Genomic DNA, 144,179 nt, shown 5'->3' on the forward strand with positions numbered 1-144,179 from the left:
CAAAGAAAATCCCCGACTAGATTATATGTTTTGAATCTCAAATTATAAAACTCTCAAATATAACAAATTTTAAAAGTGGTGAAGATGGTACAATAAGAATAAAGATAGAAGATCTTTATGAGCATCTTAATATTCTATATGATCATAAGGAAAATATAAGAAGTAGATGTTGTTGGTTTGAAGGTCACCTCCTTGGTGAGATTTATTAAGGTAATGAAATGCTAGAGAGGGAATTCAAGGTTTTGGAAAATGTGAATAATGCAAAGAAACTTCTCATCAAGTTGATATATCAATGCACTTTCTTGACCTATACTATATATGTATGGAAATAAAATTGGACAAAGTTGAAAACAATCTACCATGGTATCATCTCAACAAACTAAGTTGTTCCATTTTTTGTAGTAAGAAGATTTTGATTTTGTACACATGTAATGGTAAATATATAATGCAGTTTTGATTTTCAATTGCATTTATGTGCCCTACACGATAGTTCAAGGGCAGAGGAGAGATGGGGGGCTGCAGTGTTGTTTCTATACATATGGAGATATTGAAGTAGAGGTAGAAATATATGTATCAAAAGGGATGCTCGATAGATATGTTACTTTGAAAATAGTGTATGATAGTTCATACTTTGTACAATGTTTTTGAGTACACCCTTTGTCCTTAATGCTAAAGTGGGAGAACTATTTCTGTAATTTGATGATAGACAAGTGTTTCCATCAATGACAAAGAGGAAGATTGTTGTTATGAATTTTTTTTGTTATTAATGTCAAACTTGTTTTTTTTTTCGGAAGATGGATATAGTGTCTATAAGTCGTGTTTTATTGATATCTTTGAGCAACATATAATGTTATGTCCCCCAATAGGTTCGATCTTCTTCTTTTTTAACATTGCCCCTTCATATTGATCATACATAAGAATAACCCTTATTTTACTTATAGTTCCCAACTTAGTATTAAATGACTTAAAAATGTATTTAAATCTTCTCACCATTAAAAAATTGATGTTCTTAAATTACTTAACTTATATGCATAATACTATTTTTTCTTTAATAATCTTCATTATAATTAAACATCTCAAAACACTCATAAATAAGATGATAAACAACCCCCTTATATTTAATCAACTACCATTCATTTAATCTATATTTCTTTATTTATTTTCAAACTACCCTTACTCTCCCTAATCATTACTCTTATTGATATTTTATTTTATACCTTTATTCGCTTATACCTTTATATGCTACCTTAAATCTTCATTTATATTTTATAAATACAACAGTAAAAATGGGGACAAATACTTCCTTTATTGACTGCTCCCTAACATTCCTTATTTATTATTTACATCTCACTTCACCTTACCTTTATTACTCCTTATTTCTGCTAAAATAGAGGCAAATTATTTTTTATTCCTTATTTATTATTTAAAATCTAACTCCACCTTACTTTTATTATTCCTTATCTCTGCTACTTGTATTAATGCTCTCCTATGACCAGTGAGGTCATTTACTTCATTTGCTACATTTTTTTGTTAAGGCCCAACACCCTTATTATCTTCTCACTTCATTCAATTTTTCATCCTAACAGCCTTGCTGATGTGTACTCCCCTAATTTAATCGATATTTCCCATGATTAATCAGCAGCTTTATATTCACGCTGTCAGTTTTTTTTTTGAGGATTCCCTAATTTTCTCTTCCTTAATCTCTCAGTCGCTGCTCCTTTATTGGTCTTTTTTGCTTGAATGGTGTCTTTCAAGAATGGCGTGGGCCTTATCCATGTCATCATCCCAGTCACTGTCCTTTTGTATGCTTTTAATTTCCCTCAGTCCACCTGTATATCGTCCTGTTCTAAGCTTGATAATTATTGCCCCGCGCATGCCAATGTCCCTTTGGAAGGACGTGATCCTTAACTAACTCAGGTGTTACTTGACTACTATTGTAGTGATAGTTTATGTTATAATATTAAATATAAGGATACATATTCAATATCATCATTAATGTTCTAATATATATTTTGAACAATTACCTATGTATTTAACATCATTTACCTATACGTATAATAAATTATAATTATATATTTATTAGATTTCATTCTTAGTCATTGTTCTTAGGATTTTTTTTTTTTATCTATTTTTTTTATCAATTCTTTTATTTATAATTAATTAGAATTAGTTATTGTTACTACTTAATAATCATAAGAACTGTATATGATAGCTAAATAGCTTTCTACTCGTTCATATATATATATATAGGGTCCTGACATAATATTAGCCATCTACATATATGTAGAGTTTATTGAGAAGTATGTATAAGTTATATAGTGTTCTTAGATTGTTTCAAGAGTTCCGGAGGTGATTTTTTTAAGATGGTTTACCCAATTTCGGTCCAGACAAGCTTTAAAAAGTTACAGCAATCTATATCCTATAAAAGCTTCAAACCTTTACTGATACAATTTACTGTATCACTCTGAAGAACCTTATTTCTGACTATTCAAAGAGTGTTCATTTAACATCAAATATTGAAGACCATCTTGAACAGAAAACCTAAAGTGAGCTCTGTAGAACGCTAGTATCTTGTCTTAAATGGGTCATTCCTGTCAATCCTTTTAATAAAACAAAAAAAGACCGATCAAAGAAATCATACAAGACTCACAAAGGCACATCTCAAATGTAATATATCCTTCAGAAGTTCCAAAATATTTGTTTAAACTGCTTGTGTTGTTGGCAGAGATATTGCAAAAGCACTGTATGGCCTAAATGCAACTCTCTAGAGTGGTACATCACTAGACTCTGTTATAGGCAACGTTCTTGCTAAATAAACGACGAATAAAATAAACTTGCAGTCCACTAGCAAAAACTAGAGCAAAGTATTCGCCCAATGTGTAGCCAATAAGACGCTTGCGTGTGCTCTCATTTGCTGCACGCATAATCGCTTCAGTTAAAGCACAATATGTAAAATAAATCTTCAGTATGATCATGTATTTAAACAAATGTCAAACATTACGTGGCACAATAATCCAATATAAGTTGTAAGAAATAGTAATTGCACACGTAAAACATGTTGCGAAAACTTATATGAGAACAAGCCACATCAAACATAAAGAAATGTCATACAGAGTTTATATTGATGGCAATACAATAAAAATCCTAATATAAATAGAATTTGAGAATACATCATGCATTATTTGGGCACGATAATTGAATGTTATAGATGGAGCAAATTTTGTTAGATGAAGATTCTATAAAATTAAAAATTAAAAATGTATCCACGCATAATAGGCTTGTCCTTTCCAAAATATATTGGAGTGTTGTCTCTGCCTTTTGTTTGAGGTAGAAGATTGAGTTGTACCTAGGCATAATGTGTAAATATTTGTGCTATGTTTAGTCTGAATAAGAGTATGGCTAACTATATAACAAGTTTTCAATATTAGTTTCTACTCTAGTACTTTGAGGATTGGTAGATGCCATTTAAGGCCTAGTTTGTAGAGAAGCCAAATAGTTTGCATTCTCCAAAGTTGAGGACTAATGTTGCATGAAAAAAATCATAAATTTAAAATTATACTGCTGATAGATAGAAATAGTTTAGATATAGAAATTTTGTTAGTAAACAAATTATGTTAAAATTGCTCCGTAAAATTATTGATTTTTTAAAATATATTTCAAGATTTATGGCTTATAAATAGAAATTTAGTCACGAGATATCAATTTAAGAACAAACAAACAAAAAAAATTAACCTAGCTTAATTTTTAGATATTCCAAGTTAATTACTAGATTTATATAATTTAGTTATTATTTATAGTTTTCTTAAAAATTTGTTGTCTTTTTTTTAATTTAGTATTATAGATTTTATTAAATAATTTTAAAATTGACATAACAATTAATCATACTTCCAATTGATTATTATTGATTTTATATGTTAATGAAATAATGAAATTGATAGTGTTAAATATATTTTAATTTTGAAAATTGAAAATGAATGTTTTTATTTTTCTATCGTATATTTTGAGAAAGGTGTAAAAATTTAGAAAATGTATAGTGAAAAAGATACTATAACAAAAAAAAATTTAAATATGTGAAAAGTGAAAGCTTTCAACATTTTCAAAATTTTCAAAGCTTAGATTATTGTTAAATTTATTATTAATATGTGTTAATAGGAGGCATATTGAACCCACAACTTATAGACTCTTGCCTACATTTCATTTGAATTCTGAACATACACTTATTACTAAAATAAGTGTTAATTATTCAAATATAACATGATATATTACGCCTAAAACATATCTAAAAGCCTGCAGTGTATAGTGGAAGTCATTTTCTCTGTGATGTGGCACGGATCCATGTGCGTGTTGCACATTTGTCCCTGCTGAAAACAGTTACATTGGGGTAGCTGCAGATGACCTTCCACCGCCTCAACATTCAGAAAAGATTTATTAGCAAGTATACGTTCGGATAAGATGAGCTTCTTACGGGACACAACTTAGACAACGATTTGTAATCCATAATGTTTTTGTGGCCGGATTCGCATCCAAATGCAATCATCAATTATGTTGCTGCGCTTTGAATCTAGACAAGCTGGGAGTATGTTGTTCTTCGGAGTAGTTGCGATGTCTGCCACATGATTTGGGGCTTGCAGAGCGAGGAAGAGCATGCTCAAAAATCTTTCCAGATGAGTGATGAGATCTTTTGGCAGGGGATGCCTGACACGAGTAATGCTGATCCGGATCATGGAGAGTTGGAGTTTGTGAATGGAGAAAGTGAATAACATGGAGTTTTACATAAAGATTTGCATTTCTCTGATTTTTTTATTTCTCCCTACATCACTGTGTAAGCTGATTTCATGTTTTGGATACAGTCAATGATATGTGCCTCAGGCTACATTTCCACAGCTAACTCATGGTGATTTTGTACACACAAAATTTTAAATAGGTCAGTGACAGAGACTATGCAACTGTATGAAATTAAGTTCAATCCAGAAGATTTTTTTCCTTTTCTTTCCAAATAATGTCTTACTGAAAGGAAAATTTTGCTTAAAGATTCCATGTGAGAATTTTTCTGAGAAGATTGAAGAGCCGAGAAGCTTCTTGAATGTGGCAATTGCAGAAGATTTCCCTCTACTTGACTGTATTTCTAAACAAATTTTTGTAATTGATTAAGTATGAAAGCGCTCATTGTCAAACACAAAAGGATTTTTTCTACCACAAAAATCACTGCATAGTCATTTGTGCCTCACTATTGTTCTTTAATCCCTCCCAAAACCCGGCTGCGAATTTCTGCGTCATCTTCAAACTTGGAGCCTTTGAAATCAAATACTCTTTCTACTCATTTTTCCTAATTCTTCCAGACACAGACCACGACAACCTTGAAAGGTCAAGAAGCTTCCACATCCAAAGCACGGGAGAATTGAAAAATATCACAGCAATAGCAATTAATGGGGACGAACAACTTTTGACAGTGATAATTGCTATAATAAATACAAGCTTATCTGGTTTTTGAATTTCTGTCTATTTTTCACTATTAATATAAAAAAAACCCTAGCAAAAATTTAGTGGACGAATAGAAAATTAGAATTAAGATCATAGAAAAGATTTTTTTAATATTTCATATTTAAATCTTAATAAATTGCAATTTGTCTTTATTTAAATTAATTGTACTGAAAACATTTGTTTCCTGCGTTACAAGGCAGGGACTAATAAGAGACGTGATGCGTCATAGTTGTTGCCTAACGCATAATGGTTGTAGAGGTGTAGATGAGTGAAAATAAAGTTAAATAGTTCTAAATTAACATTGTGACTGCATTAAGTTTTGCCTAAAAATGCACTTGTGATCTGATAGGATGACTCATATTTTGTTATTAAGTTCTCATGTTATATTATTATATATTTGGGTATTTAAGCCCAAGAATAAGAGGCCAAAGTACCCAATATGCCACTAACTACCTAATATCATACTATGATCAACACATATGCTTTAGACAAATTTGCACCTTCTACATTGACAACTTAAAATATATACAATGAGGAAAGTAATCCATACCAATATCTAAATTATAGAACTTGAAGAAGTGATGAAGCATTTGGAGTATCACATTATATGTTTAAGCATGGTATGCATTTTAATAGAGAACCATAAGTAGTTGGAAAAACTCGCTCAACAATCAATACATATAAATTTGATGTTGATGAATAAATATGATGTAATAAATAAGAAATAGAATATAACTATTTAATTTTAATACATAGTTTATAAAAACTTAATAATAATTTACATATCTTTTAGAATTGAATTATTTCTTTTTTGTAGTTATTTCCTTTTAGTATGTTTTTTTGATGTAAAATATAATCATTAATTTAATATTAAAATATATATTTAAATTTTAAATATATTTAAACTAAATAATAAATTGTTTAAATATAAAATATTAATAATAATAAATGATATAATTTACAAATTGTAATACTTATCAATTATACATATTACAAACACTATTATAAAATATAATTAAAAATAATATTGCTTAATTTATTTTTACAAAAGTAAAATAATAGTAATAATTTAACTACTTTTATTAAAAAATCAAAGTTTTAAAAAAATTAGAAATTCAAATACAAAGATATAACATATTGAAATTATATTGTTACTGGAAATTAATATTGATTAGACATGTTGTGTGAGGTTGAAAATAAAATGGTTGAATTTTTTTTTTTATCAACAAATGTGGAAAGATAGTGGTAATTAATGCATTCATTAATCCAAGATGAAGTTAGAAAAAAATTTGTATTTTTGTGGAAGAAAATTAATTTTCTCCTCCACCAAAAATAGTATGGACCAATAGAATGGATGAAAAATGTGATCTATAAAATAATAAAAAATTAGAAAATGATATAAACATTTGAAATTTCATATAATGTTTTAAATTCTTTGATTTGATTGGTTAGTGTTAATGTCATATTAAGAATAGTATTCCTACGTATGGCAGGAACTAATAATAATAATCATCACATGTCACTCTTGTAAGGAACCAAAAAATAAGCTCCTTTATTTAAATATTTACACAAATATTATATGTATATATTATAACATTTAATAATTGTGCAAGGGCCATACGATCCTGCAAAAGTCTTTGATAACAATATTGAAACTCTAACCAGTCATCAAGTTGGGTGAACCACAATGGCTCATTCTTTACCACTTTCAACATAATTAGAGAAATATCGGGATGAAATATCCAATTGATGTGGTTTATCGTCTTGCATTTCCAATCTCCTCTGCAACATGTTTCGAATTTCATAATTCATTCCTTGTCTCGTCAATATTTTTTAGGTTCTCCAAACATTTAATGTATGTAAGGCATGACTTGTCCTTCAGATCTCTGCACATTCTACTGTTGTGAGGGCTGAACAGGTACATGCAACATTGGAAATTTTCAAACAATAATGGATTGAAGTTGCTGGTGATTTTCTTATTGCTAAAGCTTTCAATTCAGTTGACGGGATTAATTTACCTTTATTTGAATTTCATAGATATTAGTACCTGCAAGTGTGTGTGCCTTTTCCCATTCATATGTTACAGTTCTCCAGTTTCCTGTTTTCTAATCACTCGAAGCTTGCATATTTCTTGGTCTAAAAATAAGAAAGGCATATTTTCGGTTTGTACAAGATATCAAATCTTTTATTGTATTTCTGGCAGTAAGTGTGTATGTAACAGACTATCAATTTGAGAAATAATACGGACTAATATTAAACCAATTCAAATATATGATGCTGTTGTTGGAAAGTAAAGACATAGTAGAAACTCAAATCTTGCCTCTACAATAGCAACCTCTCAAAAATTTACTGCTTTTGCATTTTTGTTGTGACGTGTTTTATCAGATTGTCAAGTATCTACTAGTTCAGCCAGGAGTCATCCAACCGGGAGTGCACATCTTGGAACCTGAGCATGCATTTGAAGGAAAAAAAGCCATTCTTTATTTATGCGATTTGCATTCCTTGTTTAGCATAACACATTCACTCCCAATCGGGGCAATTGTTACCATCCATGCTCTGCATTCATAATGCCACATATCTGAGATTTCATTTATACTAGCCATTGTCCTTACTTGCGATTACGTTCCATGAGACGTTGAATTATATCCGAGAAAGCATTTGTACTAGCCATTGTTATTATCTGCGAATTACATTCCATGAGCCATTGATTCATTTATGAGATGACATTCATATTAGCCAATTGTTTCTCATCTGCAATCTGCACAGAAAGTCTTGTTGATTCACCTACGAATTGAATCCATTGTGAGCCAAGGAGTTGTGTCGGGCATACCAGTTCTTACCAGTGTTAAGGGTAACCAGACCTCTGTTTGCAAGCCAGGTCAAGCTTCCTTCCTGCCCATCTTTTTCCATTTCTTTTAATGAGAATGGGTTTTGAGTTAGGCGTGTAGCATGAATAAATACTAATGTCATGAGCAGAGCCCAACGGACTACAATTCCATGTTGATTAATTGTTTATTTCTGTTCAGCCATTGCCATGAATTGCTCTTATGAAAACAGTTTGAAGAGTCTATTGTATATTTACATGTTTCATATCAGAGCTTAAATAGTTTGGAAGATTACATTACTGTGCAATCCCTATACAGTGGCATTATTCATATGTTTCTGAGATAGGGAAAGGCACCATCATAGATGTTATTGATTATGATAATGAAATGTCAAGAACCTTTTGTTACAAATCTGTTATACACCTAGGTTGGGCTGTGAAATCATGTCAGTAATAAACACAGTTAATCAAGAATGAAGGGACAGCCACACCGAGATTAATCAAGGATAACCAGCAAGGTCGAGATGAAGGGTGTGGTCTGATAATCAAAGATTATGTGAAATAACCTGCAAGACAAAAAGAATAATCAGCACTAAACAAATTAGTATTGAGCATAAGCAAGTAATTTAAACTGAGTCAGCTCATGGCTCATGCTTGTTGCTATGATCACTGGAGGTCAGGGTTGCCAGCAGTTGGATTGATGGATTGATGGGAAGAACTCCATAGCCTACCTAGCTACATAGCCAATAATCTAACACCATGATGCTCAATGGCAAGACAGGGGTGTCCCATGCCTAATCCCAGGTAGGGAGGGTCTTTCTCAGTGGAGATGGTGTGAGGATACTTAAGGGTCCACGGTTAGGAGATTAAGCCCCTAACAATGCTTCTCCTCTCCACCAAATGCCAAGACTTTACTTTTACGTACTTGTATTTTCAGTCGAAGATATGTTTAGAAGGTTAATATTGTTAAATCAATTACTCTCTTTCAATGGACTAGGATTTAGTTAATCCGTTATAATTGATCTCTTTCATTTGAATATGTAAAGTAGTTGTTCTAACTATCATTCATATGAATATGAGAACTAATGTATCTTTTTATTTATAATTAAATTGTTGTGGAAAAGTAGTTTGTTACAATAATGGTTAGTTATGATGGCAGTTATATATATATATATATATATATATATATATTGCATTGTTGATTGAATGCTTCTTTAATCTGCTATAGCTGTCAAACTCTTTCATATAAACATCTAAATAGTTGTTAGCTAAGGCTGGGGAAAATTGGGTGTTACAGAAACCTTTAAACTATGCACTTGTTTTGTAAGCACTTGATGGCAGTACCACCAGTAGGTGGTGTACTTCTAAGTTACCCGTTTGAGTTCAGGTTCAAGGAACTGGTTCACTGGTAAGACAAATTTTTGAAATGGAGTTTGGATTTTTTAGTACAAACACACAAACATTTAAGCATGAATTAAGATTAGAATGTCATAGAGTATCATATAAACAACAAAAACACCATAAATTTGTAATCATACCATCATAGCATCATATACGTCAGGTTCAACATCAAAAGATTAAAATAATAATATTGAGTTCAATTATCATTGTTTCAGCTTTCAACAATTGAAACTTTATGGTAAGGTTCAATCATCAAATAGATTTACTTAATCTTCTTCTTCTTCATCAATGGCATTAGTTGATTCACAAATAGTGTCAATGCCAATGGGATCAGTAGCATCAATAGTGTTCTCACTTTTCAAGTCCTCAAATGCAGCTACTACAAGCTGAGAAATGGAAGCATCTAAGTCCGTATTCTCTAGATCTATATCCCACACCTTTGACTCCCCTTCTTTGTATCCATTTTGCTTGTGTGTAACGAGATGCAAGTTAGGATGCACATACACTAAGTTTCAACAATTTTAGACTCCAATATATTGCACTCTATTGAGTAGATGAAAGAATATGTGCTCCAATTTCTTTCTGATGCCAATGAACTCCTATCTATGAAGTCATATAAAGTTAACAGCAACCTATGAAGACAAAGTAAATTAAAATTATAAATAAAACTTACCCATGATATAATTTTTGGAAGCATTGGCCATGGAGGTATCAAAACTATGACCACATCCTTAAACCAATGGCAAAAAGTATCAAACATTGGACATTTTGCATTCACATAATTTATGAATTCATCTATAATCAAATCTTGCATGTCCTCATCAAGGAAGAGTATAAGGAATATTGTCTTCTACCCAACTAGTAAATCTCTATTATAAGTGGAAGCCTTCCTAACATGTCAAGGAAATGTTTGCTATAGTATTATAAAGTCATTGCATAGGCAAGAAGATGTAATAGAGTGGTCATCTCGTTCCATATTTCTATGACAATTGCTTGCAATTGTTTGAAGAAAGTGCCCTTAGGTTCTTGCTCTTTCTTATTTATGATTTGCTTCATCTTCTCAAGCATTAAGTTGATGCCATCATACACCTCCGCACTACAAAACCTATTCATGCTAGTGTAGCGAATCATGCTCATAATGGGCTCGGTGAAACTAAGGAGATACTTCACAGGATCCCACCATGAGTCATATAATATCCTTTGCTTGATTTTTGTTACTCTCTCAATGCTCTTTGCTTCTGTATAGACCGATTTTGGTTGATCACCATATTACAAAGTACTAAATTGACTTTCACAAGTCATCTCAAGCCGATTATATTAGATGCAAAATGGATCTCTATGACCTATAATAGAAATTAAAGAAAAAAGTCAAATTAAGATAAACTTTAAAGAACAATACACTTTACACAATCAAATTAGGAAAATTTAAAAATGTAAAATACTACTTCAAGTTCACTTACCTTCAAGCACCAAACTTAAATTAATCGAAAAAATTTCCTATGACATGTGGGCAGTTAGTGATAAACATTTGGATGTCCTCGGCCATTACGTACACCTCTTTGGTCCACCTGATTTTATTCCCAATCTCTCGTAACATAGGACTGAGTGCGTGGACCGCACAAGAAGTTCAAAAGATATAGTGATATCGTCGTTCAACCAAAAAATCAACAACTCTACAATTCTTTATGTTTTCTTTTATAACGTGAACAATGCTCTTAGGTCCCACTATCTCAATGGCTGAGATGAGAACATCAACAATAAAATTGCCCATCTTTTATTTGCCCCTCACGGCCCATAGTTTTCAAAACATTGCCCCTTTAGCAGACAACACGATGACATTAATGAAGAGACAATATCTTCAATCTTTCCACCCATTTGAAACAATGGATACACCTCTTCTTTTCCAAAGTTTTGTTTTTGGAGCAAAAGTTTGGACCAAAATACAGGCTGATATAGTTGTAATTTTCCTCACTGAAGCCAAACTTTGGTTTTTAATGTGTATCAAACCAAACTTATTCTCTCTCGAAAATCAATCTTCCAATAGTTTGGACCAGCAAACCAGCTAATGTAGATGTACTTTACCCCACTGAAGAAGTGATTTATTGTAATCTCTCACCAATGACTAAATGGGAGAAGCTTTTTTTATGTTTCAATATTGATTCAACTTATGTACTAGACAAGTGGATATGCCCATAGACATTCTCATTATATAAGATGTGCCCCTATACTCGCCACTGAATTAAGTGGAAGATGTTTATTTACATTTCTTGTAATGAATATTAACCCCACTAAATAAGTGGTGCTGAATGGCTTGCTGCCTGGTACTCTCCTTTAAGCATTGATTTCAGGTTATTGTAATCAGGAACACTGAACGCTCTGACCTAGCACATACTGAAATCTGGATGATTGAAAGGTGGGAAGGAGGTTGCTTGCATCTCACTTCCAGTTGACAATAATATAACAAAAAATTTACAGTGCTTACGACAACCCATTGGATTTATTTGCTTTTTAGGGAACCAAGTTTGCTCCAAAAGATGAGCAGACAGATTTCAATGTTCATCTGAACTAATGTGTCATGACCCTCTTGGTCAGAGGATGAAAGTAAAGATTATTCCTCTTGACCCATAGCATAGGGGATTAATGGAAAAAGTGTCACATGGTTTAGGTGGAAAGTGGAAGGCCTAAATTCTATAATGTATTGGCAGCCAAAGAAAAATGTTTAGGGGCAAGCAAGGGGTGGGTCTTTAATTTTACTTCATTTTCTTATTGGGAGTAGTTGGTTAAAGTATCGAGTGTGACAAATAAAGGAATTGAAACCCCAAGCTATCACTAGTTGAGTTTTTATTATTAAAGGAGAAGGGTCAAATATTTTAAAGACAGAGCCCAGAAATTAAGATGATAAACAGCAATAAAGAAACCATAAAAGAGATACAATCAACACCACAAGATATCTCAAGAAAACCCTTCAAAAATGAAGGGAAAAACCCAACCAGACAACAAAAGATCATTTTATTGATAGAATGAATTCAAGTATCACTTGATACGATATATATAATTTAAAAAGAGACTCTTCACATTCCAACCAAAGGTCTCTTCAATTTCCTAGAACATGGCACTCTATTACAATTACAACTCTTCATAAATCCATGCCTTAATGCATGTTGAATGATGTGGGTCTTTACATTTTAGTATTATTATCATAAAGTGTTCTCTTCAAGCAAAGGTGACCATAACAACAAAATAAGGTCCATATTTTAGAGATAAAGATCTCTATTGCAGCTACAATCTTCAACAATCCCTCTTAGCCAAAGAGAGATCTTTAGCTGAACAATCACAAAAGGCTACAACCAAAATGTCAATGATAAAATCTAATCACATAGATCATAAAAAATTTCATGGAATCACTTAACATTTAAATCCTGCAAGAAATCACATCCAACTTTCATCACGGACTCGCTCAACGTGTTGTTGTCATGGAATCTTTCAACATGACAAACTTGCAAAAATCTCAGTCATTTCATCACGGACTCTCTCAACGTGATGCTATCATGAAATCTCTCAACATGATAAGTTAGTAAGATTCACAACCAACATTTTATCATGGACTCTCTCAATGTGATATAGTGATGGACTCTCTCAACACGACTTCCAACTCCCATCACAGAATCTCTCAATGTGATGTCATCATGGACTCTCTCAACATGATGTTCACTCCTAGAGTGAAAGAGTTATTAGGTTGACCTTATAACTATCATGAATAAGAACTCATAATCAGCAAGAAATGGAATCACAACTAAGATTCATTTCCATCAAGAGTCTCAAAAACCAACTATAATTAAATCATAGCTGAAACTCTTTTCCAACACGAGTATCAATATTTATGATACCAAGTTAACAACATGTATAAAGAATGATGGAGATTCCAAAAACACTCCCTCTCAACCAAAACAACTCCCTTTAAAGCCAAATATCTCCCTCTGAACACAAAGCAACTTCATCTCATTGCTTCATCCTATAACAAAGAGCTATTATAACTTAAATTAACCGTCATCCAAATATATAACTTAGAATGCATAATAACTAGTACTAGAAAAAATGTATACAACAATTACACTTGGGCTCTTAGTCGATTAGTACCCAAAAAAACGTTATTCCACCCAAAAGAATACTTTCAACCAATTAATACATGCAGGCTTCTTAAGATTCAATTAAGAATAAATAAATACTTAGCTTGTTAAAAATTGTTGAGGCTTTATAGCAATGAACTTTTAACAAGAACCTCGAACATGAGCCCAAGTTTCCTCCAATGTATGTACACAGTCCATCCAAAACAAGTCTATCCTTGAAAAGTTGGTTTTTATATTGTTTTGACTCAACAAACATTTGGTAGTAGTGGCGCCTAACCATTTTTCCACACAAAGAACTTGACATCAGTACAAGTGTACACTACTTAAGCTCTAGTGCAGCGAGAAACGAGTTGTTCTTGATATAATTATTCATACCCTCGAAATTTTTTAAATAAAATTGATATTTTCGTATGTATGCAGTAACAGAATTGTCTTGTCCCCATCAATTTCGTAGATCCGTGAAAAGAAAAATGTTCCCAAAAACAACAGCATTACCCTAAACTTTGTATTGTTACAATCTGCTTCTGGTTCAACTTGTACTACAAAGACGGGCTAGTTGGGAGAGGAATTGAGCTCAAGATCTTAGTGGATAAAATAAAAAAAAGACACCAAATCACACCAATAAGCACTGATACAGGATAAATATTAATGATGGGAAGAGCAACAAATAGTAAGAGCCGATTAAGAGAAAGAGACTAAAGAAATCATTCCCGAATAGAAATGGCACATGAAGAGAGATGTCTTAAAGGTGGTAATTACAAAAGGAGCAAGAAGATAAGAACAAGAACAATCCTTCAAATAGTATCAAGACAAGTGGACAGAAAGTTGCCGAATCATAAAACAAGAGTATTGAAACATATACACGAACGGTTGACAGAAGAAGAAATTTTTTTCAATCAAGCAAACAATATGATCCAATGCATGCAGTAGCCGAAAGATGGGTGCCACCACGATGCCAATATGTAGCCGAACAATGGGTGCCACCATGATGCCAATATACAGTACAAATGATGACATAATCCACCCTACAAAGGAGATATTCAAAATAGAGGAAACTAACGACAACTCAACTGTGAGTGAAAAATGCAAGACTGGACCTCCAAAAATTAAACAAGGATATTAAAGAAACATCTCACGATGAGAGAGATATCTCGATGTCAATCAAACACAACAAGGTGAATCTCTATGCAAACAATTAATGCTACAAATAGCCTAAAAACTTTGAGGAAAAATTACAACAGATAAGAGAGAAGGGGCTTCCTTAAATGCTGATATCTAACCTAAATTTGATACCATGTTAAAGATAGCACCCAAAAAATAAAAGAGATACAATTAACACCACATGATATTCATTAATGTTTCTAGATTCAATTATGTTGTTATTTTTGCACTTTTACTCTCTATCTTTCATCCTGATGATGGATCACAGAGTGTGATCGAAAACGTTGATGAAAAAATAACAACACAGTTGAATCCAGAAACATTACTTATTATCTATGGATTATGGACATTTGCTTTTCTCTTATTGAGCAGTTTCGCTCTCTATCTTTCATCCTAATGATGGATCACAGAGTGTGATCTGAAACGTTGATGCAAAAATAACGACACAATTGAATCCAGAAACATTTCTCTTACCACAAGATATCCTGGGAAAACCCTTTGAAAATGAAAGGAAAAATCCAGCCACACAACAAAAGATCATTTTATTGATAGAATGAATTCAAGTACACAATGCCTATTGCTTGATGCGATATATATATAACTTAAAGAGAGACTCTTCACATTCCAATCGAAGGTCTTTTCAATTTCCTAAAATGTGACTCTTTATTACAATTACAACTCTTCATATTTCCATGCCTTAATGCATGTTGAATGACACGTCTTTACATTTTAATATTATTATCATAAAATGTTCTCTTCAGCTAAAGGTGACCATAACGAATATAACGTCCATATTTTAGAGATAAAGATCTCTATCGCAGCTACAATCTTCAACAAAATACCCAGCAACTAGTAGAGAAACAAGAATAACTTTGGAGAATAAGACAAACATTTTATTTGATTAACAAAAGAAAAAGACAATACCATCTTAGCACATTGTTAAGAAAAACGAAAGAGATATTTTCAGGTGTTAGCAAACTGCAAACACAAGAAGGACGACAGGTTTTAGACATAGCAACCTTTAAGCCCACATGTCATAAATATATATAAACAATAAAAACAGCAAGTTTATTGCTCAGTGCAAGTGCAAACAACAAACTACATTTTTTGTAAGTGCATTTCAAGGTTTGAAGTGAAAGGTAAAAAACAACAATTGCTAATAAGCATTCCCAGAGCACAAAACAACAAAAAATGTTTGACAAAAGAAACTAAGAATTTATTCCAAATGTTATGAGCTGTGTAATCAATCCCCATTCTGATTGAACAATGGATGGTTTAATCACAATGTGTTTGTAGACAAACAAAGAAACAAAAATTGTTTTTGTAAAAAGCAAACGAATGCAAGGGGCGTAGAGTGGACATACCTAGAAAAATGATGAGTAGTGACTTGCCAAACATCCTTCTTATTCTCTCTTCTTTTAGCTGTTTCTTTGTTGTAAATGGAAAAGAAAAAGGGTTTGGAGTTTAGGGATCGATGAAGATGAGCACCCTTTGATATTGATTTAGCTTTTTAAAAACTTTTTAAGGCTTCTTGTTTTTTCCTTGAATGCATTGACAGCCACAAAAGATGTCCCAACATCTCTGGGGATGGCAGAGTGTTCTTGGGGAATTCTGGAAATGGGGGATATCCCCACATTATAGTGGAGCTCTCCTGTTTTATGTCAACAGTACTGTGAAATAGAAGTTGTGCTCTCAGTCCCATCCTTGAGTGGACATCTGGCACAACCTGAGCCTAGCGGAAGTGTCCCGGTGGAATAGTGCTTCAATTCCTATAAAATTTTGCAATGTTTCCTAAGTAATAGAAAGCATTTGAATATAGCACAACCTTTAATGATTTCATAGAACATATTCTGAAAGCCTGTTTTCATGTAGAAAGCTTGGTCAAGACCTGAGAAATATGAATAAAACTTGGCACCACAAGATAATGGATAGAAGTCAAATATGAAAAGCATGCTACAAATCAAATTGATGGAAAGTTTATGAGCAGGCTCAGCTAGATGAATTTTCAGAAGAAAATGCATTTGCATGGCAGGATAACCTATTTTTGAGTATAAATTTTTATACAATCAAGAACAAATAAGGTAACTCATAATGGTGCAAAGAACAACTATCATTTCCAGCACAGATGCTTGTAAAGGGAACACAACTATGAGAAAGCAAATATGTGAGCTAAGAAATGCTGCTTGCTAAACTCACTATTACGATGTCGTGCATCACGAGCTCTGAGATAACGTTGTTCAGCTGAAACTGAATCTAGCGCCTCCCTTAACTCTGCAATTCTGACATTAATAGGATCAAGATGTTCTGCACAGAAAAGGAAAATGAAATCCAAAATTACATGCATTCAGTTGAGTTTTGATTAGCTATAGAGAAAAATACAAACATAACATTACATTACAACTACTAATCAAGGACACACATAAAACAAAGACCATTTTACTTACCCTCCTTAGCAAGGTCATGTTCCCTGGGAATGTGACCAACATGTATGTAAAAAGAAATTGTCTCTGGGGCTGAATAGCTGCTATGAAAGCAAAATTTATACATGCCACTTCGTGGTGCCTTGAATTGGAACTTGTCACCAGAGGTTCCTTTCAAGTTATACACAACATTTCCTGCAGGTGCTGTTACCTGTCAACCAGTGAGCACATTTTTCAGATCATCTTGACAAGGAAATTTCAAGTTGCACAAAATGGTAAAAATTTCAAATAGAGTGACCAGGTTATTCTCAAATTTAGAAATGCCTGTGAAAATGCATAACCCAAAAAAGTCAAAAACAGAAGGCTGAGGAGCAACAACAAGAAAACGAGTAAACAAAAGTTGTCTCCAGATTGCTTGCGTAACAGGAGAGAAGAAACAATTTACATTGCACCTCATACATATAAACACACAATACTCATTATAAGGCTGTCCCTGTCATTAAGAGATATAAATTAGAACCGTTTAGAGAAATATAGAGATTTAAGTGCACCATTAAGGAATTTAGTGCTAAACTATTTTCTAGACTATTAAAGATTTCAAAAATAATTAGTAAATTTTGAAGAAAAAGTGGACACCAAACTCTAACTTTATGGGTTGCAGAAATTCCATGTCTTTAATATACAAAGTTTTCTAAAAATCTGTTATATTGGCATCAAAAACCATACCATACTCTTATCTGTTTTTAAGCAAGTTAGGAATATAGAAATTTATTCAAAAACGCAAGTTACATCGGGTAGTGTATGAAAAATCTACACATTCACTACCTGTCAAAGGATCCTTTAGAAAATCGATCATCTAGACAAGAGAAAAGAGTTCAGTCTTTATAGGGTCAAATTCACTAAGAGGAGACATCTACACCTTGGGGCTTCAAACCAAAAAAATTAATGATCAACCTTAAGGAGATTTTCTGACAGAGATGGTGGCACTAGTTGACCAATGCTTTTAAATTTTCCAAGAAGTCCAATTCCTCCACTAACGATGAAAATACAGGAAAAGAATAATGTAATATTTGTCCATTAATAGAGATCAAACATATCAGGCTACATTGACAAATTCTTAGAAACCACTCATTTTTGTTTGATTTCACTTCTGGTACTAAATTTGATACTACTTGAAGAAATACCTCGTTCTTCAGCACTAGTTTCCAGAAAAGTAATGGAAATGAAGATAGCACTTCTTGGAAGGAATCCACCATTCCACAAAAACCCAAGAACAAAACCAAAACGAAAAAGAACATACTTAACCATGATTAACCCAGCCTATTTCTTAGTCCATACTAAAGTAAGCGATGCAGAGCCATAGGGAAACAAAGGCTTACCTTTGCCCAAAGCCACAATATGCCCACTACTTAGTACAAACAACCACTTGATCCCACTTTGACCTCTTCATACTTCTTTTGGATAATTTTTTGTAGACTCCAAGGTTCCTACAAGCCAAACGACTTTAATTTGTGTAAAAAGATCCTAAGGGTTTTCTCGTAAACCTAATACCACATAGGCTAGGTTTCCACTTGAAGGGATGCAATAAACTTCACAACCAAGATAGCGGATTAGATATTTTTCCCATATCTATTTGATATCAAACAATTCATTCACAATGAGATTTTGGGACTTCTAGGTCAACAAGGGTTACTTGCCAATTAGAGGCCTAGTCTTCTTGTAGCCCAATCAACACAGTTTCTCCCCTACAGCTTTTCAATTTCCCAAATGACCAACCAAACAAATCAGGGATTCAAATACCATTTTGGAAGATACATATGATACTGCAAGTTTAGGTCATACTCCTGACTCCTTCAACTGATGGGTCAAGTACTACTAGGACCCAAAGACCTACTAGGCCTAATTAAGATGGATATGCAAAGCAAGCACTCAAACTTTAATGAACAGTATGTACAATCCACCACATATGCATCACTTCCACCCTTGGTTCCCTCCACTCCACTCTTCAAGTTCATTTGCACACTCAATTCTATCCTCCTACTGTCCTACAAACCGGTCATGAGACATCCGGCTAGGGCTTGCTTGTTATCCCAATAGACATGATCTTCCTACTTGAAACCTTTTGAAAAATATAATACATTCCCTCTACTTGTGTTCTACCAAGGACCGTGATTTTCCAATGGTGAAAACTCAACCAAAGAGCATTTTTGGTGCAAAAACCCTAAGAGAATGAGGGTTTCAGACCCAATCTCGAAAACCAAGTTTTCTCCCTCCAAACTCAACCAATTCTCACCAAATCAAGTTCAAAGAAAAGCTAATTTGTCTCTCCATACACTCCAATGGTTTCCAAATGTTCACCAATTAGTATAATGCAACGAAAATTGTTTACACAGTAGAATTTGAATGAAAATTAGAGTACTTTTTATTGATTCCAGACATCAAATTCAATTGATCTTTTTCAATCCAAGAACCCTTGAATAGGCTGAATACAACTTCCCCAACCGAGATTTGAGTTCCCATGATCATTGGGGGAAGTTGGGCGAACATGTTCAAAAGTTGCAAGAGTTGTCAAGCAACATTTTGACAATTTTTACATTTTTTTTGAAACTTTTGCATTTTTGCTTCCTATCACCTAGGACTCGTCACTAATTGGTCCAATATGACCAAAAACACTCCTAAGGACCTAATTCATGTTTCCTACCATCCTACAAACCTGTTAACTAGATTTTACCACACCAACTTATCAATGCCTAACATGTTAATGGCCTTACAAATGGGAACTATTACATTGCGAATTGAGTCCAAAGGACCTTATGATTCCAACCAAACCTAATCACATCCTTATTACTCATGGCATAGCATGAGCCTTCATGCTACAGCTTCAGAATCTTATGGCTTACTTTATCTTGGCTATTCAAGTAGCTCAGGGCCTGATTATCTGTATACACCACAAATTCTTTAGGCAATAGGTAGTGCCTCCATTTCTTTAGTGCTTGCACAAGGGCATACAATTCCAAATCATAAGAGGTATACTTCCTCTTTGCCTCATTCAATTTTTCACTAAAGAAGGCAAGTCCTTCCTTCTTGACCAATTAATGCTCCTATTGCCATGTAAGAAGCACCACACTCAATTGTAAAAAATTTATTAAAACCAAGACATGTAAGGACAGGTTGTTCTGATACCTTCTTTTTCAGAAGTCCAAATGCTTCTTTTGCAGTCTCTGTCCATGCAAATTTACATCTTTATCCACCTTTTATTGTTTCCAACATAGGAACTCATACTTGACTGAAATTTTTAATAAATTTTCTATAAAATGTAACTAACCCATGGAAGCTTCTTACCACTCCAATTGCTTTAGGTATTGGCTAGTTAAGTATTGCCTCAACCTTGGCAGGATCTATCCTCAAATTTCCTTTTGAAATCACAAAAGTAGGGTAGATTCAAGTAAACACATTTTTCCATATTTATCATCAAATTTTTTTCATGTAACCTTTTCAAGACTAGATCAAAATATATGAGGCATTCTTCCCTAGACTTACTAAACACCAAAGTGTCATCCAAGTATACCACTACAAATTTCCCAATAAAAAGACTTCAACACTTCACTCATAAGAAGCATAAAAGCGCTAGGGCCATTGGATACGCCAAAAGGCATGACCATCCATTGACAAAGACCCTCATTGGTCTTGAAAGCAATTTTGCACTCATCACTAGCCCTTATTCTAATCTGGTGTAGCCACTCTTTAAGTCAATCTTGGAATAGTTCCTTGCACCCCACAATCAATCAAACATGTCTCCAATTATTGGCATACGACACCTATATCTTATAGTGACCCTATTGATTGCTCTTGAATCAATACATAGCCTCCATGTTCCCTCCTTTTTACGAGCCAAAACTGCAAGAACGGCAAAAGGGCTTAAATTTTTCTTTACTAGACCTTTGTTTAAAAGATCTTACATTTGCTTGCCAATTTCCTCATTCTGCATAGGAGTCATTTTATAAGCAGCTTTATTGGGCATATCTTCTGCAACAACTCCCTTATATTTGTCTAACAGCTCCTTTATCTCTCTAGTACCTACTTCCTTTTTCTTTTCCTAATTCCTTTCTTCTTATTTAAGCAAGATGACCAAGGCATACTAAGGTATATCCTTCTTCTTCGTGACTAATAGAAAATCCTTCCCTTTTACAAACATAACATTGGCTTCCTTCTATTTATCTATCTCACTGTCAAGTAAGGGCTTCAAGGCTTCATTAGTGTAAGTATTCTTCTTCCCATCAATTTGGACTTCTAGTCATAACACCTTGCCCTTAGACTCCCCTGCTTGGAAATCTACCCAAGACTACTCTAACTCAATTGCCCCTTTGTCGACCAAGATACTTTGTATGGAAAAGGGTGTGGTAATCCTACAAGTTTATGTTTTTCAACCATCTCCAAAGATAGAAGATTTTTTGTGGAACCAGAGACAATGAGATGTTTACATACCTTTATCATGACTTTTGCAATTTGTTTTAAAGATTCGCTTCATTTATAGCGGTTCTTGAGTGGTAGTGGTGCAAAGAGGAAAAGAAATAACTAGGGCCCAAGGGCACACCCAGCTATCCAACCACCTTGCAAGAGTAAACACAACGGAAATACAAAACAAAAGAACACCACCAAGGAGAGAAGAAACCAAAATGCTTATTGATTCATCGGATAATCCACATACATGCCCAACTATAAGGCCTTCTGGGTTATGGCCAAATACAAAATTACAACTTCCAAATTCACGATCCGACTTCAAGTTCACACTTCCAAACTCCTAACCCCTATTCTCATTCTTTTCAAATTCTACCCCCCTTCTATTCTCAATCCTAGACCTCCTTAAATACTTGCCAAAATGGCTTACAAAAGATTCTAGAACATAGAAAAGCCACAAGTTGGCTCTCAACATAAATTAAATACAAGCAAGGGCGGCCCGAACAAGAACCAAACATAGATAACTCAGCAAACAAAAGCTTTTCAAAATTGGCACTCGGCATCCAAAGAGTCACTCGACATCAACTACGAACTCAGCATCCTCCAATGCTTGGCAACCATGGAGAACGCAGCAACCAAAGGATCACTTAACAACCAAAGGAATCACTTGGTAGTAACTAAGAACTCGACAACAACTGAAAACTAGCGCTCGGCAATAACTGGAGCTGGGCAACAACTGGTAGAAATAACAAAAGTGCAAGATTACAAGGCAACCCAGGATGCTCCTGCATCAAACAACCAGGTTTGGAGAAATGATTCTCCTTAATCATGCAAGTCTCACAACCTGAGCCGAATCCAACTCAGATTGAGAAATCCATGTAGCATCTTCAATTGCTCTGCTCTTCTATTTTACCAAATATTCATAGTAATCTCTTCCTCTTGTACTCTTACCAACTCTATAATCCAATATCTGTTCAACTTCTTCAATCTGCTTTTTAGAATAATCTTTTGATCCAACAACTTCATCATCTAACTCATGATACTTATATAAATCAGCAACATTGAATATAGAAGATATATCCATGTCATCAAGTAACTCAACTTCATAAACATTACCACTTTCAAACTTCTTTAGGACTCTACAAGGTCCAAACTTCTTCATATTTAGCTTATTGTATGTTCCAACAAGAAAGCTTCCTTTCTTCAAATGAACCATCACCTCATCACCAACTTCAAAATCATAATGTCTTCTAGACTTGTCAGCACCCTCCTTATACTTTTGATTACTTTGTTCCAACCTCAACTCTACTTCCTTATGCAAAGACTCTATAAAATCAGCAAACTCTTCGCCTGCAGAACTTCTCTTTTCTTCACCAGCAATGTCTCTCAAATCTGATACTCTTCTAGGCTGTATTCCAGTAAAAATCTCAAAAGGTGTCTTCCCTGTACTCTTATTCACAAAATTATTATATGCAAATTCAATTTGTGCCAATACCATCTCCCAATTACTTGGCTTATCTCCAACTAAGCATCTCAACAAATTACACAAGCTTCTATTCACAACCTCTGTCTGTCCATCTGTCTGTGGATGGAATGTAAAACTAAACTTCAACTCAGTACCTATTTTCTTCCACAAAGTCTTTTAAAAATAACCAACAAATTTACTGTCTCTATCAGAAATAATGCTTCTTGGTAATCCATGTAATCTCACAATCTCTTTGAAGAAAAGTTCAGCAATATGCTCAGCATTTGATGTCGTCTTGCATGGTATGAAATAAGTCATCTTAAAAAATTTGTCCACCACAACAAATACAGAATCATACCCCTTCACTATTTTAGGCAATCCAAGAATAAAATCCATATTGATGTCACTCAAAGGTTTCTTAGGAACAACAATAGGTGTATACAAACTAGTATTCTGACTTACTCCTTTTGCAACTTGACGAACTCCACAACTCTTCACAAATTTTTGAACATCCTTATACATTTGTGGCCAATAATACTTCTCCTTCAACAAACTTAATGTCTTATCAATTCCAAAATGTCCAGCCAATCCACCACTATGTTTTTCCTTAATCAAATTAGCTCTCATAAAACTTCTAGGGATACACAACTGAGTTCCTTTAAACAACATACCTTCTTGAATGAAATAATCATCATACTTACTGATGTGTGTTTATCGTATGGGGTAAATAATTTAATGCATACAGACAATAGACAAGAACAACAGTACTCCTTTTTAATATTTGCATATATGCCAAAGAGATTACATAGTGCTTCCAATGATGATTTCCCAATGATCCAAAGTCCATTTCGGACGATGTACATATACCATTCCGAAGGGATGACTCAACCGTCGTGCCCATTTGAAAATAATTAATTATATTTGTCGACTACATAATAATTACCGACAACATGCTAATCTACCCGTTAGCTATTTTATAACTTTACCGACAACATCATCCCCCTCAAAAAAAAAAGTCATCTCCAAACGATAATTACAAAATATCCACCCATGCCGCTTTCTCTGCTTCCAACTCTTGGGTACACTGAGCCATGTGTCGTTGTACTGCCTTCATGATCTAATTTCTAGGATCTAGGACTATTACAAAGGAATGCTAACTGATTACATAAAGTTAATTTAAACCTTTAATGAATCAAATTAACATAATTGAAATAAGAGAACAACAAGATTAAGCTGATAAAAGAGAAAATAAGAGAAAGAAGACGCAAACAATTTGATCTTGGAGTTCGTCCGTATGGACTACATCTCCGGGTCCTGCTCCAATAGGGGGACCGATCCGATTATCTCCAAATCAAGTACAAATGTTTACAAAATCACTCATTTCAAGTACAACAGCATCACGTTGTTCCAAAGTACAGAAATGATCACTTCACAAATTTCCCTCGCTCTCAGCACTTGGATGTTTTCTTCATTTTTCGAATGAAAATAAGAGCCTCCTAACCTACCCTTTTTATACAAAAAATTAGCCAAAATAAGGCTATAACAAAATAATATAATATTAGAACCTTCAATTAATTCCCCCTTTCGAATTAACCTTTAGCCATTTTTGAAAGATTTGGCTCATGTCAATTTTGGGGTAACAAAATAACAAATAACCTTAATTTACTAAGGTTGGCGGGTTTTTGTGTAAAGGTTAAATATAACATAACCAAACTAAACCATTAAGCCTGTAAATGGCGGAGCGGTTAAAACTTCTTTTGCTGGACCAGCCGGTCGAGGGTTCCAACCCCGCCGACAGTTCCTCTAGTCGAAGTAGGCAAGAATTTGAGTTTAAATACGTTTTCCCTCCAAAGAATTTCAAATGGCTTAGTTGGTCTAGTGGTTAAACCGACCTTGTTGGGAATGTTTGGTCGTGGGTTCAAATCTCACGAATATCTCTTTTGCCAACCGACTTCCCAAGCTGTCATGTCGGCATAATGATGTCATGCTGACATTATCCAACTTTATATTTTTACCTGAATTTCAAACTGCAATATCTTTCGCATACAGAGTCCTTTTTTGATGAAACGAACACCATCGAAAAGCTCTCGACGATCTCTTTGATTTGAAATCCATTGTTGACCACTTTGGAGATGATTATTTTTTCACCTTTTGGTGACCTCTGTACCCGAATTTGACCAACCTTTGACTGACCATAACTTTTGCATATGGACTCCTTTTTTTGCCTGTTCAAATTGCGTTGGGTCCAGAATTTTGAGAACTTTAATCTAATGCTGATTGTTGGAGTTTTGGAGATACTTCAATTTTTGGTGAAGTTATCCCCTGGATCACTTCAACTGCATGATCAGCTCCTCTCGAGCTCTCTATGCATCTACCAAGACAGCTTCACGTCCAACACCTACTCCAAGTGTCTCAAAGCGTATCACCCCTCTCGAAAGGCTTGCTCTATTGTTCTCTCCACCTGTGGTACACAGAGACTCCATGCCTGTAGCAGCTCCAAGTCTCATCAACTGGTCATACTTCCCACACTCTTTTTGGCAACTGCTTATGTTTTACTACCTGATTATGTCTTTCCCTTCCCTTGGGCATCATGCGTTATTCATTTTGAACATTTTTTATTTGTCGTCGTTTTTTGTTTTTTTTTTGCTCCTTCCTCTATATCTTTTTGTTGTACGGCTACATCTTTCTTCTTTTCTCTGTCTTTCGTGGCAAAGGTTCTTTGGCGGCAATGATTCCCACTTTGCTGTCCTAAACTTCCCCAGAAATATCCTATTTGCGGCATGGTCATACGCTATGTTCAACCTGCTTCATGTCCGTACGGACCATGCAATTCAGTCATACAGTAGCTTTCCTTCGTCCATACAGTAACCCTTCTTTATCCATATGGAAGCTCTTCTAAAATCCGTACGGTGGTCACTTGGTTGGGTGGTTTAAGCTTAATCCTCCTGAATTCCATATGGGTCGTACTGTGCCTCCACATATCCTTCCTGCATCTGTACAGTGCCTACATGTATTCTTTTCTTCCTTGCTTTCTGTACAGTTAAGTTTCCACTACAATTGTCGTGTGGTCCTCACTGTTCCACACGCTTGCTCTTTGTTGTATCGTACGGTCTATGTTTTGTAGAACGATTCTCTTCCAACGTACCTTTTTCCTCCTTTACCATACGTCGTACAACCATCGCTCTTCACTCCTTCCCTTTTCAACATACACTGTACGGTTACCTTATCATGCCAGTCTTGCACATACAGTCTTTAATTTTTTTCTTTTTCCCTTACCACCATACAGTCTAATGTAAGATGCCTAATTATCTCGCCATTGTAAGTCGTATGATCTTTAGTTTGTCCTTCTCCCCTTGCTCTGTATGTCATACAGTTCACAGAAAATTGTTGTGCGTTCCCTTTTCCCTTCCGTACGATGAGGGTAGTACAAGGACCGTACAGTGGCTTACAACTTTATGGGGAACCGTATGGTGACCGTACAGTGATTAAAACTTCTCTTTTCTTTTTTGCTCTTTTTTTTTTCCCTTTTTTTGCTTTTTTTTCTTTTTTCTTTGCTTTTAAAAAAAAAATCTTTACTACTGTTCCTCATCATTCGTCGACGGGGAACAATTCGTGCATGATATATTTTTAACTTGGAATCGTTCACCGCTTCTGGAATTTCTTTCTCGTCCAATGTCCATAGTTTTATTGCTCCATTATCACCTACTTCCCGAATTTGGCATGGTCCGACCCATTTGACTTTAAACTTCCCCGGTTTGATTTCGTTCCATCTACTATATTTCAACACCAGCTATCCTAGTTGAAACTTGTTTAGCTTTAGTTGTTTATCATGCGACACTTTGTGCTTGTTCTATGTCACCTTCATGGCCCATTGTGTCTGCAATCATCACTCATTAAGTTTAAGTTACACAATCTCTCCCTCAAGTTTTCCATATCGCCTAGTTTGTTCTCAAAACTCGGTACCATGAATTCCGTCGACTGCCACTCCTTACCATCAATAACTGTATTTTTTATTTTAGAACCTTCACTCCATGCTACTAAAGCTTTTATTAAACCCTTCCTCTTTGTTTCCAATGTAGACTGTATGATGTGTTTTCCTTGCTGCCAACACCTTTCTACTATATCCATGATTCAGCGTAACGTTTTCTTTCTACATAGTCCGTTTATTGTGTATTGTACGATGAAATCTTTCCTTTTTCTAAGTTTGTACTATATGTTCTTCCCTTCAACTTTTGTTGTAACCTCTTTTTCTTCTTCCGCTTCTCTGTATTCCTTTGAACATTAATTTCCCTCTTCTTTCTCACCTTCAACCCTTAACATATTACAGCTCGGAAAGAGTTCGTAATCCTCCATCTACCAGTGGAAAAGGCCGTTCACCGAATCCAAATCATCGTCCGTCAATCCACCTTCCAACCGTAGGACTCCTTCCTCATTGGGTTCCAATCGCTACTTTCCTTCATCCTCTTCTTCAGAATCAGATGATACGACTTCTTCGCCCACTATTTGTGTGTAAATCAATAATGAATCGTCGTCCCCTGCTTCCCATTGATAGTGTATTCTTCTTCCAATCATGCTTAACCCTTGCTTGTACAAGCCATCCCTAGCCCAAAATGGCGTCATATCCTCTCCTCTTCAACGAGATGACGACGAAGTCGAGTAAAAACTGTTGTGTTCCAATAGTCACTGGTTGTGTCATCAAGATCTCGAGAGGTTTAATGCCATGTTGGTCCGTCGTTAGTAATTGAAATGTAAGTGGCCACAACATCGGTTATCCCAACTTCTTCTAGGTATCTTCTAGTAGGACGTTTACCCCTGAACCTCCGTCCACAATTGTGTCTAAAAGGACCGTTCCTAATATACCCATCGCTACAACCATTGGATGCCATCCAAATGTGAGGGCTAGCAACATTGGGTCCACTGCACTTGCTCCACTTTCCTTTTCCCTTCCATGTTCTCCTGGTAGTTTAGCAGTTGGGGCTATGTTCATGAGTGTTGTTCGTAGTTGAGGCATTGTGAGGATCAAATCATTTAACTTGACTGGTATTTCAGTTTGTTATATATGTCTTGTGATGTTTTGTTCTGCGCAATTCCTTGTTGAGGTACCAGTAATGTCCTTCAATTGTGATTTCTCTAACTATGTTGCTTTCTCAATTTTCGCTCGCGCTTCTCCAATCTCCTCTTTTCTTCCTTCGGGTTGGGGTACAATTTTGCTTGTTTATAGGTGATTGCCAAGACTTCTTCGTCCTCATTGATGCTGATCAAATTCACTCCTGATTTCGGGCAATTGGCATCTTCATGATCTCCAAGACCACACCATCTGCTTAACAACTTTGGTGCGTTTGTTGATGTACAGTTTCGTGCAAAGTGGCCCCACAAATTGCATGCTCGACATTGAACCATTGAGCAGCAGTTCGCATCGTATTGAATTCGACTACGAGCCCCATTATTATTGTTGGTATTGTTGTTGGTATTGTTTTGCCCTCTTCTATTATTTCTGTATCCACCCAAAGTGGCACCATCATTGCTAGTGTGTCTGCTCCCTCCTGATGCGGAAGCCTCCTGTGTCAAGAGCACTTATTGATGCCCTCTTGTTTTCATATTGAAGGGGCATTCTTTTGTGGAATGTCCCATAATTTACAGATATCACATAATTGGTTTTTCAAACAAGACCCCTTCGTGTGACCTGTCTTGCATTTTGTGCACCATAGCTCGTTTCCCTTCGTCTCTTTCTGCATATTCTTAAATTCCTTCATCATTCTGATCATATCTTTTTGGAGAGCTCGGACCTTCTTACTGTCCTTTTTGTCACCACTGCTATCTTCTTTTGAAAACGAGTCATCTAAGTTAGATGAGCTACTTTTCTTCTTCTTTTTCATTTTCTGTTCACTCTCTAAGTCCTTCGCCCAATTGTATGCTTCGGTGTATAATGATGGCGGCACAATCTTTATTTTCTTCCTTAACTCTGGGCGTTATCTTTCAATAAACAATCTCTTTTTCAGCCCATTTGTTGGCTTACTTTCCATTTTATTTATTAATTCTTTTAATTTTCTGGCATATACACGGACTGTTTTATTTTTCCCTTGCTTTGTGGTGTAAATTTTTACTACGATCTCATTGTCGTCTCGCAGCAATTGAAACTCAGTGATAAACTCTTTTTTAACTTCCGCCCATGTAGCTAATTTTTAGGGATCCGCATCGACAAACCAATCAATTGCTACACCCCTTAGGGTTGCTGAAAATTGTCGGACCCATTCATCTGTGTTGGTTACGCCCTTCACTGTCCAAATTGTTTTGCATGTCTTACAGTGTCTGATTGGATCAGCCGTTCCATCACCATCAAACTTTGGCAATTTTTCCTTTGGTTCAGCCATTACTATTCAAGTTGGAGGTACTTGTTGTGTACCTACGTTATTCTGCATACCCGCAATGTTTCGAACAGTCATCTTATTTTCCATAGTCATGCTATTTGGTGAATAAGGGTCTTCGATAAGCTAAGTCTATTCCAGAAGTGTATCACGGACGAAGAGTTCACTCCACGCTCATGCTCCCTCGACACTCCGAGACGTGCGAGTTAATTCCCTTTCGTCTGAATTCTCTTCCCTCGGTGTATACAAGTTAAGAAATTCCTCTCTTGCTTCTTCCACCAAATCCAACCACTGTCGAGACTCTTCCAACAATTCCTCGGTGCTTCAGTGTCTGTCAGCAATCTGCTAAAACCTCCGTTTGCACTTGGCCTGTTGCGCTAAAATTAAATTTCTTGTGCGGTGTATTTCATTTTTTTCCTTTATCTTATTCCTATCCTTGTTAAGTTGATTCGGCATTAGTCTTAATTCCTCTACCTTTGTTCCAGGTCCATTGGGCAACGGCGCCAAATGTTTACCATATGGGGTAAACAATTTAATGCATACAGACAATAGACAAGAACAGTAGTACTTCTTTTTATTATTCGCATATATGCCGAAGAGATTACATAGTGCTTCCAATGATGATTCCCCAATGATCCAAAGTCCATTTCGGAAGATGTACATATACCATTCCGAAGGGGTGACTCAACCATCGCGCCCATTCAAAAATAATTAATTCTATTCGTCAGCTACATAATAATTACTGACAACATGTTAATCTACCCGTCGGCTATTTTATAACTTTACTGACATCAATGTAATCTGTCAAATTTGGTGCTCTGCACTCTCTCCATGCCTCAGAAAAATTAGGATCAGCATCATACAATTCTTTCATTTCATCAAAACCAAGAACTTCAAACTTCACCTCAATCAATAATGAACGTCTTCTGCTCAATGCATCAGCAACTCTTTTAGTAACTCCACTCTTATGCTTGTTAACAAATGTGAAATTCTGCAAGTGCTCAACCTATTTCATATGTCTCTGATTCTATTTATGTTGACTTGCCAAGTATTGTAAAGCTTTATGATCAGTATACAACACAAACTCCTTAGGAATAAAATAATGTCTCCACTTCTTCAAGGCTTGAACAATAGCATAAAACTCTTGATCATACACAAAATATTTTCTTTTAACATCATTCAATTTTTCACTAAAGAAAACAACAAGTTTACCTTCTTGACTTAATACAGCTCCTATTGCATTACCACTTGCATCACATTCAACTTGAAATACCTTATTGAAATCAAGCAAAGCCAATACAAGTAACTCAACAACCTTTTGTTTCAAAGTCTCAAAACTCTTATCAGCTCCATGTATCCACTTGAATTCATTTTTATCTTCTCATTATCTCAGTCATAACATTACAGACAGAACTGAAATTCTTTATAAACTTCCTCTAAAAACTAACCAAACCATGAAATGATCTTACCTCACCCACATCTCAGGTGTAGGCCATTCCAAAATTGCTTTAACCTTCTCAGGATCCATCTTCAAACCATCAGCTAAAATCACAAATCCCAAATACACAATCTCCTCTTGCATAAAAGAACACTTCTTCAAATTAATCAACAACTTTTCCTCTTTCAATCTCTGCAATACTTATCTAATATGCTCAAGATGTTCTTCCTTAGTCTTATTGAATATCAAAATGTCATCCAAGTAAACAATCACAAACTTACCCAAGAATCTTTTCAAAACTTCATTCATCAACCTCATGAAAGTACTAGGTGCATTAGCTAAACCAAAAGGCATAACCAACCATACATACAAACCATCTTTTGTCTTGAAAGCAGTCTTCCATGCATCACCTTCTCCGATTCTAATCTAATGATAGCCACTCTTCAAATCAATCTTGGTAAAATACTTTACTCCACTCAAATAATCCATTATGTCATCCATCCTCGGCATAGGAAACCTATATTTCACTATGATCTTGTTAATAGCTCTAGAATCAATACACATTCTTCAATCTCCATTCTTCTTAAGTGCTAATACAACAGGTACAGCACATGGACTCAAACTTTCTCTGCTCAATCCTTTCTCCAATAACTCATGCACTTGTCTGTTAAGTCCTTCATTCTCTGTAAGTGTCAACCTATGTGGTGCTTTGTTCGGTAAACTAGCTCAAGGAATTAGATCTATACAATGACTTATACTTCTTACTAGTGGTGAACCATCAGGAATATCCTCTACAACAATCTCTTTATGCTCATTCAGCAATTCTGTAATTTCTTCTGATATTGGGCTATTACTCTCTGTTGTCACTCAATCATTACCAACTTCTGTTGTTCGGCCATTACTACCAACACTTCGTCCTATAGGAACTATACCAAAACAAACTTGATTCTTCTTTACATTCTTCTCAAATTGTTTCCCATTAACCATGCAAACTTTTATTGCAGTACAACTTACCTCATTTGGACTTTCAATCAAAGGCAGCAATATTTGTTTCTTCTCATTTACCCAAAGAGTATATTGATTCAATCTTCCATTATGCATAATATATCTATCATATTGCCAAGGTCTACCCAACAAAATATGGCAACAATCCTTAGGCATAATATCACACAATACTTCATCAAAGTAATGTCCAATTTTGAACTTCACAAGGCATTGCTCACTTACCAATATCTTATGCTCATCTTTGATCCATGAAACATGATAGAGCTTAGGATGTTTCAACCTCTGTAACTGCAACCTTGTAACCAGCTCTTCTAATGCCAAATTTGTAGAACTTCCACTGTCAATGATAAACTTGCAACATTTTCCAGCCCTCTTGCATCTGGTCTTGAAAAGACTTCTTCTAAGAACAGGTTCCTCATCACTTCTCTTATTACATAGGGTTCTTCTCACCATCAGATTTTCTCCAGCCTCAGGTCCACTTGGTGAACCCTCATCATCTCCTTGGATCACAGCATTTCTATTACCTTGCCCACTTTCAGAGGATTTACATTCAAAAGATCTATGTCCTTCTTTAACACATCTGAAACAATTACCATGAAAACCACCTCTAGAATAAGAATTACCTCTTCCTCGGTAAGAACTAGCACTTCCTCAGTAAGAATCACCAACTTTCCATTCAATCTTTCCTTTGTCATCATTCTTCCATTCAAATTTGCCCTTATTTTGCACAAAATTGTCAAATCTGCCATCTCCTCCATAAGATCTACCTCTGCCTCTCTGGAATCTACCACCTCTACCTCTTTGTCTTTGTTCATGTTTCTTTGTCAAGATCTCCTCAACTTTCAAGGCATATTAGTATGCTCCCTCCACACTTTCCAATTTCACAAAACTTATTTCATCTTGAATTGCAGATTTCAACCCATTTATGTACCTTGCGATTTTCTCAACATCATCATCCACATGTCCAAATCTGATGTCCAACCTATAGAATTCCTCAGTATACTCCTTCACTCTCATGTCTCTCTGTCTCAAATTTTGCATCTTTCTCAACAAGCTAACTTGGTAATCAGCAGGAAGGAATTTGTTTTTCACTTTGTTTACCATCTTCACCCAAATTTTGATCTTCTCCTTTCCTCTCCTTTGTCTATCAATTTGCAAATGCTCCCACTACAGTGAAGCATGACCTTTCAACCTAGTAACTGCAATCTTCACCTTTTTATTATCAGGAGTGTTTTCATAAGAACTTCTCCATTTCAGAGATCCAATCCAACAAAGCATTGGTGTCCAATCTTTCATCATAGGAACAACTTCTATAGCAGGCTTCGAATTTGCCCTGGACAACACTCTCAACAACCTTGCTTCATCTTGATCTTCTTCAGGTTCTGGATTAGGGTTTGGTACTACTGCTTCATCATCACTTACATCATCAAGATGTGCTCCTCTCGTCTGGATTGTCTCCACAACATCTAATCTGGCTGCAATTTGTCTCAATGTATCCAATATAGCATTATCAGTATTTCCTCTACCTCGAACCATCTTTACAAATCAGGTTCCTGCAAGATCGTAACTCTCTGCAAGTTATAGGTCAAATCTGCATATCTGCTACCCCACAACCAATATTCATTTAGGCTTCTACATGATCCAATCACCACAAGGATGAACCTCGAGCTCTAATACCACCTGGTGCAAAGAGGAAAAGAAATAACTAGGGTCCAAGGGCACACCCAACTATCCAACCACCCTGCAAGAGTAAACATAGTGGAAACACAAAACAAAAGAATAGCACCAAGGAGAGAAGGAATCAAAATGCTTATTGATTCATCAAATAATCCACATACATGCCAAACTGTAAGGCCTTCTGGGTTATGGCCAAATACAAAATTACAACTTCCAGATTCACGATCCAACTTCAAGTTTGCACTTCCAAACTCCTAACCCCTATTCTCATTCTTTTCAAATTCTACCCCCCCTTTTATTCTCAATCCTAGGCCTCCTTAAATACTTGCCAAAATGGCTTACAGAAGATTCTAGAACATAGAAAAGTCACAAGTCGGCTCTCAACATAAATTAAATACAAGCAAGGTCGGCCCGAACAGGAACCAAACACAGATAACTTGGCAAACGAAAGTTTTTCAAAGCTGGCACCCAGCATCCACACGAACTCGATATCCAAAGAGTCACTCGGCATCCTCCAATGCTCGGCAACCACAGAGACCTCGGCAACCAAAGGACCACTCGGTAACCAAAGGATCACTCGGCAGTAACTAAGAACTCGACAACAACTGAAAATTGGTGCTCGGCAATAATTGGAGCTCGGCAACAAGTGGCAGAATCAACAAAAGTGTAAGATTACAAGGCAACCCAAGATGCTCCTGCATCAAGTAGGTATTTTCAAGAGTCCTCATCATCAAGCACTCTCCTTCAACAACATCTAGAGAATTGGATGGTGAGTTAACACTTTAAGTATCCTCTTGGATTAAGTGGGTTCTCATTCTCCTTGTGTACTTGAGTCAACCTTGCATAGCTAAATGAGTTAGAGTTTCTACCACCATACCTTCCTCAATCATTAGGTTTTCTTCCTCTTTGGTTAACTCTAAAATTTGAGTCTCCTTGAGATTCTCCTTGGCCTCATTCACCTTAATTTCTTTGCATCTGACCTTTGCCATTAGAACTGCCTCTACGTCTAAAAAAAAATTAACCTTTTCCCCTATTTTTCTACTCCTACTTCCTCAGTTTCTCTTCTACCCTTAAGGTCAATTGGAAACAATTGTGTACAATACCTAGGGCTAGCAAATTTAATTCATCTTGAATGCTTAGTTTCAATGCATTTAGGGATCTAGCAATCTTTTCCTTCTCTCCTTCATGTTGCTTGGATCTAAGACAATCTATGGAACTCTTCAGTATATGTTCTAGCATCCATACCTTTTTGTTTTAAGTTTTGCCTCTTCTTATGCAATTGCACTTCATAATCATCTTAGAGACCATTCTATTCTGAGAGGAGATCATGTTTCTTCCCTCCTTTACTCTCTCACCTTAACATAATTCCACCAAGTAAGGGTTGAAACCTTCATCTTTGACTTGGCTATCTTCACCTTCTGGTTCTTAGGAAGTTCCTCACACTCAAAGTGGTTGTTAAGGGCTTCTATCCAGTCCATTACTTCATCTACATCTAGTTTTCCATTGAAAATGGGGATCTTTGACTTGCCATCTAGGGTTTTTCTCCCAACTGACTTGAGGCCATCTATGAGATATCTCTACTCTACAAGAACTTCCTCTTCCTACCTAGGCGCTTCTTCTTCATCCCCTTCCTCTTTCGTTTTAGGGAAAACCTCATCTTCCTTACCCTTTCCTCCTTACTTCCTTTCCTTTTAGTCTCTCAATAGTTTGAACCTTCTTGCCACTTTGGCATTTATCCCTTTGGAGGCATGTCATAGGCCTCTCTGTCACACTCTTTTGTTGACATACAATACAACTATCTTTCCCCCAAAGACCTTTTGTTGCTCTGATACCAATATGATGCCATGCCACAGGGAAACAAAGACTTACCTTAGCCCACACCCACATTATGCCCTACTACTTGGAACAAACAACCACTTGATCCCACTTTGACCTCTTAGTACTTCTTTTGAATCATTTTTTTAGACTCCAAGGCTCCTATAATCCAATTGATTTCAATTTGTGTTAAGATCCTAAGGATCCTCTCCTAGACCTAATCCCACACAGGCTAGGTTTCAACTTGAAGGACAATGAACTTCACAACCAAGAGAGTGGATTAGATATTTTTTTCATATCTATTTGACATTAGACAATTCATTCACAATGGGATATTGGGACTTCTAGGTCAATAAGGGTTACTTGTCAATTAGAGGCCTAGTCTTATTTTAGTGTTTTCAACATAGTTTCTCCGCCTCAAAGTTTCAATTTTACAAATGATCAATCAAACAAATCAAGAATTTAAATACCCTTTTCGAAGATACTTATATTATTGCAAGTTTAGGCCCTCACTCCTTCAACTGATGGGTCAAGTACTATTAGGACACAAAGACCTAATAGGCCTAATCAAAACTGATATGCAAAGCAAGTACTCAAAATTTGATGAGCTCTACCAAGACAACTCTTGTAGTATGTTCAATCCACCGCATATGCATCACTTCCACCCTTAGTTCCCTCCAATTCACTCTCCAAGTTCATTTGCACACTCAATTCTATCCTTTAACAAACTGGTCACATTGAGATGCTTGGCTAGGACTTCCTTTTTCTCCCAACAGATATGATCTTCCTACTTGAAACCTTTGGCAACATATTATACATTCCCTCTACTTGAGTTCCACAAAGGGCCGTGATTTTCCAATGGTGAAAACTCAAGCAACCGGCATTTTTTGTGCAAAAACCCTAAGAGAGTTAGGGTTTCAAACCCAGTCTCAGAAAAACTAAGATTTCTCCCTTCAAACTCAACCAATTCTCACCAAATCAAGTTCAAAGGAAAGCTAATTCGTCTCTCCACATTCTCAAATGGTTTCAAACCTAGTCTCGGAAAAACTAAGATTTCTCACTCCGAACTCAACCAATTCTCACCAAATCAAGTTCAAAGGAAAGCTAATTCGTCTCTCCACATTCTCAAATGGTTTTGACATGTTCACCAATCAAAATAATGCAATAAAAAAAATTTAAACAATAGAGTTTGTAGAAAACTCCAAGTATTGGAATCATAACTTTTGGAAAGCTTATGTCCAGTAGACATAGGTGTTCCAACTGGTTTGGAGTCTTCCATTCCAAATTTCTTCAATATCTCCTTTGTCTGCAACTCGGCTTCTTCTAACTGAGACTCAATTAGAACTGTTTCTAACTCGGGTTCTTCTGACTGAGACTCGGGTTGCACTGGCTGCAACTCCATTCCCACAGTCTAACTCGGGTTCCTCTGTCTAAGCTAGCAAGCATGTAGTTTCAGTGAAGTCTAAGTAAAACAAATTACCTTTTGTCTAATTGTCATTCCCAACTAGATTTCCTTTCCCATCCAGCAGCTTGGCCTTGTCATTCATGAATTCTACCTTGAATCCAATGTTGTTCAATTGTGCCACACTAAGTAGATTGTGTTTCAGTCCTTCAACCTAGTAAGCATTGTCACAAATGAGTTCATCAATGAATGCAATGCAACTTTTTACTTTTACATAATAGGGTTCATCATTTCTAAATCTGACACTCCCACCATCATAGTGTTCTAAGTGCTCAAATTTAGATTTATCACCAATCATGTGGTGAGAACAACCACTATCTATAATCCATGTGTCATTCTTACTAATATGAGAAATGAAGTCCATCTTATTATTTTCATTATCTAATTCATCTTTTATAGCAATGTTAACCATTTCATCTTCATCACTACTATCAGAATCTTTGGCCATGTATCAAGATTTCTTACCTTTATCCTTGTAGTCTTTGTAGCTTTTGAAATCTAAGTGCTTGCCTTTGTACTTATCAGGCTTCTTTTCTTTTTTGCCTTCTTTGTTTGGACACCTTGTAACAATGTGACCAACTTCTTCACAAGAAAAACAGATTAGAGGTGTTTTACCTTTGTACTTTTCTTTGCCTTTAGGGAATCTTCTTGCAAGCAGGGCTTCAATGACCTCAAGGTCATCATCAAAATTATCTTCATCTTCACTGTTAAACTTTTTGATTTTGGATTTTCCACCTTTCTTCTTGAGCGATAGTTCAGCTTGAAATGCAAACTCAATGCTACTAGAGTTAGGAACATAATTAAGTTATCTAACTCAAAGGTTGTCAACCTTCCCACTAGTGCATCTAAAGTTGGTTATATCATTTTTAGGATCACAGCTTATCTCTTGAATAGCTAACAATATAATTGCATAAACAGGAAGAAGAGCTCTGAGTACCTTGTTGACTACTGTCACATCATCTATTTTCCCTTCTGAGGCTCTGATTGCACTTAAAATTGCTTTGATTCTTTCATTATACCATGCAATATTTTCATCTTCTCTCATCTTCATTTGATCAAATTGACCTCTTAGACTTTTTGTCTTAGCTCTCCTTACATTGTCATCTCCTCCATAGATATCTTTCAGCTTGTTCCACATTTCAGGGCAGTAGGACAATCTTTGAATTCATCAAATTCGGCATAATTGAGAGTAAAGGCAATGTCAATCATCATTATGTCATGATTCTTCTTTTCCACAATTTTATCCACAAACAAAGGTCCAGCAGGTGCCACATATTTTTTATCCAAATATTTCAAGCATGTGGCTCCAATGGTTGCCAAATGTAGCTTCATGAGTTCCTGTCATGCTTGGAAGTTATCTTTGTTCAGCCTAGGAATCTCCCTTTTGTAAGACATCTTGATCTTTAGCTTAGGTTCTTGAAACCTTTTCTGCAAGCACTAAATGATCTGATACCAATTGTTGGAAATGGAAGGAGTAATTGAGAGGGGATGGGTGAATCAGTTACCACAAAAACAAATCCAAAAGTCCCTTTAAGATGTCAACACAATATTAAACCAATAACTTGCTGCTTTGATGGAAGACGGCTTGCTATAAAATAGTCTGGAAAACATGGAAAAAGTTTCAATAAAAAGCCGACTCAACTTAAGCAAGGTAAAAGGAAACAAGAAGGAAATACAAGACGCCATTTTACATGACACACTTGTTTTGTAGTTGAATTGGCTATCACAGATCTCAAACGCATCCTCCTCAGACTTCCATGGGAGTGCAAATGTTTATGAAATGCAAAAACAATAGAGTTTGGGTACTGTTGGCACCATAGCAAAGCAGAGGAATTTCAAGAAAGGTTTGCAAAGAAAAAGGAAGCTGAATTTTTGTAGGGTGTCGATACACGGCAAGGCTATCATATATTATTTGAAGTCGATCTTACGGCTTCCTGCCGTTACAAGATTCATACTCGAATTCTTTTAATCAATCAGTTTGAAGAGAAGAATAAAGAAAAGAGGAAAAATAAAATGAAAAGGATAGATGAAGAGTTTATTTATTAATATTATTTTATTATCTTGGTTAAGTTTATAGGTATGTATTTGCAAGGTGACATTATTGGATTAATGATTCTAATATAATGGTGCCACTTTGCATTTATTTATCTATGATCTTAATTGAGAGAGTAAAATGATATTAAGTGATATTATTATTTGATAAAATTTAATAAAGGTAAGAACTTTGTTTTTTTTTTTTAATATTTATATTGTTTTAACTTATAGCTCATGCAGTTCCACCAAGAAATTTATTGTCAAGTCCTAATAACCTTGTCAAGGTGGTTTGTAGGTCAAACTTGTCACTTCTGATGACTGAACCTTATGACCATCTCCTTCCGATGACCTCGTTTTGTAATGCTTCCCCTCTCTCTCCGGTGTTCATCCTACAACCTTTAAAACAACATTCTCACCAAAACATCAATTCAAGATTCATAATTTGTTAAATAAAACCATCAAGTGATTATTAGGAAATTTCATTATAATAACTAACAAATTCATCATAAATGTACAATGGCTACAATTAACTAACTCCATTTCACATGAACACAACGGCTAGATTTTTAACTGACTCAGTTTCATATGATAATTAGATCGATGCAATGACTAAAATTAACTGCTTCAATTTCACATGAATATGAAGAAATAAACAACGGCTATAACTACCATGATATAACGACTATAATGAACTAACTCAATTTGACATGAACATGAAAAATTAATTTGGTTCAACAGCTATATTTAGTTTTAAAAATTTAAGCTAAAAATTGGGATGTAAAATACCCACCCCCTTAGGTTTTTCATCGTCCACGATGAAATAGTATCAAATTGTATCCTTTTAAAAATAAAAGAAATGAAATATTCAGTTTTCAATTTCTGTGAAAAGATAGGGACATTTCTGAAAAATATCATGATAATCTTTTCCCATGTGGCATTATCTTTTGAATACTGGTCCCACTGGAACCTGCACTGAGTTACCTCTCGATTTCGTAAGCGCAACTTACGCACCTCAAGTATTTTGAGCGGTTTTACTTCTACCACTCCTGGCTCTCACACCTTCAACAATTTCCAATCAATCATGCGCTCATGGTGACTAACAAACTTCTTAAGGTAAGACACATGGAAAACGTTATGCATCCTAGCGAGAGCTGGAGGTAAAGCAATCCTGTAGGCCACTAGGTTAACAACCTCCAAAACTTCGAAAGGTCCTACATATCTAGGGGCCAATTTAGCATTCTTGCCAAACTTGATAGTGCTCTTCTGAGGCTTAACTCTTAGTAACACCTTGTCCCCTATTGTGAATTCTCTAGGTGTTCTTTTTGCATCAGCGTAACTTTTTTGCCTGTCATTTGCTTCCTTCAACCTCTGGCTGATCTGAAGTACTTGTTCTTCCATCTCTTGAAGCATTTCCGACCCAACAATGACCTTGTCCTCTAATCGATTCCAACTTACTGGGGTTATGCATTTACGGCCATACAAGGCTTCAAAAGGAGTCATTTTAATCGAAGACTGGTATGAGTTATTATATGCAAATTCGACCAAAGGTAAGTATGTTTCCCATTGATACTGACGATCCATGCAATACACCCTTAGGAGGTCTTCTAATACCTAATTCACTTGCTTTGTCTAACCATTTGTCTCAGGATGATAGGCTGAACTTATATTTAATTTAGTGCCCAAGGCTGAAAATAGTGTCTGCCAAAATCTGGGAGTTATCCTTGTATCTCGATCTGAAATAATTTTCTCTGGAACCCCGTGTAGTCTGAAAATTTCTTTTATGAACTTATGGGCTATCTCAGGTGCCCTATCGGATAAATCCCCTGGAATAAAATGTGCAACCTTTGTCAATCTATCAACTACAATCAAAATAGTGTTACGTCAATTCTGGGTCATAGGCAACCCTTGTACAAAGTCTATGGATATTACTTGCCATTTCCATTTAGGTACCTCATTTGGGTGCAACAGTCCTACTGGGTATCAATGTTTCGCTTTCACTCTCTGACACTCTAAACAACTTGCTACAAACTCAATTATCTCTCTTTTCATTCCCTTCCAAAAGTATAAGGGTTTTATGTCGAATCACATTTTTGTTACTCCCGGGTGTCTTGAGTATGGGGCTGAATGATACTCACCTAAAATTAATCTTCGTAGCTCAAGATGATTGGGTACATATATTTTGTGGCGATATCTCAATAATCCATCATCTTCTAAGTTAAAATCTGAATACTTGGGGTCTTGCGGATCTCTAATAAGTGCCATGCTGATTTCTGCATAAAATTCATCATGCTCCAAATATTGTAAAATTTGGTCCCTCAATTGAAATTTTACCTTAGTCATTGCTGAAATATGTCTTCTCCGACTTAAAGCATCAGCCACCTTATTTTCTTTTCCCTTAATATAGCTAATGTCAAACTCATAATCTGCTAAAAATTCTAGCCATCTTCTTTGTCTAGCATTCAAATTTTGCTGAGTGAAAATATATTTTAAGCTTTGATGATCGAATCGGAGCTCAAAGGGTTTTCCAATTAGATAATGTCCCCACATTTGTAAAGCATGTACTATGGCTGCTAATTCCAAGTCATGAGGTGCATAATTTTGTTCATAATTTTTCAACTTCCTAGACTCATAGGCAATGACTTGTTCTTCTTGCATTAACACACCCCCTAATCCCTCACCTGAAGCATCAATGATTACCACAAATGGTTTCTACGGATCGGGTACCCTTAAAATAGGTGCAGTAGTCAATTTTTCCCTCAGAAACTCAAAAGTTGATTGACATTTTTTTGTCTAAACAAATTTCTTTCCCTTCCTCTGAAGTGATGTGATAGGATAAGCTATTCTTGAAAAGTTCCTGACAAATTTTCTGTAAAATCCAACTAACCCCATGAAACTCCTAACCTCAGATACGTTTCTAGGTATAGGCCATTCTTTAATTGCTTTAATCTTAGATGGATCTACTGCTATGCCTTGTGCCGAAATTATATGCCCTAGGTATTGAATTTCTTTCTGGTAAAAAGAACACTTAGATAATTCCTATATAACTTATGTTCTCTAAGTCTCTATAATACTATCTCTAAATGCCTATGATGTTCTTCATTTTTGGAATATATAAGAATATCATCTATAAATACCAACACAAATTTGTCCAGACAATCGTGAAATATACTGTTCATTAAGTTCATGAAGGCTACAAGGGCATTAGTTAAACCAAACGGTAGCACCATGAACTCATAATGTCCATATCTAGTTCTGAAAGCAGTTTTGTGGATGTCCTCTTCCTTAATTCGTAGTTGATGGTATCCTGATCTTAAGTCAATTTTTGAAAACACAGTCGCACCCTTCATTTGGTCGAAGAGATCATCTATCCTGGGTAATGGGTACCGATTTTTGATGGTGACTTTATTAAGCATTTTGTAGTCTATACATAGCCTCATGGTTCCATCCTTCTTTCTTACAAATAATACAGGGGCTCCCCATGGTGAGACACTAGGTCGAATCATCTTCTTATCCAACATATCTTGCAATTGAATCTTCAATTCCATTAGCTCTATGGTGGTCATCCTGTATGGGGCTCTGGATATAGGTTATGCTCCTGGTATCAAGTCTATAGTAAAATCAAATTTCCGAAAAGGGCGTAAACTAGGGAGTTCCTCAGGAAATACATCTTGATAGTTTTTCAAATAGGGATATTTTTCTTCAAATGATTCTTTTAGTTTTTGTTTAATTTCTCCATCTTCATAAATATAATCATCCCCATAAGTGGTTTCTCTTGTATCTTCAACCTTTACTGCGAATATTTCACAGCCTTTCCTTCCGTATCTCTTAAGTTGCATTGCTGAAATCTATTGGGCTCTAATTTCATGTTTGATCACTGAAATACTTGTGGGTCTACCTCTATCATCCACATAATTGACTGTTTTGGCAAAGCAATCTACCTTAGCCTTATGTTTACTAAGCTAGTTTATTCCAATGATAATGTCATAAGATCCTAATAGAGCTACATATAAATTCAATTCTGTAGAGAAGTTTAGAAAATCAACCTGAGCTTCAAACAAGCATTGCTCTACCTTGGCCCTTGACTGGTTTGCATATTCAACTATCCATGGTTTTGCCATAAAACTAGTTCTTTTTGGAAATCTACTTAAAAAGTATAGGTGAAATAAAACATTCAGTTGCTCCAATATCAATGAGTATAGTCACGGGGTTTCCATAAATCTTACCCGATGTTTCGATGGGACCTATCTATTGCTCTGTCTATCTGTTATCCAAGGCTGCGTGAATTCTCTATTGAAAAACCTGCTATTGTTGTGGCAAGGGTGAGCGTTGTGGCTGATTGAAGTTAGGACATTGTCTCTTACAGTGGTTCCCTTTGCAAATATAACAACCCCCCGGTGGTCCTCTTCTTTCATTATTCCTATCACTTTTGCTCACATGAAAATTTCCTTGGATGTCTCTGGTTCCATTACTTTTGTTTTCAGGTTTGTTGTTCTTAAAGTCCCTAAACTGTTTCCTTGGTGGTCTAGATTCAGCACCTTCTGAATTCCAATTGGTCTTTCTCTTATTGTCCTGAATAGAATCATCCTTTTTAACCTTATGTTCTTGTCGAACAACTTTTTCCAAGGCTTCTTCCATGGTTCGCGGTGCAAGGACATCCTACGGCTCCCCCTATCCTGTTATTCAGTCCCATGATAAACTTTCTTACCTTTAGGTTGGTATCTTGTTGGTAGGGTGGTACGTATTTAAGCAACCTGGTAAATCTCTCCCAGTATCTATGTACTAACAAATCCCCCTGTTTCAAGTTCTGAAATTCCATGAATTTCTGGTCATAGAAAGTTTGAAGCAGCCATCACATCCTAAATATGTCCACGAACTTTTCCCATGTAATGTCTGTAGATCTAACGTTTAGTTCCACCTTGGTGTTTCCCCACCAAGTAGCTGCTTCCCCAGTGAATTGGTATATGCCCCAAACTGCCTTTGAGGTCTCTGAAAAGTTTCCAATCTCGAAGTATTGTTCCATCTTTGTCAGCCATGCTTCGGCTTCTTCTCTGGACTCAGTATCAGAGAACTTAGGGGGTTTAATTTTCTTAATATCTGCTAATAAGTCAGCCACGATTTCCTTTTTCTTTTGTTTATTAGCTTGTTTTGGGGAGGGGGTTTTATTATGGCTTGAGACTTTTGTCTCGGCTTTGGGTGTGTCTTGCATTTCCTCACGTTGTTGCCCTATCTGGGCTGCCATCTCGCTCATTTTCCTTTCCATAGTTTCTAGTTTTAGTTGTGTTTCTTGTAAAATTTGAAGTAGCAGTTCGTTGGAGGATTGATGGTTCTCACGAACTATCTCTCGATTTTCTGCATTCTCATTGTTACTCATGTTGTGTTTCAGGTCTTTCACCTGTTACTTTACACAGTTAAATTTATAGTTTTAGTTTTTCATTGCTCAAAAAGAAAATTTTCATTTCTATTGTTCAAAATTTCTCATTGTTTGCCAAGAAAAATATTTCCAATAACAAGATTTATTATCATTGCTCAACTAAGCAATCCTTAATTACAAATTTTCATTTATATTGCTCGACTAAGAAAATCTTTAATTACAAAATTATATCCATTGCTCAACAAAGCAAAATTTCATTTTCATTGCTCGACAAAGCAATCTTTATTTAAAAGTTAGATTCCATTGCTCAACAAAGCAAAATTTCATTTCCATTGCTCAACAAAGCAATCTTTATTTACAAAATTCCTCTATTGAGGTAGTTTTACATCCATAGAATATCTTTATTCTTGTTTTACAGCTTCTGGTTCTATCTAGTACATGTCTCATACCATCCATGATCTATGAAAATGGAGGAGAGGGTTGCTCTGTCGAGCGTTCTAGTCCTAAATTAGTTTATTCCTATATCCTGCCTTCTTGGCAAGAGTCCATTGGATTCTCTCCTTTTTCATTCGTTAAATAGCTTGGCTCAGTGTTTCATTATCTTGTGGTTCGGAACAGCAAGAATAATCGTATTTAGTCATATTCTTAATGAGGTGACGAAAAATAGGATGTCTTGTTTTCTTGCGAGGTGTTCTACGTACTAACATCCTATATTCAATTTTCCAATTTTATTAGACTTTAAGAAGGTGATGTGCCCTAGGTTTAGTGTTGAACCCAGCGCTCTGATACCATATGTAACAACTGGTTTTATTCTAACTAACATCAACATTAAACTAATTGAAATATATTTCATATTCACATGACATAGGATTCAATAACATTTTTAAAACTGACTATTTAAGTCTACATTGCTTTTCTAATCTATCAAGATTATCATTAACTAATAATTTATATAATCAGCTGAAAATAAATACTGAACTATTTACAATTTACCGAAATGAAAATGCAGATTTAAATGCTCATGATCATCTAACTATTTTAAAGTAAATATCTAACTTGACAGTAAATGATTCTTAAAACTTGAAAGGAAAATACTAAACTCACAGGTTAAATAGAGCATACAGTTTTTAGTTGACGGACTTTCTAAATTGGTTGTCCAAGCTTTGGCTTTGGTGAGAGGAGAAGCATTATCATAGACTTAACCTCCCAACCACAGACCTTTTTACTTATCCCCATAGAACCTCCCAACCGCAGACCTTTTTACTTATCCCCATAGGTTCTAAATTAATAGAACGACCCTCCCTACCCCAAAGTCAGGCTTAGGACGTTCATTGATCCAGCCATCAGAGTAATCAGGTGGGTTGAGGTCCCAACAGTTATTCGAAAGAATAACTAAAGCGTCTGAACAACAACATGATCAATTTGTTATGGCAAGTCAGCCTATTTCCACCCTAACCAAAGATTTCGAACTGTGGGTTTATAACCCAATCTCCACCACTCAGCTTGACAACTAATTTCAAAAGTGGAATTTGCATGAGCTAAATGCATTAGGTTTTATTTATGTAGTATTGGTTATTGATTTCATTCTTGTGTTTCTTTTTAACAGGTTCATCTACACCTCCTCACCATTATCAGGCCATCAGGCCGGTGACTCCCTGGTGCCTGAACATTTATCTTTATTTGTATAACTTGCACGTTCATCACCTCATTCTGGCATTAGCCAGGTGATATCCTTGGTGCTCTCATTGCTGTTATCAAATATTATATCATATCTTTCAAAGAATAGAAGTAAAGCCTAAATGAAGATCTTCAGAGTCTATACATAAAGATTGGCTATCTTGAATATATTCTATTCTTTCAAGACATTTGACTGATTTGAAAGTATTACTTTGGGTAAACTACTATATCCAATTAAGGTATTTGCTGTAATACAGTTCACGTGAGTGAAGATACAGACTTAAAAGAAAATTACGGATTGTCCTAAATCATATTGAAGACGGCTTGCTATAACATAGTCTGGAAAACATGGAAAAAGTTTCAATAAAAAGCCGACTCAACTTAAGCAAGGTAAAAGGAAACAAGAAGGAAATACAAGACGCCATCTTACGTGACAGACTTGTTTTGCAATTGAATTGGCTATCACAGATCTCAAACGCCTCCTCCTCAGACTTCCACAGGAGTGCAAATGTTTATGAAATGCAAAAACGATAGAGTTTGGGTGTTGTTGGCACCGTAGCAAAGCAGAGGAATTTCAAGAAAGGTTTGCAAAGAAAAAGGAAGCCGAATTTCTGTATGGTGCCGATACATGACAAGGCTATCATATATTATTTGAAGTCAACCTTACGGCTTCATGCCGTTACAAGATTCATACTCGAATTCTTTTAATCAATCAGTTTGAAGAGAAGAATAAAGAAAAGAGGAAAAATAAAATGAAAATGATAGATGAAGAGTTCATTTATTAATATTATTTTATTATCTTGGTTAAGTTTATAGGTATGTATTTGCAAGGTGACATTATTGGATTAATGATTCTAATGTAATGGTGCCACTTTGTATTTATTTATCTATGATCTTAATTGAGAGAGTTAAATGATATTAAGTGATATTATTATTTGATAAAATTTAATAAAGGTAAGAACTTTGTTTTTTTTTTTTTTTTAATATTGTTTTTACTTATAACTCATGCAATTCCACCAAAAAATTTATTGTCAAGTCCTAATAACCTTGCCAGGGCGGTTTGTAGGTCAAACCTGTCACTTCTTATGACTAAACCTTATGACCATCCCCTTCCGATGACCTCGTTTCGTAATGCTTCCCCTCTCTCTCCGGTCTTCATCCTGCAACCTTTAAAACAACATTCTCACCAAAACATCAATTCAAGATTCATATTTTGTTAAATAAAACCATCAAGTGATCGTTAGGAAATTCCATTATAATAACCAACTCATTCATCATAAATGTACAACGGCTACAATTAACTGACTCGATTTCATACGAACACAACGGCTAGATTTTAACTGACTCAGTTTCATATGATAATTAGATCGATGCAACGACTAAAATTAACTACTTCAATTTCACATGAACATGAAGAAATAAACAATGGCTATAACTACCATGATATAACAACGACTATAATGAACTAAATTTCACATGAACATGAAAATTTAATTTGGTTCAATGGCTATATTTAGTTTTAAAATTTTAGGGCAAAAATTGGGATGTAAGAAGCCTACACAAATACATTTGTTGTTAGATCTATTCATTCATTGAGCTAAAAAATGGGCCTAAACTCAATATTGTTGCTCATTGTTGGTCTGACTTTTTGTGTAACAGAAAGTTTTTGTCCAATTGTAGTAAAAACCATAGGGTTTCTAAGTGAAACATAGGGTTTCTGGAGAATCATCCATTGGGCTAGCCTTTGAAAAAACCTTATGAAAACCCTACGTTCTTCCTATTCGTAAAGTGTTGGGCGCGAAATTTTTGAATTTTCAAATGAGACGAATATTCTGTCGCCTTTTATCTTTTGTGCCCCCGAGATACCTTTCCTCTCATATTTCCCCAGCCGTCTGATCTAAGTAGATCTACCGTTGTCGTTACCTCGCTAAGCAAAGATGGACGCTTTTTATGTATGGCGAGGTAGCGAAGTGCTGAATAATCTACTAAACGGGACTGCAAAATGAAGATACGGCGGTCGGAGCTTTGTTTTCTGACTGATTTATTATGCAAGTACACATTGAGATTACTGTCAAAACAGGAAAGGGGACCCAGCAGAATGTCTGAAATCAGAGCCGGAATGATGATTTTTCCGACGCTTCGCTATCTCGCTGTCGGAAAAATTATCCACTTCGCCGTTAGCGAAGTAGCGAGGCCCCGTGAAATCAAGAGCCGGTGACATTGCATTTTGCCGGTACCGTGACTACGCCAGGTGGCGTAACAAGTAATAAATGTCATTGTCAGAGGCAGTTTAAATAATAGAAATAATTATCTGATGCCCCCTTGCATTTCACGGTGTCGGAATTCATTAAAGTGCCGGAGCTCGCTACCTCGCTATCGGAAAACTTGGACATCTCACCGTTAGCAAAGTAGCGAGGCCCCTTGAAATTGCAGAGTCGGTGGGACCTTTGGTGACGTGGGATGATATTTAAGACTGCAATAAAATCTTGAAAGGCACCAACTATGCAAAGTTCCGTATTTCATCAATGCCCTTCTGGTCAGATCCTGAGCGTCAAATTGGGACGGAATCAACAGTCCTCGCTACTTCGCTTTGAAAAGTTGCATGCTCTTTAAGCTATGCGACATAGCGAATATGAATCAAAAGAATGCGTGCAATTTCCTCACCCTTGATTAAACATATGATCAACGGCCATCGTCTTCTCGCTATGAAGAGTTGCGAGGAAGATATCCATAGCGACATAGCGAATAGGGCCCACCACCTTCTTTCTGAGCAGACCCAGTAACATATCATCTGACCGATTCCGGATCAGATCGACGATTGTCGCTGCTTCGCTATGGCAAGGTGCTCGTTCTTTATGCATAACGAAATAGCGACGTGCTGACACGTGTCCTCAGTTGCCAGTGGAGCCGGATATAAGCGCCATCAAGGAAAGAGTTATGTACGTGGTAAGTTCTCATTGGGTGAATTGATTAACATGTCAAATACAACGCCTAATTGTTCTCTCCATATCACATGATTGTAGGATCTTTGAAAATTGACGGCGCAGCTTTAAACACAGAATGTGGTGCCACTCTCTGTATTAATTAGACATGAAAGCATCGTCCGTGGGAAAAAACAGAGTATAATACAGAGACATTTCATCAGTTTCACCTTACGCGAGCAAAGATTTTGAGCCATTCTTGTGCAGAAGCAATTACTGAAGGAAAGTGTGCCGAAGTCTGGTAGAATTTGCAAAATTGTCTGTTCGCGGAAAGATTGCAGAAATACAGAGGAAAACAGAGACGAAATTCAAGTAAGTACTACCATAATCTTCGTAGGCTTTTCAATTCTGTAAAAAATAGTCCAAGATGCCTCCGAAAAAGGGATTTTCAGGTCAAATAAACTATTTGGATAGAAATGTGCATGATGATTTGCTTGAGTTGCTTCCTGAGTCTACTGTAGAGACAGTGCAAGTTAAAAGGTTAACCTCTCTAAACCCTAGGCTAAGGATAGCTGATGGATTGTATGATAAGGGTAATTGGGTCCAGGATGCTCAAACTTCTCAAACTAGTTTGAGTTTGTTCAAAAAATGGTTTGCAGAGAGAAAATTATATGCCCCTCATGCCAATATATGGAATTTTGATCTTGGAAAGCTAGTTGTTCCCAGTGTGTTTATGGATTATGACCTTCTTGAAGCTGTAGCGAAAAGTTATGATCAGGCCACTAAGGTAGTGAAAAGAATGGATGGTGAGGTTTTAATTACCATCAGTCCAGAAGAAATTAGGGAAGTTTTCAGTCTGGGACCTCTCACTAGGTATCATGTGCCCATTGATTTGATAGAGTTAGAAAAAGAATATATGTCCAAAAGGGATGTAGTCAGACAAGGTGCACTGAAGGCCCACATAGGCAGAATTGGAAACCTACCAGCAATAACATCATCTTCTAAAGAACCTTTTAAGAAATCATGTTTTAATGCCAGGGCAGTAGAGATATATAGGACCCTGTGCAGAGTCTTCGGAGAGGGTGAAGAAGATTTTATTCCTGTGAGCTTCATGTATATGGTCACCCAAATCTCCTCTTTCGGTGTAGAAATAATTTTTGATTTTGCATCTTACCTGGCTAATGAGATTCACAATGGATTGGTGGGGATTGCAAAGGGCAAGGTGGAAAAGGTTTGGGGTCAGTACTCCCTATTGATGCATATGTTTCTATTTAAAGGGGTTACATATTTCGGTAAAGAAATGGTTTTAAATAGGGAACAAGAGGGGGAAGCACTACCAGTTCAGTTATGGAGTGCAGACATGACTGGGGAAGCAAAAAATGCTAGTTTTGTCAGATTTGATAGGCACTTTGCTTCTAAGTTAAGATGCCTCATATTGAGTGACAATCCCAGAATTCCTAAGGCACTAATGCACCTTGTTAGGCCTATGGACAGACCCCATAGTCTAAAAGTTTCACATAATTGGGGAGATATCATCCCATATCCAGTCTCAACTGTCATTAGGGTTTATGGATTCAAAGGGACACCCCATGTACTACCCTATCAGGTGCCTTTAAAGGTAGGAGTAGCTGAATTTTTATGGCAGTTGGGAGGAGTGGAGGAGACCTTTTTGCACAAAAGGGGAACAGGATCAATTTTTCCTACTTGCACTGTAGCCCACCAGTTTGTAATAACTAAAGAAGGGTGGATCTTCCTCTACAAGTTTTTGGATCAGTATAAGATGGCAGTATCTCATGCTTGTTTTTGTGACACAGAAGGTTTCTTTAATTCTGCTCTTAGACATAGGATCAAGCTTCGTCCAAGTCAGCATGAATTCTATTTCCCTGAAGATATAATAAGGAATGAATATTCTCTCCAGGAGCAAGAAACAAAGAAAGAGAAATGGAGAGTCTATTCAAAAGTTTTGGAGTTTATTAATTGTTTTGACAAAGATTACAGTCCTCTTAGTAATGCTGCAACTAATGCAGATAGAATAAATAAGCTCATGAGTACATTCTCGGAAATAATGGAGGTGATGAATGAGAAGAAACAACATTTTATTGATTCTTTTCCAGATAAAGCCAGAGAAGTTATGAGGAAATTGGGTTTCACCCCTAACATAGGGGCAGGTCCACTGGTTGTGCGAAAAAGGACAGGATATATTGTTATTCGAGATCAGATGCCCGTTGTAAACAAAGAAAAATAGATATTTGAATCTACTAGTACTGTCCTTGAAGAAAGACCCCCTGAACCTTCTCCCAAAAGAAGAAAAATAATAAGGGAAGAGGAATCCCATGATGAAGGTTACTCACCTTCCCAAACTCCACTGAGAATTGAGGAAGAGCAACTCACCAATGAGCAAATTGAACAAATGGGGTCACAAGGAGGATTTTTTGTTACTCAAGCAGAAATTGATGAAGGGAACCCCCAGGAGCCTCCTGTGCCGAGTTTTGAATTGACTGTAGCAGATTTCAGAGGAAGGGAATTAGACCCTGTTTTGGAACAAGCCAGTCAGCAATTTTTGTCTGATAATAGTTTTGTAAAATCTAGGGCTTTCCATCAGTTTGCATGGAGGGCAAATATGCACATTTTTGAACAAAGATGTAGGAATATGAAAACAGAGCATCCAAAAATGGATGAAGCCTCCATTCAGAATCAAATAAAGGAACAAATGATACAAGAGTTCCAGAATATAACCCCTGAAGAGGGTAGACAAATGGTGAAAGATGCAAATATTTTATTATTGCCCAATTGGGATATTGCTGATGCCCTAATTTTTAATTCTGTGTCAAATAATTTAGGATTACAGGATCCAGATAAAGAGGAATTCTTGGGAACAGCATTCAGTAATGATCAAGTTGCCCTTGTTATGTGGTCATTAAGAAGAGGATCCAAGACTACTCCATTACAGCCTGATGATTCAGGATTAACAGGGAGCATCATTGTGAGGAGGGTCGCAGATACTTCACATGTACAGGCAGCCCACATGAATGTGGATTATTCTAAATTTGCCTTGGCCACTGCAGAAAAAGAAGAAAAGGAAATGACTAATCTGCAGAGTAAGTATGAAATAGTGGTGGATGCCTACAATCAAGAAGTAAAAAGAAGAATTGAGCTGGAAAACAAGGTATCTCAATTGGAGAAGATACTTGGGAAAAGAAAGGTGGGAGAATCCAGTACACTTAGAATTGCATACCCTCTACAGTCATTTGTTGGATCAACCCCTATCATTGAAATACCTGACACCCTTGAAAGGCCCCAATTCCATACTGCAGAGGACTTTGAAGCAGAAAAAACCAAATTACATGAGTTGCAGATAGAATTTAGAAATCAACAGGAAGAAAAATTAAAGCAGGGTGTGGTATATTTGAGGGATAAAATACAATGGTCAACTTTTTATGATCAGTTGACAAGAATTGTAACCCTCATGGATGAGTTGAACAGAGATAGGGATAAACTGACTCTTCTTGCACAAAAATGGAGGGAGAGAAATAATGATATTACAATCATATGTATATCTGCAGTCCAAATGCCTTATCATCAAGTTGAGAAGATTTTTGATTTATTAAATAAGCCAGAGAATTTTGATGATGAAAGAGATTCTTTACAGAGAAGATTAACACTCTGTTTTTCCCAATATATGGCTGAAAAATTCACTTTATTTCCTTGTGCTTTAGAATCTATTGATACAATAAAGGAAAAGGAAAAGTGGAAAAGGGAGTTGGACGAGTTATTTAATGAATGAATAATAAACATCATGAGTGAGACTGGCCACTGGTTCTGGGCAAAGACAAATGAAGAGCTAGTAAAAATATAGTTATTTTATACTGCTATGAGAAAAGAATTTGATGATTTAGAAGAAAGTGCAAATTCTTTAATAAAGATACAAAGAGAAGCTCTAAGCTTTGATTGGCCAGATGATGATGCTTTTAATAAATGGAAAAATCAGTTTTTGGAACAGATGTCAAGAGACGATGAGGAGGAAGATGCAAAAGTAAAAGTTACCCTTGTAGTTAGTAATGAAGACATGGAAGATCCCCAGGTTAAAGTGAGTTTGCAGGTAACTGAAGATGATACATCACTTTCAGACCTCATGGCTATGTACTCCGAGGATGAAGAATGATTGTAAGATCAGATCATATTTCTTGTCTCAGCAACTGAGAAGCATAACAGAAAGGGACCCACCAAAGAATTGTTTGATGTAATAAGCCTTTCTGTTATTTTGTTCTTGTCTTTTTGACAGAAGTGTATGTGAGTGCCTTTTAAAAGGACACCTGTCTTTTGTCTTTAGCCTGAAGCTTGTTGCATCTCACACTATTTAAGTGAGATCCCAAGGCTAAAGAAGGGTCCGAATTCTATTTCTTCTAAGTATTATGCTTAGTCTGGTTTTTGGTCCAAATTTTGAAAGCAAGTTTGTAATGTATTTTTCTGCAAATTCTCTGAGAATACATGAATATAGAATGAGCTGTGTTTCTTTCTGAAGGTCATTCTGAGTCTATTGTAAAGGATATACCATTTTCAAAGGAAATGAATACAAACTATGAACTGTCCCCATATCAGTTCTTTCTGAATTTTGTCTCCTTTTAAATACTTAGCTACCTTGATGTTGTATGAGTAAAAGCTTGTGCAATTGAATGCAATCTAGTTAGGTTGTATATCCATTTACCATTGCTGTTAATTCAATGGATTAAATAAAGGCTTTGATGAATGTGATGAGATTCCTTAAGTATTGAAAAAGATTTTGAATGATAAGTCCTGATAAGAATTGCTGATAGAATTTGTTGTAAGGCAACAAATTAGATCTAAAAATTTGCTATAGACTCTGAACCCCAATGGATTAGGCACTGATCAAGTTATTTCAGCTGAAGGAAAAATATATTATAAATGGTTATTCAAATGCATCATCAAATCAAATTTTACTTTTATTTCCTGTAGATCTTCAAAGTTGGCCAGCACTTGTCTGCATGGAATGTTTTAGCTTCAGTTAGCCATTGTTGTTAAAAACATCTGCAGATCTATAGAAGAATTCTTGGCCATATCTGTTTTATGGGATGTGTTTACCAAGTTAGTAAGAATCATGTATATGTTTGAGGATCTTGAAATGAGAATCAAAATGAAACTAAGAATAATCCTCATACAGTTGTTCCAGTTTTGAACCATCCCTGGGTATACCCAGCCTGGTTTTGCAGAGCCAAAAGAGTAGAAAACCATCTGTGGTTTTGTTGAAGTTGGGTCCAAATACCTTACATATGCCATTGTTAATAAGAATAGGCTAGTCTTTAGATTGTGTATGCACTGTCATTTTGGTATTAAGCATTTTGTCGCTTAGTAGTTTTAGTACTTTTTAAAACACCAACACTCATTATGCTAGAAAGTGAGCCTAGCCCATCTTTATGCTCATAAGAAATAAAGTAGGTCTATCCCAAATATTGACGCTCATAATCTCTTTCAAGCCAAAAATGTAGACTTAACTCGTATGTTTCTACTCATAATCTATTTTGAGCCAAAATGTGGGCCTAATCCCAATCTTGCTGCTCACAATCCAATTTGCACCAAAAAGAGGGCTTCACCCTGTCTTTGTACTCACAATCCATTTTAAGCTAGAAGCGAGACTACACCCAGTCTTGTTGCTGATAATTTGATTTGAGTCTGAAAGTGGGCCTAGCCCCATCATTCGACTCTGACCATTTTTTAGCCAGAAAGTGAGTCTTACCGCTCTTGCTGCTCATGAACCATTTAGAGCTAGAAAGTGGGTCTAAGCCCACTTTGTTGATCCTGAGCCATTTAGAGCGGCCAAGCCTCATCTTGCTGGTCATAGGCCATTTAGAACCAAAAAGTGGGCTTAACCCCATCTTATTGCTCATGAGTAATTTAGACAAAAAAAGAAGGCCTAACACCATCTTACTACTCGTGGGCAATTTAGAGAAAAAAATGGGACCAACCACATCTTGCTGCTCAACAGCTGGCCATTTAGAGCCAAAAAGTGGGCCTAACTCTGCCTTTATGCTCCAATATTTCATGAATTTGCTCCAATATACTTCAAACATTTGTTGAATATTTCCCATAGATTTTTTTCAATATGTCTCAAACAAGTTTGAAACGTTGTTCATATTTCTCTACTCTAGGAATGTTCTAGATCTTCTCTTATATCCTTCAAGTGTCGCTTATGAAGGCCCTTTTGATTTCCTCTTAACCCTCTTTTACATCTGCTCTTGACTCTTAGATTGTGTGCTTCTCTTATAACTGTAACTTCACCATCCATAAAAGGATCCATATGTTGGAGATTGTAGCTGCGATAGAGATCTTTATCTCTACAAATATGGATATTATTATTGCTATGGTCACCATCAGCTAAAAAGGACATTTATGATAAATTGTAATATTAAATATAAAGACACATGTCATACAACACGCGTTGAGACATTAAAATATGAAGAGTTGCATTTGAAAATAAAGGGTTGTGTTTTGGAAATTAAAGAGACCCTCGGTTGTAATGTGAAGATTCTATCTATATGTTATATATATCGCTTCAAGTGAAAGACATAAGAACATTTTATGATCAATAAAAGTGATTTTTGTTGTGTGGCTGGGTTTTTCCCTTCAATTTCGGAAGGGTTTTCCCAAAGTAATTTTTGTGTCTCTAGTATCTATTATGGCTATTCCTTATTGTTGTTTTCATTTCTTTTCTAAAAAACTATCCAACATGGTATTGGAGCTAGGTTAGATAACAACAATATAGGAATTTGAAATTATAGATAGTTGTAAGTCAAATCTTTGTGTTCTTTTGTTGGTTTCCTGTGTTTGTGAAGTTTTGTGCTCTTATTTGTAATTACATGCAGTTTAAGTAGAGGAGTGAATCTCATTTGTACAAACATAAAGGAGAGGAAGAATTCCAAGTCAGTCTTTCGGGCATTCAAAGGATTCTTCCAAGACTTACAAGGGATGCTCTAGGCAATTTTTTTGAGAGAAAAGGTCGTTAGTTGCGATGGAGCCCAAAAATTTTTGCCTCCATTTGTGAGATTATGTTGGAGATTCATAATGGAATGGATCATTTATGTCTTGATGAAGCAACAATGTGTAAAGAAAACAAGTTATTAGTGTTAGACACTGAGTTCCAGATCAACCACCTATATGAATACCATACATGGAAAATGCATCAGGGACACTTATTTCACTGTCTTCAAAGTCTCAAGCAGATTCTGATTGTTCATATATTTGATGATTCTCCCAATGTCAAATTATTCAATGATCTTATTTAGCAGCAGTGTGGAAAGTCAGAATTTGCCTAATGTGATAAACCAGAATTATAAAAATCTGCAGATGCCTTTGGAGATCAAAGACAACACTTACTTCAAACTATTGATCCTGTGCTGGTAAAGATACAGTGGCAGAAGCCATGAAATGAAGTTCAAATAGTAACCATGAAGAGCCAACATATCACTTGGTTGACTGAGGAAATGGATCAATACAAAGCATAGGAGCAAGTATACACAAGTGAGAGTATGAGGTCATGGGGGTAGCAAGTTTTCAAAAACATGTACTTAATTATTTTTACTCTGCACCCATAATTGATGCAGATTATAGTCATACTGGGCAGATTCAATCATCATATCAGGTTCAGCAATGTGTATGACCTCTGTGTTAATTCTGGATTGTATTAGGGAGTGTATGAATTTCAATTATCGTTTTGAAGTGCCTAAGTGAAGAAGGTGTCAGCATTTTGCAAACTTTGGTGTGGCTGTTTGCGCCCATAAATTTGGTCTTGATTTGGAAACTTCTTTCAAAGTATCATATTTACACACAGATGTTTCCAAGACAGGTCACATACATTAAACAGGTCTATTGTTAATCATATGAAAGATACAGCAAAAAGAAATTGTTGAACATCTCCAAGCATCTAGTGTCCATGCAAGCAAGAAAGGCAGATTTACCATTCTCAGTAAATAGAAAAGAAGGCGTCATCAAGAAAACATTTTGCCAAAGAAAATAATGAGTAATGGATGTCATAAAAATGATGGATGGGAGACAATTTGTGTGAGGTACCTACAGACACTGAAGGAATGTTGAAGACAGGTTTGATTATTGGAAGCAAGTATTAAGGAGAGTGTGAGTTCCGGTTACTGAAGAATGATTGCCAAAGGGACTTTGCCACTAGTTTTTTGTAGAAGCCGCTGGAGTAAGTGTTCTTCACCAATCATTGCCTAGTAATTTATATCTGACCCATATTCTGTGTTTGGTGCAGGTTTATGAAATTCGAACGGATGAAGCCAACAGCATATTTATAAAAGCTCATAGGATAGTGCAGGATGCATCTAAGAAAGACGTTGAATTTGGAAGTCTTGAGGATACGAGTGCCCAATGACATGTTGGGGAAGCTGTTCATCATCTGGAGCAATTCCCAGGCATAGAAGCAAATATGGAGTCAATGATATTAATCGCAGTTACACACGGCAAGACATCTTGGTGTACAGAGTCCTGATAATGTTTTGGAGGCATGTGCAAGTTCGCTTGGAGGTTATTCTTGTTAACAGCAACAGACGCAGCCTCCAGGGGATTGTTCATTGTGGACAAACATGGGGATGAAACAAATATTTACATCCTTGGTGCCGCACGGGAGCTTATTCAATTCAAGGTCATTTTGTTCGGATAATTCCATTAAATTTAACAAGGCAAATATGTGTCTCTGATGGTTTTGAGTTATATTATGATTCATTGAAACAATTAAGCTCGCAACTTTATTAGCAAGCAGTTGTGATTAGGTGGCGTGAAGAGGCGTGTCAATTCATTTCATACCTTTTCACTTCTACATAAACCGTGGATGCTAGAGACGATGGAGAGACATATACAATTCCCTAAATTTTATATTCCCAAATATACTATATGCCATTTGATGTATTATATTATTTCATTGGCAAATGAATGGATTTTTGAACTAAGCTTGTGAATTCTGGATTATTGAATAAATATGTTTATATGCAATTCTGGAGTCAAATTGCATTGAATGGATCATCCGTAAGGAGTGTCTCCAGTGCAATTTTATTTCCAGCATGATCAATAAGGAATAAAATTTCAATTTGCATGAAGCTTTAGAGTTAAAATATTATATAATTTCATCCTTTATAATTATTATTTTAATTTTATAAGTAATTTATATGATAGATAAGTGGACAGAATCAATTATAGCATTTTAAAATCGAACATCATAGATATTGAAAAATATTTTATTGTTTCCGAATTTATGTTTGGTTTGTCTCTGAACCACGGGAGTTAAAATACATTTCAGATTGTTTTAAAATTGTGTCCATATATTTGATCTATCGCATCTTGATTACTAAATTGTTTATAATTAATGTGTAGAATTTTATAAAGTTGTACGTTTAAACTTATAATACTGACTCTATCGCTCTTTGGCACTGATCTTTATATTTTTCATAATTCGCAATCCATACACTGGCAATTATTTCATATCTTTCCTTTGGAAAATTAATATATTCATTTGTTGCATTCATCTATAATAATTACTTTTATTTAAAACAATCATATATTCATTTATTATTCTTAATTCATAATTTGTAAGTTTGATGTTTTCCATAATTCTTGCCATTTGGAAAACTTTCGTTGTATTCGTGTTCTAACCAATCTGCTTTAAGCATCTTGGATTTAAGGTTGTTGTCCAGGATTAGGTACACCCGCCTTGATTTTGCAGAGCCAAAAGCGCAGGGGATTTGGATCATATCAATCAATCCCATCAAGTTGGCCTTAACCGGTTGGATATACCAGCATCAAGCAGGCAAGGCTCGTAGAATTCCAATCTGCAGTTTTGGGAACCAACACAACAGATTGGCGACTCTACTAGGGAGAGTTGCTCGCAACAGGTGTTGTGAAGTTACCCAAAGTTTCAAATTTCGCAAATCAGAATCAATAGGTAGTTGTATCAGTTTTGTTCGCAAGCATACTCTGCTGAAAGTAAGAACCTGGAAGATCAAAAATCAATACATTCCTCGAAAGAGGTGGCAACTCTATTTAAAAGGATTTCAGTTGGTAGCTCTGCTAAGGGAGAGGACTCAGAAGGAAGTGATTTGATTATCTAACATGGAGAATATGTACTATAATCAGGAAGCAGATCTATGTTACACCATGAAGGAAGAATACAGACACTCCCTGGATGCGTTTTTCAATTTGGAAAGATATGAAGCCAAGACATTGGCACATTTGTTTATAAGGATGGTGAATATTTTTCAGGAAGTACCTTTAGACATCATGCCTTCACACAAGGAATTGATAAGAAAGTTTCGTGAGTTGGGAATCTCGCCAAAAGATCCCGATTTGATGCTTCTCTTCCAAATATTGGATGAAAGTTCAAATTATATATTTCCTTTGGATGCATATTTGAATTTAGAAAAGCAAGAAGATGAATCTGCAGCACAATTCTTCATGAGAATGTTTAATGCTTATCAAGAAATGCCTTCAAAATACAGACCTCCATCATCTGATCTTCTCTACAAGATGTGGGAATTAGGCCTCTTATATTATCATCAGTTTCTTAACTTTCTCAAACTTATGGATAATGAACTAGTTGCAGAGGAAAATGATTGCAGAACTGAAGTAACATATGAGTCAAGTGAAATTTTGGATTTAAATGGAGATGAAAATTTTGAATGTTCTAAAGGAGAATCAGCCCATGATGATACTTATATGCCTACAGGTGACAGTGAATGTGAAAATGAGGAAGAGGGTTCTCCAAGTGTGAAGGAGATTTCAGCCTTGTTAGATCTGGAATATCAGAAACATATTGAAAGAAATGGTCTGAATTTTTTCTCAAGTCACCATGGAGAGCAAGGCGATGGATCAGTGCATTCTCAAGAGCTATTAGAAGAAAGAGATGATCATTCTGAGGAATCATATAGTGAGGATGAAGTAGAACATCATATGGTGTATGAGCAAGAGGAAATTTTAGAAGATAATGTTGATGAAGATATTAGCCTTGTTGAAAAAACATTTGCTGATCCGGACGAAAGCTCTCATGATAGTATGGCTGAATTCTCTATATTCTTGAACCCATTGTTCGAAGTATTAGTAATAGAAGATAAGTCTGAATTTTCTATGTTCTCGAATCCTTTATTTGATGAAGATTTTCCATGTAGCCAAACCCATCAGCATCATGACAAAAATAGCAAGCCTAATAAAGTTGATGAAACTCATGATACGCATTCAAAAGGTGAGACTTTTTTCAATTCATCCTATGAGCAGCAATTGTATCAAACATGTGAAGTTGTTATGGAATCAAGGCGTAATCAGGAGAGTATGTTGGAGAATAGTTCTAAAAATTATCCAAGTATCCTATCTGATCAGATTATTGATGAAAAGAAAGTAATACCCTATGAATGTGTGCCATCTTTGAAAACTCCTTGTAATGCAAAGCATCTTGAAGATGGGGCAGATTGTGTGCAAAAGGAAAATCGAAGAAAGGAAACTCATTTTGATGTAGGTATGATTGATCAGATGCATAGGAATCTCCTATCCAGCAAAGACTGGACAGCACATGATGATTTCTTGAAGGCTAAACAAGAATTGGATACCAAAGATGATATTGACGAAGAAGAAATAGAAATACCGTAATCAGCAACTTCAAAGTGTTACATAATCATAACTATGTTTGAGAGAGGGAAGAAGTAGTGTTCAATTTTTGGGGGGAGGCTGGGGCCACCCAATTTCACCTTGCATCATGTTAAGCATGGATGCTCGGTCTGCTCATCCAGAGATAGTTGGAATCTCATTATGCCCGCAAGGAGCATATGTCCCCAACAAGAGCCACTAATGGAGCCCAAATTTTTGGGCCTCCATTTGAGCATTTTCATATTCTTTGTACTTGAATTAATGTTATATGTCTTCATAGATTTGTTTTCATCAGTCTACCATGAAGATGGAACTAGCAATCACTCCAGATTTTCAATGGGATGAAAAAATTCATGGATAAATTGAGCTTTTCTAGATTATGATGGAAGACAATGAAGAGAAATATCCACCTCCAACAGAATTACTAGATTCGCAGCCACTTCCTCTATCTACATTAAAAGACCTTTCATATGAAGCTTTGCATCAGCAATTCAGGCACTTCAATCCTATTTATATATAGAAATTATGCTGACAAGATAAAGCTTCATCGTGATTATTGAAGACACATCCAATCATCCTGTACATTCATAGTGTTGAGAATTTCATATATTGGTTTATGTACAGAAATGACGTAGCTGATCAAGATGAATGGGCAAGGTGGTTATCTTGTGAACATGTATTACACACATATGAGATGATCTGATGATTGAAAATCAAAAATCACATACTCCAAACTTATTTTAGAAAACAAACACATTGAAAGCTGGAATGGTTGCACATCTGTAGTGACTTTGGAAGTTCATGTTATGCGTATTATATCATTATCTAAGTCAGACTTTCCCAAGCAACAATAAGTAGAGACTTAAAAACCAGATACATCATGTGCATACGCAAACAATGAACACCTGTTGGAGATGATTGTAGCGATAATGAATGTAAGACTAGATGTGATAAATTGTGACATAAAGATAAAAATGCAGAGATGACTAATACACCTAGATGGAGTCTAGGCGTGAAGATATCTTGATACATAACGGCAACAAATAGAGAAAGAATGGATGGGAGAGCTTGCAACCATATGTGTCCTTAGCCGTTTGCCATGCATTCAAGGTTTTGATAAATGACTCATGCAAACTCAGAATCGTGCCCTCCATTAGTGGGAAAATCTTTGTCGATGTGCACTTGGAGGTTAAAGGAACCTACACGATGATTATGATCTATCCCTTACAAGAAGGATATACGATATCACCCAGAGGATATAATTGGGAGTCTCGTGTAGCAAGAAAGCGGCATAGAAGGAATATGACGAACAGTATCCACTCGTTCTTTGGATTTTCCGATGACTTGAGAATTGTTACCAATTTAGTATCTACGCAAAAAATATTTGGAGATTGTCTTCTACATATGGTAACGGCATGAGAAGAGAAATATTCAGGAAAGAATTCAAGAGTTAATCGATGACAATATCAAAACATAAGTCAAAGTATAATGTTTGAAAATGGATGCATTTATCAATTATTTTAAGAAACATAATTAATATTAAAGGAGATGTGATCTACTTTTGAAGAGAGACGACATTTAGTTTTAAAAGGTCACATTCCTTTGGTATTTATGATATAAAAAGTGTATCATTTGAAAATACAAGATATAAGATACATTCAGATTCACATTCATATTCTCAGGCGAAAGTATTTTATATTTATTATTGTATGGAGGGATAAGGAGCAACATTATGACTTTGTAATATAAATTCTATTATTTTATTTTTATAATAAAATAAAATGTCTTTTGTTTATTACTAAATGGCATGGAGATTTAAACTGTAGATGAATCATCCTTTGTAATTATTTTTGGAATTCTATATACAATTTTAATGTTGGATAAGTGAACACAGTCATTTAGCATCTTCAATAGGATCATCATAGATATAGTGAAATATATAATTGTTTTTGTATCTGTGTCCAGTTTATCTCCCTACCAGAGGAGCTAAAGTTCAATCAGGACTAATTTAAGATTTCGTATATATTTGAGCTGTTGCATCTTGATTATTTAATTGTTGGCAGTAAAGTGTGTAAAACATTATAAAGTTGTACATGAAAATTTACTGAAGTTGACTCTATTTCCCAGATAAGCAAAGGCACTGGTCTTTTTATTATTGAAGTCAAAAAATCTATAACTTCCTTCCTACAAACATCAAATCCATTATTAACAAACCTTATACAAAACATCAACCATTATCTAGCATCCAGTTTCAGTTTCATCGAGTTCAAGGACCTTGCCAGTTGGAGAACTCCAGAAGTTTAAATTCACTATAGAAAAGCCTTGAACCAACAGTTAGCATTTGAGGTGAAGGTTTACCCGCCTAGGTGTAGCGAAGCCTGAAGTGCAAGGGAATCAAGAAGTATTTCCACTCGTTGGCCAGAACTAATTGAGAAGTCCTATCGAAGAAGTGGTTTTGGAAACCAACAAGTTGTCCATTATTGTTTGGGGCAAATTTTAGATTTGTTTCATCTAAGCTTGAAGAACGATTATGGGAGCATATAAGAAATCCCAACCGTCCTCCATTCTAGCAAATCCCTATATATTCTGACAAATTATAGCGTTAAATGGAAGCAGTATAGATCCAAGTGGATTCTTCAGAGCAAGAAAAGCCTTCTTGTCATGTCACGCCAGATCCAAGCTCGGTTGAGGTCACCAAAATAGATCTCCAGCTTAGACAAATGGGAAAGAAACCTTTTTTTCTTTGGAGTTGATCGCTCGACCACACTAACAGTGATTTCTAAATCATGCTTGGATGCAATGGCAAATTGTGGGGAGAGATTGTTTGCCAAAATAACAACATAAGTAAGAGAAGCGAGGCAAAAGCTCTAGTATCGCACGACACTATGAACATGTCTTTGTCCAGCTCGTATCAAATTTATCCTTCTGTGGCAATTAGTGTATTCATCACATGTTTGGTATCAGTTCTAACACGTTCTCCCCATGCTTTGGTAACAATTCTTCCTTGGTATATGACACGATCTCTCCATATTTTTTGTAGTGCACCACCATGCTATCTTTCTTCCATTTTTATTACATAAAATCATTTTGATATTTTGGTTCTTGTCCTCTTTTTGCGTCAATCTTTATCTTCATGATCGTTGTTTTTTGCACAGAACCTATCAAAAGTATTTATTATCGAAGGAGCTCTCCTACAAATTTTGGCTAGACATTGAGTTTCAACTATTGTTCCCGAGCTATACAATATTTTGGAAGAATTTTTCCACATCAATTTTCTGTGCGATTGTTTGTATTGATGAAAAGCGTCCAGGTTTCTTCTCCCTTTTGCCACCACAAGATTATGACATTAATGATGCACATGTGCCTCACCTAAATTGGTTGTTTGATCGATAGTTGACTGCCAATTCATGCAATGATTTCAAGTTTTGCATTTTTGTTCAAAAGTTGTTGTAAATACTCGTGAGCCAGTGAAGTGAATGGTGACACTTCTTTAATATTGGGGAGAAAAGAAGAGATTAGTGCATTTGTGAGCCTATACGATACTCGTGATTGCTAGGAAGAGCGATGGGATTATTGTAACATTGTCGCATGACAACTAGGCATGTGGAGAAGTTAAATAGAGAAACTGACGTGCGTAGTGATATTTACCTTGGTCAAGGGGAAAGATGAGCTTGTAAGCCATGTCAAGTATTGCTCAAGGAGGAAAGGTGAAGGCAAGTATGTGTTGGGAGCAAGTTGTGGAGAAAACCCAATCATCTCCAGCTAAGTCATCAATGGAAAAAAGACAAATAAACTGAAGCAAAGGGTGTTGTATATTCGGAAAAACTTCTCTCTGTATCAGCTGTGATACAGGAGTCATTATTGAGTATTTTTGTGCATCACATGTGAAACATATGCAAAACTCTAGAGTGCAGATTGCTAGAGATAAGTATTGCATGATTATTATTTTTTTAACTGAAATAGTATGCAATTTGCTTTGGTCTCTCTAATAGGATGATCTTATGAGTTACTTTATATCTCTTGGTTGCAGAGATAAAGGATGCAACAAGAAGAAATGAGCATATTGCGTTGATGATTCATATTTGCATCCAAAGGGAGCTTTTGATTATGAGAAAGATGTTTAGCCTCAAAGGGAAGTTACATCACTATCTTTTGTGTCAATCAGGGTCATCCTTGCCAAGAAGGAGTCTTTGTTGAGGGGGTATTTCAATCGTTGTATGCATGTTGTTAATGAGTTTCCTTATATGTGATAAGTTATTGATATTCTAGGATATTGAGACTCTTGATGGAAATAAATTGTCAATTGTGATTTATTTTCTTGCTAGATTTTGAGACTTTTGTTGGAAAAGAGTTTTAGCTACGATTTCCTTTATTGTAGATTTTGTGACTCTTGTTAGGAAAGTGTTGCAGCCATGATCTTATGAGTTATTATTCATGTGAAATTAATAATAAGTTGTAAGGACAAACTGATAACTCTTTCACTTATGAGAGATTCATAGTGAACATCATGTAGAGATAGTCCATGATGTCAACACATTGAGAGATTCCGTGATAGGAGTTGGAAATCATGTTTAGAGTGTCCAAGTTTGCATCACGTTGAGATAGTCTGTGATAAAATGTTGGTTGTAAAACTTACTAACTTGTCATGTTGAGAGATTCCATGACAACATCACATTGAGAGAGTCCATGATGAAATCTGCTTGTGATTCTTCAGATTGGTCATATTGAGATTCCATGAAAGCATCACATTGAGTGAATACATGATGAAAGTTGATTGTGATTTTTGCAAGTTTGTCATGTTAAGAGATTCCATGACAGCATCACATTGAGTGAGTCTATGATGAAAGATAAATGTGATTTTTGCAATTTTTTCATGTTGATTGATTCCATGAACTATGTTTTGGATCTATGTGACCATGATTTATCATTGACATTTTTGGTTGCAGCCTTGTGTGACTGTGCAGCCAAAGATCTCTCTCGCTAAGAGGGAGTGTTGGAGATTGTAGCTGTGATTGAGATTTTTATCTCTGGAAATATGGATGTTATTATTGTTATGGTCACCTTCAGCAAAAAAGGACATTTATGATAAATTATAATATTAAATATAAAGACATGTGTAATACAATATGCATAGAAGCATGGAAATACAAAGAGTTGTATTTGAAAATAAAGTGTTACGTTTTGAAAATTGAAGAGATCCTTAGTTGTAATGTGAAGACTCTCTCTCTCTCTCTCTCTCTCTCTCTCTCTCTCTCTCTCTCTATATATATATATATATATATCACTTCAAGCGAAGGGCATTGTACACTTGAACATTTTATGATAAATAAAAGTGATTTTTGTTGCAGTTGGCTTTTTCCCTTTAATTTTGGAAGGGTTTTCCCAGGGCAATTTTTGTGTATCTATAGTATCTATTTTGGCTATTCCTTATTGTTGTTTTCATTTATTTTATGGGCAACTATCCAACACCATATACTTCAACAATGCTATGAACTTACTACAACTACAACGGCGGCAAGGCCCGCCATATCACACAATGAAGGCAATTAGTTTAGATTACTGCCTTGAATATCTTGATACCTTGAAGATGCAAATGCAACAATAGTTCCTTATACTTGGACTCACAACATTTGTTCTTACTTTTCATGAATGAGGACATAACTATCTTCGTACTCATACAGGCTACTACCTTTCGGTGTCAACAGTATTATACACATCAATAACTTGACCTTCAAATGGGTATGAAGAGTACCTCTATCCAACTATCCTCTTCTCAACCTTTGTTTATTGTACTCTTGACATTGCATGAGGGTTTTGTCTTCCTAACTGTTTTAGTTTGCATTTCACTCTTGTAAACCTTTCTCCATATGCTCTCCAATGTCTTTATATCTCTTCTAATTGTACTTCAATAATCCACAGTTAACTTAGGTTTATAGAGCACTTACAGCACCCTCATAACTATTTGACATCCTTGTGACTGTGCTCTAAATCCTGCTATCCATCATCTTATCTTTACCCTGCAAGCTAGCAAGATCAAAGCTCTGATACCAACCGTAATGTCCCCTTGGGATTACACTAAATACTACCTTGCAGTTTGCTGTTATGATTTAAGCAAATCTGACTTTATGCTGACTCCTTCTTTGGATGCTTGTCGCTGTTGGATGAAAGCTTATGCCAATTAGGTTGATGTGTATGCTTGATTTTGGAATAAATGCTTGATTTCATTGAATGATAATTCATTCCTTATACATTGTTGATGAAAAGGTCATCACATTTCATAGAATTGAGTCACTACTTTTAATTGCTGCCTTTGTGATTAATATATTATTCCCAAATTGATCTCCCTCAGATGTTCTCAAAAGAAAGCTTCTCCCCAAATTGAGTCACAACCTTTCAGACTTACCACCCTTTGAAAGAGTCATTCATTTCTTCTTCCATTAATCCATCCTTAATTCATATACTCCTTTCCTCCTTTCTCCCTATTAAATGAACTCTTATCTCCTTTGTATCTCATGTTTAAGGGACTCGCAACTTTCATTTCATGCCTTTTGACCATTCATTAAACTTAACTAAATTTTAATTATATTGAGTTTTATTTTTATTCTTTTATATTTTAACTTACCATTTTATTTATTAATGAATTCCATTTCAACAAGGGAGAATTTCAAAGAATTATTAGAGGCAAGTACAGCATTGATTGTGGTGAGTGGTATGTCGATGAAAGATGCAACCATGGGGGTCTGCATTTTGAATAATATATTGTTGGCAATTAACCACCAAGTTCAGGACCTTTGGATGGAGAAGGTGGCAAGGAGGTCATTTTAAAACCACGCACAAGAATATATGAATAGCAACAAGCCACTTATATATGAAATGACAAATCTTATAATAAATTTGTTAGGTAGTGAACAAATAGATAGAGAAGAAAGCCAAAAAAACTAAAGAATGCATTTTAGGATCTCTTCTGGTAACTTGCAACAACATGGGTAAGTTTGAGGAAAGCACTATTAAGGCTCAACACATCAGAGAGATAAAAGTATAGACATGATGTAACTCATAATCTGGCATTAATTAAAAGAGTACTTGGCAGAAAGCTCTGAAATGGTAAGAAGATGACTCTGAAAACATGTCTCTGTTTAAGTTTTTCTTTTCAAAGTGTGTTTAGCCTTTACTCCAATGACCATGGAAAACTTGATATCTGCACTGAATAAGATCTCCAATTTTAAGAGTTTATTTCTGTATTCAGTTTGACTCTGTATTTGATTACTTTTACCATTATCATAAACTAACAATGCCACCATACTGGTGACCAGATCATGTTTCTAACAAATTTAATAATGTTTTTGCACCACGTGGTGTTTTCACAGCTCAAGTTTCGTACATCAATTTGACATTATTCATATTATTATGAGTTTACACCAGCTGATAGTAAAGTTGGTTTATTGATCTGATTTTGGCAAAGGTGTTGGCATTTGTTTAAGGAGATACTCATATCATTTCTATCCTTACTATTTTCAAATGGTGGCTATGGGCTGATTTTGCATGTGTGACTTTAAATCGTCATTAATAAGCTCCTGATTATGATTTAAATTCTGCTTTGCTGACTTGGTTATATTGCCACTATTTCTATCATTTGGCAGCCCTAATTTTTTTGTCTAAATTTAGCGCCATCACAAATAATGATGTGCTTACAACATTGGCCATCCGACAATTCTAATTTCCTGCATAACTTTATGTTTGGCAACAATGTTGGGATTTGTTATATGACAGTTTGTTATTATGGTGACTATGGGGAAGATTTGGTATATGTGGATCATTGTATTCATTTAATGATTTGAAGATTTTTTATCTGAATTCTGCCTTGCTCGCTACTCCCACTTTGTTTAATGATGTCACCAGTACTTTCTTGCACATGTTTTAGTCCATGCTTTTTTCTTCATATTCTTCATATTTCAAAGACAATTTCTACACTGATCTTGATCTTTGTTCTTGGAAGGTTTTTCACAATGGCAGGTGCATCTTCTTTTTTGCAGGTGTTACTAGTTTATGAATGTTCTCAATGGAATTTTGGCCTTATAACTATAGAGTTAGGCTGCAGGTGCTTGAAGAGAAGCAACCTTTTGAAGGCCACATTACTAACAAAAAATTGGGCAACAGATGATATGGATATGGACTAATTGTGGTAATCATGTTCAATGTGTGAGCACGTGTATTTTAATGCTTTACTGCTCGCACAGTTTTGACCTGTCTGAGGAAGTGGTGACTTCTGTTTCACTTACCCTCGAGTTCTGGAAGCTGTTATGGGATATACTTGGCAATTTTGGTGCCAGTAAATCTACTTACCCATTTCCTACCCTTCTCCGTGGAGTATGTAATATGGTGCTATGGCAGTTTCTTGATGATCAGTTGCAATTTTGTTATGTATTGTAAGGTCTATTGTCAAGACCAATGTACACAGCCCACTGGGCTATTTTGATGTATGGGGTAGTGTTTAGGGCCTAGGTTGTGGGGTTTTTATGCCATTCATGGACCATTTCATTATATGGGTTCTGTTTAGGATAGTGGGTTTTTGGGGACTTTTTGACTATGCATAGGTTCAAAATGCTTATTGTATTTTTATGGGCAAAAAAATGAAGATATTCTTATTGGTTCTTTTCTCCGGGAGCCTTTTTTGAACTAGTTTAATATAAGATAAATATTAAAGTTTCGCCAAAAAAAAACAATGCTGCCATACTATTAGAATATTATTATGTTTCTTTAATGGTTAGTGGCAAAGTTAGCAGCAAGCTCTTGACTCTTTTTGCAAAGCATTCTGAAGAAGGCGGTACCCTTCTCCTAAGTTGCCGGTTCGGGTTTGGTTCCAAGTTCAAAGTTTGAGAACCGTTTCGCAAGCTGGACAAAATTTTGGAAAGGGGTTTGGGTTTGTTTGGGTTCGTTAGTACAAAAACATGTAAAAATTATAAAATATATATACACACACACGTTTTTATGAAGCATGAATTAAAATTAGAATGTAGCATAGTAGCATAAACACATTTAAACAACAAAAACTTTAAAACACCATAAACAGTAACATGTCATAGTGATCATACCTTCATATAGTAACATAGTTCTATCAACTTCAACATCAAAGCTTCAAAACATTTAAAATATCAAGTTCAAGTATCATTGTTTCACGTTTATTATTTAACTAATGGAATGAAAATCTATTAATATTCTTAGTTCTAAGTTCTTCAATCTCCATCTTTCTTCTTCTTCTTCATCTTCTTCTTCTTTGCCTCCAGTATTACTTGCACTAAGGCCAATGGGTTCAGCAGCAAAATTAACAATGGTATTGATATCAAAGTCATCAAAATCATCAATTGTAAGCTGAGCAGTGGAAGCACCAAGTCAGCAATCTCTACACCTACATCCCACTTCTTTGTCTCCCCTTCTTTGTATTCTTGACTCTTGTGCGAAAGAAGGCGCAACTTGTTATGCACAAATACCAAGTTCTCTGCTTTTTTTTTATTGCAACCTATTGCACTTCATTAAGTGGATGAAAGAATAAGTGCTCCAATTTCTTTCTGATGCAGAAGAACTAGCAACTTATAAAGACAACATAGGGTAAGCAATTAAGAAAAAATTAATTCAATCTTATTAAAAAATTAAAATCACTCTCTAGTCATGATTCTTTTGAAGATAAAGTGAGTTAATTTTTTTAAAATAAAATTTATTTGTGATTTAACTTTGATTGCAAGGGGTTGCAATGTTTAGAGTTTTTGGCCATGGAGGTACCACCAACCATGAGCATCCTTCTTGAACCAATGACGAAGAGCATTATTACTTAGACCTCTAGCATTGACAAACTCTATAAACTCATCCATAATTACATCTCTCATATCATCATCAGGAAATATTCTTCTAAATGTTCCCTGGTACCTATCAAATACTTCCATATCTCTATATGGTGGCAACCTTCCTGGTAGATCACAATATTGTGAACTATAGTATTTGGGGGTCAACGCATAAGCAAGCAAATGTAATGGAGTGGTCATTTTGTTCCATCTTTCATTAATTATTTTTTGCACTTGTTTGAAAAAGGTCTCTTGTGGATCTTGCTCCTTCTCAATCATTGAGTCTATGCCATCATAGATCTCTCCAAGGCAAGGCCTATCCATGTCGGTGTACCTAAGCATGTTCATAATGGGCTCGGTGCTCTTAAGGAGATATTCCACATGTTCCCACCATGACTCAGCCAATAGTCTATCCTTTATTTTGTTTGCCCTTTCCGTGCTCTTTTGCTTCCATACACCCCAATTGTGGCTAATTACCATACCTTGAAGTGCATCTTTCACTTGCACAAGTCTTCTTAAGACAATTATATGTGATGCAAAATGGGTCTCAGCAACTTGTGACATAAATTAGAGCAAAAAACAACTATTAGATACATATTTTAGAAAAATATACACATTGGCAATTGCACAAATAAAATATAAAATCCAAAAAATGTCAAATATTAAAAATTCAATTACTAACTTGAGTTCAAGTTCATTTACGTTCGATAGCTCCAATTTTGAGTAGTTCCTGAAAAGAGATTGAGTCATGTGGTGGTTTTTGACAAACATTTGTATGTCCTTAGCCTCTTCATATACTGTTTGATCCACTCAATTTGGTTCCCAATCTTTTATAGCATAAGATTGAGTGGATGGACTGCACAAGGTGCCCAAAAGATATGTTGATATCATGATTCAACCAACACACCTGCTGCTCTACAATTCTCTGTGTTGTTCGTTATGACTTGGACAATGTTTCTTGCACCCACTTGTTCAATGGCCCCAATTAGGATATCAGCAATAAACAGCCCATCTTATACTTTTCCCTCACAATCCACCGCTTTCAAAAACATTGCCCCTTTAGGGGACACCGCAAGGACATTGATCGAGGGACGGTTCTTGGAATGCTTCCAGCCATCTAAAACAATTGTCACCCCTGTCTCAACCCATGAGTCCCTTATGGGCCTCAATTGATTTTCAATCTATTGGACTTCGTCATCCAACAAGGTGGTGCGCACTTTCTCATACCCGGAGCCACAATACCTTTTTGGAGCTTCATTGGCACCCCTCAACATGTCCTTCCAAAATGGAGAGCGGACAACATTAAAGGACAACCTATTTGCATACAAGCATCTTCCCACCTTAATGTTAGCAATTTCCCAGCCCTTATTTTGAAAAGCAGTTTCTAGTGGCCCCTTTTTTTTGTGTACAACAAGGACAAATTCAGTGTCAATATCTGCTACGGTACTAAAGAAGGGGCGGTCTTGTACTATAACATCTAAGGGGGGCTGCATTCCCTTTGCTCTTTTACTTTTATTGCTACTGAGTTCTATTGCCTTACGTCCTTTTCTCTCTTTTGTTGCCTCATGCTCTTCAATATATTTTAACATAGTTTGATTTGGTATATGGATACCTTTTTTGCCAAGGCATTTCTTGACTACTCTTCCAGTGTAACCACATAAATGACCTACCACATGATAATAAGAACTATTTCTTTCTACACCACATCCCCGACATCTCCAATGGAATGCAACACCTCCTGAAAGGGGTTTTATAATGTCTACATACTTCCATAGAGGAGAATCAAAGTTGGGTTCCATTCTTTATTTGGTGTTGCCTATTGATGAAGAGGTAGATGACATTGGCAAAAAATTAGATACATGTTCATAATTTATATGCAAGAAAATGACAAATTTTGGAATAATGGAAAAGATTAAAGGACATATGAAGATTGAAAGAGAAATGGGAAAATGAAAAAACTAGAACAAAAACAATAGCAAATGAAATAAGATCTTACCTTTTCCAGCCATTGCAAGCTGTATGAATGATGCACAAACACTTAAAGAACACCAACAAATCAACCTTCAAACTCCTTATATAATCGGATGTTTGCTCAAAAACTTATGTGCTCTCCCTTAAGACAAAATAAACTGTTTAGAAACATAAAATGGCAATGAGAGGGGACAAAACCAATTTATAATACATTTTTAGCTTTTATGGACACCAAAAAATTATTAAAAATTGCTAACTAAACACTTTCCAACCGTCCATCTCGGCGGGTTTCAACTAGGTTCAATTTTTTTTAGGTGGTTTGCCCGGATTCGAACCTAGTTCGAAGCAGATCAAACCAAGTGTGAAAAAAAAGGACCTTGGTCGAACCAAGTTTGAACCGGACCTGAACTTCAAACCAATTCAAGCTTAACTTGGTCCGGAGAGGGGGGAGGTACCTATGCAACTTAGCCCTTCTTTGTTCTTTCCTGAATGAATTTTGGCTACTTAGTCATTAACATTTTGCAGATCTAGGAAGAGTCTCAATGGCGGGATCATGTTTTTCAGTATTTGTGACCAAAAGACAACAATTAGACAATGACCTAATGTTTCTTTAATGGTTATCTTAGTTAGTCTTTAGTTGAAGGCATCGTCTTTGTAAATCTGTATAAGAAACTTTCATCTCCTCTATTTAATGACAACAACAACATCAATTTACCATTACACATACTACATTTAACTATGGGCAACGAGTTCGAAAATTGCTATCCACAAAACAGAGTTTTGTATGGTCACATAATATTCCTGAAAAAAAACAACAAATACTCGTTATTTATGCATTTTTTATCTGAAACCTGGCATTTCTTCCCTGCTCAATGCCTGCTTGAGGTTGCGAGTTCCTTCGAGTCCGATTTTTCTAGTGATCCGTAAAGCCAAAACCACAACCACCAGGATTTTGGCCTTAACAAGTACGCATTAAATACTCCTATTAGAGAGTACGAATTTCTTAAGAGTACCCGAAAAAAATTTAAAAGATAAATAAAAAATCCAGTTAGAATTGTTCTAAACATGGAATTTAAAAACAACTTTTGTTCATTAACCTAATCCAACTTCCAAATTACCACAGAACTCCACAACTGGAGAACCTAAAATTCACGTTATTTGAAAATGCAGATCGGATCCATTTCAAAACAAACGAAACCAACCAATCATAACCAGTGGCAGTATTGCGGTCGACTTTTCAAATTACCAGAGGAATAAACAGCGAAAAACTAAATTAAATGCAAAGCACGGATCAGTAGGTTTGTTTACCACAAGATCAACTCCAGGATGGTCGGCGCTCCAGAAGATTTCGTGATCGACTACGACGAAATTGCCAGATACTGTGTCTCCTTCGTACTCCACATTCTCATAAACGCATTCTAACTCATTTACTGTAATAGAGAACCCCATTACGATTCTGCATTGGAATTGAAGCAGAAGCAGCAAACACGCTACTACGCTCACTCCTATTCTTTTCATTGTGATCTTGATGCGCATCGATCCTGATTTGTTACTGAGGTTGCTTTGAAATAAGCTTTAGAAAGAACTTTGGTTGGAAACCCGCCCAGGATAAATGCTATACAGTACCAGAATTTCCAGCATGGACAAGGACTATCTCCCACCACTGCAAAAGTAGAAAATAAACAAAAAACGCTGATAGAAAAGTCACATTCAGGAGAATCGTTGAGAGCCCCAGTTTCCTGACGTACGATTTGATTTTCGATGGTGCTTTTTTTCAATATAACTATTTTCATTTTAAACGAGAGACCAGAGCGTCAAAAAATAGACTGGGAGGCAAAAATAACAAAACTAGGTAGGAAGATATGGTGAGATGGTGATATAGAAGTATATATATGTAGGTGTGTGGAGATAAGAGTCATCTCTTGTTTTGGTTGGAGGTGTCTATTTTAATTCAAATCTCTTTTTTTTTTTTGGTGTGTGGATTAGAATTTGAATTAAGTATATGTAAGTTAGTAGGTACTATGAAAGACATTTTTTACAAAATTGAATGGTTGTAGTTAGGAGCAAGCAATATTGTATTTTAATTTTAAATTATTTTCACCTTGAATAATAATATTTTTATTTGAAATTTTAATTCTTATATATATTTTTTTTTTTCTCTTTTGATAAAGTTAGTATTGAATTATTAATTTATTTTTAAATATAGCTCTATAAATTTAATATAAAATTGTAGTTTTATAAAGATACATTAAATTATTAAATAATCTTTAATTATAGTTGTATAAAGTTACTATAAAATTATTATTCAATATTTTATATTTTAATTTTATATATAATGTTTAATTTGCATAACTTTAATTTGTTTTTATTTTAAATATATTGTTACATAAAGTGGTATACATAAGAGTAGAGTTATGGTTAGGGTTAGAGTTAAGGTTAGGTTTAGCATTAGCATTATGATTATAGTTAGGGTTAGGGTTAGAAATAGAGATAGGGTCAGGGTTAAGGATAAAATTAGGGTTACAATTAAGGTTGTGGTTAGAATTAACGTCAAGGTTAGAGTTAGAGTTAGGGTTTGAGTTAGAGTTAGAAATAGGGTAAATAGGGTAAGCGTTAGAGATAGAATTAGAGAGAGTTAGGGTTAGAATCAGAGCTAGGGTTAGAGTTAGAGTTAGGGTGAGAGTTAAGGTTAGAGTTAGGGTTAAAGTAAGGGTTAGGGTTAGGGCTAGAGTCGAGGTTAGGGTTAGGGTTAGGGTTAGGGCTAGAGATAGAGTTAGGATTAGGGTTGAGGTTAGGATTAGAGTTAGAGTTAGGGGTGGGGTTAGAATTAGGATTTGAGTTTGAGTTTGAGTTAGAATTAGAGCTAGATTTAGGGTTAGAATTAGAGTTAGGGTTAGAGTTAGAGTTAGAGTTAATGTTAGGGTCAGTATTAGAGTTAAAATCAATGTTAGGGTTAGAGTTAGGGTTAGTATTAGGACTAAACTTAAAGTTTGGGTTAACATTAGGGTTAGGGTTACAATTAGAGTTAAAGCTAGGGTTACAATTAGAGTTAGGCTAGAGTTAAGCTAGTTGCAGTTGTTACGCACCATGAAAGACATTTTTTAAGGAATTTGGATGGTGATAATTAGGAGCGAGCAATATAGTATTTTAACTTTAAATTATTTTCACTTTGAAGAAATTTGAATGATAATATTTTAAATATATATATATATATATATATTTTTTTTTTTTTTAATTTTTTAATTTTATTGATAAAGTTAGTATCAAATTTATTTATTTTTTAAATGTAGTTGTATTAAATTTACTATAAAGTTGTAGTTTTATAAAGATACATTAAATTATCAAATAATTTTTAATTATAGATGTATAATGTTACTATAAAATTATTCTTCAATATTTTATATTTAAATTCTATAACTGGTGTTTAATTTGCATAACTTAAATTTATTTTTATTTTAAGGATATTGTTACATAAAATGTTATAGTCAGGAATAGAGTTATGGTTAGGGTTAGAGTTAAGGTTAGGGTTAGAGTTAGGGTTAGTGTTACAATTAAAATTAGGGTTAGAGATAGGGTTAGGGTTAGAGTTATGGTTAGGGTTAGGGTTAGGATTACAATTAGAGTTAGAGTTAGAGTTGGAGTTACTGTTACAATTATAGTTACAGTTAGACTTGGAGTTGGAGTTACAGTTACAGTTACAGTTATAATTAGAGATAGAGTTAGAGTTAGGGTTAGGGTTAGGATTAGAATTGGAGGTATAGTCAGGGTTAGTGTTAGAGTTAAGATTAGGGTTAAGGTTAGGGTTAGAGTTAGGATTGGCATTACATATAAAATTAGGGTTAGGGTTAGGGTTAGGGTTAGGGTTAAAGTTAGAGATAGAGTTAGGGTTAGAGTTAGGGTTAGAACTAGAGATAGGGTTAGGGTTAGAGTTAAGAATAGGGTTAGAATTAGAGTTAGAGTTAGAGTTAGAGTTAGAGTAAGAGTTAGAGTTAGAGTTAGAGTTAGAGTTAAAGTTAGGGTTAGAATTAGGGTTATGGTTAGAATTAATGTTAGGGTTGGGGTTAGAATTAGAGTTAGAGTTAGAAATAAGGTAAGAGTTAGAGTTATAATTAGAGTTAGAGTTAGGGTTATAATCAATGCTAGGGTTAGAGTTAGAGTTAGGGTGAGAGTTAGGGAGAGAGTTAGGCTTAGAATTAGGGTTAGGGTTAGAGTTAGGGTTAGGGTTAGATTAGAGTTAGAGTTAGGGTTTAGATTAGGGTTAGCATTAGGATTAGAGTTAGAGTTAGGGTCAGGGTCAGGGTTAGGGTCAAGGTTAGGGTTAGTTATAGAGTTAGGATTAGGGTTAGGGTTAGAATTAGTTACAGTTAGAGTTAGAGTTTGAGTTTGAGTTTGAGTTAAGGTTAGAGTTAGAATTAGAGCTAGAGTTGGGGTTAGAATTAGAGTTAGAATTAGATTTAGGGTTAGAGTCAAGGTTCGAGTTAGAATTGGGGTTAGCATTAGGGCTATAGTTAAAGTTTGGGTTAGCATTAGGGTTAGAGTTATAATTAGAGTTAGAATTAGAGCTAGAGTTACAATTAGAGTAAGGGTTGGGGTTAGAATAAGGGTTAGGGTTAGGATTAAGGTTATAACTAGAGTTAGAGTTAAGGTTCAAGTTAGAGTTAGAGTTAGAGTTAGAGTTAGAGTTAAGGTTAGGATTAGAATTAGGGTTAGAGTTGGGGTTATATTTAGGATCAAGGTTAGGGGTAGAATTAGAGTTAGAGTCAAGGTTGGAGTTAGGGTTAGTGTTAGGGTTAGAGTTAGAGTTAGAGTTAGAGTTAGAGTTAGAGTTAGAGTTAGAGTTAGAGTTAGAGTTAGAGTTAGAGTTAGGGTTGGGATTAGGGTTAGGGTTAGGGTTAGAATTGGTAATAAAGATAGACATAGAGATAGAGATAGAGATAGAGATAGGGTGAGAATCAAGGTTAGGGTTAGGATTAGAGTTAGGTTTAGAATTAGTGTTAAGGTTAGGGTTAGAAATTGAGTTAGAGTTAGTGTTAGAATTTGAGTTAGAGTTTGGGTTAGGGTTAGTGTTTGAGTTCAAGTTTGAGTTTGAGTTTGAGTTTGAGTTTGAGTTTGAGTTTGAGTTGGAGTTAGGGTTAGAGTTAGGATTAGGGTTATAATTAGGGTTAGGGATAGGGTTAGAATTAGGACTAGAGTTAGGGTTATATATAGGGTTAGGGTTAGGGTTACAATTAGAGTTAAAGTTAGAGTTAGAGTTAGAGTTAGAGTTAGAGTTAGAGTTAGAGTTAGAGTTAGAGTTAGAGTTAGAGTTAAAGTTAGGGTTTGTGTTATTATTGTAGTTAAGGTTAGTTTTGGGGTTACTACTCCTATCACAGTTGACGTTAGTGCTATTATTACACAATAAGTTAGTGTTATGGTAATTGTTAGGTTAATTTTTTTATGTGGGTTAGTCTTATTAAAATGCTCATGATTAGTTCTATTGTGACATGTATTATTATATATTTTATAATGTACTCGAGCTCCTTCTCCCATCCCTTTCCACTCTCTCTAGATATTTCCTTTAGTCATTGCTCTCTCTTTCCATCTCCAATATCTAGATACACCCCCTAATTTCTCTTTCTCTCTAGATACAGTATTAGGGTTAGGGTCAAAATTAGAGTTAGAGTTAGAAATAGGGTAAGCGTTAGAGTTATAATTAGAGTTAGAGTTAGGGTTAAAATCAATGCTAGGGTTAGAGTTAGAGTTAGGGGGAGAGTTAAGGAGAGAGTTAGGTTTAGAAATAGGGTTAGGGTTAGAATTAGGGTTAGGGTTAGAGTTAAAGTTAGGGGTCAAATTAGGGTTAGGATTAGGGTTAGAGTTAGAGTTAGGGTCAGGGTCAGGGTCAGGGTTAGTTATAGAGTTAGGATTAGGGTTAAGGTTAGAATTAGTTACAGTTTGAGTTTGAGTTTGAGTTTGAGTTAGGGTTAGAGTTAGAATTAGAGCTAGAGTTAGGGTTAGAATTAGAGTTAGGGTTAGAGTTAAAATTAGATTTAGGGTTACAATCAAGGTTCGGGTTAGAATTGGGATTAGCATTAGGACTCTAGTTAAAGTGTGGGTTAGCATTAGGGTTAGGGTTACAATTAGAGTTAGAATTAGAGCTAGAGTTACAATTAGAGTAAGGGTAAGGGTTAGAATCAGGGTTAGGGTTAGGATTAAGGTTAGAGTTAGAGTTAGAGTTAGAGTTAGAGTTAGAGTTAGAGTTAGAGTTAATGTTACAATTAGAATTAGGGTTAGAGTTGGGGTTGTATTTAGGATCAAGATTAGGGGTAGAATTAGAGTTAGAGTCAAGGTTGGAGTTAGGGTTAGTGTTAGGGTTAAGATCAGAGTTTAAGTTAAAGTTAGAGTTAGAGTTAGACTTAGAGTTAGGGTTAGAGTTAGATTTAGATTTAGAGTTAGGGTTAGAATTAGGGTTAGAATTGGTAATAGAGATAGAGATAGAGATAGAGACAGAGATAGAGATAGAGATAGCGATAGAGATAGAGATAGGGTGAGAATTAGGGTTAGGGTTAGGGTTGTAGACACCTAAAAACCTTTAGAAAATAAAGTATTTTTATTTTTTGAAAAATTTCTGATGACATCATCATTTATTAATTAATTAATTATTTTATTTATTTATTTATTTTTATGCCATTAAATCCCTTTATCTTAATTAAAAATATTTAATTAAGGAATCCCTCCCAAAAATGTTTAAATCTTATTTAAACATTATTTCCTTATTTATTAATTATTTAATTAAGAAATTGACCAAAAAACCCAAAATAAATTTTAAAAAAAAATTTGCCCAAAACTTGGCCAATTTCCTTAAGACCACTAACCTCTTCCAAAATCTTCTAATCCTTCTTTAATTTTAATTAAAGGCTAATCCCATCATTTCCTACCCCTAATCCCAACTCAAAATATTTAATTAATATTAAATATTAATCCTCATGTTTATTAAAAAAGTTTTAATAAATATCTCCTCAACCCAAACCCTTGAAATAAATAAAACTTTATTTATTTCCTAAAAATCTAATTTATCCTCATCCTAAGAAGTTCTAGACTCTTCTAGAAAGTCTTCATCCTCATCCTAAGAAATTCTAGACTATTCTAGAAAGTCTTTATCCTCATCCAAAGTCTAGACTCTTCTAGAAGATGTCTTTAAACCTAATCCTAATCCCCTCCTAACCTTGTCACATTCCTTAAAAATGGGTTAAGATTTACTAACCCAAGCCAAAGTTAACAAATATCTCCTCCTTCACCCACCCTCATTAAATGTCATCCACTTGCCTATCCCTAAGCTAATCCTAAACCATCCTAATCCATCCTCTAATCATTTGCACAATCCTAAGCAAGCTTAAAACCCTCCTAATCAAGCCCAAGTCGAAATTGCTCTCATCTCCCTCAAAATATCTCAACCATAAAACTTTATGAAGCCCACTAGGCCATAAATGACTCTTCCAAGCCCTTTTATTGCTCTTACAAGTCATTATGAGGGTCTTTATGAAGATTTTATCCCTTGAGCCTCCTTTGTTGACTCATCCTTCCCCTTTCCTCCATCATCTCACCATGTGACATGTGTCACTCTTTGATTGGTTGTAAGGAAGCACAATCCATGTGCTCTCTTCTCATGCAATCTGAGCCCTCCATGAGCTTTTTCCCATCCTTGCATCTTAGCCCTCAATCCCTCAAGCCTCTTGCTTATAAATTGGATCCTTCCCCTTTGCAAAACAACACAATCCATGAAGTAAAGTCATAATGCCATTTTAAGAAGCCATTTTACATCAAAACCATACACTCACACCCAAATTCCAACTCCATTTGATGCCCTTTTTGAAGCATAAGCTTGAGCATACATTCTATCTATTTAGACAAAGCTACTCAACAAGAGAGCTTCTCATTGAGAGAGCCCATTAATGGCTCATATTCTCAATTGAGAGCTCATCTTAGTCTATCTTGAAGTTTATGAATTTTTTTTAGTTTGTAGAAGCTTTATTTAAATTTGGTTTCTATTAGCATACTAACATTGCTCATATACATTTTGGCACGCCCGATGGGACCCCGCATGGGTCATCTTCATTAGCATTTCTAGTCAAATTTTGTATGTCATTTGCTAATTTTGGCTAATTTTGCTTGTTTTTGTGATTGGTAGGATTGTATAAATTGGTTTTGTAGGTCCACATGAGCATGAAGAAGACAAAGGAACTCATAGTCAATCTCATAGTGTTTGCAGATTTTTCAAGCTTATAGGTGGACAAAGCACTTGGAATTCTTCTTCCTCTTCTTCTCTATATTCTTCTTATTCCATCTACTTCTTCTTCTTCTTGTGGGAGATCTTGGCCATTTTTTTTTTTAAGGAAGCAAAATCATACGCACTTCTTTTTAGTGCTTAAAATGAACCCCCAAATCATACTTAAATCCATTAAAAAATTAAAAATTTGCAAAAAAGAAAAAATCTTTTAACAAGTGAAACTAAACCAATCCAATCATTTGCATCCTTGCAACATCAAGGTTTTAGATGCATTCATGCAAAGTTAGGAACACTTCATTTTTGGAAATTTAAAAAGAACTTCAAGTTTCCATTTCAAAAGGTTCAAAATCAACACTAAGTGCACACTAAAATCTAAATCAAACTCAAAGCATCAATCAAGGATAAAATGAACCTCATTTGCAAATATTTTAAAGTTCTTTTAAAAATCTCATGAAAACTAAGAGTCCTAAATGGTTGCCAAAAATTGTCCTAAAAGCTTTGTTATTTGTTCCAAATAAATGTCTTGTTGCAAAATCGTGAATGTTTCTTAGGTTTTTCATGCATCAAAACAATCTAGGAATATCATTTTTGGGCTTAAAATATGCAAACTAGAACACAAAATCTTGAATGAAAACCAAAGTCCAAAGAGTCATTTTCACTTTTGAGTCCAAAACAATCTTGAATGATCTAAGGTTAAAACAAAGCACTTCAAAGTTTTTAAAACAACACACAAAATCTCAATCTTGAATGCTCAAAAGAAAAAACTTGAATGTTTAATCACTTGTCTTTGAATGCATGTTGCTAAACACACTCTTGAATGTCATGGATTAAAATCAAATTTTTCTTGAATGCATGATTAAAACAACAAATCCAATCTTGAATGCCAAGGATCAATTAACCATTGCAATATCAAACACTTCATTTGGAGCTTCTAAAATTGAACAAAACAAATCTCTTTTCCACATGCAATTTAGGTAAAGTTTGATTTTTTTACATTTAAAAAACTTTGTTAAGTTAAATACAAATTTGCAAAAATCAATTTGAGTAGTTCCTTGGACTCACCTCTTTTCTAATCACCCATCAATTCAACCATTGGTTGCAATCTCAGCGTCATTTATGGGGATGGGTCTACTTGAAAAAGGTGTTAAATGTTCCACAATCTAACTCACTCACTTAGTCTTTGAACATTTGTTTTAACTTTATCAAAAATTTTAAATGACCAAAACTCTAGATTAAATCGATCACACTTCAAGTTTGGGCACTGAAATTGAACAACTATTGACGTGGAGGGCCTCTGGGCGCACGCTTGACAAATTGAGTCTCACACATCTCTACTTTGGGCTTAAAACAAAATCACACCAACTCTTGAATGCTTTAAAGGAAATTAATCGATACTTGATGTGGAGGGCCTTCGGGCACGCGAGTTTGCTTTTGTTGACCCTAACTCTTCTTCTTGTTTGCATTCTTTGATCGATTTACTTTTGTTGGCGCTTCAAGTTGGAATTGAACATTGTCTCTTAAACATGAGTGCTTGCAAAGTCTAGATTAGCACACATAAGAGTTATTTGGTAAAAGAACAAGCGTATTTTTTTTAGCCCAAGGTCATCCAAGTCTTCTCTCCCCTTGTCGTCTTTCGAGGCCATCTTGGGTGCATAAGATTAGGATCCAAAACCTTGTTTCTTTTTAGGAGGCCTACTTAGGGATTTCATCACCCCTTGGATAACCTCAACTCTCGCATTTCGGCGGAGTATAAGAACTGGGAGGTGAATCGAAAGACACCTCTTTTGGAATCAATATTTTTGTCACTTGGGCTAAGCCTCAAGGAAATTTATACCCTTGAGAAGTGAAAGAGGAGAAGTGGGTTACCGCTCCTCTCGGCTGTGTGACATCTTGTTGGTTTCATCTACAGATTTGGGCCTCACGTACCTTGGGTATATCGAGGACTCCCTAACTAAACCAACTATCAGCCTTGTAGACAACCATCTAGGATGTTAATGTGCTTGAAGTGACTGATCAAAACATTTGTAGAACACACATCAAAACTTCTATATGGTTGTTTCTATCTATTTCTTGGTCTTTTACTTATTGAATGAATATTTGCCAAACTTGGTCAATCCTAGCTTAGGGTACACTTAGCGTAGTCACTGCCTATTCCAGAAGTTGAACAAGTTGAAGGAAAATAACTGAGGTCTCTCAAAGCCAAGCAGATTCAAGAATTGATGTCAGAGCAACCCAAACCCAAACAAAAGTTCCACAAAGTTAAACTCAAACCATCTCAGGCATACCAAGAACTTTTAGCCAAGAGAAAAGAACTAACACCAAGTCCTCAAATTGCCAAACTCCACAAAGTAGAGGATAAAGCTGTCGACGAAGCACTTCAAGAGGTCTGGTTAGAGCGCACCATCAAATTTAGCCAACATCCAGGAGTTAATCCTGCTTATGCCTTACCAACTAGGCTTGATTTCTATGATTAGACACCCTTGTTTCTGCACATCTTCTTGGATAAGCTTCACTTTAGAGTCATCTTTGTAGAAAAGCCAACCATCTTAGATTATCCCCTTAAGCATTATTAGCTCATCCATCTCATTTAGAATCAAACCATCTACCCAGCAATCCAAAATCTTCACATCCAAGCCTTCAAAAATTGTTGTCACCTTGCTAAAAGTTTGCCATTCCTAAAATCTTTCAAAACCACCAATCTCACCAAGGTTATCCCTTTGACAAAGCTTTGTCTAGGGTAATCTAGCTTTGCCACTTGTTATCCCTCATCACCTTGAGGTAAAGGTTGGGATCCACAAGTGGTCAATCTCGTGTTCTTCCTAAAGGATCATTAGTCTATCCTTAAGTTGACACAATCACCGCCAAGCTTGCACATAGGAAACCAGACCTTTTGTGCTTTGGCAACATATCTTTGAAGTTAGAATCCCCAACCCAATCCTCCTTAGGTTTTGTCATATAGCTTTGTCTCAACCTAGGAAATCATTTGCATAGAAAAGCCTTCCTCCCTTTTACATCCACCAGCATTTGTTGCATCTCATCCCTAGGAGCATTTTTCATGCCACCCGTCACTCGCTTAGCCAAGAAGAAAGAAACAATGGAGCCCTATCATTTGGATCGAACAGCCTCACCCCCCTTGAGCACTCAGCCATCCTTTAGCCCAGAGAAAGCTATGCCATCATCTACTGACATTGAAGCTTTCATGAACCAACCAGGAAATGCAGTATTGGTAAACGCCATTATAGACAAGAACAAAGAGACAATCATGGCTAATTTTCAAAGGGACAATGTAGGAACCTTTGACTTTGGAAGACCCCCTCCATTATCAGATCCATCTCACCCGTTGTTTGGGCAGCTGCCACCACCCATAGGCCCTTATGATCCAAATTATCCTCAATATATGCCAAAAGAAGAACCTCCAGCCAATCCATATGATCCAACAGACCCAAACATACCATCATCCACCCAAGTTGAAATCTCCATGCCGCAAGCCAACCCAGCCACCACCACTCCATCCTTGGTTCATACCTCTCCGCTCCAAACCCCCTTTACCAAAACACCTCACCATTCACGCCCTTCACTATTGCTGCTGCTGCTCCCCAACCTAGCCTTCCAAATCCACCCATCTCCCAAATCAGTGCTAGCATCTTTGGCCAACCTCAACAATATACAATAGGGATGCCGCCCATGGGGCCAAGTAATCAACCTTTCATCACCCCCAGCTTGTTCACCACAGCCCAAAGCACAATCCTATCATTTCCATTAGGTCTTGGGAGCTCAGTGCCATCAGCCACAAATCCACAAGCTACTACCCTCACTCCACAAAGCTATCAAACCCCACAAGCTACTACTAATGTTCTGCCCAGCTCTCAAGTGACCCAAGCTCCCGCCACCACTCTACCAAGCTTCCAAATCCAGCCACCAAGCTATCAAACCCCATCAATTCCATTTCCTAGCTTTCAATTCCCACCACCTCCACCACCAACTAATCCATTACCTCCTATTACCAACTACTTTTCAATTCCACTTCTAGAAGGTAACCCACCAATCCAGCCAACCACCAATTATTTGCAGGTACCATCCCAAATGGGGGCGTAGCCCACATACCTTGGTCAAACCCCACAAGCCCCCCGATCCTTTCCCCAAGCTTCACAACCATCTTATACCTTACCTCCACAAAGCAATTCATTTATCCCACAGCCAGCTTATGTTCCTCAATCCCAACCTAAAATCCCATATCAACAGCAAGCCTCGCAGCACATGCAACACTATGCGCCACCTCCCCCTCAGCAAACTGTCATCCACCATGCAGCTGCCCAAACAATGTACAATCCCTATCAACAAATCCCTTGTAGCCATCCATATTCAGTGGCCCCATCTAGTGCATACCTGCCTCAAGGCACTCCTACATTGGGGGCACCCCAGCCATCACCCATTAATTCAGAATGGGAAGCCATGAAAACAACTTTGAAGAACATCCAAAAGGGAAATGATCCAAAAACTTTCAAGTTTGAGAATGTGTGCCCTTACCCATTTGACAGAGCCATTACCATGACACCATTCCCCAAGCATTTTGAGACACCCAAATTTGACAAATTTAGAGGAAAAGGAGACCCTATCACACATATCAAAGAATTTTACATGCACTGCCAAGAAGTGGCATACGATGACGTCTTCCTCTTGCGTCTCTTTCCCAAAAGCTTGGCTGGACCAGCTCTTGAATGGTTTTATAGAATCCCCTATGGCACAATTAAAAATTTTGCTGAATTATTTGAGGCATTTGTAGCCCAATATGCCCATCTTGTTGAAACAGAGCTATCAGTAGTTGATCTTGTCCACACCAAGCAAAAAGGTGGAGAAAGCCTTCCCGAATACCTGCAAAGATGGCAAACCCTTACCACCTGCATATCCTGCACCTTGCCAGAGCGCCATTTGGTGAAAATGTTTATTGATAATGCCCATCCTAGCTTGGCTCACCACATGACCATGAACTGTTTGCATACCTACAAAGATATCAAAGAGAAAGGAATGATCCTTGAGCAAGGATTCATTAAAGATGGTGTGGTCAAGATTTACAAGGAAGCCAACCAAAATCAATCACATTCCAATGACAAGTCTAGGTATTGGAACAAAAACAAGCATGTTGCAACAGATGGCATCACTGACACCAGACATGTGAATATTGTTGGTCCTTCTCACAACCAGTCCAACCCACCATATCAACCAAACAATCAACAAGCTATCAACTACCAACAATAGAATAACCAAAGCTATCAAAACCACAATCCAAGACCCAACTTCCAAGGGTCTAGCAATCAAGCTAATGCCATCAATGTAGCTGCAGGACAAAAGCCCGGATTCCAACCTACACCTAGAAATTATACACCCCTTGGTGAGCCATTGGATGTCATTTTTGAGAAATTAGTCAAGGAAAACCTCATCAAATTTCCTCCTATCCAGCAAATTGACCCAAGCCAATCCAAAGCTGCATGGTACAAAGACAATGAGTACTGCAAATTTCATAGGGTAAAAGGTCACACTACCCTCAAATGCATGAAACTGAAAGACTATGTGTAGGACCTCATTGATCGGAAGGAAATCACTGTTGGTGCCCAAACCTCTCCCAATCCAGGCTTACAAATCTATCAAAATGCTTTTCCTCCTCACAACAATCAAAATCCTAGAAAAGCACCTATCCAAACCAACAAGAACAACACCGACAACCGTCAGCCAAACCAACAGCATGGGAAGAACAATGACCACACTTCATCCTATGTAGACTATGGTAGCCTTATAGGTTGTATATCTGAGAAAGAGCCTTCTGTCAATGTTATCAATATCCAAGGACCAAACAATGAGTGTGCAGTCACCACTCGAAGAGCCCGATTTAACATCGTAGGCCCACTCGTTTCACCAGCACCATCAGCTCCATCAAAAAGCCAGTACAATATCTTGGAACACCTTGGGAACATGCCAGCCCGAATCTCCATTTTAGACCTTCTTCGCACTAGTCCTATGTACAAGAACATCCTTGACAGTGCTCTCATAGAATCCCGTGTCCCTTCTGATATCAATGCTACTGATTTTCGCAATCTTGTTGGAAACCTTTCATCCTCATGTGCCCTATCGTTCAAACCCATCGACATACCCGTGGTCGAGCCAGATCACACCCTTCCACTTCGCATAGCCATCATGGTATCCAATTTTGCCGTGAAAAGAGTAATGATAGATAATGGATCAGCCTTGAATATTTGCACCCTAAAATTCATAAAACAAGCTGGGTATACTGAGGCAGATATCATCAGTGAGGTTATCACCATCAAAGCTTATGACAACTTGGAAAGAACCACAGAAGGAACTATTTTGCTGCCAATCAAGGTTGGGCCAGTCATCCAAGAAACACTCTGCCATGTTATTGATCTAAACCCACCATTCAACATCCTCCTCGGTCGCCCATGAATTCATGCCATGAAAGCCGTTCCATCCACTTACCATCAGTGCGTCAAATTTTTGCATCAAGGCACTGAGGTAACCATCCATGCCGATCCAGAACCCTTTGCTTACTGCAATGCAGTTGAAGCTTCATATACAAACCATTGCCCTAGAATTGATATCAACACATCCATCGCCAGCTCATCCCACACTTGTAATGACCCAAAAACCATCCTCGCCTCTACCCTATCTACCGTGAGGATCAATAACAAAGGCTATGGAGAGTATAGTCTATCAGATGCCTTTGTTGTCGGGGCACTCCCACTTGATCCACATGCCCATGGAAAACCGACATATCACAAAGTTAAGGAGATTCCACCTCCTCGATACAAACAGTTTGGCCTAACAACCTTTGTATCCTTGAAAATCCCTCTTCATGAGGAGCTCACTCCGGATATCAACAATTGGTTACATAAGGATGCACCTCAAAGGAATCAGGCACGCCTTGATCACTTCAGCCAAAAGTATCCCCAAGAACATGAGCTCATCACTGACAAATGGAACTATCAAGGTGGTGGTCTAGGACCAGAAGAAAGAGGCTTGCAGTGCCCCATTGATGCACACAAGTGGGAATCAAAGTCAGGTCTTAGCTTTGGCATACCCACAACTGAGGACACCAATACAGACGGTCACACTTTTTTGAACATTCACTGCGACCTTGTTGAAATCGAAGACATTCCTGAGGAAGTTGAAAAGAGAGCCTACGACGATATCCTAGACCAAATCTCCCTCGGAGACTCTGTTCTCCAAGAACTATCCATCCACCTCATTGACCTACCACTCACCCATCCATAACTCATAGATTGGGACCAACCAAGCGTCATACACATTGATGAGTTCACATCAGAAGAAGCACTTCTGAGATTCATGGGAGCTGAAACACCTCACAAGAAAACAAAGCCAGATTCTGCCTATATCTACAAGCTAGATCCCAAGGGGTATTTTGTAGAAAATCCCCAACCTAGTTTCGATACACCCAAAACTGGAACTAAGGTGAATCTAAGACTAGCTAAGGTAGCTAAGAGAACCCCTCAGCAAGAACATCCAGAGCCACAAGCAGAACATGAGGATTTAGCATTACCTCCTCAAGATAATCGACTAGAGATATCTTCTATTCTAATTGAGGATACTAGGGAAGTCAACATCGGTTCTTCAGAGATCCCTAGGCTTGTTCACATTGCTGCATCCCTATCACAAGACCAAGCTGATCTCCTCTTTGAGGTCTTAAGAGAGAACATTGGCCAATTTGCATGGTCATATCAGGACATGCCAAGGCTTGATCCAAAGCTTGTAGTTCATCATCTTGCAGTCAATCCATAGATCAAGCCCGTCAGACAAAAGCTTAGAAAAATGCACCCCAAGGTGTCATTACTGGTCAAAGTTGAGTTAGAAAGAATGTTAGTTGCTAAGGTTATCTGACCTATCGACTATTCAGAGTGGATCTCCAACATGGTCCCCATCACTAAGCCTTCTGGTGACATCAGAATCTGCACTGATTTTAGAGATCTTAACAAAGCTTGTCCAAAAGATGATTTTCCCTTGCCCAACATAGATATGATTGTAGATCTTACAGCTAGACATGAAATTTTGTCCCTCATGGATGGATTTTCTGGGTATAATCAAATCAAGATTGCAGAAGAGGATCATCATAAGACAACATTCACTACCCCTTGGGGAACCTTTTGCTACAACATGATGCCTTTTGGCCTAAAGAATGCTGGGGCTACCTATCGAAGAGCTATGACAACCATTTTTCATGATCTCATCCATAGCATTTTGGAGGATTATGTGGATGATATCTTGGTCAAGTCTCATACCTTCATGGATCATCTTGTTGACCTAGAGAAATTCTTTGATAGGTTAGCCAAGTATCATCTCATGCTAAATTCCAAGAAATGTGTCTTTGGGGTCACATCTGGCAAGCTTCTAGGCTTTATAGTTTCTAAACGAGGTATAGAGATCGACCCCAAGAAGGTCAAGGCTATCTTAGACATGCCTCCTCCCTAGACACTGTGACAACTTCGTTCTCTTCAGGGAAAGCTTCAATCTGTTCGGCGCTTCATCTCCCAGCTTGCAGATAAGTGTACACCATTTTCACATTTACTGAAGAAGGATGAGAACTTCAAGTGGGATCCTTTATGTCAGCGCAGCTTCGACCATCTCAAGCAGTATCTCATCAATCCCCCTATCTTGGTTCCACCAGTTCCTGGTCGTCCCCTGATTTTGTACATATCAGCAACACCTACTACTCTAGGGGCACTTCTAGCACAACTCGATGACTACAGCAGAGAAAGAGCCATCTACTACATCAGTAGAACCCTAGTTGGTTATGAACTCAATTACACTCCTATGGAAAAAGCTTGTTTGGCAGTTGTTTTCTCAACTCAAAAGCTTCGCCATTACATGTTAAGTCATACCATCCAACTAGTCTCCAAGATTGACCCTCTCAAGTATATGCTCTCCAGAACAGCACTTACAGGCCGTTTGGCCAAATGGGTTATGCTCCTTAGTGAATTTGACATCCAGTATGTGGACAGAAAGGCAATCAAAGGGCAAGCTATAGCAGATCACTTAGTTGATGCACCTCTAATAGATGCTTATCCATTGATCACAGAATTTCCAGATGAGCATATCTGTCTAATTGAAGAACAACCCCCATGGAAACTTTATTTTGATGGCTCATACACATCTCATGGATCAAGGGCAGGAATATTTTTGGTCACACCTCAAGGAGATTACATTCCAAAAGCCTTCAAGCTACAATTCCCTAGCACCAACAATATAGCTGAATATGAGGCCCTCATAGCAGGATTAAAGATAGCTGCAAAATGGAACATTGTTGAGCTACAAATCTTTGGTGATTCTCAGCTCATCATCAAGCAAGCCCTAAATGAATATCAAACCAAAGATGAAAAGCTATTACCCTACAAAGAGCTAGTTGATCAGCTAACCCAACATTTTACAAAGCTTCAGTTTACACAAGTAACTCGAATACAGAACAAAGCAGCAGATGCTATGGCTACTATAGGCTCGCTATTGGAAATTCCCCAAGCAGCTACATAGTATGAGTTTTTAGTGGAGCAGCTCCTCACACCCGCCTATGCGAATGAGGATTCAAACCATGTTTGTATCTTGGTTGGTCCCCAGTCCCCTTGGTACCATGAGATTCACGCTTACCTTAACGATGGTATCATATCCCCTCACCTCACACATACCCAACACTAGAACCTCATCCGAAAATCATCCCGCTATGTTATCATAGCCAATACCCTATATCGTTGGGGTTATCACGATACTCTCTCTCGATGTTTAGACCAAAACGAGGCCGCGGTGGTGTTAAAGGAAGTACACTCTGGACTTTGCGGTGCCCACACGAGTGGTATTGTCCTAGCGCGACAAATCTTTAGAGCAGGCTACTATTGGCCTACCATTGAAGAAGTCTCCCGTGACTTTGTCAGAAAGTGTCTCCCATGTCAGCAGCATGCAAATCTTGTGCACACTCCAGCACAGGATCTACAACCTATTGCACCACCTTGGCCTTTCGCTTGTTGGGGCCTTGATCTAGTTGGAACTATCACACCCCTCTCATCTGATGGACATAAATGGATAATAACAGCTACAGACTATTTCACTAAATGGGTGGAAGCAGTCCCCCTAGTCTCAGCTACATGAGTTCAGGTCTCCAAGTTCATCTTGTACCACATTGTTTGCCGCTTCGGCATCCCATCCACCATCTTCACCGACCAAAGAGGTAACTTTGAAAATCTCAACATGGAAGAATTATGCACTTCCCTCCGCATCCATCACCGCTTTTCTAGTCCATATTTCCCACAAGGTAACGGCCAGGCAGAGGCAACTAACAAAACCCTCCTCAAAATCCTAAAGAAAGTTGTCAATGATTTCGGCCGTGATTGGCACCTACAAATAAATCCAGCCCTATGGGCCTATCGAACTTCCTTTCGTACATCCACAGGCACAACTCCATACTCCCTGGTCTATGGTGCCGAAGCAGTATTACCTATAAAGGTTGAACTTCCCTCCTTGCGCATATCTTTGCAAGGGAAAATATCAGATGAAGAATACAGAGTAGCTCAGCTCACCCAGCTAGATCTCTTAGACGAGAAGCGACAACAAGCCTATGATCATCTCACAGTCTATCAAACTCGTCTCAAAAGGAATTTCAACAAGAAGGTGCTTCCACGACACTTTCAGCCAGGTGACATGGTCCTCAAAGAAAACATGAAAGTCCAAGCAGATTGAGAAAAGAAAGGCAAGTTTGAACCTACATGGCTTGGTCCTTATGTTGTCACTGCTTCCTTTGGCTCCGGAGCCTATCAGCTATCTACACCGGAAGGAGAACTCTTGAATGATCCTACTAACATCATTCATCTCAAGAAGTTCTATGCTTGAAGATCCTCGGTATACCGAGCTTTTGAAAAATACAAAAAAAAAATAGTAAAGAGAAATAAGCGTCCAATGGTGAAAACTTGGCAATTCAAGCACCTTGGATTGGTATCTTGGTGAAAACCTGGTAATTTAGGTGCCTTGTGTACTAAGACTAATCCATAATCTATCACTATCCTATCCCTCATCCATTCACACCATCCTATAAAATACCTGCTTGTTCCCTTGGTGTTCCAACCAAATATCCAAAATCTAATAGAGCTTGTAAATACCTCCTGTACAGCTTGTAAAATCTTGTACCAAAGCTTGTATTATACCTTGTAAATCTTGTACCATACCTTGTATATCTGAATCTTGTCCAAAGTTTGTACCATATTCCAGCCTGTAAATAATCTTGTATCCTAGCTTGTATACTATCACATGCACACACAAAACCCCATTTTCACTTAAGCTTTTTGCAGACCATCTACCTATCCACCTATCACCTATTATAGACATCCCATCCTTCACAAACATTTCCATCTCACAAAAACCAAAACATGAACAAACTTGTACATTTGTAACATATCTTGGTCCATCAGCTTGTACATCCTCTTTAGCTTAGTAGCATTGTATCTATCCAGCGTTCGTGTCAGTTTGTCCTTGATCAGCATCTTGCACCCATCGCACATCTTGGTTAGCTATTTCAATGCATCCTTTAGCTAGATTTCCTGTCACCAAAGTGTTATCTTTCTTAGTTCAGCTTGCTAGATGCATCACTCATCCAAATCCACCAGCATAGGTGCTCTCTGATAGGTCCTTGCAGGATATAGCTTTCCTCATGTCTGATCTTGGTTTGTTACTACCTCGTCCTACCCATCTCGTTGGCAAACGGTTCTCTTTTGGATTTTCGCTTTCTTTTGATTTGGACTCTTCCCTGTTGGGTCTTGAAATATCTTTTCCAAGCAATCTCCTTGTTCCCTCCTCAAGGTTGCCATGATCTTCCATATCATGGTATACTGCGAATGGGGCAATCAGAGCGTAAGGTCTTGATCATGTCTTTTTCTCGTTTTCTTTTCTGCTTGTGGGTTACCCAGTGTCGTTTCCACACTGCTTCCTCTGGGATTCATGTGTGATATTGGAGCAATCCTTGCGTGTTTGTTTTGAGTCAGTTTGGTAGTCCTCTAGACAGTTGGTGAAAAGGCCTTGATGTTCTTGGTGACCTTGGAAATTAACCAAAAGTCTTATAGCAAATCTAGTGCTCAACTACATGGTGGTACTTCTCTTTGAAGTATCCCCCCGCTCAAAAAGCTTCAATGGTTTCCCTTCATCTCCATTATCCCCCATCCATATCCAACATTCGTCTCTCCTACCCCAGCTTATGCATCAGTATCTCTTTGAATCACTCCTCACCTTTAGCTTTAGGGATCCACAATCATAGTCTTAGGGATCCACCAATCCAAATCAATCCACCAAACCTCATCTTTCGAGATCCACAATCCTAGTCCTAGGGATCTCCGAAACCCATCTTCCGCCAATCTAACTCTTTGAAATCCTATTGCATTAGCTTTATAATCCCCTCATCCATCTCCCTATCCTGGATTCCTTTTTATAGCGCTCCGCTCCTTCATCCTCCACCTTCCCTAAAGTCTTAAGCTTGCTTCCTCTTGTGCATCTGATTCTCCTTTATCATTCTCCCATAGTGAGAGTTTGAGCTAATTCAGCCCCTTCTCTTTGCCAATCTAAGTTTCCTTGCTCATTCGAGATTCTTGTACTTTTCAAGAAGCCATCGAGCCTCGCTTTCTCTCCCCGCCACCTTCTTGAGGGGGCATCTCACAGTCCATTCTCTCCTATTTTCTTATCTTTGATGCCATGCCACTTGCGGCATCACATCAAAGAGGGGCAAAATGTAGACACCTAAAAACCTTTAGAAAATAAAGTATTTTTATTTTCTGAAAAATTTTTGATGACATCATCATTAATTAATTAATTAATTATTTAATTTATTTATTTATTTTTATGCCATTAAATCCCTTTATCTTAATTAAAAATATTTAATTAAGGAATCCCTCCCAAAAATGTTTAAATCTCATTTAAACATTGTTTCCTTATTTATTAATTATTTAATTAATAAATTGACCAAAAAACCCAAAATAAATTAAAAAATTATTTTTTGCCCAAAACTTGGCCAATTTTCTTAAGACCACTAACCTCTTCCAAAATCTTCTAATCCTTCTTTAATTTTAATTAAAGGCTAATCCCATCATTTCCTACCCCTAATCCCAACTCAAAATATTTAATTAAGATTAAATATTAATCCTCATGTTTATTAAAAAAGTTTTAATAAATATCTCCTCAACCCAAACCCTTGAAATAAATAAAACTTTATTTATTTCCTAAAAATCTAATTTATCCTCATCCTAAGAAGTTCTAGACTCTTCTAGAAAGTCTTCATCCTGATCCTAGGAAATTCTAGACTATTCTAGAAACTCTTTATCCTCATCCAAAGTCTAGACTCTTCTAGAAGATGTCTTTAAACCTAATCCTAATCCCCTCCTAACCTTGTCACATTCCTTAAAAATGGGTTAAGATTTACTAACTCAAGCCAAAGTTAACAAATATCTCCTCTTTCACCCACCCTCATTAAATGCCATCCACTTGCCTATCCCTAAGCTAATCCTAAACCATCCTAATCCATCCTCTAATAATTTGCACAATCCTAAGCAAGCTTAAAACTCTCCTAATCAAGCCCAAGTCAAAATTGCTCTCATCTCCCTCAAAATATCTCAACCATAAAACTTTATGAAGCCCACTAGGCCATAAATGACTCTTTCAAGCCCTTTTATTGCTCTTACAAGTCATTATGAGGGTCTTTATGAAGATTTTATCCTTTGAGCCTCCTTTTTTGACTCATCCTTCCCCTTTCCTCCATCCTCTCACCATGTGACATGTGTCACTCCTTGATTGGCTGTAAGGAAGCACAATCCATGTGCTCTCTTCTCATGCAATCTGAGCCCTCCATGAGCTTTTTCCCATCCTTACATCTTAGCCCTCAATCCCTCAAGCCTCTTGCCTATAAATTGGATCCTTCCCCTTTGCAAAACAACACAATCCATGAAGTAAAGTCATAGTGCCATTTTAAGAAGCCATTTTACATCAAAACCATACACTCACACCCAAATTCCAACTCTATTTGAAGCCCTTTTTGAAGCATAAGCTTGAGCATACATCCTATCTATTTAGACAAAGCTACTCAACAAGAGAGCTTCTCATTGAGAGAGCCCATTAATGGCTCATATTCTCAATTGAGAGCTCATCTTAGTCTATCTTGAAGTTTATGAATTTTGTTTAGTTTGTAGAAGCTTTATTTAAATTTGGTTTCTATTAGCATACTAACATTGCTCATATACAAGGGTTAGAGTTAGGTTTAGAATTAGTGTTAAGGTTAGGGTTAGAAATTGAGTTAGAGTTCGAGTTAGAATTTGAGTCAGAGTTAGGGTTAGGGTTTGAGTTAGAGTTAGAGTTAGAGTTAGAGTTAGAGTTAGAGTTGGAGTTGGAGTTTGAGTTCGAGTTAGGGTTAGAGTTAGGGTTAGGGTTATAATTAGGGTTAGGGATAGGGTTAGAATTAGGACTATAGTTAGGGTTAGGGTTACAATTAGAGTTAGAGTTAGAGTTAGAGTTAGAGTTAGGGTTTGTGTTATTATTGTAGTTAAGGTTAGTTTTGGGGTTACTACTCCTATCACAGTTGACGTTAGTGCTATTATTACACAATAAGTTAGTATTATGGTAATCATTAGGTTTATTTTTTATGTGGGTTAGTCCTATTAAAATGATCATTATTAGTTCTATTGTAACACATATTATTATATATTTTTATAATGTACTTGAGCTCCTTCTCCCATGCCTTCCCACTTTCTCTAGATATTTCCTTTAGTCATTGCTCTCTCTTTCCATCTCTAATATCTAGATACACCTCCTAATCTCTCTTTCTCTCCAGATTCAATATCATCTCTCTCTCTCTCTCTCTCTCTCTCTCTCTCTCTCTCTCTCTCTCTCACACACACACACACACACACACACACACACACACACACACACACACACACATCTATAAATACACCTCCTTCTCTCTCTCTTTGCCTCCCTCCCTACTCTTTAATTCACCCACTAATCTCTCTCCCTCCCCTCTCTCTAAATGCTCCCCCTAATCTCTCTCTATATAGTCTCTCCCTAATCCATCTCTCTCTAATCTCTAGATACACCCCCTTATCTCTCTCCCTACTCTTTAGATACACCCCCTAATCTCTCTCTCTCTTCCTTCTCTCTAGACACAACCCCTAATCTCTCTCTACTAAAAACATCTCTCTATAAAAAAACATAATATGAGCCCCCTCTTGTCTCTAAATATCTCCCCTGATCTCTATCTCTCTTGTTGATATGACATTGTTTTGAAGTGAAGAACTTGTAATGACACTCATTATTTTGTCAATAATGTCAAACCTACTACCTATTGGCGAGACAATTATTTTATGGTCTGAAACATATCATTTAGTTGTTTGATGAAGAGGATTTGAAAAGAGGAGACAACAAGAGCACCTAGAGAAAGGTTGAGTTATTTGGTATGTAAAAGAAGCACTAAGACCAAGTAAGACATTGATACTATAGTGTATTATTTATCTAATTAATATCTAAAATGAAATATTACTCAAGTTAAGACTAGAAGAAGATCAAGTAAGAAAAGTGTCTACCAAGCCTTACCAAGTAGTCAATGCAAGTCGCGTAGAAATTAGTAGAAGCCAAGTGAAAACCAAGAGGTGTCAAACAAAGATGAAAAATAATGCAAGTCATTGATTGTTAGTATATGTTGAGTAAAGTTCAGTTGGTGTTGAGCATCAGTAAACTTTAGTATCTGTCGAGTGAACTAGTGTTGGCCAAGTGATAGAACAATATAGATGTCAAGTGACAACAAACAATGATAAATTGAAGATTTGACAAATCTAAGCCGACTAATTTGATTTCTTGAATTATGTGAAGTGTGTGGAAGATAACTATGATGAGTAACTGGTGACGCAGAATTCAACATAAACCATTTTGAGGCAAATTTTAGAAATATTGTAGAAGAAGTTTCTAGAGGAACCAAATGGAAAAGTGGATAGATTCATTGTATCCTACCTAATCCTACCTAACCCTAAAATGGATGATTGTGGTTAAGTGACAAAAGATATAAATTCTCTATTTATAGAGATAGTTGGTTAGGAGCAAAGGTTGTGATGTGCGAGAACTAAGGAAGACAAGAAGTCTAGGGTATTGCTTCATTCAGTGGCCGAATAGAAGAGACTGCAATTGGCATACAAAGCAAGAAGGCTGAAGAGTATGAATTCTTGAAGGGTGAACAAGGTATCAAAGCTGGAGTGTGTGAAAGCCAAGTAGAATGGTGGACTCAAATAGAGATCTGTAATCTGCAAGTGAGTTGTAATTTGTTATCAGATCAAGCCTTACTATTACTTTCTAATCATTGTATCAATCTAGGGTAAATCCTTTGGATTAAGGTTGACCTAATAGTCATTTGTAAATATTTTAACTGGGTGACATTCTAATGGAATGTTTTAAAGTCCTCTAACAAGGGTCACTCCTAACAAGGTGATTGAAATCTTTTAACCAAGTAATATTTGACAATGTGTATTATAACCTTTACTAGGGTTGGCCTTTCATAGGGAGTCACTTCAAAAGAGTGAGAATTAGGAGCATATTACTGGTAGTTTTTCCCAAATTGGATTTCCACGTAAAATCCTTGTGTCAAATTGTGTAAATGTTCTTATGGTATTTCATGTTTACATTTCTACAAAGTTGTTTTAATGTAGGATAGTGACCTACAAAGTTTAAGTACATTATGATCCAATGGATGCATGCATGATAAGGTTTGATGGATATGGGCTTACTAAGTTTAAAAAAATTTAATTGTACATATGGACCTTGGATAACTGATTCACCCCGCTCTCAGTTATTCTAAATAATTCTAACATCTCTCTGTCTACACACACACACACACAGATTCTCCCCTATTAAAAATATAATATTATTTCTATTTAGTAGTAGATATAGGGTTAAGGTTAGGTATATAATTTACTAAATGTTTAATAGAGACACGTATAGAGTTATGATCCAAGGTTTACAATTTCATTTATATGACACTTAGTGTTATGGCTAGGGATAATAAGTGGTTAAATGTTACACTAAAACAAGGGAAACAATTAAGGGAAGTATGAAATTTAGGTGTGGTATTGGAGTAGAACTATGATCAAAATTGGGATATAGGTTTTTAAAATGACTCAAACTATGTGGAATTCTTTTAATTGTATCTTGTTCATAAAAGGGGAATTATAAGTCCCAATACAACTATTTAGATGATGTAAAAAGTGTGAAAAATAGATAAGAACCAATTTTATGGAAAGCATTTCTCCATGATGATGTGAGTGTTGGAAATAATTATTTAATTGTATATTGTCATTGATGTTTACACAAATGTCAGTATTAATAGAGCAATATAGAGTTTTTAGTATTAACCTTGTATATCTCAATATTAACTGAGTAATCGGGCAATGAAGAATTTTCAGTATTAACTAAGCAGTTGGTTGATGAAAGGATTCTTGCTTGCAGTATTGACTGAGTGGTCAAGCAATGAAGAAGTCACAATCTCAACCGAGTGTTTAGTTCTAGTGTTGACTAAGTGACAATAGAGTGAAATTTTAAAATATTTTATTAATTAAGGTCAACTATTTGGATGTTTATTGATGTTTTGGAAGCATATTCAAGTTGACTTTTCCTAGCTTATGATATATAAGAAAGGTCAAGTTGAGAAGACAAGATGTAATAAGTGGAAGATGAAGAATTTGGATATGTAAGTAGAGGAAAGGCAGAGTAGGAAAGTGTGGAAGATAAACTGCAAAGAAACATCTAATCCGGAAGGATCCAGAGGTCAAGCTAGAACAGAGATCTAAATCTGCAGAGAAAGTTACTTCACAAAACAAGTCAAATTATTTTTGCTTTCTAACCATTGTAGCAGTAAATAAATTTTTTAACAGAGTTGACTTAACAATCATTTTGTAAATCCTCTAACAAGGTGACATTTGATGATTGAAATGTCTAAAGACCTCTAACTAGACCACTCCCAAAAGGGTGATCTAAATCTTCTAATAGGGTGATACTTATTAGTATGTTTTGTAACCTTTACCAGGGTTGGCTCTTAATAGGGCTCACTTTAGAAGAGTGAAAATTATTGTGACTAGTTGCAAGGTAGTTTTTCCCAAATTGTGTTTCCACGTTAAATCTTGGTGTCGTCTATGTTCATGTTTCTTTCTAATGCTTTAAGTTTCTACAACTAAGTTACTATAGATTAATAAATATTAAGATTACTTTCTTAACTGAGTAACAGTAAACTCTAATGTTAACTAAGTAATTTAGTATTGTATGATAAGTGGAATATTGTATCGACATCTACAAAAAATAATTTATTTTTGTGGTAACTGATTCACCCCTCCCCTCTTAGTTACTCCTATTATATTTCCAATAATTGGTATTAGAGTAGTTGGTGCTTATAGGAAAAGGTTTTAAGGACCCAAGCTAAAGATCAAGATGCCTTACAGAAGGGAGATCCCTAAGCTAAACATAGAAAACTTTTTGAGCATGGTAGAAGTTGATGAAGCTACATATATCAAGCATCAGTGATGTTGGTGTATTCTACTTAGAGAACAAATATGTATCACCACTTAAGCCTATGAGTATGGAGCAAATAAAATGAGCAAAGGATTATGATGATTGATATTGCATCCTCTTTGAACTATTTTGAATTTGATGAAGTCAAGGATTGTCCTACTGCATTTGACACATGGGAAAAGCTAAAGAAAGTCTTTGGAGGTGACCAAAATGTGCAAAGAGCTATGACAAAGAGTTTAAGAGGAAAGTTTGATCAATTAAAAATGAAAGAAGATGAGAATATTTCTCAATATAGTGAAAGGATCAAAGATTGTATAAGTGCAATCAAAGTTGCAAGAGGTAAAATTGATGATGAGACAATAATCATAAAGGTAATAAGAAATCTTCTTCCTATTTATGCACTTAGAGTTTCAACTATTCAACGGATGAGATGCCATCCAACACGACTTAACCCTAGATACTCTTGTGGAAATATTGACTGCTTTTAAGTTGGATAACTTTGATAAGTATGGTCCTTCTTCTAACAATCTTGAATCTATATTTGAAAAAAGCTAAACTAACTCTTGGTAGAAAAGGAGGGAACTCAAAAGGCAAAAAAGTTGACAGTGAAGAAGAAGATGAATCAGATGAAGATATTGAAGTCACTAAAGCTCTTCTAGCAAAAAGAGTAGCAAGAGGAAAAGGAAAATTCAAAGGAACGATTCCATTGATTTGTTTCTCATGTGAAGAAGTTGGTCACATTGTTGTAAGAAGTCCAAAAAAGGAAGATATAGATGAAAAGAGATTCAACAAATTCAAAGGCAAGAAAGACTTCAAAAGCTACAAGGACTACAAAGGAAAAGGTAAGAAATCATGTTACATTGCAAAATATTGTGATAGTGATGATGAAGATGAAGTAGTTTATATTGTTGTTAAAGATGAATTTGATGATGAAGAAAATGAAAAGATGGCACTTATCTCTCATGTTAGCAAAAATGATACATGGATCATAGATAGTGGTTACTCTCATCACATGACTGGTGATAAAACTAAGTTTGAAAATTTGGAACACTATGATGGTGGAAGTGTTAGATTTGGAAACAATGAACCATGTTATGTAAAAGGAAAAAAAAATCATAGCATTAACTGATGAAATGAAATGTGAGAATTTGTATTGAGTTGAAGGATTAAGACATAATCTACTCAATCTAGCACAATTGAAAAAAATAGGATACAAAATGGAAAAGCCAAACTATTGGATGGAAAAGGAAAACTAGTTGGAACTGGCAATCAGACAAAAGGAAACCTGTTTTACTTAGATCTCAATGAAAGTTCTTGTTTGTTAGCTCAAGTAAGAAAGTTGGCTATGGCATAAAAGAATATGTCATGTTAATAACATGATCACCATAAGAAAGAATAACAGAGTAAGAGGCATACCTTATTTGAAGAAACCTAAGGTGGGCATGTGCAAACAATATCAAATTGGTAAAATGAATAAAAGAAGTTTCAAAAGTAAGTCCTACAATTCTAAAGAAGTTTTGGAACCTGTTTACACAGATCTTTGTGGGTCAATTGGAGTGGAAAGCTATTGTGGAGTTATATTTCATTTTATTTGTTCATGATTATTCTAGGACGATGACTTTAATATTTTTGAAGGATAAGTCTGATGATTTTCAAAAGTTCAAATGGTATTTGACTTGAGTTGAGAAAGAAACAGGAAAGAATTTGAAATGTGTGAGATCAAATAAAGGAGGAGAATTCATCTCAAATGAATTCAATGAATTTTGCAATGAAAGAGAAATCAAAAGACATGTATCAACACCTAGAACTCCAGAGCATAATGGAATAGTAGAGAGAAGGAACATATCCATCATACAATGTGCAACGACACTATTGATAGAGAAGAATATTGCACCAAAATACTAGAGTGAAGTAATCAACACAACAGTTCATACATTGAACTAAGTTCAATTAAATAAAGGTACAAACAAAACGCCTTATAAATTATGGTACGGGTATAAGCCTAATGTTAGTTATCTTAGAGTATTTGGAAGTAAATGTTATATCTTGAAACATGTAAGGAAAGGAAAACTTGATGCAAAAAGCGATGAAGAAGTAATCCTGGAGTGCTCCAATAAAAGCAAAGCATACAAATGTACGAACCTTACTACTCACAAAGTCGTAGAAAGTGCACATGTGAAAATTGATGAGTTTGTAGAAAGAAGTGAAGAATAGAGCAACAAAGAGCCTAAATATTACAAAAAGTTTGTCTATTATGAAGAGGAACCTAAAACTTTAACTTAGAAGGTTGAAGCCAATCAACAACTAAGTGCACCTAGCAATTCACTAGCAATTCAACCTGAGTCACAAACAAAGGCACCCAAGCTACAATTTGTTCAACCCAAGTTGGAATCCCAAGAAGTGCAACCCAAATTACATGCAGTACTACTTGAGTTACAACTAGATCAACTAGAGGAACCCAAGCAAAAGGATGAAGATCTTGAAGAACCAAGTGAACCAAGTTCAGAATCATGTAAGAAAGATCCAAGGATTGCAAAATTTGTTAAAAGACATCATACACCTAATCAAATAATTGGAGGAGAGACATAAGGCACATTGGCAAGGAAAAAATTAAAAGGTACATGTTTACTTAGTGAATTTGAACCCAGATTTGTAAAAGATGCTTTAGAAAATGAAAATTGGATAGAAGCAATGAATGAAGAGATTGAGAAAACAGAAAAGAATAAAACCTAGTCTCTTGTTCCTAGACCGAAGGATAAAGATGTGATTGATACAAGATGGACATTCAAAAATAAAATGAATGAGAAAGGAGAAGTGACAAGAAATAAGGCAAGACTTGTATGAAAAGGTTATGCTCAAGAAGAAGGTATTGATTATGGGGAAACATTTGCCCCTGTTGGAAGACTTGAAGGAGTTAGAATAATTCTAGCATATGCAACACAAAAGGGATTCAAAGTATATTACATGGATGTAAAACCAACATTCTTAAATGGAATCTTAGAAGAAGAAGTCTACATTGAACAATCTAAAAGTTTCATAGATCCAAGCCAAATAAACATGGTATGTAAACTTCATAAATCCTTATATGGATTAAAGCAAGCTCCTAGATCATGGTACGAAAGACTACACATATATCTGGTAAAAAATAGTTTTGAAAAGACAAATGATAATAGAAATTTGTATATTAAGGAAGGACCACATGAAAAGATATTGCTTGCAAAAATATTTGTAGATGATATCATATTTAGAGGATGTGATATTTTGTGCAAATCATTTGCTAAAGAAAGGAGGAAAGAATTTGAAATGTCTATGTTTAGGGAAATTAATTTTTTTGTAGATCCACAAGTTCATCAGAAGAAGGATGTGTTAGTTTGTGGTGATTCATTAGGGAAGTACTATACATACTTCATAAACTCTTTGGGGTTTTGGGCTACTATTTGCCAATGGCACAAAAAATTGGGTTACTATTCATCATTTGCTAATGGCACAAGATTGTGGGATACTATTCGCCAATTGGCTATTGCTTATATTCACTAATTTATGGCCGACATGTTTTAACCCTAAAACAGCAAAAATGTAATGACCCTGTTTTGGAGGAATTAATTATTTATAAAGTTATCGATAAAAAATAATAAAAAATAAATAAATATTACAAGGTAACTTTATATCTTATAGAGTCATTAAATAAAATAATGTTCTAGAGGTTGCTGGAAGGAGCAGAGAAATAATTTAAAAAGAGGCTGACCTATTGGGGAAAAAAGAATAAATAGGCATTGAGGGCTCATTGCCTATCATCAAGATTTATTATTGATTTTTGCTTATGTGTGTTGTGGAGCCTAGGGTTTCTGCAAGTAGTCACAATTGGCTATTAAGAACGAAAACTCTCAATTGGTATGCAATTTTAAGGGTGTGAAAGATCACTTGAATTATTGCAGTGGTGGGAAGGATATTTCAATCCTTTCACTTGTGCTTAATTGCTGGTTTAGAGTTTTAGTTGGAGTTGCACTCTCATCATATCATCTTCAGCAGTCAGTCTCCAGTATCTGATCAATCCAGGTTCTTCATTTCAATTTGTAGTTGTAATAAGTTCTCTATTGTATACAACTAGTTAGGGTTGTCTGTAATGTGTTGTGTCATATATTTCAGTGCTGAAAATTTCCATATCATTTGTAAAAACATTTGGTTTTTATTGAATGAATACATTAGCACTATTATTTCCTTATTTCAGCAATATACTTTGGCAGTGTATTAAATTTAGAGTTTTGTTTAGTGGCCTATTGGAAAGGGTCATTACAAAAAATACTTGTATAAAAGGGCTTAGGGTTAGGGATTGTTTCATAAGGTGTAATGCAAAAATTAGTTCTTGCGGTGGTATTGAAGTATAAGGGATTACAGATTGTAATCATTGGATCGTAATAATATTGAACTTGTTGTTTGGTGAACATAGCCCAAGGATTGGGTGAACCATGTTACATCTTGGTGTCTTGTGTTATTTTCTATGAGATCTATTATTTTCTAACATTGTTTTATATTGGCATGTAATTTTTATTTATGTCCATGGTTTAATCCTCATAGGATGAGATATTCATTACTCAATCAAAATACATCAGGGAAACATTGAAAGTATTTGGAATGGAGGATTCCAAACCACTTGGAACACCTATATCTACTGGACATAGGTTCTCAAAGAATGATGATTCAAAGGAGGTAAATGAAACTACTTATAAATCAATGATTGGGAAGCTTTAGTATGTGGTTCACACCAAACCTTATATTGCATCGGTAGTTGACATAGTTGCAATATATTCTGCTAATCTTAAATAAAATCACATGATGGTAGTGAAAAGAATTCTAAGATATCTAAAAGGAATTGAAGACTATGGGTTATGGTATAAGAAATGATGAAATATTGAGTTAAGAGCCTTTACTAATGCAGATTGGGCAGGAAGCATTGATAATGAAAAAATTACTAGTGGAGGAGCATTCTTTCTTGGAAAAAGGACAGTGTCTTGGACAAGCAAGAAGCATAATTATATTTCTCAATCCATAGCATAAGCAAAGTATGATGTTGCAATAGTTAATCGTTCTAACATAATGTGGATCAAGCAATTGATGTTAGGAATGAAGGAAGAAATCAAGGAACGAGAGGTTATATATTGTGATAACACAAGTACAACCAATATATTAAAAAATCATGTGATGCACTCCAAGATAAAAATACATTGCAATCAAATATATTTTCCTAAGGGAATTGATTCAAGACAAAGAGGTGAGACTGGAATATGTGAATACCAAGGAGCAAATAGTAGATATATTTACTAAAGCTTTACCTAAGGATGCATTTATGTATCTAAGAGGTGAACTAGGAGTTATTTCCTTATTTGATGCTCACTAAAAGTAAAAGATAGTGTGGCATCAACCAAGCTCCAACAAAGATCAATCAAGTTGATGTAGTGTAATGTAGAGCACATCGCATATGAATCAATACAGAAGGTACGTAAATTTTTTAGATGTTTGTGTCCTTTGGAAATTGATGTCAAAGAGGGATATTTTAGTGTCAACATGGAGGATTGTGAAAAGATCACTATTAATGAGGAAGAGGGAGAGTCTTGATGGAGTGTACAACTAAGAGGGAGAAAATTACAGTAGAGTAGTGACAGGAAAATAGTAGAGGCAAATCCAAGCAAAATCTCAAAGGGAGATGGTGTGGATAAGAATCAGAATGAAACTAAGGATATTATCTAATTTTTATCAGCTTATGTTGACATGTTGTGTTGCCATCAATGCGAAAGAGGGAGTTTGTTGGAAATAATTAATCAATTGTATATTGTTATTGATGTTTACAAAAATGTCAATATTAACTGAGCAATATTGAGTTTGCAGTATTAATCTTGTATATCTCATTATTGACTGAGTAATCAAGCAATGAAGACTTTCTAGTCTTAATTGAGTCGTTGGTTAATGAAAGGATTCCTACTTGCAATATTGACTGAGTGGTCAGGCAATGAAGAAGTCACAGTGTTAATCGAGTCTTCAGTTCTAGTGTTGATCAAGTGACATTAGAATGAAATTGTAAAATGTTTTCTTAATTAAGGTCGACTATTTGGATGTTTATCGATGTTTTGAAAGGATATTCAAGTTGACTTTTCCTAGCTTATGATATATAAGAAAGGCCAAGTTGAGAAGACAATATGTGACAAGTGGAGTATGAAGAATATGGATATGCGAGCAGAGGAAAGGCAGAGAAGGAAAGTGTGAAAGATAAACTGCAAAGAAACATCTAACTAGGAAGGATCCAGAGGTTAAGCTAGAACAAAGATTTGAATATGCAGAGAAATTTGCTTCATAAATCAGGTCAAATTGTTGTTGCTTTCTAACCATTGTACTAGTAAAGAATTTTTTTAACATAGTTGACTTAAGAGTCATTTTGTAAATCCTTTAACAAGGTGACATTTCATGATTGAAGTGTTTAAAGACCTCTAACTAGGCCACTCCTAATAGAGTGATCTAAATCCTCTAACAAGGTCATACTTAATAGTATGTTGTATAACCTTTAACAAGGTTGGCTCCTAACAGGGCTCACTTTAAAAGAGTGAAAATTATTATGACTAGTTGCAAGGTGGCTTTTTCCAATTTGGGTTTCCATGTTAAAACTTGGTTTCATTTGTGTTCATGTTGTTTTCTTATGCTTTAAGTTTTTGCAACTAAGTTACTAAAAGATAAAACAGATTAATAAATCTTAAGATTGCTTTGTTAACCAAGTAGCAGTAAAATTCTAATGTTAATCGAGCAATTTAGTATTGTATGATAAGTGGAAGATTGAAATGTCCCTTTATTGATTTTATATGATATTTCAAGCCTCTAATCAGATCTTTAAGATCAAACAACCAATCTTTCAAAGATCCACCAATTTCTCAATAAACCCCAAATCGGGTATGCCGAAAATAGTGCCAAAAACTTCACAGCTTCATATATTATTAGTAAATCTGAAAATGGACATTTTTATAGAAATTTCAGCAGCATAAAAACCTACAAAATGAAATTTTCAGATCTGTATGAAATTTACACAACAGCTCCCAAACGAAGGATTAAAACAAATGCTCATCGGGCTCCCGAAAACAACACAGAATAGCCCGAAAACACCACAAAAACACTAATAATCTATCACAAAAGTATAATCATGACCAAATACATATATTCAGCTCTATTTTAACATCTAAAATTTTGAAATACAGCAGCAACCCAAACTGATATGAAATACTCAACTGGAAACACCAAACTCTTACAAAAAACACACTCGAAAACCCACAAATCTGCACTGTTCAGCACAAAGGCAAACTCTGCATGAGCATGCACATGGAATGGCTTCAAACTCACATCCTTAGCCTTCTTGGAAACTTGCAAACTCCCGTTCTTGGGTCTCCTTCTCCACAGGTTTGGCAGCCTTTGAAGAATAACAAAGAAATGAGCAAAAATCAAGTTTTGGAATTAGCCCAAAATGCCTCCAAACCCCTTAAAAGAGGGCATAACCCTAACTCACGTCCAAGAGGGGTTAATAAAACATATTTTAATAATAATATTCATTTATTAGTCCATTAGCTTCCAAAGATTATCCCCTTTTTCCAAAACTTCACCTTTTTGGGCCTGCCTGCCTTAGCAAAGATTATTATTTTTAATTATTTGAAAAGGGGACATGACAAGTCCTCCCCTTCCAAATATTGCTTGTCCTCAAGCAATGGCTGAACAATAAACCAATCAATCCACCTGGATCCCAAATGTAGTCATGAACTATATGATTGTCAATTAACATAGGCTCCAGCAATATCCTCTGCAATATAACCAAGAGGAATCCATAATCCAACTGACAATTACAGCTCAACCAAACTCCAAAATCACAACTTCCACAATCAGAAAACCACGAGACACAAACTCTTAGAACATCAAAACCCAAGTAAAGTGGACAAATCAAATTGCCAACACAGTAAATACCATCAACACATCCCACTGGCCTATACGAAATGTACAATCCAACTCTACAACAATGGTGAATGTTCCTGAATGAAACTATAACAAGTATGGAGAATCCACACACTGTACAACTCCTACAGTCAATACAACTCTACAGATCACTGGCCACTATCTCATAACCATAACTCCCATGCACCCCTGATGGTCAAAAGCCATCACAAGATAAACAACAAGAATTGGAACCCAAACCAAATTTGCCTGCCATCAACTCCTCAACACAAGGATCAAATGCTAACTGATGTACATACCTTGCAATATAATGTTGATAAAAAAACCAACCTCAGTCAATAGCTCACCATGAACAAGTGATACAACCCATTGTGACTGATCACCATCTAAGTCAGGAGATGTCATAGCCAAAGGAGTAGAATCAATAACAACACCCGCTGAAGCATCACTCCAAAACTCCTGCTCTAAGTCATGTATTATCAAGCTATCAACTGCAGAACCTATTGCCATGTCGTGCCCATCACAACTCTCATCCCGAGGCGTTAAACTATCCCATAACTGATGATAAGCACTAGGAACCAAAGTACATCTCTGTATCATCATCTCATCAACATGGTCATCAAAGGTAAATTGATGAGCATACCTCACAATGTAATGCTGATAGAATGCGCCAATCTCAGTCAATGGCTCAGACTACAATCTAGATGTAACTAACTGCAATCGATCACTAACCAAGTTGGAACTGACTACTACCTCTAAAGACATCGCCAAGGGAGTAGTATTACTAGCAGGAACCATGCCAACTATCGGCTCACCAACATCACACATGGTCTTTGATACAACATCTCTAGTCTTTGTGCCATTAGTGCTAGAGGTCACCACCACGTCAGGTATACCACAACAATCTGCTGCAGCACCCAACTCAACTGAACCTGACTCTAGTGGGGATGAACCCGATATGCCAATGTTAGTATCAAGGATGGATGCATCCCCATTTCCACTATCTTTGACAATCTCGACCATGGACATCCTCGGATCATCAGACACCATAGCTTGTGACTGTACATAATCTAGTAAAGATTGTAGTTGCTCTAACTCCATGGTCACCTTAGCCAAATGAAATCGTGACTCATTGAAAGCCAACTGTGTACTCTCAAGAATCTCAGAAGTCACCTCAAGCTTCTCAGTAAGCTCACTCACCTCATCTTCCTTGGCCAACAATACATCATATGTTGTACTGCCCCACTCCATAAGATAATCTCTGTCGGCTACCAACTACATATAATCCTATCTCAGAATCTGGATAGCCTCCCATAAAGAGTGGAACTCTGTCAAGGAAAGATAACTACCTCCCTGCTCATCACTAGTAGGAGAACCCCATCCATAAACTGCTAACAATTGACGAGCAGCATCAAAATGTTGGCAAGCGATAGAAATGTCTCGCTCACTAACTCTCAACTGATTAGACACATGATCGCATTAGCTTGACTGTCTCCTACAAACCTCCTCTGATGCACTGTCTAAAGGAGTATCCTCAAAGTTACTAGTCTCTAGATTATTACCATCCATATCCTGTGAATCAACTCTAAAGCTCATATCAACAAATGGAGTATCAAAAACTGTAGCACTGCTATCCAACTCCTTTGTACCCAAGGAAACTAAGTCTTCAAAACTGCCCACTACATCCTCCTGGATGTCATCGATGCCAATATGATCCTGGGACTCATCTGTACACACTGCCAAATATGAAAGATCATCAACACATTTCAGCAAGTATGGTCGACTGGATATATGAACAAAGCCCAACACCGGTGTATAAAAACTAATACCAACATCAGACAAGCTGCTAGCACAAGAAAAGACAACACCGTGCAATCTGCTAATCAAATCCATGATAGCATCCAAACAAACACTGCTCCCAAAAAGTGTTAAAGATCTCCAGTCAACTAAATCCCAAATGCCAATATAACAATCTCGAGTCCATATCCATAAACTATAATCAGCTGGTAACTCAAGCAAACTCCTCACCTGAGTAATATGACCAATACCAACTAATTCCATATACCTGTCTAACATTGTCCCTATATCCTAGATGTGAATGCAAGATGAACTCGCAACATCATCAATGTCCACATATGATCTACCATTTGCAGAAAGTTGAGTATTAGGAGTGCAAGATGAAACTAAACTCAATTCCATGCCATGCTTATCCCCATGTCTCTCCCAGTCTTGTAATGCCAATGGAGTATTCACCAAAGAAGCTCGAGTGTCCTCAAGCTCGTGAGAAAGCCTGTCAACTTCCTCCTCCTTCCTCCTCAAGGCATCTGAATAGTCTTTGACAAGGCTAAGAATATGGTCATGATCTAATAGAAGATGTAAATAACTCAACTTCATCATTCCCATTCCTTCCCTAATCGCTTGTAAGTCAACACAAGGAGACTTTGCCTGAACTCCCTTATGTCTACCCTGTAACTGAATCATCTGAATGTGATCCTCTATCATATCCTACATCCTGTCATGATGAGATAATGAAGTCACAATACTATCTTTGTTCACCTTCAGCTGGCTAGACAAATCATGTGAAGTACTACCTGCCTCAACCTTGTGTGATGAAGCATCTAACTGTGCCTGGTACTCTTTCTCAACAAAGTCATGAATGCTCAATGTCTGCTCATCTCTACCAGGTATCTGACCATCATGCATAGCAACATCCTCATAATCATCATCTAAACCCACTACTTCTTGTGGCAGAGTAGAATCTGAGACCTCTGCCTGGCTATAATCTAGTTTCTCAAACTCCTCATGTAAGTTCTTGGTAATTGTGTCATCTGCCTTGTGAGAAAATATGCTAAATAGAAATCTAGTCAACTTATCCACCTTAGCTAGGTCAGACAACATGTCATTCATCATACGATGGTGCTCAACCAACTGTTCAGACATGTCATGGCTTATTTTCATAAGTTTATCTCGAATGTCTAAATAACCATCCTTTCTACTGTTCTGACTTTGGATATCAATTGTCCAAGATCATGTCCTCTGAGACTCTGTACTATACCTGTCCATTCTGGATAAAGTAGAGTGTAACCCCAATAGGTTATAACTTCTTCAAACACCAAGAACTAACATGCAATTGATTAGAAGTAGCATGCAACCATAGATTTTGTCAAGCAGCTGATTAGAAGCAACATGCAACCACCAAATTCACCAAGAACTAACATGCAAATGATTAGAAGTAGCATGCAATCATAGATTTTGACATGCAGCTGATTAGAAGCAACATGAAACCACCAAATTCACCAAGAACTAACATGCAAATGATTAGAAGTAGCATGCAACCATAAATTTTAACATGCAAGATTTGGGTAGTTGTCAAAACTGACATGCAAACTTCTACAAACCCTCAGGCTGGAAAGATCATAGCTCTGATACCACTGAAATGTCCCTTTACTGATTTTATATGATATTTCAAGCCTCTAATCAGATCTTTAAGATCAAACAACCAATCTTTCAAAGATCCACCAATTTCTCAATAAACCCCAAATTGGGTATGCCAGAAATAGTGCCAAAAACTTCACAGCTTCACATATTATTAGTAAATCTGAAAGTGGAAATTTTTATAGAAATTTCAGCAGCATAAAAACCTACAAAATGAAATTTTTAGATCTGTATAACATTTACACAATAGCTCCCAAACGGAGGATAAAAATAATGCTCATCGGGCTCCCGAAAACAACACAGAATAGCCCGAAAACACCACAAAAACACTAATAATCTATCACAGAAGTATAATCATGATCAAATACATATATTCAGCTCTATTTTAACATCTAAAAGTATGAAATATAGCAGAAACCCAAACTGATATGAAATACTCAACTGGAAACACCAAACTCTTACAAAAAACACACCTGAAAACCCACAAATCTGCACTGTTCAGCACAAAGGAAAACTCTGCATGAGCATGCACATGGAATGGCTTCAAACTCCCATCCTTAGCCTTCCTGAAAACTTGCAAACTCTCGTTCTTGAGTCTCCTTCTCCACAGGTTTGGCAGCCTTTGAAGAATAACAATGAAATGAGCAAAAATCAAGTTTTGGAATCAGCCCAAAATGCCTCCAAACCCCTTAAAAGAGGGCATAACCCTAACTCACATCCAAGAGGGGTTAATAAAACATATTTTAATAATAATATTCATTTATTAGTCCATTAGCTTCCAAAGATTATCCCCTTTTTTTAAAACTTCACCTTTTTGGGCCTGCCTGCCTTAACAAAGATTATTATTTTTAATTATTTGAAAAGGGGACATGACAAAGATTGTATTGACATCTAAGGGAAAATAATTTTTTTATGTGGTAATTGATTCACTCTTCCCCTCTTAGTTAGTCCTCTTACATTTCCAATAGTGAGAACATTATATATTGTTGAATTTTCAATAATGCTAATGCAATGATTAAGAATTGTAAATATGCTTATCACGAAGGACATCTATGTAGACTTATGATTTTATTTCTTAATTAACATATTTAGTAGCCATATCCATTGAAGGCATCTTTTATAAAAATAAATTTATGTTTTCTTGTTCTCTTTTTCATGAAAGTTACATAGAACAATGGGGAAACACAACTCCCAATACAAGTAATTAGAAGAAGTAAAATTCTAAAATTGGATACAAGAATGAACTATATACATAACATTTATCTGTAATGGTGTAAATACATGTCACATTCTCCAATGATTAGGATTATATTGCAACCTTTATTTAAAAAATGATTGTGAAAGACTTCATTCATCATTGAGGGAAACCCATCCACTTTTGCAAATGTGTCATTTGTCTACATCTTTCATCTCCATTATTTCTATTTCCTCAACATAATTAATTGGCAATATTGTGTTCTCAACAACTTTAATTATAGTTGTACACGAATCTTTAATTATTTATAGTCATTTGTCAAAATCAGTATCAAAGAAATCATTTGAGGCCACTGAAGTTGTCATACTAGTATCAATAATGTTTGATTATCTATTCAAGGCATCCATAACTCAAAAATTAACCTGCAAACTTATAAACAAACATCAACATATAGAAATAATCAGAATAAAAAAGTATTAGAAACTAACACAATTTCTTCCAAAGGAATAATGTTCAAAATAAGAAAAAATAAAATCAAAACTATTTTGAATGAAACATTTAGGTTGTAATGTTTGAAATATGGTGGCATTACTTCCACTTTTTAAACGTTACAAACATAAACAATGTATGTATGTTTTTTAATGAAAAATACTTAAATAAAATACATACCTAATCTAATTAAATAATGACAAAATATAAACTAAATTTATGATTTTTCTATCTTAAATAAATTATTAAGTTTCATAAAATACACATTTCATTGATGTGGGAACACTATCATCCGCATTAATGATAACATTCAATTATGAAACATGAAAACATAATTTTTTTGAGATATGCAAATGTAAAACTATTATGAAACATACAAATCTGAAACATGCAAACCAAAACAATTTTGAAATATGCAAATCTAAAACTAATATGAAATATGCAAATCTAAAGCTAATTTAAAACATGTACATTAAAAATATGCAAACGAAAAGTATCATAAAAAATACAAATCAACTAGATTTTGAATGCAATTCTAAATCTAAATCAAACATGCAAGGCTAAGCTATTACATGCAAATCTAAACAATGTTGAATGTAATTCTAAATCTAAACTAAACTAATTGAAATTGAAATTTAAATCAAAGTAGAATATTATAGCTAATTTTGACACTAAATCTACATGTAAATCTAAATACATAACTAAAACTAAATCTAAATCTAAATTTAAAACTAAATAATAATAAATAAATAAAAAGTAGCAATCTAAGATTACTCCAAAACTTCAATCAACTTCTCATAAAAAACTTCAATCTAATCCTCCAATAATCTCCACCTCTTCCTCCCTCATAAATCACAAAATGAAATTGAAATGAGAAACCTTTTTTTATAACTTGTGAGAGGCTCCTCATATCCCCCAATGGATGGCTCTTCACATTCAACAAATTTGTTTCAAATTCCACCACTCCCCACAAATAATAAGCATGAATGTGAGTGCAAAAATATATTTTAAAATAGTTTCAATATTTAAATGTTTAATAATATTTAAGCTCTTTTTTTTGGGTCCTTTTTTTTTCGGCCCTATTTTTTCGGACCCTATTTTTCAACCCTATTTTTTTGAGGTTCTATTTTTTGGCCCTATTTTTTCAGGCCCAATATTTCAACCTCTATTTGACTTCCTATTATTTTGGCTAACTATTATTTCGAAAATGTTTTATTATTTTATTATTTAATAATTTTTATTTAATTAAAAATTTTGTAACTCCTCCATTTTCTTTCTTATTGACAATGGATCTATTTTAAATTAATTTTTAAATATAAATTTCATTTGTAACTCCCATCAAATCTATTTTCTATTTCTATTTATGATTGTCAAATGGCATTACATATTTTAATTAAGTTTTTAACATTTTTGTGAATGTCAAATGACATTTTCTATTTTAAATTAATTTTAAAAAATAAATTTTAATTGCAACTCCCATCAAATTTATTTTCTATTTCTATTTGTTAATAATTATGATTGCCAAATGACATTACATATTTTAATTTGATTTTTAACATTTTTGTGAACAACAAATGACATTTGCTATTTTAAATTAATTTTTAAAAGTGAATTTTGTTTGTAACTCTTATCAAATATTTTTTCATTACATATACTATTTCTTGGAATATTCTTTTGCTAGGAATTGTTGTTGGCATTGTATATGCCTCTTGGCATAAATATAGAGTGAGAGAGAGGCACAAAGTGGACATAAATTTGAAGTAAAAAATAATAAATATTATTATTATTATTGTAAGGTTAGTACTATTGCATTCACTTTTTTGGAAATTCAATTAGTTTAAATCAATCACATATAATTATTTTCAAATAATTAAAATCTTTCTAAAAGTTTTATTATTTAATTATAAATTTATATACTTTTTGTGTTACAGGAGCCCTTTTTTCGGAAGTATATTACAAAATTTTCAACTAAATTTATGTCAAATTGAGAGTTATGTGACACTTTTCTATTATATCTTAGTTTATATTTAAACTTTTACATAAATTGGCAATAGATTATATTTGAATTTGCTATAAAATTTTGTTAGATGTAATAAATTAAAATAATTTTATATGAAAAAAATATTGATGTCATTCATTTATATGTATATAATGGTAATTAATTACTACAAGGCATTAATACATTATAATTGATATAATTTGTAGATATAAATTATATTCAATAATATTAATATTATTCAACAACAAACAAAAAAAATTTTAAGAATTACTTAGATGTATTATATTTATTTTTTATTTCTTTCTAGGAAAATAAATTTTCATGATTATAAATATTATATTAAATAAATATCTAGTATTGATAGAATGTGCTCCATTGTATATATAATTATGGTAATTAATTACTACCAGGCATTAATACATTATAATTGATATAATTTGTAGATATAAATTATATTCAATAATATTAATATTATTAATAACAAACAAAAAAACTTTTAAGAATTACTTAGATGTATTATATTTATTTTTTATTTCTTTCTAGGAAAATATTTTTTCATGATTATAAATATTATATTAAGTAAATATCTAGTATTGATGGAATATGCTCCATTGTATATATAATTTTTGGGACATATTATAAGGTCTTGTGATATAAGTTTAGAACCTTGAGGTTTATATCTTATAACCTTTATTTATAGCGATGTAAGATTTATTTTACACATGTACTTTCATGAATTTCAAAGATGATCATGTTTTCATGCTAAATATTTTTATTAGTTGGCTTACAATTAGCTTTTCCTAGATCTATTAAGGATATGTTAACCTTCTGTCCTCTTCTTAGATATGACAATATGTATCATAACATATGGATATTGTCTCCTTCCATAGTTCCCGAAAGTTTTTTTTAGGATAAATTCATGGCAGGTGAGCATCTCAAGCAGATTATAGAAGTAGCTATAATAAAATTGATTAATAATAGATTACTCAACTCTAACTTCCAGAATGCAAAAATGTCTTCCTGGGATGAGAAGATGAGAGACAAATAGATTGGCCTAAAAATTCCCCTTTTCTTAAGATCAGGGGATAATGATAGTAAGCATAAAAGAAGGGATTGTGTTTGGAAAGGTCCAAAGGATGGTTCATTCAAGCTAAATTTTGATGGATCCTCAAGACGGAACCCCGATTTGGGAGGGATAAGATGTAGTATTAACAATGATTAGGGAATTGAGGTAGCTAATTTATCAAAATTTATTGGTAAAATCACAAACAATTTGGTAGAAATATCAGCTTTTGCAGAAGGCCTTCAATTATGTAAATCTCTGAAGATTAGGAATTTGGAGGTAGAAGGAGACTCAACTATTATTATTAACACCATGTGAAAAGGTTCTCTCCCAAATTAGAGAATGGATGCAAAAGTCTTAGTAGCTCTAGAACTTTGTAAGCAATTCAAAAATATCATTTTTAATCATATATATAGTGAGGAAAATACGCAGGCATATGAGTTAGCTAACTTAGGTATTGACTCTCCTTGATTGACTAACTCTATATTATTATCATAACTCAACTATAGGTAAGACCAAAGATTGGGAGAAATAAGTAACTTAGCATTACCTTTTTGATATTTTTAAGTAACGTGATTAGCATCCCTCTCTCCTTATTATTGCTCATGCATGTTCCAATTCTTCGAGGAATTGGAAATACGAGAGGGAAAAGAAGGCTTTTATTACTCTATAAAGGAAATTTGTCATATTGATAAGTGGGAGCAGTACATTGCTATCATTACAAGGACTGGATAATCTTTTTTAAAAAAAAATTATGCTTGATCCCTTTTGTATCATTTAAAGAGTACTGTGAGGTGCAGAAGTAGTTGAATCTACCAAGACTATGATAGAGGAGATGGATACCATTTTGCGAACGAGGGGAAAGAAATGACAAAAGAAGGTGAGAAATTTTTTCACTGAGGAAAGATTAAGGGGAATTGTTTGTTTTCCTCATTCTCTAGTATTGGATGCAGTTATGAGAATATCTGGGGAAGAATGCCTAGAAAACACTAACAAGACACGAGTTGATTCATATATTACGTCAATGTTCTTATCTTTGAGGGTGTTTTTTGAGAGAGACATGGAGGTGGTGAAGGAATTATGCAACATTTTGTTCCATAAGAAATATCTAGTGAACATGGTAGTGGTATTGAGGAATATTGACATTAATTTGACTATTCCTAGGGAAAGGAACCATGACAAGGTGGAGGTCAATGGGAAACCAATCCCTAAATTCTCAATTCTATCAATTGATGAGTGGGAGTTTTTTAGGGAGAAGACTGAAATGACGATTAGGAGTCTTAACTTCCTGTTGGCTTTATTTCATGTAAAAAGACCAGAGGACCCTAATTGATTTGTGAAGTACTTGAAGGAAGTGCGTGTGGATCCAGGTCGACATTGATGATATCCCAAATTATGCAAATGTAACATGTCTATAATCAAAAGATGAAGTGGATGATTCTGAGGAGGAAAAGAACCTGAGAAAGTTGAAGATAAAGAAACAAGGAAATGAGATGTTGGCTGGCCAAAGATCGAGAGGAGAAAGGAAGGGGAAAGGACCACTGAAGGATTGAAGATAAAATCATTTGCTATGGGTTTCTTTTTGGGAAACTTTTTTTATTTTGGATACTTGTCACCCCTATATAGTTTGTTAGGGTAAAGGAAATATTCAAAGTAGTAAGTCTAATCTAGGTTTATAAGTCCTTTTTTGGAATGTTAACATAAGTAGAAGGTGGGTTGTGAACCCATAAAGCTGAAGATTAGACTCTGATTTTAAGAATCGTTGATACTTAATATGGGTTGAAACATTTATAGACTCCACGCTATGATAATCTTATTGGAACTTGTTACAATCTATGATTTGTGAGATGTTTAAAATTATAAGTTCTATTTTGTTTATCATTGATGTATGTGTTCTTTCTAGTAAATCTTATCTATCCTTCACAATATAGACTCTAATTCATTTTATTATGTAAAACTGGTACCTTATTTAGTGGATTATATTTCATACTATTAATAGATGTTTTTTTATTATGCTCTCTTTTTAGAAAATGATAAGGTTTTTTTTTGTTTTCTTATCTTACTTGTAAAATTGGTAACCTTCATTAATCTCAAAGTACTACCCGTTGGAGTAATGGTATTCTAAAATGTGAAGAGACAAAACTAATTAATGACATTAGTTTCAACTGGAGTATTTCTTGGTTTTTAGCTCTAGGAAGTTTATGCTTCTTCTAGTCTATTGTAACTTAGACTCATCTTGTTTAATTTGGGTTAGAAAGCTCATAGAGACTTTTGATTTTGTTGTTAGGGATGTTCCTAGCTTTTTCACTAAGTATTTATTGTGTGTAATACTTAAGGGATCATTTTAATTAGGGCTCCTTTGTGGGTTGTTTGGCAATTCTTCCCTAGATTGGAAGGTGGATAGAAATTATTAACCCTATGGAAAGACATATTATCAATTAGTGACAAAACACTTAAGTCAGGAAGGTCGATTAATGTTACAACCAAGCTTTCCTTCAGTTAGCATGCTTCAGTGTAGCCCAAGCAAACTAAGAATATCTAGTGTTAACTGAGCACCATCTTATGGTCATGTATCACAATGTAAACTGAGTTCTCAATGTGAACCAAGCTAGTATTATGAATCGAGTTCTTAGTATTTGTTGAGTTCTTAGTATGAACTAAACATCTAGTTCAAGAAAGACATTCAATATTATCTGAGTGATAGAGTATCACCTGAGCATCATAATAACACCTAAGTGCATTGTGTGACCCATGCATCAACATTCAGCCGACTTGAAGGTAAAATTTTATTATTGTAAAGGCACCTCTTGTTTGAGTTGACTTAGAATGAAAATACTAATTGATTGTTATATAAGAAAGGAAAATTGTTTGTCTAAGTGTGTGAAGAAGCATGAGAAGTGAAAAAATGGATGATAAGTATATAAGCAAGTGAAGCAAATGAGTATGGAAAACAAGAAGAAGATAGAGAAGAATGAGTAAGCAAGCTACCAAGTAGTATAAAGGGCAGAGAAAAGACATATCTATCATAGTCAGGTGATTACAATCTTCAAAGGATCTATATTAACAAATTAAGTATCAAACAAGGATCATCCTACTAATTGCATCCTAATAGTTGCATCAGGTAAATCTTGTGACAAGGTGGACCTAGCAGTCCTTTGTAAGATCTCTTAACAAAGTACATACTTCATTGTATTGTAAAATCCTTTTACAAGGTGGACATAATAGTCCTTCATACTCCTAATAGAGTAGACCACCAAAAGTGTTTAATTATAATCCCTAACATGCCAACTTTATTATTGTAGTAGTGAAGCATTGTGGGTATCATCCCCACACCAATTTTACCTTCTCCTTGGAGGGTTTCTGGGTTGCCAAAAATTGTGTGAAATTTTTATTGTGTTGATTTATTTATTAATTTATGTTCATGCATGGTAGTAGATTAGACAATCTAATAAAGTACAACAAAAATATTCTAAGTGAAGAGTTTTAAGTGGTTCCTAATTCAACCCCTCCCCTCTCAGTCACTTGTATGTCATTACATTTCCAATAATTGGTGTTAGAGTGATGTTCTCTTATCAGATGCTTAAAAACTTGAGAATAAAGATCCGAGGAAATGGAAGTGTATGAGTTAGAGAAATCTGTTGAAAATGACAAACTTGATCTACATATGGCTATAGAAAAAGTCAAGAAACTCAAGGAGCAACTCACTCACTCTTTGAAAAGAAGAAAAGAACTGGCTATGCAGATGAATGACAATATTTACATAGAAGAAGAATAAAATACCTTTGCAAATAAAGAATTTCAGAAGAAGTAGATGCAACCATAGAAGATATACTAGGAAGGAATGCCACTCTACAAGATGAAGTAAGAAAACTGAAAAGAGAACAAAAAAGTCACTTGATTAGGTGATGTGAAGTCATCGAACAAAAGCACAAAGCAGTGAATGACAGAGAAATGGTAGATGAAGATAAAATATTACTTGCAACAAGATTAGAAGAAAAAGACTAATGAAATACCACAACTATCACAACATTAGGCAAACATGGAAAATTGGCTAGATCATACAAATAATGAAATCACCAATCTAAGAATAGAGAATGATAGGCTCCAAAATGAACTAAGAGATAAAAAGGAACTCAATGAAAGAAGGTTAAGGTCATAGAAAAGTGTGAATCTATTGTATGAATAGACTCTGAATAAACCTAAAGGCACTACTGGCTTAGGACATACTAATGGAGGAGAATCATCACAACAAGGAATATAGAAGAACAAAAAGCCTACATGTAACAATTGTGGAAAAATAGGTCATACATCAAATGTTTGTTGGAGTAATACTATGCAACCTGAGTTTCAAGGTTATTTCTATAATTGTAACAAGTGGACACAAGGCAAATGAATGTAAAACCAAATCAAAATTTGAAGGAAATTATTTCACATGTCACAAGCATGGTCAGAAATCTTCTTAGTGCAGATCAAATCAATAGAATCCAAATAATCCGTACAATGGAACCATACAAAGAGAATTTATTGGTTGGGACTACAATACATGGGGAAGATGTCATCTATGTGGAGAATACAGTCACATTGGAGTAAAATGTGTGAGGACACACTTTAGAAAAAATCATAATATATTTTAAGATGTTATGTATGCAAAAAGATAGGTCATTTGTCAAGAAATTGTATGAATTGAGCTACAACAAATTACGGTGAAGGAAATAAAGGGAAAACAAAGGTTGAAGAGATCAAAACTTAGATAAATAAGGAATAGGTAAGGAAATTAGAGGAAAATACAAGGTGAGAAAATGAAGCTATTATCATCCAAACCAATGAGCTGGGTGAAGCATCCATATCCAACTAAGCATTCTAGGATATGGATAGAACTATAAATACAAATAAGATCCTACATCAGTTCCATGTAAGCAAGAAAGATCAGTCCAAATCTATAAACTAAGATGTACTGGGGCAAGTGGAGGGAACTACATTTTAAATGAGTTAAAATTCAGCTGTAACCAAGCTATTAAGCATCACCAAGAAAACCCAAGTTAGAAACCAATTCTAACTGAGCTTCACGATGAATAGTTCATGCCGAGCTTAGGTTTGAAGTCCTTGCCAAGTCTTCTCACCTACCAAGTATGAAGCATTTATTAGGCCCTAAAATTTGAAATTTCTATAAAATATGGAATCAAAAGTTCATTTTTTCACTACAAATTTAGAGACTAGTTTAAGTAGAGCGATTTTTGAACCCCAAGCAATCAAGAGCAAATTGTTGTGTTGTTGGAGTGAATTTGTAGAAGTACATTTATAGAATGTTATCAGTTAGGGTAATTCTTCATTCACTAATTTAAATGGCATCTAAATCTAGTATAAAGGCAAAGAAGGGTTCTGAAATATTGGTGAAGAATGTGGTCTATGATACACCAAAATTTGAGATTTATCTTGCAATTGTTGAGCAAAGTGACACATTGGGAGTTCACTTAGTCATTTCTCTAAAGGTACTGTTGATCCATGATATTAGGTCATTTTATCATTTCACAATTCAAGAATTAGGTTCTTTTGAGACAAATGAGGTATATAATTCATTATGTGAGAATGGAGTGATAAAACCTAAGCACATACATTTAGAAGTCAAGGGTTTGACTGATGCACTAGACATGCTAAGGATTTTTCAAGTGAATTGGATCAGATATGTTTTGAGTAGGATTCATGATATGTCCTTCTAGCTTGAGTAACCAATAAAGATCACAAAGGAGATGATCCATCAAGTCACAGGTTACCCAAAGCTAGATAGACCTAAAACTACTGAAACCCTAGCTTGAGGTGAGCTTTCAAAGAAAACCCTAGCAGAGTGGGATGGTAGAGGAATGAAGCTGAATAATGTCACTGACATAGAAATCAAGTTTTGAATCCATGTAATTTCCCACAAGATCTATAACTCGAGTAGACCTAACAATGCACCTTGTGAGGTAGTTGACCTAGCTTACAAGGATGTGAAGAACAATTTATCTTTTGACCTAACCGAGTTGCAGCTGAGCCAACTAGGCAAGAACATGGAAAGTATTTGGGCATCAAAGAATAATGTGTGTAAGTTTAGTTCTCTTTTGGTATGTCTATTTTTCTATGTGCAAAATTTCTTCCCTTCTAAGGGTAGTGTGGTCTAGAGCAAGGATAGACCTGTTATATACCAAATCAATGATTTAGGATAAATTTTTGATAGAATTATGGATGCATATTTTAAGAATTTGAAGGAAAAGATGCATAATAGGTACATAATTCCTCAACAATTGGTTGAGAAATATGAACAAGATATTTTTTTCCTAGTTGATTGTGATAATACTCGCATTCAAATAGTCACACCTAGGATAGTATGGATAAAACCTTTAGGTTCTGAAGTACACATTAATGATACTAAGGATATCATTAAGGCTCTACTAAATGAGCCATTTGAACCTAAGGCTACATATTTTAGCACCTATGAGGATTTTAAAATCAAAATATCTGTAGAAATAGAGATCCCTCAAATTTTGATGCAAGGAAAGAAAGTGGTGGAAAATATTTAGAAGAAATTAGACAAGAAGGATGACCCTCTTATGATCATCGAGGAAAAAGGGGAGGATGAAGAAGAACAAGAGGAAGAATAGGAAGAAGAAGAGGAAGAAGAAGAGGAAGAAGAACCTCCAAAGAAGAAGGGCAAAGTGATCAAGACTGCACCTAAGAAAGCTACACCTAAAAAGGTAGGTACCCATGTGATCAACATTGCTAGAAAGTCAAGGAGGAAATTGAAGCTTCAAAAGGGTGATGATGAAGATGAAGAAGAAAATACACCTATCATCCAACTGAAGAAGCCCACACTATCCTTTAAACAAAAGTTAAAAAGATTAAAGGAAGTAAGTGGCATGACAAGATTCAAATATATTAGATATGAATCCAGGAGCAAGGAGGGGCAACAATAGATAGAGGATGCTTTGGTTGAGAAGATGTAAAGATGGAAATATGATCCTAATGAGCAAAAAATCCAAGCTCTGGAAGTCTTACTCAAGCTAGTGACATGCTAGTAAATTTTGACCAGTTTTTGATGAATTTTGGTCAAAATTTTGACCATGTTGGTTGAAAGTGTGACCAAGCAGTACGTCACAAATTTTCTAGTCAAAATTTTGACCAACCTTCTAATTGGTCAAAATTTTGACCAATGCTTTGGTCAATTTTTTTAAATTTCTTCTGGGCCTAATTTGTCATTATTAGTCAAAATTTTGACCAATTCTAGCCCATCCCATGACCAGGATGCCATGGTCATGACCAAAGGATTGGTTGAAATTTTGACCAAATCTTGGTGGAAATTTTTTAATAATTGGTTGAAATTTTGACCAATTTTGGCCCATCCCATGACTAGGATGCCATGGTCACGACCAAAGGATTGGTCAAAATTTTGACAAAATCTTGGTGGAAAACATTTTAAAATTGGTCAAAATTTTGACCAATCTTGGCCCATCCCATGACTAGGATGCCATGGCCACGACCAAAGGATTGGTCAAAATCTTGACCAAATCTTGGTGAAATTTTTTGATGAGTTGGTCAAAATTTTTACCAAACTAATTTGTTAAAAAAAATACAGCAGGTTGCAGTGATATTGATTACCATCAATATGCTACATAGCTACTATAGAAATTTGGATGTGTGAATCCCTCAATGAATGCCTACCCATGGAATCTCTCTTAGATCATCTTCTTCGATCACTCGACCAACGCAATATCAAAAGAGGCTTGGCAACAGTTACCATTCTATAGTGCGTTTGTTCAACGATTTTGATGTTGATCTAATGGTGAGTCCTCGTTTAGCATTAGGTGGTTGCTTGGCACTTTAGCAATTTTTTATGAATCTATCATGGCTAATGCGATATTTGATAATGAAAGCTCCTAGTGACACTCCAATAGAATCAGTGCTGGTGTTCAAGAAAGACATTTTTTCTAGATTTTGAATATTGGTATTGACATCCTTTCTATTGGAGGGCCATGAAGCATCCTAATTGCTATGCGAGGGCTCCCCAAAGTCATCTTTATGAAACTTAATTGGCACAATTTGTTGAATGGTTTGGTAGCAGTTGTCATTCCAATGTGTCATTGTGGTTGCCTATAAAGTGATATGAAGGGCAAGCCATCATCTAGTAGTTGGGTTGCTTATCATGAGTGACGAGGGAGGTTTTATTATTAGAAGCTCCTTGTGGCCATCAAATAGAGCCATTTCCAAGAATGAGCAAAGGATGAATGTAATACCAAATTCCAAATGAAATCAATGACATTAGATCTATAAGAGTAGAATGAAGCAGTAGCCCATTTGCTATGTGCAACTCCCTAAATATGCTTTTCTTTCTCACTCCATTGGCACAAATTTGAGAGTGTGGTTCGACAGTGGTTGTTGTTCTAGTGTGTCATTGTGATGATCTGGAAAGCGATGCTAAGGGCAGAGCTTGCATCTAACACTTGGGATGTTTGTGCAAGCAAGTAGGGGAGCTTCTATTGTGCAAGCCTAGTTAGATGGAGTAGAGCTATTGGTACCATCACCAACCACAGACGAATAATTAAGAGCAGAGTCTGAATCCACAAACCATTAGGGGCATCAATTTTGATATTCTCAAGGAGGCCCTTCAAAGAATCAACCACCACTAGGATGCACATGAAGATCTTTCATGATAGCAAGGTTTCAGCATAAATAGAATCATCATTATGACAATCACCAAAATTCAAACTCTCATTGAATCACTGCATCCATAAGTCATGTGTCTTCATTGGGATGATGTATTTGCAAGACATGTGTCTTCATGGGACTATTGTGCTCATAGGTTGTAGGCTTTCACTTGATTGCAATAAGAGCTCATCTTGTTGACAAAGGTGCATTACAATGGTAATAATTTATCATGCTAACATTTAAGAAGTTTACTAAAAGGATTTACAATAAATAATTTTCTTCCTATTCATAGATGCTTCCTAATTATTTTCCTAAGGCACTGCAAATGGCCCTAAAATAACCTTAACTATTTCTTATTGGAAAAGCATGGAAACAATTGATATGGAATCACATCAACAAAACTTCGAACAAGACTAAATGAAACTTTCCTAATCCAGATATGCCCAACTAATATCAAGTGAATGCTACCAATGAAATCTGGAAAACACAGTAAAAAAATAATGATACTATCAACATTTGTTATTTTTCCATATTGCCATAGTCTGAATGCTTTTTCACCAAGAAAAACATCTTCAAAAGAAGGAGTCCCAGCTGACATTAAAATACCCTCCCCACAAAATTATATAAAAAAAAATCTAATCATATTATAAGAAGTTTATAAAGTACTATCTAGAACAATGTTAACTGAATGTCATTGTCTTTCTAGTAGCCTAACAAAATCAAATTTAGAATAATAAGGACTACAATGAATAAAGATTATGTACCCATCAATCAAAATATTGTAAATATAGGCATTTTTCTTGATTCCAACCACATTCATTTCCTTTGTGACTACTAGAGCACTCTGCATCCTTCTTGCCTTGTAGCATGCCTTAAGCAAGGTTCCATATAATATTTCATCAAGCTTTAAAATCTCACTCTTCATCTTTGTAAAATACTCAAAAGCTCTACCAATCTCACCAATAGATGCATAACCTTGCATTATAGTGGTGTATGTACGCTCACTAATGACATGTCGTCAATAATCTTGAGAGCATTATCCATCTACTTTGAAATAGAATTTCAATGATCTATCAAAGGCAATTTAATTACTTGCCTATTTGAAACAAAAGAGGAAAGTTGTGGCAATCCTAAATATAAGATGAATAATTTGTCTCTTACATTATAGGAGAAGATATCAATACTCAATGATGTAATATTTGGTACCTATTTGCTATAACCTTGAATTGAGGGTTGACTATATTACACTTTAACACCATTATGTCCCAAATAATCAAAGGTGAATGGGAAGTTACCTACTTCTTTTGAACTAAACCATATAGGAGAACATTAAACATTTGTGCAGTAGGAATGCAACCACATCCCCTCATTTGTTTAAATATTTTTAAAGCCATCTTCATATCTTGAGGATTCATTGTCCTCCAAATCAATATGCACATCACTTCTAGACTTTCCCTATTAAGAGGAAGTAAAATGATATTTCGATCAGTATAGAATAATCTCGATCAATATTTTAGTTCAAACATCAAAAGCAAAAAATCTTTGAGCTTTACAACAAGATACAACCAGAGGATAACAAATAGCAAACTACATCCATTTTCAGAAGATTATATTTTCTCAATACACTCAAGACAATATTAAGGATTCACAACATTTAAGCACATGTCTGTAAACTCCAAAGTAGGAGCATAAATACCATGCAAATCAGAAAACCAAGTTTAAACTTATATATACATGTTGATGCAATCCAATGGTTAAGGACCTCGATGAAGGGAAATTGACTATGGCAGCTAATAGAACTCAAATGAGAGTGAAATTACTGAGATCTTATTCAAAACCAACAAAATACTTATTAGCAAAAGTCACTATAACATGAAAATAAGATTGGCACAAAAGACAACAAATGATTACCGAATGAAACTTAAGAAATCAATACCATCTTCAATGACGAAGATCACTGTAAAATTGAAAAATGTTGCTAACAAATGCCACTACCTCCCATCAACAAAGAAAATCTTCTAACCTATATGGCTCTTGATGATTCCCTTCAATAGCTACAACATGATTTCTTTCTCATGAGCATGGTGTCTTTATAAATGAGACGATTCCTAAAACAACAATCCAATACCATCCTCCACTAGCCATCTCAAAAAAAAAGCCTAAAAATTAGTCTTTTTGTGGAAGCTTGACTTGGTGCCTTTAAACATAGAGACTTTTCTACAAGGAAATAATTGACTGCTGCAAATAAGAATAAAAATTAGAGTTGCACCAAATCTACCCCTGCATCACATGTAAATTTGAATCTTCCTTAGCCAAAACCAAATTGTTCAACCAAAATTATGATATAGACTCATACATCAATTTCTTGTTTTGACCTGCACAATGTTCTTCATGCAGTCATCGTATACATGATTCTTTGTTTTCTTGTAACATTTAGTATTTATAAGAATGATTAATGACCTACAATTTATCTATCAAGAAACAAGATAATATAAAAGTGGAAGACTCTTTAAAACCCATGATATTGAATTCAAAGAAGAAATTTACATTTCTAGAAACAAATTGTGTAACTAAGTAGAGATATTTTTCTAACTAACTACTAGCAACAAGATATTTGTAATGAGAATAACAAATAATGTTCATTATTCCTTCACTTATTGCTCTAATCCTTCTGCATTCCTCTTTTTTGGAACTTATTGTCACTCTTAACATTTGTGAAATGCTCTATTCAGCTTTCTTACAACCACCTTCAAAGTCTTGTTTCATTACTATCAAGTTATAGATCTCATCATACACAATTTTGTAATACCACGAATGTGTGATTACAATGCAATGTAAATTGTGATTTTATTATTACATATACAAAGATTATTATCTTCTTTGGCATCAATATATAATCCTCAAAAAGTGAGGTTTTCAAGTACCATAGATTACTGCTAAAACCAAATAAGTTGAGAACTGATGTAGGAGCATCTAGAGGTATAAGGACAATCCTGTGTCACCCAAAAAAATGTACTTAGACTTAGTTTCTATTTCATGTGTTTTCATTTTTGGATACCCATTTGGGTCAAGTAAAGGTTCCAACTCTCACAGTTCCACTATCAGTGTTCTAGGATAGAGTATTTGAGCACCTTGGGATACGTGTAAATGTAAAAAAAAATAGGAGTATGTAATTGAACCATAATTTTGGTGAATTAGAGGGTGTAAATTGGCTGGATGAATATAATTTTAATTTAGAGCATTCTAGAAAAAGAACCAGGTCAAAACGCCCCACGGTTTGAAAGTTATTGCAGTTTTTTGATTTCTCGAGACTTCCTAAGAATGCTTAAAAGTAAGGTTAGGGGCATTAAATGACCTCAAATAGGGCCAAAAAATGGGGGATGAGAAAAGATGGTCCATAGGGCTATAGAGCACTTCGAGAGCGTTCTGAAAATGTAAACGGTTCATCAATCGGAGCTACAATTCAAAAGTTATGCCTTCCGAAAGTTCGGTTACCATTTTTGGATTCTTATAATTTTGTGCCGACTTCTAATGTGACTTCTGGAGCTTTCTATTTGGTTGTTGGATGCCAACTAGCACTTTCCAGAATGTATTCCTAAACCTTAACCCTTCAAGGTCTATTTAAGAACATTTTTGGCATTGTAAAAGGTAGTTCGGAGTGGAGTTTGAGAGAAGGTACTGGGAGAAGAATTTATCTCTAGATCTATGCTATTGTAAGCCCATAGGGCATGTTTTGGAGTCTGTTTCTCTACACTAAGTGTACTAGCATATTTTCATAGTTAATAAAATTTTCCCTTTCCTATTGTGTCCATTCTGTGCTTGGGTTGTGTCCCCATCAAGTGGTATCAGAGCTGGTTTTCCTGAGTGTGTAGACAGAGCGCCGACTGTGAGGTAGTTTGCACTAGCATTGTGTGGTTGTGGGTTTGAATTAAGAAGATGCCTCCACAGAGAGAGCATGGTGGAAGGGCCAGAGCTATTAATCCTGAGAAGGTTAGAGCCCTCTAAAGGCAAGTACAAGCGTTGCAGGAGGAGCTCCATAGAGGAACAAATGTTATTGCAGGTGACGAAAGTGAGGATGACAATGATGAAGAAGAGATTGGACCAAAAGGGGAAGTTGATAGGGAAGTTCTGAATTAGGTAGAGGAGAGGCTTTTTAGGGCCATTACTAAGTTTGGAAAAAGACCTACGATTGATGTGGGTGTATTTTCAAGAAATCTAAAACTAGATGAGTTGATCGACTGTATTAATGAATTGGAAGAGTACTTTGAGTATGAGGATATCAGGGATCTAGATAGGGTTAAGTTTACAATGGCCAAACTAAAGGGCCATGCCAAAATTTGGTGGCAAGAGGTTCAATTAGAAAGAAATAGAAGAGGAAAGGATAATTTCACAAGGTGGGATTGCATGGTGGACAAACTAAAGAAGCCGTTCATTCCTATTGACTACGAGCTTGATTTGTTTAAGAAAATGCATGGGTTAAAGCAAGCTAGAAAATTAGTCCAGGAATATACAGAGGAGTTTTACCGACTTCTGATTAGAGTGGGGCATGCCGAAGCAAATAAGGAGAAGGTTGCTCATTATATCAGTGGGTTGCGACCTAGCATCCAAGAGGAATTAAGTTTGGTAAGAATGACCAGTGTTGAGGAGGCATACAGTTTTTCCTATGAGTTGAAGAGAAGCTAAATAAAAGGTTTGAAGGGAGACAAAGAGGGCGCGATCAAGGAGGAAGGGGCAGTGGTAGGTCATCTGGAGGCCGAAATGAAACCCAAAATAAAAATGAAGATGTAGGTACTAGTAGGAACCAGAGGAATGAGGGTTTCAATCGCCTCCGTGATCAAGACTTTGGAAATCAGAGAGGAAGAGGTAGAGGACGTGGACAAGGAAGAGGAGGCTTCTGTGGTACCTATTTCCATTGCAATGAAGAAGTTCATCATGCCTTTGAATGCCCTCAATGAAAGGAAGGACAGATAGGAGAGCTGAGGGTCAAGCTAGGGTTGCTCATGTGGATGAGGATGCACAATCATCACATTCAGAGGATGTAGAAAGAGGAGAGATTTTAGTAAATGAAAGGGTCCTTCTAAGTGGTGAGATTGAACCAAGACAAAGGATGAGTTTATTCTGTACCAGGTGCAAGTGTGAGGATAAATGTTGTGATGTGATCATTGATGGTGGTAGCACTGATAACTTAGTATCAGAGGAGATGGTCTCTAAGCTGAAGCTCAAGAGGGAGAAACACCCCCAGCCCTATTGGATTACTTGGGTGAAAGATGATCATAAAGTCCTGGTAAGTGAACAATGTTTAGTGAAGTTCAAAATTGGGAGTTACCATGATGAAGTTCTCCGTGATGTTATTCTAATGGATGTTTGCCATCTATTGTTGGGTAGACCGTGGCAGTTTGATAGGCATGCAGTACATGATGGTCATGCAAACACATACTCTCTAACAAAGGATGGAGTTCACCACAAATTGAAGCCCATTAAAAAGGAAGGCAAAAAGGTATGTAGCAGTGCTAGGATTTGTCTTGTTGATGGAAGGAAGTTTTTAGATGGCATGAAACATCAACGTATGTGTTATGCTTTGATTCCTAGGAAAGATAAAGAAGTTAGTAGTGAAATACCACTTGAAGTTTCAGATTTACTAGGTGAGTTTGGAGATATCATCTCTGATAATATTCCAAAAGAATTGCCTCCGGTAAGGAAAATCATTTATTAGATAGGTTTAATCCCAGGAGCTAGTTTTCCTAACAAGGCTACTCACAGGATGACTCCTACTGAAATTGAGGAGCTAAACAGATAGGTTCAGGAGTTATTGAGGAAGGGTTTGATTTGGGAGAACCTGAGTCCATGTGTAGTACCTGCAGTACTGGCACCAAAGAAGGATGGAGAGTGGAGAATGTGTACAGACTCTCGAGCTATCAATAGGATAACCATCAAGTATCGGTTTCCTTTACCAAGAATGGATGATCTTATGGATTGCTTGAGTGGAGCTCAGTACTTCACAAAGATAGATCTCAAGAGTGGCTATCATTAGATATGGATATGAGAAGGAGATGAGTGGAAAACTGTCTTCAAGACCAAGGAGGGTCTTTATGAGTGGTTAGTCATGCCCTTTGGATTGACGAACGCCCCAAGCACCTTCATGCAGCTTATGAATGAGGTACTTAAGAAGTTCTTGGGAAAATTGGTTATTGTTTATTTGGATGATATTTTAATTTTCAGCAAGACTTTGGAAGAACATTCATTGCATATTCGTAGTTTCCTTGAAAGGTTAAGGGAAGAGAAACTGTTAATTAATTTGAAGAACTGTACATTTGCTAAAAAGGAATTAGTCTACTTGGGGTTTGTTATATCACCTGAAGGTCTCAAAATGGATCTAGAGAAGGTAAAAGCCATCTTGGAATGGCCTACTCCAAGGTCTGCTACTGAGGTAAGATCATTTCATGGTCTGGTTAGTTTTTATAGGAAGTTCATTAAGAATTTTAGTGGCATTTGTGAACCCTGACTGACACAATAAGAGGAGATAGAAAAGAGTTCAAATGGACTGCGGCAGCTGCGAGAAGTTTTGAAATGCTGAAGAAGAAGGTGACAGAACAACTTGTGTTGGCACTTCCAAATTTTAGAAAGGTGTTCTAGGTGGATTGTGATGCTAGTGGTAGCACTATTGGGGCTGTATTAAGCCAAGAAGGTAAGCCTATTGCATATTTTAGTGAAAAATTGAATGATGCAAAAAAGAAGTATTCTGTTTATGATCAAGAGTTCTATGCAATATTCAAGCCTTAAAGAAATGGAGACATTATTTATTGCCAAAGGAATTTGTTTTGTATACTGATCATCAAGCATTACAGTACCTAAATAGCCAAGGTAAATTGAACCAGAAGCATATGAAGTGGGTAGAGTTCTTGCAGAGCTATACATTTGTGTTGAAGCATAGAAGTGAAAAATCTAATAGGGTTGTAGATGCACTAAGTACGAGACAATTGTTGCTTACAGTAATGCAGGTTCAAGTAGTTGGGTTTGATGAACTCAAGAATTTGTACCCTGAGGATCCTAATTTTGCTGAAGCGTGGAAAGCTTGTAAAGAGCCAGTTGCTGTAGATAGAACCAAGTGGCTAGACTATTTGATTCAGGATGGTATATTGTTCAAGGGCAGTCAATTGTGCATTCCAAAGAGTTCCATAAGGGAAAATCTGATTAAGGAGAAACAGAGTGGAGGGATGGCAGGACATTTTGGTCAAGATAAGACCATTTCCATTCTCAAAGAATATTATTTTTGGCCTCAAATGTCACAGGATGTGAAGAAGTTTGTACAGAATTGTCAGGTTTGTCAAGTGGCCAAGGGATTTAGTCACAATACTAGACTATATCAACCATTGCCTGTTCCATCAAAGCCATAGGAGGACATAAGTATGGATTTTGTTCTTGGATTGCCAAGGACACAAAGGGGTAATGACTTAGGATTTGTGGTGGTTGATAGGTTTTCCAAAATGGCACATTTCATTCCATGCCACAAAACTCATGATGTTGTCCATATTGCAGACTTGTTTTTCAGAGAGGTGGTAAGACTACATGGTCTCCCAAGGAGTATAGTTTCTGACAGAGATACTAAATTTGTGGGGTATTTCTGGAGAACATTGTGGAAGAAGTTGAGAACAGGCTTGAAGTTTAGTTCTACACATCACCCACAGATTGATGGATAGACTGAAGTGGTAAATAGAAGTCTGGGCAATTTACTAAGATGTTTAGTTGGGGATAAGCCCAAGGGGTGGGATTTGATTCTACCGCAAGAAAAGTTTGCTTACAATAACTCTATAAACAAGAGTACTAGTAGATCACCATTCCAAATTCTATATGGAAGTAGCCCAAGGACTGGACCAGAATTGAGGAAGATAGAGCAAGGGGAGAGGACAAGTGTTGAAGTTGAAGAATTTGCTGAACATATAAAGCGTCTACATAAGGAGGTTCAGGAACACATTACCAAGATGAACCAACAGTATAAAGCTAGGGCTGATTAAAGGAGAAGACAAAAGAAATTCCAAGTAGGGGATCTAGTCATGGTACACTTAAGAAAAGAAAGATTTCTAGCTGGTACCTACAACAAGCTAAAAATGAAGAAATTTGGCCCCTTCAAAATTTTGAAGAAACATGACTCAGGAAATACATATGAAGTAGAGTTGCCAGATGGAATTCACATTTCTCCTATTTTTAACATTGCAGACTTAACAGAGTATCATGATGATGGTGCAGATGAGGAGCTGATGTTAGAGCCATGTCCAATTCCTAGTTCTAAGAAAGAGGAGATAGAGGAGATTCTCGATAGTCGTGTGGGTAGGAGTACCACAAATAGGCAGTATGAAGAGTATCTAGTCAAGTGGAAAGGATGGCCAATAGAGGACTCAACTTGGATATCAGCAGCTTAGGTTTCCCATTTGGGATTTCCTCTACCATTCATAAAGTGACAGGGTCACTTTTCAATCTACCTTGGGTGTCTGATGCAGGAGCATCCAAAGGTATAAGGTCAATCCTGTGTCACCCAAAAAAATGTACTTAGACTTAGTCTTTGTTTCATGTGTTTTCATTTTTGAATACCCATTTGGGTCAAATAAAGGTTCCAACTCTCACAGTTCCACTATCAGTGTTCTAGGATAGAGTGTTTGAGCACCTTGGGATACGTGTAAATGTAAAAAAAAAATAGGAGTATGTAATTGAGCCATAATTTTGGTGAATTAGAGGGTTTAAATTGGCTGGATGAATGTAATTGTAATTTAGAGCATTCCAGAAAAAGAACTAGGTCAAAAGGCCCCACAGTTTGAAAGTTATTACAGTTTTTCAGTTTCTGGAGACCTCCTAAGAATGCTTCAAAGTCAGGTTAGGGGCATTAAATGACCTTGAACAGGGCTAAAAAATGGGGGATGAGCAAAGCTGGTCCATAGGGCTATAGAGCACTTTGAGAGCTTTTCAAAAATGTAAATGGTTCGTCAATCGGAGCTACGGTTCAAAAGTTATGCCTCTTGAAAGTTCGATTACCATTTATGGATTCTTCTAATTTTGTGCCGACTTCTAATGTGACTTCTGGAGCCTTCTATTTGGTCGGTGGATGCCAACTAGCACTTTCTAGAATGTATTCCTAAACCTTAACCCTTCGGGGTCTATTTAAGAACATTTATGGCATTGTAAAAGGCAGTTGAGAGTGGAGTTTGAGAGAAGGTACTGGGAGAAGAATTTATCTCCAGATTTATGCTATTGTAAGCCCATAGGGCATGTTTTGAAGTCTATTTCTCTACACTAAGTGTACTTGCATATTTTCATAGTTAATAAATTTTTCCCTTTCCTATTGTGTCCATTATGTGCTTGGGTTATGTCCCCATCAAAAGGACATCTTGCGATGAGACATGTGATTACAAGTGTTATCGTGTAATTGTGATTATATTAAAACTTTTTGAAAGAAATATATGCAAAGTTTTGTGAAAGCTATTTTGTGATCTAAGATCAAGCTAAAGATTAGAGATTAGTCAAGGAAGAAGTTACAGTATGATTACTGGTTTGGGTAGTAAGCTCTTCTTGTAATTAGAAGTGTATGTTTGGGTAGTGGGATCATCTTGCATTCTTTGTATTACAACTCCTAATAGGGTTGGAATCTCCTAATAGGGACTTCTTATACTAAATTTTCTCATTGACTCCTAACAGGTTCCATCCTCTAACAAGGAACTTATTTATTAATATATTATCTAGTGGGTATCATCCCCACTAGGGTTTTCCCTTAGCTAGGGTATATGGTGTTATGAGTTATCTTTGTACATTGTTATTGTTACTATTCAACATTACTTTGTTGCTTTGTTATGCATGGTTTAAAGTAACAAATAATATCTAGTTGGCAACTAAATTTTGTAGATTATTGATTCACCTCCCTCTTAGTAATCCATATTTCTAACAATTTTCTCATTCTTTCATTCTTCTATCACCATACTTGCATCTAAAACTTTCATCTTTGGCTCTTCTAACATTGTCATCTCCACCATGTACTAGCTTCTATTTATCCCACATTTTCTTAGCATTTACATAGTTTTTGGTATCTTCAAATTAAACATCATTGAGAGAAGATGCAATCTCAATCATCAGGCTATTGTGATTTTTTTTTCATTCATTTTATTAATAGTTAGGGGACTAGAAGGTGTAGTGTATTCATCTTCTAGCTAGTATGTGAAATAATCTCCAATACAAAATAGATGTAGCTTCATTTGGTCTTTCCATGAGGAAACTTTCTCCTTGTTTAGATTTGGTACCTTTCTCTTATACATCTTTTATATTTAGTTTAAGTTCCTTTAAAATTCTCTTCTTCAAGCACTCAACTCTAATACCAAATTTTTAGACAACTAAGAGTTGGGGGGGATAAGCTATGTCTAGTTATCATACATTCCATTCTAAACATTTTAGTACTGACTAAACATCATAAAAATCAACTTTAATTACTTGGTGTAATCACCCAATTTAATACTTAACTCACTCATTCACTTCATTCCACACAATTAGCAAACTGTTGCTTCCATTACCAAGTAACTCTAAAATTCTAGTAATTATCTTGTGATATCTTAGTTATTACGAGGTTGCAACAAACTTTAAAACATGTAAATCAACTTGCAACACAAATAAAAATCATACAATTAACACCATGATTTTACTGTGGAAAACCCATTAATGGAAAAACTTCCTAGGAATGACAACCCAAACACTTCACTCTTCTAAAGTTATCTCTATTAGGAAATGACCTTTATTGATCTCCATGTTGTGTTGGCTCTAAGTGAAAAACACTTAGTTATTTCCTAGGTAGAGTTGGTTGGTCATCATTGTGACCGAGCCACCTAATGATTGCCAAAAAATATAAGACTTGTTCACATTTTTAGTTTGCACCAAGCAATTCTTAGGTTGCTGAGAAACCTAGTTTGGACTGAGTAATCATTTATGATGGGTAAAGATAACAAATGCTAAGAATAGTGAAGTTAGTTTATGCTAAGTGAGAGAGTTACTTTTGACAATATAGATGCCGAGGGACAACATAACTATCATCTGTGAGCGAGTGTCAAGGTACTCAAGTGTTGAGTAAACTAGTTTTGACATAAGTGTTTGTAATGACACAAACACTTATTTAAACCATTTTGGCCAACTTTTATATATGGATTTATGATTGTAGATAAAAATAGGAAGGTAGAGTAACTAATCAAAAAATTAGAAGGACTAAATAGAAAAAAGGGAGAGCTCTAGATTATTGATCATGATCTAGAACCTTCTCTAGTTGTTTATTTAAGAAGGGTTCAAGCCCTAAATCAATATTTCTTAAGAGTATGATCATGTGTGTGTGAGAAGGATCAAGAGGGAGTGATGAGATAAGTGTATGAGAAAAGGAAGGCTATTTTTGATGATATGAAGTAGAGATTAGACATAGAAACCTAGTAGTGAAGGGAATAATTGAGTATATCATATAAGGAGATCAAATTAGATAAGGAAAGAGAAGATCTATTATCTAGCATCTGAGTACTAACCAAAGGATCATATACTAAGACATTCTAACTGGTGGGTCATGGTAAATCTCTTAATAGAGTGGTCTTAATAGGTCTATTCAATTCATAGCAAAATGCTTACTTAGTTGTGAGTTTAAATCATTTAAGCAAGGTAGACTATATAAGTCTTGTAAAATCCTAATAGGGAAGACCCCTCATAGGGTAGATCACTAGAAGTGGTCAAACATTTTAGCCTTAACATGAAAACTTTATTGCTATAGTAGTGAATATTTGTGGGTGTCATCCCCACCCCAATTTTACCTTCGCCTTGGAGGTTTTCTGGGTAATCAAATCTTGGGTGTTATGTATTTTCATTTACTATCATGTTTATGGATGTGATGCACACTTACATATATTTTAGTATTATAGTTTATGGTTATATGGTTTATGATCTAAGATATGTGATGGATTAGAGGTGAATAAATTTGATTTGTTATTTTTTTCAAGAAGTTAAAAGTATTTGAAGATATTGATTTCCCCCCAATATCTTAGTTTCCCATTAAGACTTCCAATAACCTAGTCAAAGGTTACAAGCACTTTGTTTTGATTAAATAAAAATAGGCTTTGACAGGACCTAAAACCTTTTACAAAGAGAAGAGCATATAGGGAAAAAAAAGTCCAAATGAAACTATGAATCAACAACTAGAATAAAAGCAACTAGAAACAAAGAACTCCCAAGAAAAGGTTAGACAATAGAGACGACAAAAACACCAAAGAATGATAGCAAAAGAACAACTAGAAAGTCTTCAATAGGTCCACTACCTGATTAGTGAGAATGTTCATTTTAACTATAGAAGCCCTTAGCTCATCAAGTACTTTACCATCTAGAGACTCAAGTTTCTTTGAACTTGCATTAGTCCATTTACTAGGTCCTTGATCACCCCTTAGCTTCTTATTGCTATGGTCCTTTGTCCCCTATTCTAGCTTCTTGACAAGGATCTTAAGGTTTTCAAAAGTGGCCTTTAAAATTGAGTAGCTATAGTTATAAATCTTTTTCAAAGTGTTATCAATTCCCATGATCATGTTGTCCAACTTATCCACCCTTTTCTGAACATCTTTCATCATATTGTCCATATTTTTGACTATCTCCTTTAGGGGTGGCACTCTTTTCATCATATTTGTAACATTTTCAACATTACCAATAAGACCAATAAGTCTATCAAGGTGCTTTCCCAAAGTTCTCTCTCCCCTATTAATTTTACTAAGATGCTCAAACTCCTTCTAGATATACCCTTAATCAAATCAATATCCTTCCTCATCAGTCTTAGGTTGGTAAACATACTAGTCAAATTCCCATGATATTTTGTATCAAAGACTTGTCTCAGATTGTCCTCCCCAGGTTCAAATTAACATTCTTAGTGTTATATTCAAGGTTTAGATTGATATCCCCTTTGGGCATCTTATTCTTTCCCTTAATGCCCATATTCCCGATATAGGAAAGAGGTTCCTCATCCATTGAAATGTCCATGCCACTGTCAGTATTCTTCTTTTTTATTTCTAGTATTAGTTCTTTTGCCACTAATTTCAATAATTCCCCCCCTTACCCTTGTTACCTTTTTTGTCCACAATCTCCTCATCAGTACCCAAATTAGTATCATAATCTACCTCCTCATTATTCCTTTTCCTTCTCTTAGAAGACAAACAATGGTGGGTAGAAATGTTCCTCTTAGTCTCCATTGACTGATACTCCTCCTTATCTGTCTCATCCTCATAGACATCTTCAAACTTACTCCCTTTTGTATCATAATCCTTGAAAGTCTTCCTACTAATACAAGTCTTTTCCACATTCTTCATTTTCATGAGATTCATGATTAAAACCATAAGCCCTTCATGACAAGCATGTTCCCCATCTAGGTCATTTTGTAAACTTATAATAGTGCTATCCAAAGATTTCATGAGGTAAAAAGAGAAATTAATCCTAACTCCATGCCTAAAATTGTTCCCTAGCATGAAATGATGACCATAAGTTTTGGAATAGTTCCCATCCAAGGTAATTTACTCAATCAAAACAAGAAAAACAAATCTCCAAGGTCTAGAAATACTTTTAGGGATAAAGTAAGAGTTACTAATTTTAACCAACCTTTTTCTTTCCTGGTCTGACTTTATAAAAACATCAACAAATTTGTCTAAAACTTTTCTATCCCTAAAGAAGTTAATCCCCTCCATATCCAACTTGTAGCTTCAACGATAATATCCTTAGTGACCTCCATGCATTGGTTTCCCACATGAACACTTCCATTCTTCTAGGATTTGAGAAATTATCTATTGATGGATGGATTACTACCCTTAAGCTTTTCAAGGTAGCCCATAATGTTTCCCTTTTCTAGATTGCTCCATAGACATCAAGTTTCTATTTCCACTCCAAGAAATTACTAGGCTCACATCTCTTCTGTGAGGCCTTGCCCTGACCCATCGTAGCATAGTGATACATTACTATTATTTTGATACTCACGACTCGAGATGTCGAGACATTATCTGATGCTTAGAACATATTATATTATTTCATGTTGTGTGATGTTACTTTGAGATATTTGATGTTTTTAATTTAATTTTTTATGTATATGTATGTTGATGAAATTAGTAAATGTAGGATTGATACTTTGATTTAAGAGATTTTAATGGTTAATAAATGAGAGAAACCCTGATTGATGTATGTTTCAATTTATGTGAATTTTTGATACGTATATACATATGTGCATGTGATTTTATGGGACTACTGATGTGTGCAATGAGTGTGCAGATATTTTAGTCGAGACAACTGACAGAGGAACATAACTGATCCCTATGTGCTAATTTTGGAAACCTTGTTGTTCGTAATTCAAGTATTTTAATTGTGAGATGTATGTATGTATTTTCCTGTGATCAGTAAATGTTAATGTTTGTAACTATGTTCTTTTAGTGTCGCTTGACACTCGTGAATTGTTTATGTGCTTCAACATGCTTGTTAGGGTTAGCTGTGTAACCTTTGGACCTAAGTCAGATTAAGTTAGTGTCTTTTTGCTAAGTTGATTCTTAATCAAGTTTAGTCACCCTTAATCTGAATTAGTGCTTAAACTGCATTTTTAGAGTTTTTAGATGGTCCTAATTATTTCCTAGCTTTTGTTTGGTTCCAAACCTTTTCCTAAGTCTTTAAAACATGAAATATTTATGCCCAAAGGGTATGGGTATGGGTTGGGGGTCTTTTCCAACCCCTAAGCCCCTTTTATTGACTTTTGAGATCTCTCAAAAAGTCTATTTTTGCCTTTGTGCGAAAATTGACTATAGCTACCATGAGTTGCCTCACCTCACCTCCACTTAGTGGTTAACCATAGTGTGGGTTGAGTTAGGAACTTCTAGATTTGTAGGTGGGTGGGAGAAGTTATTGCTCTTTTTGGTGGTTGAGTTTGAGGCTTATTTAGAGGCCCTTCTTGGAGTAGTTTAGGTTGTTACCCAATCTCTACCTTAAGAGAGGAGTCTTGGAAGAGTGAAGGAAGGAAGGGAAAAGCTCTACTCAAATTGTTCATTTTCCATTACCTCTTTGTGAAGGTAGGAGTTCTTCATCTCCCTAATTTAGATTTTCATGCTTGATTCATGCTTATGCTTTGTTGTTGTTTGAATGCTTGTATGTATGTTGGGTATGTTGGGAAGATTTGAAAACCATGTTTTTTGAATGTTTTCCTTTCATGTTTATGTTTGAATTTTGAGGTTTTCTTGTATGAGTGTTTTGGTATTACTCACCCTCGGATAGGGCAGAAGTGACCAATTTTGGGAAAGGCCTTTTTAGTTAGACTCCAACCAGTGTAGAGTCTCTTCTCAGGATGAGAAGAGGGAGAGAGGGTAGGGTGTTATGGGCCCCTACCTGTCAGCACACACCTCGTATGAGTTTGGCATGTTAAAATGGAAGAACAAAAGTTCTTGGTTATAGCCCGGATTGGGCATCTGTTTTGGTGTTGTGTCAGACTTCTCCTATTGGAAGAATCCACCTTTCCCTAGTTTTGATTCATTGTGAATCCTATTGTGAAAATCTTGTATGAATATGAATGTTTGATTTGTTTCTTGGTCATGCTTGTTGTCACCTGATCAGATTATGTTCTCTCCACGGTTCATAGAAATGTATTGCAGAAAATGATGTGCAACCTTTGATGAGGGTCATGAAGGAAATTTAATTAAATTTTTGTAATTTTGGGAATGGAATCTTATGTAATTTTTATTTCAAAACCTTTTTGTAATGGCAACGACGCCGAGTTTTCTTCCTAGTTCTTTCCCGACTGAGCCTTTGAATCAGTTTTGCCAATAAAAATGGTGATTGAGTATAATTGCTTATCATTTGATTTAATCATAATTTTAAATTAGATGGATGCACATCAAAAATAGGATGAAATGATGATGGTTTAATTAAGCAAAATTCTCAAGTTTCCTTACATGTTCAAAATGAAAATTATGTTAAGGAAAGAAAAATGGTTATGATTGATAGTTCAATTCAAGTTGTTTGGGAGATAAATTAATTATGTATTATTGTGACACAATTATTAACTCCATGTTTTTAAAACCATTCAAATAATATATCCTTGAAAAAAAAAAATACATTACCTTGTAAATCTATACTTAGATAAAAATTTGACAAAAAAAAAAGTTCTAAGAGAGTATAAACTCGCTGGTTTTTGTATGGAAAGAAAATTTAATTCTCCTCATGACAAAAGAGAATCTTTAAAAGATTCTTTTTTTAATATGTTGATTGAAAAATATAAATATAAATTAATCAAATTATTAATAAATATATCAATGCAAAATAAACTTTTAATTTTTTAAACTACCCTAATATCTTTCTTAACTCCCTTATCCTTCTTCTCACCAAGAAAACTTTTTAAACCTTATGACTCCCCCTCCTTCCTAGGCGTTGATGGACAAGGTGTCATCATGATGTGATGATGTCATCCTATCTTATCCCTCACGTTGGACGAGGCATGTGTAGGCCAAGTGGTTGTTTCAACTTTGCTTTATGTTTTTCTTCTCTTCTTTTACATTTTTCCTTGCATGGAGGCGCTGATTTTTCTTGGGCTTGTCTTGGTAATGCCCACGTACCTTGACCCAGTCCGATGAGACTATGTTTTGCAGACCTTGGACCACGTGGGGGCAGGTTTGGAATCCACCTAGGCTTGTTTGGGAAGGAAGTTTAGGGGATGGGTGGGTTTTATAGGTGGGGAAGGAGACCCACTTGTCAAGTGGGCTAGGTTCGTAATGATGTTAGGTTAGTGTAGGTGTTAGTAGGGGTAAGATTAGTATAGGTTAGTAATGATGTTAGGTTAGTTTCTTTTTTTATTAGTAATTAGTTTAATTTATTAAAATTTTAAGTTAGTTTTCATTATGTTGTTTAATAGTTAGTTGTTTTTAAATGATAATGTATATTTAGTAGTATTAGTTTTTGTTTTAGCATGTTAGTTTAAATTAAGTTAATTTAAGTTAGTTTAATTTCTTAAATTTTTAAGTTAGTTTATCATGTAATTAAGTTTTTAAGTTATGTTACTTTAAGATAGTTTTAGTACATGTTTGTTATTTATTAATAATTTTAGGTAGTTAGTAATTATGTTTGATTAATTGTTAATTGTTTTAAGTTATTTGTTTATAAATGCTAATATATATTTAATAGTAATAGTCTATTTGTATGTATTAAAGTTGAGTTTTATTTCAAGTTTAGTCACTTATTTTAGATTTAGTTAGTTTAGTTTTAAGTTAAATTATTTAGTTGTTAGTTAATTAAATTTATTACTAGTTTAAGATTCACAATTATAACATTTAATTTAAATGTTGGTATTAGTATTTAAAAAAAAAAAATTGTTATAATTGTGTTAGTTCATCCTAATTAAATAAAGTATGGAAAGGTTAATTGCATATTTAAAATAAGTTTAAATGGAGGTTTTATTTGATTAGATTTTACAATTAATCTAGACTCGATCTCATTTAGATTGTTATTTAAATAATTTTCATATATTGTTGAGAAGTTAATAAAATAACATGACTAATGATCGATATCCATCTAATAACGAAAGTTCTGATCTTAACGATGTATTCCTCCACAAGAGTTTTTAAAACTTAAGATGTATGTACAGACCCTTTACTTAAACAATGATCACAACCTTATCGAACTTAGAGCATTTTAATTATATTTAAAAGAAAAAAATTGTGTGTTTTTGCCTCGTAGTTTGGGCATGACATCTTCTTCCTACCACCCATATCTCTATTCCTGCTAAAACTACCCATCTCCTTTGTAAAAGAAAGGCAATTCATAGTCTTAACATGAAAGAAATAACTATCTCTTTGATTCTCCAAAATCACCCATAATCCATGTGACAAAAAGTAACTAATCACATTATAAATATACCCTAGCCAGATACACCTTTCCCAACTCACCTCATAATTAAACCACATTGTAAAACTAACCATTTTTAAAGATTTGTTTGTTTATTACCTATTTGATCATACTCCATTAGAGATAATCCTTCAATATGGATGTCACTATCATAATACCAAAAAAATTTCATGTGACTTTTTCAAGCCATGTTAGTAGGCCAATCAATTGCCATGTTAACTTCTCTATAGTTATGAGAAATAATACATTCATCAAAGGAATTAATTAGATTTATGAATTTGTAAATAATACTATGAATAGTCCATAAGAGCGTAGTGACCTTATTAAGACAATTGATGATGTTTAAAGAGTCCCCCTCGGGCCATATTTTCTCAAGATTTTTACTCTTAGCCAAAAAGAGACCATATAATGCAGCACTAGCCTCCACTATATGATTAGTTTAATTTCCTATAGGGATTTCCATAGCCCCATTACTATAACCATTTTCATCTCTAATAATGATCCTGCATCTAAAAATCCATGGATTTCCCTTCAAAGCATCACAAAAAATAATTTTATACCACCCCTTAGGAGGACAATCCCATCTGTCATTACTTCTAGGGCTGATCTCCATGTGGATATGATGAGAGCCATCCATCTTCCAGTTCTTGATAACTGCGGTCTCCCAATCATCTCTAGGATCTTTAACCTTACCACTCATCCTAACATTCTTAGTCACTGCCCTATTGATCTTGTGAAATATCTGATTGGAATTTGACTCATTACCTCTAGAAACCCTATCATTCCTTTCTTTCCAAACCCCCCAATAAAAGTGAGGTAGGAGAAAGTTCCAAATATTGATAATTAGAATATTGTGAGAAGAAGGGTTCTAACAAGAAAAAAAATACTTGGATATTGTTAGGAAAGACCCACTCAAAACACAAGAGTTTAAGAAACTTATCCCATAAATTTTTTGACATACAAATAATGTAAAGTCATATGATCAACATATTCCTCTTCCTCCTTACAAAGGTAACATCTTTTAACAAGGAAAAAACCTTTCTTCTTTAGATTGTCTATGGTAAGAATTTTCCCTGCAATTAAAAAAGAAGAAGATGTTAACTGTAGGGGTCATGCCCTTGAATCGGGCTTTCCCCTAGCAAGGTTCATGGTAATCTTCAAAATTTTGAACATATAGGGAAGAAACTGAGAGTATTCCATTGGGGTTGAACTTCCAGATGAAAGAATCCTTTTCTTTAATCCAAAAGGCAACATTTAACATTATGTTTAGGTCTTTGAGGGATAAATCCACTATAGTAAAGTCCACCCATTGACCATTTTCCTAGTAATAAAAAATATACGTACCAAAAGCCACTTGCACCGCATCATATAGCCATTCCAATGCTAGTCAGTACTAAGAGGGTGATCCAACACCTAGATATCATCCTAGAATTGAACAGTTTCCCCATTGCCCACTTTCAATCTCACCCCCTTATTGACCATTTTTTTTTGGGAGCATTTATCTAGATTATGGAGCCTCCTTGAGTATTATCATTATTAAGAATTATCTAGATTATGGAGCCTCCTTGAGTATTATCATTATTAAGAAAATGGTGGAGACTCCCATTATCCATATTATATTTGTTATTCAAAATATTCTTCCATTCTCCATCATCATTAAAAATCTCCAAATCAATTTTGATAATAAATAATCATTCATATTACTAATTCTTCTCATCCTCAATCCCCCTTTTCTAATAGGCTTGCACACCTTCACCTAGGCTATAAGAGCCAATCTTTTCTTTTTTTCCATACTTGTCCATAGATTTTTTTGGATTATCTCAATAATATCAGCATATTTCATAGGAATTTTAAATAGATATTTCTCAAGCATTGTCTCCAAAAAGTCTCTTCTTTAGCGATAACGTCATGTAAATCTACCAATTTTGTATCCTCTTCCTCTTTAGACATATTCTCATAGCCATTCATCTGGATACTATCCTATATCTCTTTCAACTCCTCCATAATATTCCTTTTGCAGTAAAAAATGTTACCA

General features: G+C 35.5%; 1 protein-coding gene and 1 long non-coding RNA gene across 4 annotated transcripts; one reads left to right on the forward strand and one right to left on the reverse strand.

The window, feature by feature from the left end:
* Window positions 1-2,528: 2,528 nt before the first annotated feature.
* On the reverse strand, window positions 2,529-74,325 carry LOC149533489 (transmembrane emp24 domain-containing protein p24beta3-like). Of its 3 annotated transcripts, none has more exons than XM_089803760.1 (4): window positions 73,873-74,325; window positions 17,439-17,625; window positions 17,191-17,298; window positions 2,529-2,914 (listed from the first exon to the last, which is right to left on the reverse strand). In XM_089803760.1, the coding sequence occupies exons 1-4, from the start codon at window positions 74,098-74,100 to the stop codon at window positions 2,781-2,783; spliced, it is 657 nt and encodes a 218-aa protein (XP_089659886.1). In that variant the 5' UTR covers window positions 74,101-74,325; the 3' UTR covers window positions 2,529-2,780. The 3 variants fall into 3 exon arrangements, with proteins under 3 accessions (XP_089659886.1, XP_089659888.1, XP_089659887.1); XM_089803762.1 differs by lacking the exon at window positions 2,529-2,914 and adding an exon at window positions 8,527-8,871 and having other exon boundaries at window positions 73,873-74,313; XM_089803761.1 differs by lacking the exon at window positions 2,529-2,914 and adding an exon at window positions 16,189-16,763 and having other exon boundaries at window positions 73,873-74,315.
* Window positions 6,718-69,415, forward strand: LOC149533490 (uncharacterized). The gene is made up of 2 exons (XR_016356797.1): window positions 6,718-7,399; window positions 68,791-69,415. It is a non-coding gene; the product is annotated as an uncharacterized LOC149533490 (long non-coding RNA).
* Window positions 74,326-144,179: the final 69,854 nt, after the last annotated feature.

The sequence above is a fragment of the Cupressus sempervirens genome, chromosome 10 (assembly GCF_028749045.1).
Source record: "Cupressus sempervirens isolate cs-2001-9-10 chromosome 10, ASM2874904v1, whole genome shotgun sequence".
Lineage (NCBI taxonomy): Eukaryota > Viridiplantae > Streptophyta > Pinopsida > Cupressales > Cupressaceae > Cupressus > Cupressus sempervirens.

What these genes read in the sequence shown, in the direction of transcription:
- LOC149533489 (XM_089803760.1), bottom strand. Translation starts at nt 74,100, where the DNA reads ATGCGCATCAAGATCACAATGAAAAGAATAGGAGTGAGCGTAGTAGCG. An exon ending in ATCCTGGAGTTGATCTTGTG is followed by an intron (nt 17,626 to 73,872) that starts GTAAACAAACCT and finishes ACTGGTTGACAG; the next exon opens with GTAACAGCACCTGCAGGAAA. An exon ending in TGATGCACGACATCGTAATA is followed by an intron (nt 2,915 to 17,190) that starts GTGAGTTTAGCA and finishes TTATGCGTGCAG; the next exon opens with CAAATGAGAGCACACGCAAG.